Raw genomic sequence first — 141,327 nt, forward strand, 5'->3', positions numbered from 1 at the left:
ATTTTATAAATTGAAACACACAAATCTGTCTTCTTAGTCTCATAAGCAGTAGTTCAGACTTAAAAAGTTGCTATGGTACAGACTGAAAAGGTTGCTATGGTACAGACTGAAAAGGATGCTATATGGTATGGACTGAAATCAGCTCTGACCAATACGAATGACCACATTTTCCCAGCATCTGCAGTTGCCATGACAATCTGTCAACATATCTCATGACGATATTTAAGTATTTGATATTCAGGTACACTGACAGAGTGGTGACACGTATATACTGGTGACATGATGATGATGACGCCAAAACTCTTTTACAAGGGTCATAATTTGGTTCTTCACATTTCATATACAAGTTAAAGAAAACTCAATCAGTTTAATATATAACCATCTTAATTAAAATATTGCTGTTTTTTGCGGTTTGCTTTCTTGCTGTGGTCATGGCGATGGGAGGGGGTGTTCATCACCTTGGTTTCCTCACACCTCCAGCAGCACTGTGAAAATGATCCTTACGCATCATATTTAGCAGGAAACAAATTTATCTGCACTTCACAGTTTGAGGAAAGCAAGACCATGTCGAAATCCCGTCAAAAATAGAGCAGCATTTCAAACAGTACAGAAGTGTCTCCCCCTTCGCTCTCATCTTCACACAAGCTGCCCGTCTGGAGGTAGTGCTGGGGAACCAGGTTCACCCATGAAATCACCCGTTTACATCCGCTGTGTTTTACGGGATGACGGCGAGACGTCCTGCAGGTGTCTGCCACCCCTTGCTTTCTTCAGACTGGCCACGCACACAAACACTCCACATGTCCTATAAATCAGTGCTGATGAGAGGCAGCTTCCATTTTCTTATAACATGAAGTGAGGGATTGTGACAGACACAGCAAAAAAGTGCCAATGATGATGAAAGGACCAGACTAAAGACCAAATGCCTGGACTAAAGACTAGAGGACCCGACTAAAGACCAAAGGACTGGACTAAAACTTAGAGGACCTGACTGAAAGACCAGAGTAAATACGGAAGGACCAGACTGAAGACCAGAATGAAGGATGCAACTCAAATGCACGTGCCTGCTTGGAGCCTTTTTATAACCAAACTGTGGCTGTTTTCCCCCTCAATAGTCTGTTCTACCAGCTTCTTCACTGCTTCAACTAACGGAATGCATGGAGTCTAATGAACGAATGAGCTGGTTCAGCAGGCTGCTGCCATGATGTTTGGGCCACAGTTGCTGAAGAAGCAAACTGCTTCTAAACAAGCTGTTAATTACGTTTCTAGCTTTAGCTGATTGATTGGCTGGTTTATTGTTTGATTAATTGATTGTCAAAGAGGAGTATGGTTTTCCAGATGTGTTGCTGTGAAGCTGCTTTGAAGAGTTACATCTATTGGTCATGGCAGGGTGGTGTAGTCTCCGTCACGCAGAGGTCATTACCACATCACGCATGGCACGCTCACTGAAGACGGATGTCACTGGGTAGTGGGTCCAGCCTAGGAGCTGTAATTACGTGACAATAATAGAACATCTGCTTTCTTTTTTGCCTGCTTTATGGTCCATGAAGTGGTAGGAAAAAACAGAGTAGGCTACTGCAGATACAGATACTGCTACTGAACATCTACAACAAATTTCACGTCTGGGCAAATTACATGAGCAACAATTTAAAAAAGAAAGAATAAAAAACATGGTCCTGAAAGTTGTATACATGTCTGAGTTTGCTAAAGTGGTGTGTTTGGCCATCTCCTTCCCAAGGCTGACGTTTGCACAGCATCACCTCGGACGTAGCAACCATGGTAACTGAAACAACAGTTTGTCAACCACAGTGGTCCAGCACAAATGCGAACGTAGTTGTCAGTTTAAGATCCAGTTGTCCATTTTTATGATACACCCTAAGTCGCTTGTTCTAGCTCATCGTTGCGTACTACGCTAATGTTGGTGACGTTTCTAGTCTGGGTTGTTTTTTTTCTGCGTTGTATGTTTGTCAGGGAGTTGGCTAGAAGCCAGACACAGGAGAGAGTGACTCAGCAAGTCTGCAGTGAGGTTGACGACTGTTCCTGGAGCGCTATTAAGCCTAAACTGTGTGCTATTTAAACACTGGTTACCTGCCATTTAGGATGTTAATAATAAAATATAGAACATTAACTGAAAGACTGTTTAAAATTGGTTCAGGGGCCAGAAATGGACAATCTCTGAGTCACATGGCAGGAGCTGCGTCCGCATCTGTTTCTCTGTGTGGGTGACGCACATACACAGAGAAAATCCAATGTTAACAAGCTGACATTAAGAACACAACCACTCCCCAACACAACTGATGATTTTGTAAATGCATATTAGTTCTAACGGGAACACAAGCTTGATCAGACATCTGAACAAGATTTGGACTCTTTTGTGGCCATTGTGAACTACGGGTTATGAAAAACCCAATAAGTAGGATTTATAAGGCAACTAAAAATAAAAAGACAAATACAACACAGGAACGTTAGCTGTAGTGTAAAATATCAAGATCTCATGTAGCCTATACACACTAGGAGCATGCGTGTTTAATCATCTAATCCTGCTGTTATAAAAACACTCACTAAAAGCTCAATGAAGTCACTGCCTAGAGAAATTCACACAGCCTAAATTCAAACCTAAATTCAAACCTAAATTCTAGCCATTGTCAATGATACACTGCTACCTCAGTTCAGAGGTGTTCCCTGAAATGTTGCCATGGGAACCAGGTGAAAATAGCCTAAGTGGAGCCAGTGCAAAATGTTAGCTTGAGTCTCAAACACACCTGTGGCATGAGAGGTCAGGTTTCTATCACAAAGTCAAATGTCATAGTCGAATCCAGAAAAACACTGGACACCTTAAAATGAGTGCTCATGTATTTATGTGCACATAAATTTTTATTGCTATTTTTTCTCCCTTTGTTGATTACACAATAAAATTTATTTATAATTTTATAAATTTACATTATATTAATTAACCATGAACATTGATCTTTCTTGTTAAGCAATGTTTTATTATAACTACGTAATATTATGTTTTATTATAATTGTCACGGTGAGGGGGCCTGGTCGCCACAGGAGGGCGCGCATCCCGGCCAGCAGCCGATCCCAGCACACGCCCCCGAGTACACAACCAATCCCACCATCACATTCTGATGCACCTGTACACAATTATGTTGCTCTTCTTAAGCCCGCAGGTCGTCTGGTCCAGTGCTGCACATTGCCTCAACGAGCATCACTGGACCTTCCAAGCCACTGCTTTGTGCTCAGAGATCATCCTTTGTTTGCTAAGAGCATTTACTTATGTTACTTGTTTTCGTTGTTTCTCTATGGAGAATAAACTCCCTTTCGTTTCACCTACGCCTCCGGCTGCCTCTGTCCCGACGCCTTCGGCGTCACAATAATTATATGTAAAAACTACTATAAATATTATTTATTAGATTCAGGTTATTAAATGGCCACACCAGCATTCCTGACTGTGGCTCTGACCAGAGGAAAACCCACACAATCCCAGACAAACCATTCACAAACCCACACAAACCTAGACAAACCTCTCACAAACCCCTCACAAACCCACACAATCCCAGAAAAACCCCTCACCAACCCAGACAAACCCCTCACAAACCTCGCACAAACCCCACACAAACCCAGACAAATCCCACACAAACCCCTCACAAACCTAGACCAACCCCACACAAAGACAGACGAACCCCCCTCAAACCCCACACAAACCCCTCAAACCCCACACAAACCCCTCACAAACCCCACACAAACCCCACACAAACTCCTCACAAACTCCAGACAGGCTACACACAAACCCACACAAACCTCACACAGGCTTCAGGTTCTGTCTGGACTTTGTGCCAATAGTGAACTCAACTTAAGACCTGGACTAGCCACCATTTGTTCAGAGCTGAGTCAGGGCTATGTTATAGCTGGATTAGGCCCGGAGCAGGCCTGCTCACTGTGTAACAGAGGTGGGACCAAGTCAGTGTTTTGCAAGTCTTAAGTAAGTCCAAGTCTTTATCCTCAAGTCCCGAGTCAAGTCTCAAGCAAAGACAGTCAACTCAAGTCAAGTCTCGCATCAAGACAAGCAACCGTCAAGTCAAGTCCCAAGTCTGAAACTTGGAATTTCAAGTCCTTTACGACGCTTTACGAATGCTACGCTGATGCGTTTATTTACTCGTTTTGTTGGTGTCCGCCAGCCAAAAGATGACAGATCATTTACATTTTATCTTCTCTTAATTACCCCTTAAATTACCCCTCTTCTCTTAATTATGTTTTGTTACATCATTTTACACGAAAATAGCCAGCTTCCTCGTAAGCAAGATGCTGTCATTACGAATGGTTATTCTAAACATTTGGATAAAATGTTTAAATATAGACCAATAAAAGGTTAGGGTTATTTTTTCATTGTTTTCTGTTATTGTGGGGTGACGGTGTAGGCTACTATTGTTACCTGGAGATTCAGTGGGGTCACATATTCTGATGGCTGCCGTCAGAATTGGTGACCCCAGTTAAAAAGGCTCACCTGTACATCCCATTCATGATTTATTTGTTGGCTGCAATGGTGAGGGGATGGTAAATCTTGTTTAAGTACATTTATGTAATTAAGAGACGATAAATGTAAATATAAACATCTGTCATATTTTGGCTCGTGGACACCAACAAAACGAGTAAAGAAAGTGCATCAGCGTAGTTTTACGTAGCATTCGTTAAGCGTTTGTGCCTCTGAACAGAAACTGTGAAATAGCGCCCCCTGTGGTCACAAAACTCGACGGTCACAGAATCTGGTGTAACGCCGGTCTGCGTCAGAAGGACGGAAATGAAATTAATGGGGCGCACTTTATAAATATTAATATGCGTTTTAAAATTTAGATTTGGGGTAAAAAAAAATCAAGTCTTTGCAAGTAAACAGGTTCAAGTCCAATTCAAGTCCCAAGTTATTGGTGTAAAAGTCCAAGTCAAGTCTAAGTCTCTGAATATTTTTTCAAGTCAAGTCAAAAGTCTTAATATTAATGACTCCAAGTCATGTGACTCGAGTCCCCACCTCTGCTGTGTAAAGAGCACTTGTACACTTCTACACTGGGTAAAGAAAACTTCTACACTTCTACAGTGTGTAAAGATCACTTCTACACTTCTACACTGGGAAAAGAGCACTTCTACACTGTGTAAAGAGCACTTCCACACTTCTAAACTGGGTAAAGAGCACTTGTACACTTATACACTGGGTAAAGAACACCTACACTTCTATACTGGGTAAAAAATACCTACAATTTTGCACTGGTTAAAGAGCACTTCTAGTTTTCTACACAGGGTAAAGAGCACTTCTACACTTCTACACAGGGTAAAGAACATCTACATTTCTACACTGGGTCAAGAACACTTCTACACTTCTACACAGGGTAAAGAGCACCTAAACTTCTACACTGGGTAAATAACATTTTTACACTGGGTAAAGAACATCTACACTTCTACAAAGGGCAAAGAACACTTCTACACTGAGTAAAGAGCACTTCTACACTTCTACACAGGATAAAGGACACTTATACACTTCTACACAGGGCAAAGAACACGTCTACACAGGGTAAAGGACACTTCTACACTGGGTAAAGAACATCTAGACTTCTACACTGGGTAAAGAGCACTTCACTTCTACACTGTGTAGAGAAGACCTACACTGCTACACTGGTAAAGAACACCTACACTTCTACAAAGGGTAAAGAACACGCCTACACTTCTACACAGGGCAAAGAACACTTCTACACTGAGTAAAGAGCACTTCTACACAGGGTAAAGGACACATCTACACTGCTACACTGGGAAAAGAACACGTTTACACTTCTACACTGGGTAAAGGACACTTCTACACTTCTACACAGGGTAAAGGACACATCTACACTTCTACACAGGGCAAAGAACACTTCTACACTGGATAAAGAACATCTACACTTCTACACAGGGTAAAGAACACGTCTACACTTCTACACTGGGTAAAGAACACTTACACTCCTAAACTGTGTAGAGAACACCTACACTGCTACACTGGAAAAAGAACACGTCTACACTTCTACACAGGGTAAATAGCACTTCCACACTTCTACACTGGGTAAAGAGCACTTGTACAATTCTACACTGGGTAAAAAATACCTACACTTTTACACTGGGCAAAGAGCACTTCTATGTTTCTACACAGGGTAAAGAGCACTTCTACACTTCTACAGTGTGTAAAGAGCACTTCTACACTTGGAAAAGAACACGTCTACACTGGATAAAGAACACTTCTACACAGGGTAAAGAACATCTACAATTCTACACAGGTTAAAGAATACTTCTACACTTCTACACTGGGTAAAGGACATCTACCCTTCTACACTGGATAAACAACACGTCTACACTTCTACACTGAGTAAAGAACATCTACACTTCTACACAGGGTAAAGAACATGTCTACACTTCTACACTGGGTAAAGAGCACTTCTACACTGGGTAAAGAACACTTCTACACTGGGTAAAGAACATGTCTACACTTCTACACTGGGTAAAGAGCACTTCTACACTGGGTAAAGAACACTTCTACACTTCTACACTGGGTAAAGAACATCTACACTTCTACACTGGGTAAAGAACATTTTTACACTGAGTAAAGAACATCTACACTTTTACACTGGGTAAAGAGCACTTTACTTCTACACTGTGTAGAGAAGACCTACACTGCTACACTGGGTAAAGAACACCTACACTTCTACAAAGGGTAAAGAACACGCCTACACTTCTAAACAGGGCAGTGAACACTTCTAAACTGAGTAAAGAGCACTTCTACAGTTCTACACAGGATAAAGGACACTTCTACACTTCTACACAGGGCAAAGAACACTTCTACACAGGGTAAAGGACACTTCTACACTGCGTAAAGAGCACTTGTACACTTCTACACTGGGTTAAGAACACCTACACTTCTACACTGGGTAAAGAGCACTTCCACACTTCTACACTGGGTAAAAAATACCTACACTTTTACACTGGGTAAAGAGCACTTCTATGTTTCTACACAGGGTAAAGAGCACTTCTACAGTGTGTAAAGAGCACTTCTACACTGGGAAAAGAACACGTCTACACTGGATAAAGAACATTTCTACACAGGGTAAAGAACATCTACAATTCTGCACAGGGTAAAGAATACTTCTACACTTCTACACTGGGTAAAGGACATCTACCCTTCTATACTGGGTAAACAACACGTCTACTTCTACACTGAGTAAAGAACATCTACACTTTTACACAGGGTAAAGAGCACTTCACTTCTACACTGTGTAGAGAAGACCTACACTGCTACACTGGGTAAAGAACACCTACACTTCTTCAAAGGGTAAAGAACACGCCTACACTTCTACACAGGGCAAAGAACACTTCTACACTGAGTAAAGAGCACTTCTACACAGGGTAAAGGACACTTCTACACTGGGTAAAGAACATCTATACTTCTACACTGGGTAAAGGACACATCTACACTTCTACACAGGGTAAAGAACACGTCTACACTTATACACTGGGTAAAGAACATTTCTACACTTCTACACTGGGTAAAGAACATTTTTACACTGGGTAAAGAACACCTACACTTCTACAAAGGATAAAGAACACACCTACACTTCTACACAGGGCAAAGAACACTTCTATACTGAGTAAAGAGCACACCTACAAAGGGTAAAGGACACATCTACACTTCTACCCTGGGTAAAGAGCACTTCTACACAGGGTAAAGAACACTTCTACACTTCTACACTAGGTAAAGGGCAGTTCTACACTTCTACACAGGGTAAAGAGCACTTCTACACTTCTGGAGCTGCGGATTGCTGACTGCACACAATGCATATCACCTGTTTGTACTACTTACGTATGACGCAATACGTTGCTTGTACTACTTTTATGATGTAAGACGTTGCGTTGTTGTTGTTGTTGTTTAGTAGAGGATACGCACTCTGATCGCTGTTTTCTTTAAATACAAAGTTTAACTGGCATCATTATCGTAGCTGGGATGTTACCGTAATGTACTTTAGCTCGATTATTATACTGTAACGTAGTTAATGCGCAACTTCTTCTGAAAACCTAAATGACGAAAGCACGTGAGCGTTTCATACCTTAGGGTTTAACACCAGCTGTTGCTCGTCGTAGTGTAGCAGTGCAATGGAGTTGGACTCGGAATTATTGACGAATATCTGTAGGCACGGGTAGAGCGAGGTGCCTTTACAGTCAGCTCCGCACGTGAAGATGCATTCGAACCTTTCCTCCAGCCGGCGCACGGAGATCACGGTGCAGTTCGCTGGTTTGCTCTGCATGCTCTGCAAGGTGGGGCTCAACCAACAAAAGCACAAGATGAAGAGCGACACGATGCCGCACACAATAAGAAAGAGCCCGAGCCGAATGCTTTTGTCCTCTGCCTCCGAATATTCATATGACACCCTGATCTTAGCCATCAGTCTTCTTGGATAAACCGGCTCAGGGTGCATCAGCGGTTTGTCCGACAGGGCGGGCTGTTCCCCGGCGCTGCGCCGCACCGGGGTTGGGGTCTCTTCTCCCAGCAACTTCCTTCTGGCTGGATCTAACTCTATAGGAAACGTTTGTTTCAACAAAATATCGTGCCGTCTGAATGTAAGGATCGAACTTGGCAAACCCGCTGTTTGACAGCCCTGCACCTCTTACGCGCGTGATTCCTGATTCATATCACTACAGTCTATCCAGATTTGGATTTTGCGAGAGACTGGATGTTGCATCTGGGATTAGATAAGCCTCTTATGCAGAAATAGCACAAATGTGAGTAAATGTGGCCCCTGACTGGTGATGAGATTATGCGAAGCGCGCGCCACGTCCATCGCCACAGCAAGCCTGTGCTAAAGACGAGGCACTGATGAAGTCCGGCCGCGGCGCTGACTCCGTGCACGAGATGTTCCCTTCTAAACCTTGCAAACAAGCATCACAGAAACAAAAAAGTCCGACTGCCCAAGAACGATGCGTTGTTGAGCCAATCACTCTGAATAAAGTGGCACGTGATTTTTTTTTACTGGAACGCGTGCGTGTGTGTGTGTGTGTACACGTCAACTTTGCGAAGAGAAAACGACCCTCGAAACTGTGCTAACAACCAATTTGAAAAATAAGTCGTTCGTTTAAATACTCAGATACCGCTGAACGTGTGCATTAATCCGAATTAACCGTGCACACACGCAAGAACAGGTTGCTAAGCTGAAGTCATTCTTTTTGTGCATTATAGTTGAATTTTGTGTACTTTGATGAATATGGTGTGGAGTTTGGAGGCATAGGTTATGTACCGCTGACGACATTTTTAATAATCCAACGCGAGCAACTGAGCCACACTCCTCGCGGCGCTCTCCCTCACGCGCGCATGTGTCTGCCCATCAGCTCCGTCTCGCGCCCTTCCTTGACAGCGAGACACGTTGGAGCAGAGTAAAAACAAATAATACGTACAACACGGAGACTCGCGCGAGGGGTGTTGGGGAAAAATGTTTGCTTACCGTGCAACTAGAGGGCTTCAAACGTTACAATGTGACGCCTGAAAAAGAATAACAAAAACAAAATGACCCTGGATGAGACATTTTGAAATGTTGAGTGATGTACTACTGGCAAATGTTGAATGAGGCTTGGGGGAAACTCAGAAAACAAGGTGAAAAGCCTGAAATGCTTTTCCCCTTTAATGACATTTAATAAGCCTTTGAAATGACTCCATCTGGATATGATCCAAACAAAGCACAGCAGAGAAAGGTTTGGATAGGTGCAGATACGTTTACGAAAAAAGATTAAATTCTTCCTGGATGTAGATTAATGAGATGCATCGATGTGATCGAACAAGCATTGATCACTCTACATTCACTCTGTGGGTGCACTGGGAGTTTTACATGAGGTGCTAGTCACAAGTCTGCCACATATCTGATATAATTTCCATGTTAACATGTCGAACCTCCGAGAAGGGTAATTCCAGCTGATCCAGATGCTTGTCTGGTTTTATTATCCTTACAAATTGATAGGACGTAATGGAAATACCAGTGTCTTAATAAGGCTGGATCTGAACAAGCTCTGTTAAAAAAACATAATGTTCACAGAACCATTCATATTTGTTAGTGCAAACTGCAGGTTTCTTGGTCACTACTTATCCAATTTGACATGGGTCATCACTATATTGTCTTGGATGGGTCTTAGTTCCAAATGCTCTGGACAGTCTGCTCAGATTGCTCAAGTACACTGTCTATCCATTACATTACATGTTTAGCACGTATCCAGAGCCTTCAGGATCTGTGTCATGAACTAGCATATCTAGAACCTTCAGGATGTGTCCTGAACTAGCATATCTAGAACCTTCAGCATCAGTGTCCTGAACTAGCATATCTAGAACCTTCAGGATCTGTGTCCTGAACTAGCATATCTGAACTAGCATAACTAGAACCTTCAGGAACATACAAAGCTGCAAATGTAATACTGCCAGCAGGCTCTCAACAGCATTTCCTGTATTGCCCCTGTGGTGCAGGCATGACTCCCGTTCTGTGTTGTACAGCCACACCTACCCACCCAGTCTTAACAAGTCTGATGCTGTTATACGTTGCCCAGTTTGAAATCTCCCCCTAGTGGACGAAAATGACAAGACAGCGCAGCACCGATTTACAGTAAAACTGTAGTCCTACTAAAGAATGAATTTGTTATAGACAGGGAGAATGATATACAGGATTTCTTACATTACTACTATAAGTCCAAAACCCTCATCATTAGTGGCTCTACACACACTCATCCGCCACCCCTCCCCATTATATTGTGTTATATGGCAGGACATCACAAGACATGTTATAAATTCCAGTGAAAATCCATTTGTGTAAGATGCGCTGTGGTATTATTGGACTGTGGTATTATCAGACTAGTATTATTAGATTGTGGTGGTATTATCAAACTGTGTATTATCAGACTGACTGAGTGAGTGCAGGAGTTTGTGTCCACCTGCATAATGCCACTTCGAGACTGTGTATATCTAATCTACCAAGAGCAGTTTATAGTGTGCCAATGGCACTTGACACACATGGTATACATACCAATTACACTTCACTCATACAATGTATGTGCTACACTATACCTACCAACTACAATTCACACATACAACAAGGGTGCCCATTCTGAATAAATACATTGCATATTCACACACACACACACACACACACACACACACACACACACACACACACACACAATCCCCAGTGACATTCTCCAAAATATACACAGAGAAACCACTTTTGAAAGGTTTTTTTTCTTATGAAATTCTCCTGTGGAAATAAGCAGTGAAGACCTTCACCAGAGGAGACCTTAGTCCACACTCCCGTGCCCCCTCTCAGCGGGCAGGGTGTTATTGGTTCAGTGATAGTTTGACCTTTGTCTCCCCTCCTCACTAGTGTTCAGAGGTTTTCATGCTTATTTGGTTAGATGATGAACCATGAAGGATGAACTTCTGCAAATCTCATTGTTAATAAAAGCCTAGAGCAGTGGTTCCCAAACTTTTTCTGCCGTGCCCCCCTTTAGTAGATGAGAATATTTTTGCGCCCCCCCCCCCCCCTATTGATTAGGGATGTACCGATTCACGTTTTTCACTTCCGATACCGATTTAGATATCTGAGGCTTAGTATCGGCGATAGAGTAAAACTGTGTGTAACGTTTTAGGGGGAACAGGCGTGACGCAAGTGCAAGATTTGATAGATTTAATTAAATGACAGGTAACAGATACAAAAAGGGAAATCAACACGACAAGGAAGTAAGTTAACTACGGAGAACAAGCGACAGACCCATGAATAACCAAACAGACAGAGTAACAAACACATCTCGACAGACCTCTATAAATGTAGAAACATATGCGCAAACATGATTAGAACATCACAACAAGACGGCAAAAACTGAACAACAACACAGAGGGGAAACTAACAAATACAAGGAGACCATACGGGAAGCTGAAAACAGACACAGAGTACAACCGAGACATATAACAGACACAGGAAACACATACGGTGAGGTAAACCAGAGCGAGGGCAAGGAAGACAGAGGGATGCACTTACTAACAATGACCGACACGGAGGACTGAAACAGAAGGGAAGATATACACTGAACAGGGGAGTGAAACGAGGTTCAGGTGTGGCCACTAACGACGGGGCGGAGCAGACAGCACAGAACCGGGGAACTAGGCGGGACCAGAGAGGAGGGCGGAGCTGGACGTAACACTGTGCTGAATCGACTTAAAACATTTTTTTTTAAACACAGACATACTGAATTACAAGTTTATTGAAAACTCTGTACCAGTATAGCACACTTAAACACACACAAAAACATGTAAAAACAACACAACTTGCATTTGTTCAGTCAGTGTAATTATGAATATAACATTGAATGTAAAATAAATAATACCAAAGAACCTGAAACTTACAAAAACAATAGGTTCACAACTTTGGTCAAACATGAAAAAAATAAACTGCAAGAAACCTTTTAAATGGTTCAAGAATTCTAAATATAATTTAAAATAAATAAGGAGATGAAATAAGAGAAACAGCAATTCATATGCGGCTAGTTTGCAAGCGCAGACATCACGCAGAGCACAAAGCATGTAACGGCCAGAAATATGTGTACTGTCTCTTTAAGGGAGCGAGTTGAGTGCGCGTATGGAATATTGTTGACTCAGACCACTGCTCTTTATTTTATCATTATTTCATTTCTGTAAGTAACGCATTCAATGAGCTTTGGACAACTCACCAGTTCATGTATGAACAGTCAAGTAGTGCTGGAGCCCAGGTTTAATTTGGTCAACCAGCAAATAAACGGACTAAGTGGAATAGCACCAGCGCGAGTACGAGTCAGTGATTCACCTCTCCTCTGTGTGCTTCGCGTTTCACTGTTAACTGTTCACTGTTAACTGTCCAGGTTCACTTCTATCCGGGACAGAGTGGATATTTAAGGTTGAACTAACTCCGAAAAGCAAGCAATACAAGCATAGAATTAGACGGAATAGATCTGTTTTTATGGATCGGTCACATTGTCACCGATACCCGATCTAGAATTGTTTCAGATATTAATATCGGAATCGGTGCATCCCTAAGCACGTTTTACTTCCAAGCTCCGCGCCCCCCCTGCAATAGCTCCGCGCCCCACCTAGGGGGCGCGCCCCCCACTTTGGGAACCACTGGCCTAGAGAATGTGAGAGGGGCCAGGAAGGCCAAGATATGGGCTGTGTTGTCACCTGAATTCAAATAAACAATATTTTAATTCTTCATAAACTCTACAAGAACGATGCATATAACGTAGCATGCATTGCCAGATAAGGTTAAGACTTCCTTCAACACTGCAGTGTCTCCTAGCTTGTCCTGTAACCCCATCATTGTATGTGTATGATGTAGTTGAGCGTTAGTGGCTTGTGCGAAGGAAAAGGTGAAACATTGTTCTGATTTTAATGCCCAACATGCACTTGGAGAATAAGGCAATAATCAAAATGAGAAGTCAGGAAAAAAAAACAAGAACGGAAGAAGTTGTTTTTTCCACTTTAAAGGAGAAGGAGGGTCAAAGTATGTGTGTTGTGAGCAGCTGTGGTGGTCTGCCCCAAACCAGCCCAAATCTGGCCCCAAACCAGCCTAAAGCAGCAGAGCACAGCACTTGAGTCCGTTGTCCAAGAGAGCTTGGCAGGGCAGAGCACAGCAGGGCAGAGCACAGCAGGACAGGGTGCTGGAGTGTTGTCTGCACGAGAGCTGTCCTCTCAGTGGTCCCTCCAGGACTGATGCGAGACTTAGGCCTTATGTTTCATCACCGCTTTCTTGCTCTAGTTCCAGCAGAGATCTTTGTCCTCCGGTCCACCTCAGTGATTATCAGAGCTTTCACACCCAGGAACCTGATCCTAGATTTCACATCTGCCTTAAACAGATCAGATCAGTTCAGTTCTTGCTCTCTCAATCTAGAATTTCCTATTCCACCAAGGTCCAGCAGAGGGCGCAAAGCTCTCACCAAGCCCACTGTAAGAGCAGAACTGACCTGGACAGTGTCTGCTGCAGTCAGGTTGTCTTGGGCTCATCCACAACTAGACACCGCCCATAATGAAGTTGCTAACAGATCACAGGAAGGCGTTCAGGTTTCACCTTACATAAACCTGGCCTGCTGTAATGGATCTGTGCATCACAAAGAGCTGGACTGAGCTCTGATTCTCTTGTGTCCACACTTAAAGCTTCAGCTAATCCATCTCTATTCTTACCCGGCTCGCTTAACTCTATCCGATTTTCCACCACTAGGACGCTCAAGTTAATGAAAAACTTGGTAATGCTTGGCTACTCAAAAGGATTATTGGCCTTGCTAGTATCAATTGTACATGGACTCTGCACATCAACTCAAGCTGTCAGCAAAGTCGCAGTATGCATGCCAGCAGAGAAATATAACAATATACAATCAGATCATACAATTTTCCTTACATGTATAACATCTCTAAATGCTATTAGCAAAGTAGCATCGAGTGACATGCAGAGCCCAAAATGCACTTGTAATAACAGGAAATTAAATATTGGTAAAATATTGAAGTGCTATAGTTACATAGGGTCACACTCACGACTGCTGTTCAGATTTAAATGGTTATCAGCAGTTCAGGTATAAAGCTGATGAAGCGCTAAAAACACAGCTGGCTCGTATAGCCAGCGTCCAAGCTCTTACTCCAGGAACTGGGAACGTGAATCAACTCTACTGTTTGGAGACTGAAGGTTGATTGTTCTATAAAATAGGCAGGTGCTAAGCCACACCCTAAAGGGGAGGGACTGAGACACCTAACAGAGACACCACTGTGCATAACAAAATAGACACCATTATGCTTTTGGTGTACTTTTCCAAACCTAAGGGTCGTGCTAGCACATTTCAATGCCTGCTCACCTACATTGGCCTTAATATCTCTGCTGGAAGTCTGATTATATACCAAGTAAAGAAGAGATAGAAAAACACACAACCCAGATGTGCACAGCTGAAAAGAAATTTAAAATGAAACTGGGAGAGAGAGAAAAAAACCACAGCTGTGTTTCTCAGGACCGATTCATCAAGGTGAAATGATGGGACATTTGAGAAGATCCGGACCAGATCTCTCTCATCCAGAGAGCCATCACTCCAGGTCAGAGTGGAGCGGCAAAAATATTGAGCATCTCGCATGATTTCAAAAGCATTCAAACAGCAGCACACGACGAACTGGGTGTTTAAACTACAACTGGGTTATGAATGACTTGAAATTAGATGCCTTAAAACCACAATGTTCATGTACACAGTTACATCTCAGATCTTCCTGGTTACTTCATGTGTTTTGCATCAGTCAGCATTATTCCTGTCAGCTTCAGCACATACTGGTTAACAGTTTACTACCATTTAGCCACCAATTGTCAAAGGAATATAATAATTCTAATATTAAAATAATCCTCATTAGTCATAATTATATTATGAACCAATTAGTAACCAGCAATACATATGCTGGGAATAAATATGAGGGAACAAAATTATTAAGACACTATTAAGCTTTCATGTAAACATATTAGTAATTATTACATTACTACACCAGTTTACTAGTATTACACCATGAAGTGTCATTTGCCCTCCATGTAACATGGGGTATTGGAGGTTGGACCCTAATGCAGACAGTAGTGAAGTTTATTAACACAACAAACAAGACAAACCAAGCTACACACAGTACACAAACACTGAACCAAGAGAAACCAAACATTAACCAAATGCACCAACTAACACTGACAGTAAACACCAACACACTGAACAGGGGCGACATAAAGACAAACAATAAACACATATAACAGCAAGATACCAAACAGCATATAAACTAAGAATACTCACAATAACCCACAAAAGAGACTGAACTCAGGACTTAAATACACTGACTGAAACAAGGAACCAAACGAGACTCACCTGAAAACATGAAGTAAGACATAACCAGGAATATTCAAAATAAAAGCACACCAAAAGGAAACCAAAACACAAACACATGAAAAAGGACATGACCAACAGGACGGGTGGAACTAACCGTGACACTCCAGTGTTACTTTAGCTATATACTCTGTCTGCAGTGGTATTGTTTCTATATGCTTCAGAACATATAGCTGTTACATAATCTCGAGGAACATAAAGACCTCGTTTTCAGGGTACCAGACACTGACCTAGAAGCAAGTCCCTCAGCTCTAGCTCCACATGTAGGATTCTAACCCAGTCCAAATCCCAACATACTGCACACACAGAAAATATCTGTGCCTTTTATCCCTGCACATTTATGAAATATAGTGCCATGTTTGGACATGTTCAGTGTCTGTGAGAACCTTGTATGGTCAGTCTTGCTACAGATGCACTTAGATCAGGACCTTATATGGTCTCATTACAAGTGCGAGTAATTTAGTGAGATGTCATTGCGGTTGATGTTTCTAAAGCAAACATGCATAGATTAATCAGTGTGTTGGAGGATGTGAGGTTTGAAGAACACCATCAGGAACGGGCCAGGTTTGGTCCATCATCTCCTTCAGTGCTGTGTGGGTTCTGATATTCTACTTTGCTTCCTCAGTGTCATTTCTCAAAGGCCTTGTGTACAATGCGACTTGCACTGAGGAGCTCTGGGATAGCGGCCATACGTGGTGCAGGAAGAGTGTTTGGAGTGTTTTGGTAAATCCCCCTCTATGGGAACAACACACTTAACAGGTGTGATTTAAACTCATTAAATATTCCTCACGCCCTGTGTGTCTGAGTACACTGTGAATTTAACTCATAAAACATTCTTCTCGCCTGATTTACTTCAGTGCATTTAGCAGACACTCTTATCCAGAGCGACTTATAAAGTGCTTTGCATTTGTTCACACACTTCATCCTAGATAATAGCACAGATAGGCCAGAATTCAAGAATTCTTGGAGCAGACTACTACTAAACTACAGGAGTCAATGCCACTACCAGTAATGTAAATACACCCAGACTCAAACTTCAACAACAGAAATTAAAAACTGATACATATAAGTGTAAATAAACAGACATAAACAACAACAACAGCAAGTGCTATCTGCAGTGCTAGTGGTGATTTAAATACTCAAACAGGTGAGTCTTCAGTCTACGTTTGAAGACCACTTGATCATATCTTTAAGTCTTTAGCAGTCCTGTACACACAACTACTGTTTTATAGAAAGTGTTCAACACCAAGGATATAAAATTATTTAAGTTCAATGTGATGGTAAGTTTCAAATTACAGTTTAACAGTGTTGGCATGGAGCCGTCTTGAACATACAGTAGATGGTTCTACTTCCTACTCTTCGTGATGCAGAAAAGGTCAGAAAGTCGTCTTATCCTCCCCATCACCTCCGTTTTCTCCTCTTCCTCTGCACCACAGTCTCGATGGGTAAGCAGTAGATATGCATGGGAATATTCCTGTAGTAGCTGGTTACCCAGGGCCTAAAAAAAATGTGTAATGTCTGCAATGAATATACAGTCAGTGCAGGTAAAGACCAGTTTTTAACTATAGTAGTGTACAGAATTCAGTCATCAAAACAGGGAAGTGAGGGGACAGATGAGTCATCATTCCTAAACAGTGAAACCCAGGGGTTCAGGGGTGCAGGGCTGTAGGGGCCTAGGTGCCCAGGGGCATTCGCCAGCAGAAAGTTGCAGCTTGCTGCCCGTCAGCATTAATCCAGCAGTGCAAGGTGCCTATACAGGCTTTTGTCCACCAGCTTCTCAAAGGGCATAAAGCCCTCATAACTCTACACTAGATTTGCAGAAAGCCCTCATAACTCTACACTAGATTTGCAGAAAGCCCTCATAACTACACTAGATATGCACAAAGCCCTCATAACTCTACACTAGATATGCACAAAGCCCTCATAATGCTACACTAGATATGCACAAAGCCCTCATAACGCTACAGTATTGCACAAAGCCCTCATAACGCTACAGTATTGCACAAAGCCCTCATAACGCTACACTAGATATGCACAAAGCCCTCATAACGCTACAGTATTGCATAAGCCCTCATAACTATAGATTTGCACAAAGCCCTCATAACTCTACACTAGTGAACCAACAGCATTTTTGGAAGCTTTAACAGTCCAACAGGGAGGGAGATCACGATTGGGTTTTTTCTGAGGCTGGCGGCAGAGGCCAATGCAAGTTTGTGCTCCTGAGAGCTCCTAGGGGCCCTTGCAGGGGGGTGTGGGGGGCCCTGTATGATCGTACTTGGCTGTGCGCTGGTTGAGGCTGAGGAAGCACAGACTCTCCCAGCGCTGCTGGTTCTCCTCCCGACGCCTCTTATCCATCTGCTGCTGCCTGTGCTCTTCTCTGTGCAGAGTCTCTCTCAGCTCCTGCTCAATACGCACCAGCTACACACACACACACACACACACAACTATTTAAACACATTTGGTATTTGTGAATGACAGCACGAAAAACTAATATATCAGTAGCAAACCGTGACCATTAAACCTGGGCCCGATTTTTACCAAGAAACGTCAACCGGTCATTGGCTACAGCCATTGGTTACTAACCCAACCCTAACCAACTAAAGACTTTAAGCCATTGTTGATGTTAGAGGGGGCAATACACGGTATTAAGAACTGGGGTATGTGAACTTTTGATCATATATATAGCAGAGGAGGGACCAAGTCAGTGTTTTGCAAGTCTCAAGTAAGTCCAAGTCTTTATTCTCAAGTCCCGAGTCAAGTCTCAAGCAAAGACAGTCAACTCAAGTCAAGTCTCGAGTCAAGACAGGCAACCGTCAAGTCAAGTCCCAAGTCTGAAACTTGGAATTTCAAGTCCTTTCGAGTCTTTTTTTTTTTTACCAATGTTGCAGGTATATTTTAAATGTAAATAATAGACATGTGTTCTTTTTTAAATCTGTATTCTCCTCAAATCTTGATAAAACATGTGCAACTGAAAACACGAAGTATAAAAAAAATTTAAATTACACCTCTTTATTGCACAGTTCAATTTTTTAAACTTAGCTGCTGTGACGCTGGGTGCGAGGCGAAGGACGAGACACAGATCCTTGCTTTAGCAAACGTCACGTTTATTGACTCCAACTATTGCGCAATACAGCGCACGTAAAACATGGAACACTCACACTGAAACGTGTAGACTTTAGACAACGACGAGCACAAGACACTGCGCGAACGCACATTAAATAGACAGACCACATCAACCCCACGTGACGACGAGACGAGCCACAGGTGAGACGGATAATGACAAGACGCACCCGCACCCACAGAGAGACACTGACGCAGACGAATAGACGCAGACAACGTTAACACACGCCCCAAAGGAAGGGTTCGGGGACCGCAGCGTGACAGCTGCAAAAATATTCATACTTTAAACTACAATTTTCCAGAAATAAATATTCTGTGAAAGTCATAAGTAGAACTCCATGTTCAAATAAAAAATGCTGATATTTTCACAGTACAATACAAAGAACCATAACGGCATTTTTCCCTCTCTTCTCTTATCTGGTTTCTTAGAGAACATGTGTGTCCATGTGTGAGTGACACAAGACAAACAAATATAAGAACTGAACAATTAACAGGAATCTGCAACTTTAGACATTTCAGTAAACTATTCTGCATTGCATTTGCAAAAGACCAAACTGGCCAAAAGTCTGTATGTCATTTGTGCACGATGAGGCCGTAGAATGATGCCCCCATAGCTGAAAACTCGCTCCACTTTTGTCAATATATTTTTTTCACGACGTAGATGTCTTCAAAATCACAATCCATGCTGAGATAGAACTGGATATTATGATGGTGACAGAGAGAGGCTCTCTTACCTGAGTTCAGATACAGAATCCAGGGTTGCCAACCCTCACGCATTGAGCGTGAGACACACGCATTTGACTGTCTTCACACGCTCTCACGCCACACATCCGATTTCTCACGCCGAAAAAAAAATCTAGTTTATTTACCTCTGATCCACATCTATGATTCAATGAGTTACTAGTTCGCTCTGGCGCCAACCACTGGCAATCGATCGATCGCGATATAATACTTAATTTGTGTCCATTTTACACCCCGCCCGGTAACAATTTACGTTCGCTGCCCCCCCATTTAATTGGTTGTGCTGCAGCTCATGCACACACACACACACGTACAGATTGTGGAAAAGCAGGGGACCGGTCTGCTTCAGAAGGACGGAAATGAAATTAATGGGGTGCACTTTATAAATATTAATATGCGTTTTAAAATTTAGATTTGGGGTAAAAAAATCAAGTCTTTGCAAGTAAACAGGTTCAAGTCCAATTCAAGTCCCAAGTTATTGGTGTAAAAGTCCAAGTCAAGTCTAAGTCTCTGAATATTTTTTCAAGTCAAGTCAAAAATCTTAATATTGATGACTCGAGTATGACTCGAGTCCAAGTCATGTGACTCGAGTCCCCACCTCTGATATATAGTAACTGTTACACACAGAAATCAGTAACCTGAGAGCTTTATGGCATGTTTATGGAATACCAGTCTGTAATGTGACCAGCCAGAGGTGAACTGGGTGAGTCATCATGGGGTTTGGGGAGATAGGACCCACTCGCTGAGTTGAATTTGACTTGAACTAACTGGAAGTGAGAACAAAAATGCAGCTGGGAGGTGGTGGAGAAGAAGATGGAGGTAGCAAGGACAAGGAGATAGCAAGCAGAGGAAGGACTGGCTCTCTCAAGCAGGGAAGCAAAAAACAGAAATGAACTCTCCAACAAAAAGAGAAGCCAAGGGAAACCAAGACAGATGAGAACAAACTTGTTCTTTAGCTCTAAAACAACAGCTTTTTGTTGAGTATAGAAAATGACCCGAGACAGAATTTTGAGAAACAGAGAATAAGACGCCTGAGAACAAGTCCCACAACCTCTAACCACAGATACTGGCTAAGCAAACAATTCAGCAACCAGTATGTGGGTGTGAGCTGCTTATAAGTGCAATCAAGCAGGTGTAGCTCATTTGGCTCTGGTGGCTGGTGGTGGTATGGCACTGAGGCCATACACAGTCCTTAGTCAGTCCTTAGTCACAGTCCTTGGTCAGCCATATAATCTTGCCACACACACAATCTGATTAGGCTGTGAGAGGAGCTTTGAGCTGTGAGTGGGGCTTTGAGTTGTGGTACCTCCGCCAGCAGACATCTATTGTCCTTTAGTTTCTCCTGCTGCTCATGTGTGGCGGCGAGGATGGGATCTTCTCTCGCTGCCGTCCGAGTCACGCCACAGTTGATTGGTGGGAGCAAACATGGGCTGAGGAAGAAAACCCTCTGAGCTGTTAACATCTAAGTGTAGCTCTGAGTGTAGCTCTGAGGGGTGACAGCATGCAGTGAAATTACAAAGATCTACAAACTACTGGTGCAAGTACAACTGCACTTGAATATTTATTTAAAACACAAGAGCACAAATGAGAACTTATAAAGTCATGGTGTTGATGTTCCTACTACTGTATTCTACTCCAATACAGCTATTTCTTTACAAATTCAACATATGGTTAATTAAATCAGACCTTTCCAAACGCTCTTCAGAGACCTCTGGATGTGCCGTGTGTTAGGCCACTAACACGTGCCCATGTGCCCTTCAACAGCTTCTCAAAGCCATGACACAAAGCCATCTGATCATGTCATCATGGGAACAAGATCATACTCTTAACACAGCTAGATCAGGCAGTGATAGGATGTAAAACACGTCTCTTTTGCTGGAAGTTGACACATGGATGGTGTGGAGGTTCTGTTGGAAGGCCTGCCATGTAGAGATAAGCTATTGTGTGTGAACATGATTCTCTCAGGGATTTGCATATATAAGAACATATCTTGTAATGTTCCTACTGTCTCAAGCTTGACCAACACTACCACCTCAATTCCCCTCATTCAGGTTTGCAGGCTTTTGTTACTGATGACCAGTGGAAGACCAGACCATGTGAAGACCAGGCCATGTGAAAACCAGGTCATGTGAAGACCAGGGCATGTGAAGGTCATGTGAAGACCCGATCATATGAAGATCATGTGAAGACCAGGCCATGTGAAGGTCATGTGAAGACCCGGTCATATGAAGATCACATGAAGACCAGGGCACGTGAAGACCAGGCCATGTGAAGGTCACGTGAAGACCAGGCCATGTGAAGGTCATGTGAAGACCAGGCCATGTAAAGACCAGGCCATGTGAAGGTCATGTGAAGACCAGGCCATGTGAAGACCAGGTCATGTGAAGACCAGGCCATGTGAAGGTCATGTGAAGACCAGGCCATATGAAGACCAGGCCATGTGAAGACCAGGCCACAGGCCATGTGGTGAAGTTATCAGAACATGTCCTCTGGCATAGTTTCCCCTCCCTCTGCCAAAAGTGTATAAGCGGGGGCAGGAATTTGTGAGGGGGACATAGTTTTGTAAAAGGGGGCAGGGCTTTGTATGGGGGGCAGGACTTTGTAAGAGGGGCAGGGCTATGTAAAGGGGGGTAAAGGACATGTTGGGTTGCGTGTGCATGTTGATGAGTGCCAGATGGAGAGAGAAAAGAGAGGAAGCTCTCCTACCCCTCCTCCCTCAGACTGCCCTCCACCGCCTGCTCCTCTCCTGCTGCGAGCTTCATTTCTGAAGGCTCCTTGTGAGGTACCTGGTACCTGCAATAGAAGCTGCTGGATTAGAAATGTGATGGTGCTGTGCTGTTTGGCTGTGTTGTTTCTGAACCATCCTTGCTTCATGCTTGAAAAATATCTTCTGCTTGACTTACATTTCAGCATTACTATAAGATTTAAAGTCGCTAATATTTTCTTTCTGAACTCTGTCTCTGAGGTGTGTGTGTGTGTGTGTGTGTGTGTGTGTGTGTGTGTGTGTGTGTGTGTGTGTGTGTGTGTGTGTGTGAATGCGTGTGTGTGAATGCGTGTGTGTGTGAGTGTGTGTGTGTGCGTGTGAGTGCGTGTGAGTGTGTGTCTGTGTGTGAGTGCGTGTGTGTATGAGTGTGAGTGAGTGTGTGTGAGTGCGTGTGTGTGAGTGAGTGTGTGTGAGTGTGTGTGAGTGAGTGTGTGTGAATGAGTGTGTGTGACTGAGTGAGTGAGTGTGTGTGAGTGAGTGTGTAAGTGAGTGTGTGTGCTGAGAGAGCAGTGTCTTGTTTTCCTGTCAACCGAATCAGCTGTAATCAAGCTGCCTATCTGACTCACTACGGACCACAACCTCATGGGAATGTGAGAGCAGGTTCACTGCAGCTTAGTTACCTCACACACACACATCTACACACACACATATATACACACACACTCTCTCTTTTTCTCTCTCTCTCTCTTCTTCCTCTCCTATACACACACACACACACAGATACGCTCTGTGTACCTTTGAGACTGATACTATTGCCTTTGATTTCTAGGTGCCAGATGATATCTCTATTTCAGTGTCACATCACTGATTAACAGGTCATATGTTTATGCTACAAGTAAAAGTTTTTGATTATTACCATATTATATTTTTTGTTATATGACCTTCTTGCTAAAGGACAAGCCAAAACAATCTGTTGTGTTTAGAGGTAACATATTTAATTGACACTACAGGCGACGGTCGTTTAAAGCGGATATATTCTTCAACATGTGGTCTTTCTGAGTGATTTATCAGCATTTTGTGTTTGTTTGCTTTCCATTGTGATAGGTATAACGTAATTATTGCATTCCTACAACCTTAAATGCGGTAGCCTACGCCTTGCCATTTGTGGTTAAAGCACTTTAGAGAAATGTAAAGCAGTTAGGCCACCTGAACTCATGGCCTCATTCATAATAATAAATATTGTTCCATTGTAGTTAGACTGTATACGTTTGTATTCTGACGTTACATTCTTAGCACATAACTACACCTCATTTTAAATGATAAAAGTGCAGGATTTTCATCCTCCGTCCTCGTGCAAAGTGGCGCTTACCTTATCGCCTGCTTCCCTTGCTCGGCCCAGCAGGTCTGTCCGCACGTGCGGACGGCGGAGAGCGTGCCTGTGTGCGCCTCGTGCGCAGTCCTACCCACTCCGCATCGTTCTTCAATAATGCAGCGGTTCTATTGTTTCTCGTTCCATGACTTCACGTTTCCTGCGGTCTGACCGTAATCTGTAGGTCACTCCTCAGATCTAATTGGTGTCTGTGAGTGTTGCGGTTGTTGTGTTTGAATAAGTCATACGCGCGTGCTAACCGTCGCGTCGTTATGGTTATGTTTTTGTGGTCAGTGGGCATTTTGTCGGAAGACAGTTTTGCAGAATATCACTTGGTTCGTATTCTGATTCTAATTTGGAAACCCACACAAACACTACAGGACATCATGGAATATGTAGGTGATGTAAGGTTGTAGTGCAATTGAGATTAGATTCTCGAAAATGCCCTTACTGAACCACTCTTCTCCAATTAGCTTATCTGAAAAATGGAATTTGAATATCAAAATTATTTTATAATGCAATAATAATTATTTAATATTTTTTAAAACATGCTGTACCAAAATATATAAATAATAAAAATACTGAGGGATTTGTTATTACAATATAACAATACAGAGGATTTCTAGACAAGTTAAACCAGGTTGTTCATTATTTAGACTGTGTGACGGGCAGGGTGAGCGAAACAAAATGGAAGCGATCACGCCAAGTCTCAGGGAAAATGTATGGTTTAATAGAGAAAGTGCGCAAACCAAAACCCGTGAACTGATCCAAATTAAGGATATAATAACCAGCGGTCAACTTGTACAAAGACAAGACATATATAGACAAACAAACGACCCTCAGGTGAGACGGATCATGGGCTCCACCCACCTGAGGGACGCACACAACGCAACAATTGACAGGACAGCTGCCGCTGTAGACGGGGGCGACCGGGGGCCCACCGTACCGTGACAGATCCCCCCTCCAAGCTGCACTCCCCTCCACCGGCTGTGCGCATACCTGTAAAGTGTCCCGTTTTGGCCGGGACAGTCCCGTATTTTACCGCTCTGTCCCGGCGTCATCCCGTATTTTTATTTTCCCGTATTTGTCCCGTATTTTCAGTTTTAAATTTTTATTTTTTTTAAAGCATTCATGTGCCGCTCCAAACAGAATTCTGTCACTAGCCTCGCGAGAACTGCCACCTTGACTACTGCAGGTGGAACTGCCACCCAGACTACTGCAGGTGGCAGTTCTTGCGAGGCTAGTGACAGAATCTGTTTGGCGCGGAACATGAATGCTTTAAAAAAAAATAAAAATTGAAAACTCGCGGGTTTAGTGTCGACAGTGGGAGCAAACCTGGAACAACAAATCATTTAACGAGAGAAGGCAGTCCTGCCAAAAAAAGCTAAGCGAATGGGACAGGGAATTTACTTTCCTAAAGAGGAGCATGAAGGGGCATAGCTACTCATTCTGTAAGATATGTAGCTGTGATTTTAGTGTCTCTCATGGGGGAAGGAACGATGTCCGTCAGCACGAACAATCTGCCAAGCACAAACGCGGGCTAAAGGCACAGAAATATGCCCAGGAGATGTCCCCATTTGTAGCTAGAAATACCACTAGAAAATTTTTATTTTTTTATTCATTTGTAGTTTAAAACACATTTGGGGTGTTTGTTCTTCACTTTTTGCCACTCCAAAGATGTTTTCGTCTCTCCTACAGCCTCAATTGCAGCTATATGCAATTAACCAATTATGCAAATTAGGCGATGACGTCATGTACGGGAAATGTCCCGTATTTTTAAATACAAAACTTGACAGGTATGGCTGTGCGGCACACAGTGGCAGCACACAAAACAAAGGGGCAGGAACGCAGGGACAAGGGACACACCCCCTGTAGTCCCGGAGCTGAAACACAAAAACACACACGTTAGCTCACTTACCTGGGTGGGACCCTGGACTGACTGGGCCGTTAACACCACAAAACCATGCCCCGGTGGGTCGCAGGGCCCTCACGCCCTAACCAGCCTTCAGCCGGTGAGCCCCACAGGTGTGAGGACGAGGAGCTACGGCTCCTTAATCGTCCCTAGTGTGTGTTTGTGTGCAGGTTACCTCCCTGAGGCGTGGCTACGTCACCTCCTGCCTTCTACTAGGGGCCACCCCAGCCTCCTGGGGAGTCAGCCCCAGCCAGGGCCTCCCTTTACGAGGTGGACTCCTCCACCCAACCCAGAAGCGCCAGAGACCGAGGCCCAGACCACCCCCTTCGCGGGCTGGGGAACAGCCCCAAGGGCCTCCTGGTCACCCCGAGCAGGAGGGAGGATCTCCATCTTCAGCAGTAGCTTTTCAGACCAGAGCCCCATGGTCCCCAAACATCTGGGGGCCCCAGCCCTCTAGGGAGGGGTGCTAAGACAGGGCTCCGGTCACCCCACAACATAAGGGGGCTCCTGCCAGGTGGAGACCCCCACAAGGTCCAGGAACACTGCGAGCCACCGCCACGAAGAAGCACCTGCACAGAAAACACACGTGCACACACACACACACACACACTACCCTGATCCCCCCCTACAATGGGGGAAAGGTCTCCTCCTAATCAGGAGAACCCCCCACTTACCTGGTCAGGGCCTCCCTCGGGAGCGACGCCCTCCGTGCCACATCCCCCACAGCTGGTCCCCCCCCCCCCCCCCCCCCCCCCCCCACCCCCCAAACACACACTTAAGGGGAGGAGCATTTTACGTCAAACAGAGAATTACGTCAAACAACTCAAACACGCTAGGACAAAACACACAACAAACGACCCTCAGGTGAGACGGATCACGGGCTCCGCCCACCTGAGGGACGCACACAACGAAACAATTACAGGACATCTGCCGCTGTAGACGGGGGCGACCAGTAGGGGGCCCGCTGTACCGTGACAGACCAGAGAGTCACTGTGACAGACTGTAAATGTGTGTGTGGACTAAATGTGAAGACTTCCCTTTTTTGAATGCTTGGTGTTTCCAACCATATCCATATTTGTGTATAGACAACAATAAAAATGTAAGCAAATTTATCCTTGTGTTTATTTTAGAGTGGATTCAAGTTCTATTGTGAATGAAGGTTTATTTGTTATATACAGATAATCCAGTTTTCATTCAAAAGGGACGCATTAGACAAGATAGAACTGAGGCTCCTGTACAGGGATCATCTGGGGCCTAAAGACACAACAGCAATACTGCAGGTCCCTACTTGCAGGTCTTCCTCTACGGGTCATCAGACCTCTACAACTAATTCAAAATGCTGCAGCACAACTGGTCTTCAATCTACCCAAGTTCTCACATGTGACTCCACTGCTACGCTCTCTTCACTGGCTTCCAGTGGCGGCACGCATCAGATATAAAACCTTGATGTTTGCTTACAAAGCCAAAAATGGACTGGCCCCTCCCTACATGTTCATGGTCAAAAGCCACACACACACACACACACACACACACACACATGCACGCACACACATGCACACAGATTCTGAACAGGCAGCAGGTTACTGTATTATTACTGTACATTATTCTCTTTAATGGGGAAGGAAGCAAGGGCCACCGTACACTGTTAATGCTGGACACGGTTCATGTTTTACACGGTTAATATAAAATCATTGGGGTGTTACTTAACTGGAGCAGTTACTAGAGTAAAACAGGTGTTTTACATAATACAGAAAAATAGCACAAAGATTCAAATAAGATTTTTACTGGAGCTGTTTTTAAATACAAATTGCTTCCACTGTGAAAAAAATCATGTTGAATCGTCCCTCTAAAATTGATCACATTTTAATAGACCAGGCAGTGCAAAGTAGTGTGGATGTGTCAACACGTCTTCAGTTTGACATGATGAAAGTATTTCTACTATTATGCTAATGAGTGGTTATTTCTGTACAACAACACTTTGACAGATTATAGCATTTATAAAGATAAAATTGCTAAAAAAAAAAGTTCAAGACACACTGCCCAGACATTATCTGCAAATATATCTAACTTTTATTAAACATGTGAATGCACACACACACACACACACACACACACACACACACACACACACACACACACACACACACACACACAATCCCTCATTCTTTCTTTCTCTCTCTCATGCAGAAACACACACACCATCACACGCCGCTGTTTTGTTGCTTCTGTAGTCCATATCAGTTCACTCTGCTGTCGTCTTCCCAGACGGTTACCAGGGTCTGAGAAGAACTGTATTCAGTTGTGCCGTGTTCAGGTGTGCTGAGCTCAGATATGCCGTGTTCAGGTGTGCTGAGCTCAGATATGCCGTGTTCAGGTGTGCAGTGGTCAAGTGTTCCATGTTCAGGTGTGCTGAGCTCAGATATGCCGTGTTCAGGTTTGCAGTGCTCAAGTGTTCCATGTTCAGGTGTTCCGTGGTCAGGTGTGCTGTGGTCAGGTGTGCTGTAGCATCACTGGCAGCGGCGGTAGAAATGGAAAAAATAGTCAGTAAAAAGTATTTCCACATAGTTGGGGTCTGTGGAACAGTCAGCCTGACCCTGAGGGACAGAAAAGGTTTGTGCTTCAGTTTAAGGCAGTTTTAGCATATTGTACAGCCAAGACACAGTTCAGACTTTTTTTAAAAAGAGTTCCTTACAGCCACTGCAATGCGGAAGTGGTACGATGATCTATAATTCTGAGTTACTGGCAATATCCACTGGTGTATGTACCCCTGTTAAGGAAAACTGAGTTACTAATATCAGTGACTCAAGCAAAATTACTATAAAGCAATTAATTGTGTTTTTATCACGTCACAGCATTCACAGTTGATACTGTGATACATTAAACGTTTGGCAAAAATATAATTCCATGAACATTCCACAGTGGTAGGGAAAGGGAGCTCCCTGTAACAAAACACACATAACATAACATTCAAGTCTGGTACCTGTGTGTTGGGAACAGTGTGGAATTTGTTCCCAAGGATGTCCTCAGGGGACGCAACGCACTTTTCAGTGAGGTCATAGCCACACAAGTGGACCACCAACAGTTCAGTACTGCTGCTCAGAGAGACACCCAGTGGTCATAATATGTAATAACAAGCTACTGTACACTTTGCATTTGAGACCTGAAATATCTCCTCTCTGTCAAAACACCCAATGTGATGCTACCTTAGGGTGACATACTCACTTCATTTGTAATGTGACGGGCATGTTAGGTGGAATGTGTTTACTGATGGGGATCTGATAGCTGTAGTTTCCTTTCCTGTAAGACACAGGTGGCCCATGTTAAGGGCATACATTACAGGACATACATTACAGCAAAAATGACACTAAAGTGCAGAGTAAACTGTGACACCCACCCACTGAAACTGTGGTCTATGTAGAAACCCAACCACTGAGATTAGCAAGGGTGATTGGGACGAACCGTGGGGTAGTGGGGAGTGGTGAATGGGGAGTGGGGAAGTGCAGTAGTGGGGAGTGAGGGAGTGGGGTAGTGGGGAATGGGGTGTGGGGGAATGGGGAGTGGGGTAGTGGGGAGTGAGGAAGTGGGGTAGTGAGGAGTGGGGAATGGGGAAGTGGGGTAATGGGGATTGGGGAGTAGGGTAGTGGGGAATGGAGAGTAGGGTAGTGGGGGAGTGGGGTAGTGGGGTGTGGGGAAGTGGGGTAGTTGGGAATGGGGTGTGGGGTAGTGGAAAGTGGGGTAGTGGGGTGTGGGGTAGTGGAGTAGTGGAGAGTGGGGTAGTGGGGAATGGGGAGTGGGGTGTGGAGAGTGGGGAATGGGGAATTGGGGTAATGGGGATTGGGGAGTAGGGTAGTGGGGAATGGAGAGTAGGGTAGTGGGGTAGTGGGGTGTGGGGAATGGGGTAGTGGGGGAGTGGGGTAGTGGGGAATGGGGAGTGGGGTGTGGAGAGTGGGGAATGGGGAAGTGGGGGAGTGTGGTAGTGGGGGAGTGGGGAATGGGGTGTGGGGTAGTGGGGTGTGGAGAGTGGGGAAGTGGGGGAGTGAAAAACAGTGCAAATATGTACAAGGAAAGTGTGCCTAGAGTGAGTACGCCCTATGACACTGACCTACTGACACTGTGGTCTATGTAGCGGTGGTCTATAAACTGCTGGTTTTGTGTGATGAAAATTGTCTGAATAGTCGTGTTTGTCCCTGTAAAAAAGTAAAGACCAAGGACAAATAACATAACAATATGAGATTAAACCAATCTTACAGTGAATGTGAGATTTAAACTATTTTAGAGCAAATGCAAAATTGAAACTGTTGTACAGTCGATGTAAGATTAAACCCATGCTGCATTAAATGTGTGGCACTGGCTATGACTACACAATTCTACACACTCCTACAAATTTTGGTGTCACTCATTCAACTTACAGTCACTGTAATGTCTCTGCGCTTTTTGCCACGTTTGATCTGAAACGGCACAAAATCGATCAAAATGAGGGTGTAAAAGGAGTGTGGGTCTCTCAGAGTCATGAGTGTCCTCTCCCACCTTCAGATGTTCTGCTGATGTCCCCTGGTGTCTCCAGGGTGTCAGGGTTAGCACTCGCACTTGTCACATTGGACCTGGACCCCCCGGGTGCAGCCCGAGGGCAGCAGTAAACCTTGTCGGAGTAGAATACAGCAGAGAAATCCAAGTTTGGAGGCCACGGCTCTGGTTCTGTAGGTAACACTGCAAGCAGACTTCATGTTAGAGTGGATCTATCAGCGCAGTGATACGTTAATCTCAATTTCTAGCTGTCTGTACCATCTTTTGCATGCAAAGTTAGGCCCAATTCTTCAAGAAGGAAACGTATTTCAAATATTAAGAATTTCTTCTCTATTTTATGGACTGGTTATACTGGGGGGTGATCAATTAGAGCAGGGGTCGGCAACCTATGGCACGCGTGCCACCGTTGGCATGCCGAGGCATAATCACTGGCACGCGCCACGCTGGACCAGCATCAGCAAAAAAAATTAATAATAAAAAATCTCAGACAGAGAGCACGATCCTCCAATCGAAATCGCTCCTCAACGCTCTGCACTCAGCTCCCGCCACAGACCCATGTTTAAATTTGTTTAAATAACCCACGCTGCGTGTGACATAATCCCTGAGCCGTGTCAAGGCTGGATTATTTATTATGGATTATACTTTCGCGAGTGACCGTAGCGCACGACTCCGCACACCTCGCGCGAACCTGCGGAGGCGTTTATACTTGGCGCGTCACATTCTTTGCAGTGTTCTCCGAAACGATTTGTGGTAGTATAAAGAAACACCCCTCAAAATCAGGGGAAGGAACATTTACCTGACAAATTTTAATGTTGCTTTGTGTTCCAGGTTTGAAAAGTGCTGGAATTGAGGGCTAAAGTGAGGGTAGCCCTGTTCAGAATGTAGACAGCGTGACTGTCAGTACGCAACATGGAACACCCCCCACCCACCCCACCCGCTCTATCTTTTATTTGTTGATAGTGACACACTCATTGACTAGAAATGTTGAAGTTGGCACTCCATGTCTCAAAGGTTGCCGACCCCTGAATTAGAGGGTGAATTTAGCCATTGAGATATTCTCTTGCAATTCCAACTGCTTCAGATCTTGATCCCTTTGTAAGAGAACATGGCACACTTCATTTTCACTGTACCACTGAAGAAGACATGACATCTAAACCCAGTTTAATAGGAAAGATTTTCAGGGTGATGGGTACCTGTAGGCAACCTTTCTGTGGTTGTGTAGTCTGGTAGTGTGGTGGAGGTACTTGTGCTATGGGATATTCAAACACAGAAAGGTCAGATAGATCAATATTTGTATGTAACCAATGCTGTTTGGTCAATATTAACTGTATTTGCAAATACATTAAAAATGGCTAAACCATATTTACATAACTAAGTTGCAAATGGCTAATGATTGGAGGTGTGAACTGTTAATGAAGACATAGCTACCTGGAGCCATAATCCAGATCATCTTTTAATGTGAGCATATAGATTGAAGTTATACATATTGCACTGAAACACAAACACAAATTGGATCAAAAAAGAAAAAACAAAAGATCTTGAAGAACCTTCATTGATTTCAGTGACGCTGTGTCTGTGCCAGTAAAGAAGACAATGTGATGTAATGCTGTCACTTTAATTAAGATATTAATTAAGATTAAATGCTACTGCACTTTCCACTAGAATATATTATTTAACTTTTCATTACATTACATGTGTTTTCAACATAAAATATTCATAGTTTTAATTTTTATTTTTTATGTATATCCAGACCTATTTTCTTCTTATTGAAATGCCTTGTGGTTGAAGCTCTTTATGACAATGACAGGCTAAAATCCCTCATTTTGTTTAGAATATTATAGATTTTATGGTATTTCCAGTAGATTTGTTCCCATCATAACCCCCTCTGGAGATGTGTGGACACGTGAGGGGGTTATTTTCACAGGGAATACAGGAACTACAGGGACTACAGGGATGACATGTACTACACAGACTACAGGGACTACACGTACTACACAGACTACAGGGACTACAGAGGCAATCTTCTGTTCTGTGCAATTGTGTTTGTGCGCAATATTCCATAGAGAAGCAGGACTCACCAAAAAGCCATAATTACCACAAGCATAATGACAGTAATCTGGAATATTCTGTGCTGAAGGCAGTCCTGGTACTTTTCACACACGTACTCCTGAAGCAGAAACAGGTGTTGTCAGAGCAGAGAACATCAGGTGAAGCAACAGTTGTAACTTCCTGTTGAACTTACTTTGCCTGCCTTCAGGGGAGACGGATCCTCTGGAGGTCCTGAGGTTGGAGTTCTATTGTTTTTAGGCATTTTTCTGTCACACAAATGTACAGACAATGAATGCGTGTGCAAGTGTTTATAGATAATAAATCCTCAAACAGCATCAATCAGATGCTTAAATAGCTGCAGACAATTCAAATGAAATCAATCAGCAAATACAAATCAATATTCAGGCCATACACCTCTTAGGCTCACAGTTCAAGCAGAACAGACATACCAATCATACATAAACATACCAATCATATATGAACAGATAGGGTAAAGATATCTTATCAAGTAAAGAACCCTTCAGATCACTGGTTAGTGTTGAACCCTATGGTGTGTTTTGAGCCACATGGTGTGTGTTGAGCCCTGTGGTGTGTGTGAGACCAGGTCGGGATCAGGTCGTTTCACTCACCCGCTCTCAGCAGAACTCGTTTTAGAGTGCATGCCGCCCGGGTTCTTAGGCTTGTCCAGACGGGTGTTCCACACCTCCAGATCCTGAATACGTGTCTCCAGGTTGTCTGTGAGCTTGTAGAGCTGCTTCACTGCACCCACGTTCTCCATGAAGATCTGTTCCTGTGAATGCATCAGAGCGAGGACGCGGCATTGAAGGCTTCCAAGCAAGGTTCACTTGAGGCCTTCATAATGTGGTGCTAGGACTCACTTTGTCCACCATCAGGAAGTTCTGGATCTTCTGTCCGTCCGAGCATGTGATGTCCCCGACCTCTCTGACTGCCATGGGGAGCAGTTCCCTCACCTCCTGGGCTATGATCCCTGACCCCAAACATAGATAAAAGATCTCATCACATTCAACTCCACACTGATTAAGACCATTATATTCCCAGCATGTGTGTGAATTGCTCTGTATTGTTCTTATTTTTGCTCCCACTGAAGGCATTTCGTGTCAGTTTATATGCAGCACCATGTGCCTGTGGTCAGGCCTGTGCACCAGCTAGCTGTGCATGTGCATTCTGCATTAAGAATGTCACAGCCAAACTCTTTTCTGGACATTGTAATGATGGAGAGATCAGTGGCCCGGATGCATGGAGCCAGCAAAAGAACAATTCATTCATGGGATGCAGCATACTCTCTAGTAAAAGGAAAAGTGCAGGACAACCAGCCATAATGTATCAATAGAATGATCTATGTTGTTAAATCATATTTTCCATTTATTTTAATTGTTTTTATTTTATTCTGAGATCCTGAGTAAGTTGGGTGGGGGCCGCCATGGGGGTGCGTGGGAGAGGGAAAAAAATGTTAGTGTACGAGTATTGCTATTGGGATTTTTTATTCTTTTAATTTTTGTCCTTAACTCTGATTCTCGTTAACACTGTATTGTACATATTTACTTGGAAAATAAAAAACATTTGATCAAAAAAAAAAAAAAGAATGTCAGCCTTGGGTTTTCTTGGATTTGACCACTGAATGCACTGACTCCTGTCCAGAACTGGGAAAATGGTCTGATGGAAAAAACCATTATGATGTCAGTCAGATGGAACAAAGAATTATGATCTCAGTCAGATGGAAAGAACCATTATGATCTCAGGCAGATGGAATAAACCATTATGATCTCAGTCAGATGAAATGAACCATTATGATCTCAGGTATATGTAATCATGTCAGTAGTCTCATCCACAACCCGACTGGGGAAGAAACCTGGGAATACTCGGAATCCATTTTTGTAACAAGTTTAAAAAACATTCAGTAAAATTCAGAAAGCACCTTATTAAATCTCCTCCCAGTACACACCTGTTTCATGCACTTGGTCAATTCCCATCTTTGTGGCGAACTCTGGTTTGTAATCGTACTCAACAATTCTCATCTGCGCTATCCTTCTGAGCTGATCGGTAGAGTCCACCTGAAGACGAATCAGAACCATTTAAACATACAGATCCACATTCACTAACCCCCACATTCACCCCACTCACCCCAACATTCACCTCACTCATCCCCACATTCACCCCACCCACCCCCATATTTACCTCAATCACCCCGAAATTCACCTCACTCACCCCCACATTCACCCCACTCACCCAAACATTCACCCCACTCACCCCCACATTCACCCCAATCACCCCAACATTCACCAGTCTCACCCCCACATTCACCCCTCTCACCCCAACATTCACCTCACTCATTCCCACATTCATTTTACCAATAACAAAGTAGTACTTCTTTCTTGCTGATATCACTGATCCAATTAAATCCTGTCTCCCGTCTGCAGTTATTTTCATAAACCCCCACCAGATGTCGCTGTGTAGTAGAGTGTGGTGTCACGTGGGTCCCCTGTTGCGCTGGGACCCTGATCCTCACCTCTTGGATATTCTCCTTCGCTCTCCTGTCTGAGGGGTGCATGACGGTGCCCATTATCTTGGCATTCCCACACACCACCAAGGCCTCGTCCGGGGTGTCCGTGTTGATGCCAACCCTCCCCTGGCACACCACTGAGTCCAGGATCTGGCCCTTCTGCCAGAGCATCTCGCTATCATTCTCAAACTGCCCTGGGTTGGATGCCTGAACAAACAGATGCAGTCAAAACTGTGAACACCTTTAACTCAGTCAGAACTGTGAACACCTTGAACTCAGTCGGAACTGTGAACATCTTTAACTTTATAACACTATGGATTGAGATTAATGTCATTAATATGAGAGCGCAAAGTTAAATCGAGCAAGTCAGACACACTGAGCATGCAAAATCAGGAAAACCGAGCAAAAACAGTGACAGCTGTTTAATTCTTTCTTTGAAAAGTTGAATATCTCGAAAATTGATACAGCTATGGCAGAGGAATTGGACAGTCCTCTGACTATAGATAATTTTATAAAGGCTGCCAAATCGATGCAGGGAGGGAAGGCCCCGGGACCAGATGGATTCCCAAGTGATTTTTACAAAAGGTTTGCCAGGGAGCTCGCTCCCATCTTAATGTCGGTATATGATGTCGGCTCCCATCTTAATGTCGGTATATGATGTCGGCTCCCATCTTAATGTCGGTATATGATGTCGGCTCCCATCTTAATGTCGGTATATGATGTCGGCTCCCATCTTAATGTCGGTATATGATGTCGGCTCCCATCTTAATGTCGGTATATGATGTCGGCTCCCATCTTAATGTCGGTATATGAGGAGTCGCTTGCTTCTGGCTGCCTATGCGACAAGCGGTTATCTCACTCATACCTAAAAATGGCAAGGACCCCTTAGAATGCGGATCATATCGACCCATCTCTTTATTAAATGTTGATAACAAGCTGCTTGCCAAAATGCTAGCTCTCAGACTAGAAACAGTGCTACCATCTATAATATCTGATGATCAGACAGGCTTTATTAAGAATCACCATTTATTCCACAATGTGCGTAGACTTCTTAATATTCTTTATACACCCACTCCATCCGGCCTCCCAGAGATAATTCTATCATTGGATGCAGAGAAAGCCTTTGACCGTGTGGAATGGGATTACCTCTTCTATACTCTAAAATCTTATGGATTCGGCCCTAAATGTATTAATTGGATAAAAGCTATTTACGCCACCCCAGTAGCTGCAGTGCGCACTAACGATACTATTTCACCCTTTTTCCAGCTACACTGGGGTACTAGGCAGGGTTGCTGTCTGTCACCATTACTATTTGCTCTTGCAATAGAACCCTTAGCCACTGCAATTAGGACTGAGGTTAAAATTAAAGGATTAAGGAGGGGAGGTATGGAGCATAAAATATCCCTATATGCAGATGACATGCTTCTATATATTAGTGAACCTATGAGTAGTTTACCAAAATTGTTAGAATTACTGGATAAATTTGGCGATATTTCTGGATATAAAATAAATCTAGAGAAAAGTGAATTAATCTGTAGGCCAGCCCCAAATTACATCAATGTATAACAAATTTCCTTTTAGAGTTAATGAAAACAAATTTAAATATTTAGGAATCTACATCACTCTTAAATTTAAGGATCTTTATAAGGCCAATGTTCTGCCTCTTCTAGCCTGTCTGAAAAGAGACCTTGCACGCTGGAATTTACTGTCATTATCACTGGGAGGCAGGATCAACACTAATAAAATGAATGTACTACTCAGATTCTTGTACATATTTCAGTGTCTCCCAATTTTCATATCTAAAACCTTTTTTATGCAACTAGACAAACAGCTCTCAGGATTTATCTGGAATAACAAAAGTCCCAGGATTCGTAGAAATATATTACAGCGTCACCATACCCAAGGTGGTCTATCATTACCTAACTTACCTTACTGGGCTTCAAACATCAGGGCCATGTTATTCTGGTTCAATATAACAAGAACTAACACACCCCCTAAATGGGTACAATTGGAAGAATCATCCTGTCCCACCTCACTAAAAGCATTGCTCTGTGAAAACTTCTCTTACCAAAATCTTTACATAATTACTCATCGAACCCAATTGTAAAACAGTCACTGAAAATTTGGCTGCAGTTTCGAAGATCTTTCTCACTGAATGACTTTTCTGTATACAGTCCAATAGTAAACAATGATTCGTTCACTCCCTCAATTATTGATATGGCCTTTTTATCTTGGACAGAAAAGGGTATCAAAGTATTTAAAGATCTATTCATCGACAAAACATTTGCAACTTTTGAACAACTAAAAACAAAATTCAATATTCCTCAAATTCATTTCTTCAGATATCTGCAGCTACGTAGCTTTGTATCCACAAACTGTTCTCAGTTCCCGTCTTCACCCTCATCATTATTAGATACAGTTCTGAACACTAACCCACAGATAAAAAAGATAATTGGCACTTTATATTTGTTACTGAACACATTCGATACAAAACCCTTGGATGTATTAAAACAAGAGTGGGAGAAAGAACTTTGTCAATATATCTGATGAAACGTGGCAAAACATAATAGGCAACATTCTCTCCTCTTCAATATGTTTGAGACACGCTGTAATCCAATTTAAAATAGTTCACCGACTGCACTGGACTAAAGTAAAATTAGTCAAGTTTGTTCAAAACATGAACCCAATGTGTGATAGATGTCAAATACACCAGGCAACACATGCACACATGTTTTGGTTTTGTCCAAATTTGACTCTATTTTGGGACTCTGTTTTTAACTTCCTGTCAGGGGTGTTTTACTAGCCGATCCAGCCTTCCCACTTAACTGCAGTGTTTGGGGTGACCCCACAAGGGCTTCATCTAGGACAAGCTCGTTCCAGGGTAGTAGCCTTTGCTACTCTAGTGGCACGGCGACTTATATTATTAAAATGGAAAGTGAAAAGCCCTCCTACCTTTAAAAACTGGTTAAATGACTTGATGCAGTTTATAGGATTAGAAAAAATTAGATTCTCTCTGTCTGGCTGCAGTGGTAAATTTAATGCGACCTGGCGGCCTGTTTTGACTTATATAGACAAAATGGACTCTGTTGATTAACTGACTTTCAAATTAACAGTTTGGAGATGTCACGTAGGGCAACGCCCCCTCTCGTAGCTGTCACTCTGGGTTCCCTTGTGTCTGTGTTTCCGTGCCTGTTTCTCTCGCCCCGCTCGTTTGTCTTTGTGATTCCTTGTTTATTACCACGCCCTCGTTATTACCGTCACCTGCCCCTCGTTTTATGTCATTGTATTTAAGTCCCAGTATTCCCCTAGTCTGGTTATCGGTGGTTTTGTTGTCTGCTCAGTATAGTTGTGCTTTCGTGTTTCTCTGTTCAAGCCTGTTGCCCGTAAGTGCTCGTGTTCGCTGCCCTGTTGATCTGTGTTTGTTCTGCGTTTTGCCCGTGTTTTGTTTGAGAGTTTTGTTCAGTGCCTAGTCCCGTGTTCAGTATGTCACTCCGTGTTTCTCGTTCGGACTCCCTTTCTGATTTGACCTCTGCATTCCTTTTCGACTCTGAGTTTGGTATTCCCTTTATTAAATCTCGCTCCTCTCAGCATTTGTGTCCGTCTCCTCGCCCCGTTGCATATGCAACGTTACATAACCACCGATCTAACCAGGACACAGCGAGAGAGCGAGACTCCGGTGAGTTTAGTCGCCGTAACGAGTTGTTGGCTGCTTCCGTGCAGTTTAACTCTCATGTGTTACAGCGCGAACGAGCCGGAGACAGGAATACCCCTGGCGCTGTGGGAACAAGGAAGTCTCGTCGCTCACAGAAGAAAGTGCAGTCACTTTTAACTGGCTTTCGCGACGAGACTCCTATTGAGCGCTACGTGTCTGCCCGGCTTGGCGAACACCACAGGCATGAGCAACCTGTGGTGCAAGCAGCGGGCAGACGGAATGAGCGCACAGACGAGCGTTGGCTTAACCCTCGGTTTGCTCTCGGTGGCCACTGCGAGCTCCCGACGCCTCGGAGGAGGCGGAGCCCTCGCAGAGAGAGCAACCGAGAGGCTTCTGTGTCTGTGTGTTCTTCCAGGCTCGCCCAGGACTCCAGTGACGCAGACCTCCCTCCGATGATCCCGGAAGCTGCTCCCCTAAGGCTCCCAAATAATTTTTTGGGGGGGAGTACTAGCCACTCACCCCAGGAGTGGCCGGCTCGGAACCCGGAGGACGTCAGCGCGGCGGACACGCCCCCCGATGACGTCAGTATGGCGGACACGCCCCCCGATGACGTCAGTATGGCGGACACGCCCCCCGAGGACGTCAGTGCGGCGGACACGCCCCCCGAGGACGTCAGTGCGGCGACTCCGCCCCCCGAGGACGTCAGTGCGGCGACTCCGCCCCCCGAGGACGTCAGTGCGGCGACTCCGCCCCCCGAGGACGTCAGTGCGGCGACTCCGCCCCCCGAGGACGTCAGTGCGGCGACTCCGCCCCCCGAGGACGTCAGTGCGGCGACTCCGCCCCCCGAGGACGTCTGGTCACGTCTGCGGCCTGTTCCCGCTGCCCGTCGGCAGTCCACGCCAGTTCCCGTTCCCACTGCCCGTCGGCAGTCCACGCCGGTTCCCGTTCCCGCTGCCCGTCGGCAGTCCACGCCGGTTCCCGTTCCCGCTGCCCGTCGGCAGTCCACGCCGGTTCCCGTTCCCGCTGCCCGTCGGCAGTCCACGCCGGTTCCTGTCCCCGCGACCCAGGAGAGGTCGTCCACGCCGGTTCCTGTCCCCGCGACCCAGGAGAGGTCGTCCACGCCGGTTCCTGTCCCCGCGACCCAGGAGAGGTCGTCCACGCCGGTTCCTGTCCCCGCGACCCAGGAGAGGTCGTCCACGCCGGTTCCTGTCCCCGCGACCCAGGAGAGGTCGTCCACGCCGGTTCCTGTCCCCGCGACCCAGGAGAGGTCGTCCACGCCGGTTCCTGTCCCCGCGACCCAGGAGAGGTCGTCCACGCCGGTTCGTGTCCCCGCGACCCAGGAGAGGTCGTCCACGCCGGCTCCTGTTCCCGCTGCCTGCCTGCCGGCTCCTGTTCCCGCTGCCTGCCTGCCGGCTCCTGTTCCCGCTGCCTGCCTGCCGGCTCCTGTTCCCGCTGCCTGCCTGCCGGCTCCTGTTCCCGCTGCCTGCCTGCCGGCTCCTGTTCCCGCTGCCCGCCGCCCGGCCGCGCCTGTGCCCGCTGCCCGTCGCCCGGCCGCGCCTGTGCCCGCTGCCCGCCGCCCGGCCGCGCCTGTGACCCCAGAGACTGTGCTGCCCTCTATTGGGCCTGGACTTTTTGTGCCCCCTGCTCTGCCCTGTACTCCTGTCTCATTGCCCATGTTCCCCTTGCTCCCATGTTCTGTCCCTGGATTTGTGTTGGTCCCAGTCCCTGTGTGTGTACCTGTTCGTGTCCTTGTGCCCGTCCCTGTGTCTGTGTCTGGTCGGTCCCTCCAGGTCCCTGTCCCTGTGTCTGTTCCCCAAGTAATCACCCACTTTGTTCCTGTCCCAGTCTCGGTTGTTCATGGTGTCTTTGCCTCTGTGTTTGCCTCCGCCCTGTCCCCTGGCCCCGCTCCAGTGTCTGTCCCCGGTCCTGTCCTGTCCAGCCCTGCTCCTGTACCTCGCCCTGGCCCTGTCCGGTCTCCCTGTATCCCATGTCATGCCGTGTCCCCGTCCAGCTCTAGGCCAGTCTCCGCGTCTCTTGTCTTTGTCCCTGCCATGCCCCAGGTCCCATGTCCTGTCCCTCTGGTCCGTCCCGTGTCTGCTGTCCCTTGCCGTGTGCCGTAGTTCCCTGTCCTGTCCTAGTCGGTGTCCCTGTCCTGTCTGCCCTTGCGTGCCCCGGAGTGGCACGCTTTGAGGGGGGGTTCTGTCACGTAGGGCAACGCCCCCTCTCGTAGCTGTCACTCTGGGTTCCCTTGTGTCTGTGTTTCCGTGCCTGTTTCTCTCGCCCCGCTCGTTTGTCTTTGTGATTCCTTGTTTATTACCACGCCCTCGTTATTACCGTCACCTGCCCCTCGTTTTATGTCATTGTATTTAAGTCCCAGTATTCCCCTAGTCTGGTTATCGGTGGTTTTGTTGTCTGCTCAGTATAGTTGTGCTTTCGTGTTTCTCTGTTCAAGCCTGTTGCCCGTAAGTGCTCGTGTTCGCTGCCCTGTTGATCTGTGTTTGTTCTGCGTTTTGCCCGTGTTTTGTTTGAGAGTTTTGTTCAGTGCCTAGTCCCGTGTTCAGTATGTCACTCCGTGTTTCTCGTTCGGACTCCCTTTCTGATTTGACCTCTGCATTCCTTTTCGACTCTGAGTTTGGTATTCCCTTTATTAAATCTCGCTCCTCTCAGCATTTGTGTCCGTCTCCTCGCCCCGTTGCATATGCAACGTTACAGGAGAATATTACATTTGTATGTATATGTGTATGCACGGACGTAATTTTGGGGGGTGACGGGGGGGACATGTCCCCCCCACTTTTTCAAAAGCAGGCTTTGGTCCCCCCCAGTTTTTATGGTTAAAACCAAATATTTAAATAGCGACGAATCCATGTCCCCCCCACTTTTGAAATCAAAATTACGTCCATGTGTGTATGTATGTGTATATGTATGTATGTGTATATATTTTAATTCTGCTGTTATTTATTTGCATTTACTTATGTTTTCCCTTTGCCCTCTGCCTCTCTTGAGATATTTGTTTATATGATTACAGCACTGATATTCATATATCGTCTGTATATGTATGGAAGAGACATAACTAGGGGGTTTAAGGGAAGGGGGGGTGTTTGGATTTTTCTCTCGTTATTTTCATTCTATTTTTATTTTATTTTATTTTTTTTTGGTTTTACTATTGTTCTTATATTTGTGTTAAGTTAGTTGTGTAATTAGAAAATGCTAATAAAAATACTTTTGTTCAAAAAAAAAACAGTGACAGCGAGAGCAGAGAAACAAGAATTGCACTCACTTCACTGTTTTCAGCATGCATTTCAGTTTTTTGCTTGCTTCTAAAATTTCTGCTCGCTTCATGATTACAAGTGTAAATACGTCACAGATCATGGCTTGGTAGATGATTACCTGAACCATCAGTTGCAACTGCAAGTGGGCATGTCACGACCCGATTTGAACCGGAAACCCGTTTTGGGCTACACATGTGCATGTACCGGTAATTCCCGATAAATCGTAGGCCTACAACAGACGCTGCTGCCAATCTTACATGCATAAGACATGTTGATAAATTGTTTTTTAAACAATTCGACGTCATGGATAGCTACGGAAGTGCCACGGATAAAAACATTTTCCACCCAAAGCCAACAAAACGTTGAATGATAAAAAATCAGCATTGCAAATTTTGAGTTCACTGTGAATCTGAAGTTACAGATAGTTAGCTATGTAGTTATGTAGCTTAGGTATTAATGTCCAAAACAAACAAAAGTATTTGGTTGTACAATATAGGACTCCAAATGTAGCTTTCTAGATTAATAACAACACTGCATAAATCTACATCTAGTTAGTTACTTATATAGCCATAGCTACAGTGAAGCAGCATCCTAAATTTAGTTTCGCTGTTTTGCTCATTTTGGCTAGGCTTTACGGTTGATGCATCCACCTAGGATCATTAAGTAGCTATAGCTGTCTAATTTAACTTGAGTAGCTACTAACTAACTAATGTTATAGCTAGCAGGCTCCATACACAAACATTCACCGTGTCGTTGGTTTTGGGTGGTAAAGGTTTTTTTTTATCTGTGACACTTTAGCTAACCACGTCTTATTGTTAAAAATATGCAATCAATGGTTCAGGTAATCATCTACCAAGCCTTGATCTGTGACGTATTTACACTTGTAATCATGAAGCGAGCAGAAATTTTAGAAGCAAGCAGAAAACTGAAACACGCGCAAGTGAGCGCACTTAACTGTACAATTCTTGTTTCTCTGCTCTCACTGTCACTGTTTTTGCTCGGTTTTCCTTGATTTTGCGTTTGCAGTGTGTCTGACTTGCTTGATTTAACTTCATCTTTGCGCTCTCATATTAAAGACAGTACTCTCACTCCATAGAACACCTTTAACTCATTCAGAACTGTGAACACCTTTAACTCAGTCAGAACTTTGTGAACACCTTTGACGCAGTCAAAACTGTGAACACCTTTAACTCATTCAGAACTGTGAACACCTTTAACTCAGTCAGAACTGTGAACACCTTTAACTAGAGGTGGAAAGAGTACTGAAAAATTGTAATTGAGTAAAAGTATCATTACTTTGCCTAAAATCTACTCAGAGTAAAAGTAAGATTACCCATCTCAATATTTACTCGAGTAAAAGTACAAAATTACTTAATTTAAAATGTAATTTGAGTAAAAGTTACTTAGTTACTTTCAGTTATTTAATGCATGGATGAATCATAAACCAAATTCAGCACAAGTTGTTTTAATAGATTTCAAAGTGTATTTAAGTGCACATCCACACTTGCAAAAAGATCAGCTGGGCTCAGGAACATACTTCCTCACAGCACAAGGACAGTCACAACCTGTACCATAAAGTGCAAACAATTTTCAGTCCTATTGTCCAACAGACAACACTATGATAAGAATAAAGAAATTTAAATGATAAATTATTCAAAAAACAAAATGCACACAAAATTAAGTGCCCACAATATGCCACAAATCAAACTAAAATGCAACAGGATTCCACTACTCACAATAAAATGCCCACAGGATCCCACATCAAAAATTAAAAAATGCTCATAGGTCCCACAATTTAAAAGTAAGTGCTCACAGGATCCAACTATTCAAAATACAGTGCCCACTGGATCCCACTATTCACAATAAAATGCCCACAGGTTGCCACAACTCAAAATAAAATATAAAATGACCACAGGATCCCACATCTCAAAATAAAACAAAATGCGCACAGGATTCCACTATTTAAAACGCTCACAGGATCCAACTATTCAAAATACAGTGCCCACAGTATTCCGCTTTTCACAATAAAATGTCCACAGTATCCCACAGAACCTGATAGATAGAAGATTTAAAGATAGAACAATCTCATCCTTTTGGAAAAAAAGTGCACCAGATTACGACCTGATTATGAGACAATGGAAAGGGCGCCCGCATTTAATTTTTCACATTTAGTTACTTTCCACCCCTACCTTTAACTCAGTCGGAACTAAGAACAGTAACTCAGTGCAGAACTGTGAACCCATTTAAGTCATTAAGTCAGAACTGTGAACACTTTTGACTCAGTCGGAACTGTGAACATCTTTAACTCAGTTGGAACTGTAAAGACCTAAACAGGCAACGTGCACCACAACATACGTTTCCTTTCACCTCCTGCTTGATGCAGGAGATTCTGAGCATGTGGTAAATAAATATCATCTTTATTTTCTGTGAAAGATAAATATAAACTTGTTATATGAATTATGAACATTACTTTTGTGGACCATTGAAACAGATGTTCACTGATTTATTAGGTATGGACTTAAAAAAAATTTATATAAAGATATGTAAAAATATAAAAAATATGCATGGCATGTAATAAAAAATAGAGGGGAATAAAACATTTCATGCTGAAACCATGCTGAAGACAAAGACCATTGCCAGATTACATGTGCCAGACAGAGTAAACCTAACCCTTTTAATGAAAGCATGTCTTTTTCTTTCTAGTGTCTGCATCTATATTGATTCATTTGTACAGAGAGGTGTTTGTACAGACACTTACCCTGACAATAATTCTTTCAGATATGTTTGCAACCAGCAGGTGGTTCTTCTGTTTGACTGTAGCATAAAGCCCCACAACCATTAGAAAGTACCTGACAAAGCAAAAACACATCAGCCAGCAGAACTTTCATCTGTAGTTCATCTCCATCTCCAGGAGAGGCTGAGGAGTAAACACACAGCCTGCTCTGTACTGACACATGACTTTATTTTTAGATGCAAGTTAAAAAAAACTGCACCAAACACAAAAGCCACCATGCTGTTTGAGTGGGAGTGTGGTTGAGTTTGTGTGTGCTGTTGTAATCTGATTTGCCAGTATGGTGGTTGTGTAGAGGTTTGTGTAGAGTTGTGTAGAGGTTTGTGTAGAGTTTGTGTAGAGGTGTCTCACCTCTGTTCAGGATTGGGCTTGCCTTTCTTCCTCATATTATTAGCAGTGGTCTCGCCGAAATGTAACCGGCCTAGTGTAACCTTGGTTATTTTGTTGCCAGGCAGGTTTACTCTAAAAAAACAAATTTTTTAACTGCAGCTAATAAGACATTCCTAAAGTCAAATATTCATGAGCCTGTGGACTTACTTTTGTAAGTTGCTCTGGATAAGAGCGTCTGCTAAATGCCATAAATGTAAATGTAAAAGGAAAAGTGAGCGCGAGATACCTCCTGAGCGTGAGATACCTCCTGAGTGTATGATACCTCCTGAGTGTGAGATACCTCCTGAGTGTGAGATACCTCCTGAGTGTGTGATACCTCCTGAGTGTGTGATACCTCCTGAGTGCGAGATACCTCCTGAGTGTGAGATACCTCCTGAGTGTGAGATATGTTCTGAGTGTGTGATACCTTCTGAGTGTGAGGACATGTATTAAAGACTCACTGGACAGGCCAGAAGGGCTTTTTGCTGCGGTCAGACTGTGACTGCTCTATAGTGACGTGGTGGTTCTGGGCCTCCAGCTGAGGGACAGATCAAAAGGACAAAGAAACTACCTTATGTATTATGTACAACCCTATGTGTGTTTTTTATAGGGTTATGCATTCAGGAAACACTACTCTATTAATCACATCATCTTATTTTCAGCATGCATTAGAATTAGAATTCTATCCTTGTTCTAACAGTTCTATCCTTGTTCTAATAGTTCTAACCTTGATTCCGAAGACTTTCAGGTGGAAGCTCTCCACAGGCATGGGACCTTCTGGCGTTGCTACATATTTGGGCTCTCCAGCCATCCCAATATGAACTGTGACCTGGAAGTGGTTCTTCTTCTGACACACAAAGGCTTCATCAGGTGCTGAATAGTTGAAGCCTTTATCGGTGTCCACATGGTAACCTATGGGTGGACTGAGAAATGGAGAGAACGTTTTTACTGGTTCATATTAAATTAAGCAGTGATTGCTCAGATATTCTTGGCTTTGCTGAGTGTAGGACTCAACAAAGCTCCTGTCTCTAAGGCATCATTAAGGTGTTACAGTGTTTGGTAGCTGTGGTTGTAGAGGCAGCTCCACTGGCTGGGCTGGTAGCAGTCCCACGTCAGCAGCTGGTTTGCCCCTGTGCCTGGACTTGCCCCCTGGACATCAGCCTCATAGCATGATGTCTCACATGTCCCGCCGTCAGGATCTGCTACAAGTACAGACATGGCCCAGGGGGACTCAGACAAACTGGTTCAGATTCTCTTCAAATTCTAAATGAGCTGGATTATGGGAAGTAGTGGTTGGTGATCTTTGTTCAACACTCACAGAATGAAGTCTTGTTCCAAACTGAGCTCCCCCACTGGAGCTGGGGCTCCACGTTCCTGTCAAAAGAGCCAGAGTTTCTTCTTCTTTTCCTTTCAGGGGAGATTCTTTTGTGAAAGCAAAATGTAGACAGAGAGGAGATTAAGTCTCATTCCATGAAAGAAACTGCATGAGATATATGGACCATATATAAACCATATGGAATATAAACCAAGCTCACTCCGCACTCAGGCCAGGTTTGGGAGCAGCGTATGAGTCCATGCATTCAGCCCGGGGTGGGACACAGGGGGAGGTGGTGCAAGTAGTGGCCCCCACACAGCTGCCTGCTACGTCCACACAGTTGCCTGCTACGTCCACACGGTTGCCTGCTACGTCCACACGGTTGCCTGCTACGTCCACACGGTTGCCTGCTACGTCCACACGGTTGCCTGCTACGTCCACACAAGTGCCTGCTACGTGCACACAGGTGCCTGCTACGTCCACATGCAGGCCAGCCTCGTACAGAGCTGGAACAGTGCGAGTGTGGGATGGACTGTAGTTCTCCACGAGGCTGACGTAGCTGGGCGGCAGGGGGTAGTCACACGCAGCCTGCGTAAATGCTGATGAGCCGGACTTCACCTGCAGTGCAGGCGTAGCGTGGTGGCGCTGGGGGACCAGTGGAGCCGTGTGGGTGTCCTGGAATAGCCCTTTACAGTGGTGGGAGGGGAGTGTGCACAGCCCCACTGGGGCAGGTGTGGAAAGGGCAGAGTAAGAGGAAGGAACACTCCCAAAGTTCAAAAACTGAACATGTGAACATGGCTTGGTCCTATGGTCCTATAGTCCTGTGCTCCTATTGTCCTGTGGTCCTATCATCCTGTTGTCCTATGGTCTTATAGTCCTGTGGTCCTATCATCCTATAGTCCTGTCATCCAATGGTCCTATAGTCCTATGGTGTTTTGGCCAAACCAACATGTATTTTTGTGTGTTTTATTATCTGAGGCAGGTCTCATCAATTCCTGCCTCAGACTCACTGATCTAATGCCCATGAATATTAGGATAAAAAGCTGTTGTGAAGAATTCAGTACTCTCTAGAAAATTATTTAGCCCCTATATCTCCTGTACTCTGAGTTAAATGACTTTATCAGTAATATAGCTATAGACAATGGATACTTTTGTGTATGTGTGCATGTGTGTGTGTGTGTGTGTGTGTGTGTGTTTGTGTAAGACACCTGGTACCTTGCATTTGTGGAGGAGAACAAGGTTCTGAACTTGAATCTGGAGGTGAATCAGGTAACATACTAGAAGAAACAGAAAGTGTCTAAGACTGTGTGTTTAAGCACAGTAAGTTTTGTATATACTGTGTATCTAGTGAAGAATTTTTATTAGTAATATTAAAATAAATCTAAAAGTAGTATGCATTAGTAGTATTGAACATCTTGAACAATGTCCTGTGTAGAATGTGTGGGGACATGAGCAGAAGTGGGGGGACCGATATGTCCAGGTCGGTGTCACTGCTCAGGTTAGGGTTTGGGTTGGGGGTTAGGGTTAAGGGGTTAGGGGGACCTACACATCTGGGTCGGTGTCACTGCTCAGGTTAGGGTTTGGGTTGGGGGTTAGGGTTAAGGGGTTAGGGGGACCTACACATCTGGGTCGGTGTCACTGCTCAGGTTAGGGTTTGGGTTGGGGGTTAGGGTTAAGGGGTTAGGGGGACCTACACATCTGGGTCGGTGTCACTGCTCAGGTTAGGGTTTGGGTTGGGGGTTAGGGTTAAGGGGTTAGGGGGACCTACACATCTGGGTCGGTGTCACTGCTCAGGTTAGGGTTTGGGTTGGGGGTTAGGGTTAAGGGGTTAGGGGGACCTACACATCTGGGTCGATGTCACTGCTCAGGTATCGCTCCAGAATGCTGGTGTCCACTGCTGCACTTTCCAGAACACCTCTGACATCCTGCCCTGAAAACCAGAGTCCAGGTATGGACATCACATCGAGCATGTCCTCTCTGTTTACCTCCCTGCTGTCTGACACACACAGGCCCTCAGGGGAAATCAGATTACTACACATTTATATACCATTTATTTTACAGAACTAAAAAGACATTTGGTCTATTTTTCATGTAATATTAGCATTTAAATGGTGGTGCAGTAAGTTAAATAAAATGAAACTTTAATTATTAAGGGTTAATTAAATAAAGGTTTAGGCTACACTGTATTCAACCAAATGGATGAACAGCAGTCTCATCACAATAGCAGATTCATTATAATAGCAGATTTATCACAATAGCAGATTCATTATAATAGCAAACCCATCACAATAGCAGATTCATTATAATAGCAGACTCATCACAATAGCAAATTCATACAATAGAAGATTCATTATAATATCAGTCTCATCACAATAGCAGATTCATTATAATAGCGGACTCATCACAGTAGCAGATTCATTATAATAGCTGACTCATCACAATAGCAGATTCATTATAATAGCAGTCTCATCACAATAGCAGATTCATTATAATAGCGGACTCATCACAGTAGCAGATTCATTATAATAGCTGACTCATCACAATAGCAGATTCATTATAATAGCAGTCTCATCACAACAGCCTTCACAGCCAGACATTGCACAGTGGAGAACTGTCAGTTAAGATGACAAATCACCAGTAAGGCAGGAGTGGCGGGTGGAGTCTATGTGGTGGGGGGGCGGTGTTGGGGGCAGGGTTGGTGGTGCACAGCAAAATCAGCAGAGTTAAATATTTGGTGTTAATGAAATATTTGAGAGTAGTCAATCTGACTATTGCCCGAGTTAATCCAACTCTGAACAGAGTCTCATCTCTGTGGTTTTACTCCCAACTCCCAAAAAAACAGTGTCAAAATAAAGTGTTAAACAAGCTCTCCTTTAAAATAACTCTGAGAGTGTCTTCCCTAACCAGCCTCACATCACCACGCCCCCTTTAGTCTTACTTAAGCACTTCACCAGCACGTCTCAGTCGCGAAGTATTGTTGACTCATGCTACATACAGAGCGTTTCTCTCTCCTGTTTGATTCCCCGTGCTCTGACCCTTGTTCGCTCCATAGACCTCATCTCCTGCCTAGCCCTTCTGTACCTCCTGGATTCTGCTCTCCCGTTACGACCCTGGACCGTCACAACCACCCCAAGAGAACGTTACCACTGCTAATGCTAGTGATCTACTGGTCATTCTCTGTGTGTGTGATTTATGTAAATAAAAGCGACCTACTTCCGCATTTGGATCCCTCTCCGCCTGGTCAATTCATTACATCAGCTTACATATTTCAGATCCTTTGATAAGTAGTTCTCCAATGAGAATGATAAAAGAGCTTGCATAGTGCCATATTGTTATATGTTGAAAATATGAGAATGTCATTCTGTATTTTTAATGGTTTTATTTTATGTGGTGCACATGTTGAGAAAAAAATGATAAAACATGTAGTATGTGATTCTATTTTTCAAGTTAAATTGAATTAATTGCACACCCAAAGCTGCAGTATGCAAATCAATATCAGCATGGTAAATCAGTTGAGAAAAAATTGACACTGTAAGGTAGTCAGTTTATAACACTGGACTCTGGTGCTGAAAAGTTTGAACACTGAGTAGTGTTGCACAGTGGTACATTTTAACTCTTTTAAGTAGTTAAAAATAACTATTGCAGTGTAATTACTACAACACTTTGAAAAGTGTTAAAATAACACCCTGGGGTGTGGACCCATATAGACACTTTAAAAGTGTTGAAATTAACTCCCATAGAGTTATTTTGTGTCTTTCGAATTTGCTGTGTGGGAGGATCATAGGTGGCTACATACTAATGCTTAGTTTCATTAACAGAGATGTCAATGCCATTCCAAGAAAGAATAGTGAAAACACAGTGTTTAATGTATGCATAATGAAGGCATAATTCAAGTTTAGTTAAGCATAATGTATGCATAATGCAAGCATAATTCAAGTTTAGTGAAACATAATGTATAAGGAATGCATAAATAAGTTTAGTAAAGCATGATGAATGCATAATTAAAGTTTAGTAAAGAATAATGAACACAATGAAAGCACATTTCAAGTTGAGTGAAGCTTAATTAAAGCAGACTTGTAGCATGCACTACTGGCAAGCAGAGGTAACCATATTGAATACACAGCTCAGCCCAGTGCGAACTTAGTACTTAGTATAACACAATGTGAAAGCATAATGTAGGTGTATCGGGTCATGCCATCACTGGATGGTATGTCTAAATTCTTTCCACATTTTCCAAAGGAGAGCTAATGAAATGTAAGTAAAAGGTTATATGCCAATTAATTAAAAAAAATTTTAAGCAGTTTTCACAGTCAGTTGAAATGAGTAGATCAGAAAGTTGTTTAACTTTTGATATTTATTGCACATCCACAGACCAGTGCAGGATAAAATCCTTTAAAATCCCAAATCTTTGGGGAAAAAAAAGCAAAAGTAAACAGTTACACTATATAAAGTGCATTTACATCTATGAAATTAAATTAAATTCTCTCAACCTGAGACAACTGGTTTGTTCACAACAGAAGTAAACTTAACAATTAAACCTATATTCTTAATTAAATAAATCAAATATCCAGTCTGTTAGACATTCAGGAACTTCAAGTATTTTCTTAAATAATGTTTATATCGCCTTGAAAATGCTACATTTTCTTCGCCTTGCACCTGACGCCATTTCGGCCTCTTCTCCGTTTGTGTCGTGTGTCACTCGCGTGCTTCGGCGCGCGTGTAAGAACACTGGCTCTGATTGGCTATCATAACGCTGCCTTAGCCAATCGCTTACTGACTTGTTAAGTTAAACAGGTGTTACACTGAGAACTGACCTATCAGGATCTGTTACTCCTCACTAGCCTGGGCAGCGGTCCGCTCGCATTACTGTTAGTATATCAATATATAGTAACGCACCGCTTTTAATGACCAGTAACGTAAACGGCGTTGTAACGACAGGAAAAGTAACTAATTATATTATCCCGTTACTGACAAAATGACGCCATTACCTAACGCCGTTATTCGCAACACTGCTCAGAACACAGCAGAAATGACTGCAGACTGCACTCAGAAAACTGCAGAAATGTCTTACGTAACCGACGGCTGGTAAACACGACCACAGAGCAAAGAGCAGGTGTCTTTATGATGTTCCTCAAATCTGGCTCTTGGTTTCATGCATGTTAACGGATCCTGAAGCATAAGGCCGTGCTGTCCTGGACTGTATTTTGCTCTCTAATGTGTTTACAGTTTTCTTGGAAAGGAATTTGAAAGTATATATTCACTAGTAGATCATCAGCTTAATTCTAAAATTTGTTAAAAAAAAATTGTATGCTGACCTTTGGTACACTGTATAACTCATGGATGCCTGAACATTTTGAAACTCAAAACTCTGCAGTCTAATTCTCTGCAATCTAAACTGCAATAACAGTTGCTGCACACTGTTTGTTATTATTATTATCTTATGTGAAAAGTGTTTATAATTTTACATAATTGCAAGCATAGTTGGTCCATGTAATGTTTATAAGTTCGATTTTCAGACTTGTTGAAGCAAAATTGAAAAATGAGAAAATGGATGCAAAACAATTATTGAATTTTTCACTTGGTAGAATAAATGAAAAAGTGGCTTTCGTTCTTTTTTGCACCTTAGAAAATGAACTTTTGAGTCCTTATTCAATTTCCTGATTTTCCATGTTTGACTACTGTAATATAAAGTGGACCGACTGTACCATCAGAGATATGGGTGGGGGTGGACACCACATCTGCTTGTGATTGGTCGGTGTCACTACTTGATTTGAACCGGAAACCTAATTTGGACTAACGCCATTTCCGATAAGTCTTGTGGCAGACACTGCACGCTTACGGCTGCCAATTTTACGCATGTATTGATTATCCCAGCTCATTGGGATTTATTAACAATTGGACATCATGGTTAGGTAAAGTACCACAGATAATGAGGGCGCAGGTACTCTGCTTTGAGTTGCATCTGCGGTCTTACATATGAGGCTATTCAGGTTTGAGTTGTATCTGGTGTCTTACATGAGAGGCTATTCAGGTTTGAGTTGTATCTGGTGTCTTACATGAGAAGGTAATCAAACAAGCATCACAACATACTGCAATAGTGTTGCACTGATCATTTTTGTGGTGGTTTATGACTGGGGAAGACACGTTTTATATTGTGTGATTTAGGTATACTACCTTAACCACTTTATTAGAAACACTGGGGTGTGTGTGTGTGAGAGAGAGACACCCTAGACCCCTACTGGTTGAATGTCTGAACTGCTTTCCCAAGCAGTGACATGAACACGTAAAAACACAAGCATCACTGCTGTGCCTGATACACTCACATGAGCACAGTGACCCCTGCAGGGTAAGGGCTAGTAAAGAACAGTTGCCATAGCAAAGAGGAAAGAAGGTTAGAGAGACATAATGTGTGCAGAGGGCTGGGGTTGTGTGCAGCAGGCAAAACATTGGCCATTTTCTCTGATTCATAACGCGTCTCGTGAAACGGCTAGTGAGGTCAGTTCCCACCCTGTGCACATGCAGATAGGAGTTGTGGTCAGAGGCAGCATCACGGTGGCTCGGGTTCCTTACCGTCAAGGAACTGCTGCAGTGCCTCATCTTCACCCAGCACATCCATCGAAGCTACTGCGGCCCTCGTGAGCACCACCTGTGGTCCACGTGAGCTCCACCTGCGGTTCACGTGCAACCATCAGTGGAGACGCTGCAACGCCTGCTGTTTGCTGACTGTGTGATTTTGCCCTTATACCCACATCTACCTCCCAGATGAGCAGTAAAATTGAACCCCAACACCCCCACAGGTTAAAATGAGCCAGCACACATCTAATTTTACATATAAGTGTGTAGGCTGGGATCATTACACAAGATTTCTCTTGACTGAAAGCTGCTCTAACATTTAACACACATTTACCTGTTGCTTAAAGCTTTTTTCTTTTTAAATCGGTGAGCTCACAAACCAGCAGGTTATTCCAGAAAGCATATTTAACAAACCTTGTACTCGACCTTGAACTCTGAGTTGACCTAATTCAACCTGACATACCTAGAGTTATCAGTTCAGGAACAACCAGTTAACATTTCAGGGATGGCAGTCAGTCAACTCTGAATAGAGCGAACACCACACCACATTAACCACCTAATGAAAAACTTTTAAGTTTTTATAGTCTAAGACTATTGATGACTATTATTATAATAACTATTAGGCTATTAACCAATATTGATGGTGGGGAAAATATAATTTTTTTTATGTTATTGTTCGTCATTGACTGCACATTATTGTCCTGGAATATATTTCTGTTCAGACCCTCACCATATATATATATATATATCAGCTACCATACCACCCCCCCCCCCCCCCCCCCACCCGACCCGAAAAAAAAATTGTTTCATCTCCTAATTAACTGCAATAAAGAAAAAAGATTGAGACGACAGTACAGCTTCTTAAGCAAAATAAGGATCCAACAAAATAAGGTTCACAGCTCCGTGTTCCTCGGAAGCGGAATATGTAAACAACGCGCATGAGGGCATCAAAGGGCTGAATTGAAACTAGCTAGCGGTGGTACGCTAACGACAGCTAGCGTCGCCACAGGGGGCGGAAATTATCATAGTTAAGTCCGCCCACTAAGAAGGAAGATATGATTGGTCAATTTTGCTGTCATTTGAAACTGGTATTGCGCTGAATTATAACTGCCAGGCCCTCTGTAAACGAACAGCGGGCCATTGATCTATATTACTATAATATAGATCATTATATTATTACTATATTATATTATATAACTATAATATAGATCAATACAGCGGGCATCACAGTCCTGATAGGGGGAGACACAGGCTCACAGGCTTCCACTTAACCCCTCACCTTCCAACACAGACTGAATAGACACGGGTGAATAATTTATTTGATTATAAATTAAGACGATTGTCAAACTGTAAGTAGATAAAATAAAATTTGATAAATTGTATATATTTATGTTTTAAGAATATTTTTAGGCCCTCTGAGAGGGCGTAGAGGGCCCTGACGTTTCCCCACTGATATATATATAAAGTTAAAATCGTTAAAATGGCGCTCTTCCTGACTTTCAGATTTAGCCTTAAGCCGGGCGTACACTGTACGATATTTTAAATCGTGTACTCAGCTCCAGCTCAAACTGTACGACTAAATCGCAGGGAGATTCGGCTCGTGGAGCTGCTTCAACAGTGCGATACTCTCACGAGGAGCGATTTGAAGTTCAAACATGTTTGATATTCTTGCGACGCTGCGATTTCTGATCGGGAGTTGGTCGTGAGGTGTGAATCGCTCCTCGTTCACCCGTGTAAACTATACGATGCACGACACGCGATTGAGCCGAAACTCAGCCCGATCACAAAAATAGTCGCACGAGTGAAAAATCGGCTGAAAATGGGCCAAAAATCGCACAGTGTACGCCCAGCTTGTATGTATGAACTAGATACTGCCACTTTGAGCCCAGGGTCACAACGCGCGTGGCCCGAGCGATAAACCTCCCTCAGCTGCTTTTGTAGCGGAAAACCCCCATTTCCACCTACTCCGAGTTAACAGATCCGGGTTAATTGCTAAACCCGCTGTATGAAAAAAAAAATGCTTTTTATGATGTGGAGATTTACTGTCATCATGACTATAAGCAACGAGAAAAATTTCCACACACAACTTTATTATTTATAGCCATAGATATAGACTGGGGCAACAAAGTTTGATTACACAGGTGTGGAAACCTAAATCCCAAACCTTAACCCAACTCTAAATCCATATCATTAGACTAGTTGAGTGCTTAATATTCCCTCGTGGAGAATGCATTGTACCTCATGAGGCAGTAAAATATTGATATGTGATCTAGGCCTTAACGGTAGTTCTGTTTGTAGGTAAGCATTTTACCAAGTGTAGTACATTATACGACACTTCCAAAAAAGAAAACCCAGTTATTATTCCAAATTCCAAGTTGTTTGTATCTATAATCACTGGCAGATATCAATTATAGATCTACTCCAACCATAAATACACACTTAACACTAGAACCCCGAAGGCCGCGAAGGACAGCAATTACCTTAAACCGATTTACAACTTCTCCAGACTTTGAATCTCACTTAATGGGGCTTAAAAATGAGAACAGAGACCATTACCCTATTCATGAGACAAGTGTGGTGTATGAGAAACAAAGATCACATTAAAACACTTAAGCACAAACCTACATATTGAGGCCTGCCCTAGAGCAATGTATGGAAGAACACTGAAGCTACTCCTACCTTTCCTCAAGATGGAGCTGGCAGTTTCTGCTGAAGGTTAAACTCTCCAAACGCAGCTTGTCATTCAAGTACAATCCATCTGGATTACTAACCCTGCCATGTCTTCACAGTCACCATGTCTTCTGTTCAACCACGAAAGGCTTTCTAGACCGAGCTGGCGTAGGTTCTTCTGATGCAAATGGTGGCTATTGAGCTTCCTGGATCCAACATGTACTTTGTTCTCTGCTCTCAGAGGCAAAATCTCCAGCCACATGACGTGAGCAGGCGTGTACCTGGGAGCAGACACAGGGCGACGGCCTCGTTCAGGCTGTAAATGAAGCGTGCTTTATGGACCCAGCTCCACTTTGAGGAACAGGAGAAGCTACTCGTGTTAAATAAACAAACCAGTGCCAGCTCAGTCAGAACCTGTCCCTGTACCGGACCAGCAGGCCTGGTAATGGGGTTCTGAAAGAATCACCCCGACATGGCATCAAGCCATAATTGACATTTCAGACACATTTCCCCTTAAAACGAAACCTCTCAATGCTCAATATTGAACAGCAACCATGTTTTATATGAACACAAAGACTGGCGCATCACTGTTACAGAGGTATACAATTTTATTCAGTGTTCCAGAAAGGCACTAAAATCAACATGAAGAAAGCTTGATCGGGGACAAACGCACTGAAAGAAAACAAAACAAACCTAAACCAAAACATCTGATGACAACACACAGCACATTCCACACAAACACACATCACAGCATCGCACTGCTAGCTACACGTAGCATTAGCTCCCAGTTCAAGAGCACTGGTGCAGTCTACAATGTTCCTGGGTAAATGTACAGATTTCAAAATCTTCATCTGTGTAAATCCCAAACCACTACAGCCATTTTCTTTTTTCCTTAATTCTGCAACTGTTACACATAATGAAATCAAGTGAACATGAGCAGAGTATGTTTATTATAGGACAGGGGCCACATATACCATTAGCAGATCTCTCTCTCACACACACACACACACACACACACACACACACACACACACACAGGTGCACCCACGTGGGACGTGTGCTGAAATGCTACACAGTGGGGGGGTTGGGGCAGGGGAAGTAGAAGCCGCACCCTGCTGCGAGATGTGGGAAGTTCTGGTGGCATCAGCGCCCCCTGGTGGCGGTGGCTCACAACTCGTCTCTGTAGTAGCCCAGCTTGGCTGAAGACATCTCCTTCCGTAGCTGCATCACCTCCCAGAACATCTGCTCAGCTGTGTAGAAGAAGAAGAAAAAAATAAATAAATAAAAAAAAACACCCGACATATGCTCATGAGACAGTGCCCAACGCCAGGGCAACCGTTACTGGGTTATGGCTGCTGCAGCTCCTCCCACAGCGCAGGATGGCCACTTACAGCTGGGGGTTGGGGCTCTTTTCGATGATCGTCACGGAGATGTACTATAAATGTCTGCACACCAATCTATGTTGGTATTTGGCTTTTACTGTTTCTTAGAACATTCTTATTATGCTAAATGTAAACATCAGCGAGCAGTGAGTGGATTCCCACCTACAAGACACTGTAGTTAGCTCCGAGTCTACCAGCCTTAAGGAGAGCGTGTGTGTGTGTGTGTGTGTGTGTGTGATCTGCACTTACCATCCTGTTGCTTGACCAGTCCTTGATGGATATAGCGAATGTATGTGAAGAAGTTACAGACAGATGTGATCTACGAGACAGAGAAGCAAAGCGGACTCACTCACTCCAATAGCACAAAACCCAAACCAGAACCCAAACCAGGTGTGATTACTGACTTCATTCACCTCTTCACTACTTCTCTTGCAAGGGCTCGGAGAACACACCTGAGACCACAGGCTCAACACTACAAATCACTGATCCCTAATCATTAGTTTGGAGTTAAATGTGTTGAAGTTTTGAGGATCAGTGAGTCTGTAGTTTGGATATCACAGAGGTGTGGGTTTGGGAATCAGAGAGTTGTAGCTTGGAGAGTCACTTTGGCTTCCTACCAGGTACCGATCTGACAGCCACAGACCTGGAGATTTCCCACACTCACACAAAGTCTTATAACATCTACTGACATAATGAGGTAAAAGAAAAACCTTTTGCTATGTTCTGCTATGTTCACTAAAACATCACGTGGGGATATATACCTATAAACCTTCTCAACATTCCACTTCTGGAAACTAAGAGAAGAATTCATATACAAACTCAACAAGTTAAGATGAAGTATTTCTACTGCTTAACAGTGACTGGGTGTGCAACCACAGAGCTGACAGCTAGCCAGTGTGAGCTACACGGCGTGTAGTGACAGTGTGAGCAACATACTCACCCGATACCGGCAGAACGGAGAGACGTAGTAGTAGCTGCTACAGTCACCCAACTTGATTCTGTGCTTGCAGGTTTTAGTCTGACCACTGAGGGCGCACTTCCTGCGGAGGGCAGAGGACACGGGGCTTCAAATTCAAATCTAAAATTAGCTCAAAAACGGTCCTAGAATGTAAACATAATTCAGAAACTATTTATTGAGAACATACAAGCTAATCATAACTGCCTCTCCAAAAATTACTCTAAATGTGGAATACAGGACTGAAGGAACAATTCTAGAAAGATGTCCATGAGGAATGTTCCACGAGGGACAGGATGGATGGGGATGTAGGGGAGAGAGGGGCAGACGTAGGGAGAGACGGGGGTGGGGGACAGAGAGCAATGTTCACTTACGTGTCTATTTCAGACCTCCTGTCACTAGATGGCACCCATTTGAATGTGAAAAACAACAGAAGAAAAAAATGAATAAAGAAACAGAAAGAGATGGAAAACTGAAGAGTGGCAGGCCAGATCGAGTGTGCACACAACAGATGAACTGGATCAAGTGTTCACACAACAGCAGATGAAATGGATCAGATGTTCACACAACAGCAGATGAAATGGATCAGATGTTCACACAACAGCAGATGAAATGGATCAGATGTTCACACAACAGCAGATGAAATGGATCAGATGTTCACACAACAGCAGATGAAATGGATCAGATGTTCACACAACAGCACATGAACTGGATCAAATGTGCACACAACAGCACATGAACTGGATCAAATGTGCACACAACAGCAGATGAACTGGATCAAATGTCCACACAAATGCAGACAATCAAAGCCAGTAAGTCTCATAAGTCTTCATCCACTCAGCATCATGAAGTCAACAGCCAGTTTTAGAATAAGTGGATCAATATGTGAAATTATTCCCCAGACTTCTGACCTCTGACCTCATTAATTAAGATCTGTTTAGTGAGCACAATACAGTGAACTCCATATTCAAACTTCAGCGTTCAAGGTTACACGCGCACATGCACACGCGCACACACACTCTGGCCTGCCAGGCTGCACAGGCAGGTACGGCTGACTCGTAACAGAAACAGCATATGCTGGCGAGGACTCAGTTTATTTCATCTCAGCAATTTTAACCAGTCAAAAAACAAACACACAAACAAAATGCTTTTGGGTCTATGGAATTTTTAATTCATCCTCAAGATTAAGAGTGGAGTTCTGTTCTGTGTGGGAAACGGCAGCACCACCTGCACAACTACCGTGTCACAGCTTCAGTTCTCAAGGCCTTAGCACAGGCTAACGTGCACTACTGCATATAGCCTGTGGGGGGCAGAATTACTGCACAGCAATATCACTAATCACAGTGTTTGCTCACGTCAGCACTCAGTGCTAAAAAAAAGGTCTATTCACACTGACATCTGAGCCACAGTGTGTGAAACCATAGCAACTGTAGTAGAGATAGAGATAGCAGAGGGAAAGCCCTCAAGACCTGCATCTGAGTGATCAGATCAGCAGTGCTCAGCTAACACACCAAGTCTAGGCCACACCCACCCAGCCTAGGCCACATCATTCCAGTCACACCCACTTGGTCTATGCCACACCCACCCAGCAGTGATCAAATCACTCAAGATGCATGTTAATAACAGGTGTAAACAGACCTTGGTCACATCAGGTCTCCAGAAGATGATTTCTCCTGCTCCTAAAGCCTTCACCAGTGGGTAGGTGCTGTGAGGTGTTGTACTCACTTGGGTCCGCCACACTCCAGGGCGGACGCCTTCACCACGGGTAGCGGCTGGAAACCCACGGGCTCCACGCTGAGCGTGTTCCGCTCCACTGCCTCCAGGATGGCCGAGCCCAGCTACAAAGACAGACATGGCAGTGAGACAGACACAGCGATACGGACGGAGTGAGACAGATGGTGTGAGAGACATCTCTGAGCACCATGGCTAGTAGTTCCATTCCTAACCCATAGGGTTCGTTATGACGTTGGTCCACCCTTTGCAGCTAGAACAACTTCTGGGAAGGCTGTCCACAAGGTTTAGGAGTGTTTTGACCATTCTTCCAAAAGCTAATTTGTGAGGTCACATACTGAGGTTGGACGAGAAGGCCTGGCTCTCTATACACCTGTATACACACCTGATTCCACCTGGGTGAGCGAATACTTTTGGCAATATAATGTATTTGTCTACACACAGGGCCAGTAGACACATAAGATTCACAGGGCACGGGACTCTACAACAGGAGGGTACTCTGCAAATATAGGGTATAGTAGGGTAAATTACATCTGACTTCAGTGTGTTAAGAGGTGCCAGAAGTGGTGGATTCTAAAATATAATTCAGTATAAAAGATTACAGCACCACCATCTCCACCTCCATCACCAACACCACCACTTCCTTTCTGCAGTCAAACCACGACTCCCTGCCATATTTCACCAAAAACATCACGTTAGCATTGCTCACGGAAACTGGTTAATTATTTTCTCTTTAGAACCAAACTGTCTCAAACTAAGAAAGCCACCCGGTCTTAAGAAGCTGCAGTGATGTCCAAACAGGCAGTGTTTGTTTAGGTTGCAGTGTTAATCACAAAGACCAAGGCCTCTGAGGCATAGTACTGTCAAATGAAACAAATAATTACACATTTACATTTACAGCATTTAGCAGACGCTCTTATCCAGAGCAACTTACAAAGTGCTTTGCATCTGATCACAGAGTTCATCCTCGGTAATAGGTAATAAAACATTTAGAGAAGACCTGCCTGAACTCACAGATCACGATTTTCTATAAAGTAATAATCTAGCAGTGAAGTACAGTAATCTAGGGTTAATCTCAAGAGTGACATTTGCTGTGGACAAATCTGGTGTGTATAAAGATAATCTACATTTATGAGCTGGTAAAGATGTGAAAGTGCAGCAGCAACCACAAGGGGGCAGCATATCAGTACAACACTGCACGTAGCTCTTTTTGACAGAATGCCTCAAGTCACAGACAAGCACAGCAGATCTATTGATAGTTTGGTGATCACACACACACCTCGCTCTTGCAGAAGGTGAGGCATGGGTAAATGTCCTCTCTGTAGATCCGGTCCAGGAAAGAGCAGCTCCTCTCCAAAGTGGGGTCCTCCTTCCATGCCTTAAACTCACTGAAGAGAAGAGAGTCCACCTACACACACACACACACACACACACACACACACACACACACACACACACACACACACACACACACACACACACACACACACACACACACACACACACACACACACACACACACACACACGAATAAGAGGAAGATAAATCAAAACAAAGCTGCAGTTGTAGGATTTCCTTATTTGACACACAGGCACAATTCCACTGTCCACTGAGGGTGGACTCACAGCAGCAGAACTGGGGCCACCCGAACACTTCGGGGTCGGGGTCGGGGTCAGGATCGGGGTCAGGATCGGGGTCAGGATCGGGTTCGGGGTCAGGATCGGGGTCGGGCTCTTGTAAAGCAGCCTTTTGGAGTTCAAATCAAATCAAATCAAATTTATATAGCGCTTTTTACAACAGTTATCACAAAGCAGCTTTACAAGTGTCCGAGTCCAAGCCCACACTGAGCAAGCCAAAGGGTTCATGGGCTTCTTCAGTCTGGCCTTCTGCTTCATTAAATGGCCTGTCCTGTGTGTCCCCGTTCCCTGTGCTGTGTCTCGTGTGTCCCCGCTCGCCGTCCTGTGTGTCCCCGCTCCCCGTCCTGTGTCCCGTGTGTCCCCGCTCCCCGTCCCGTGTCCTGTAATGTAGTGTTGCAGTGCCATGCCTCTCTGCAGTCGTGTCCCAGGGCGTGCGGGGCGTTGAGGTCCTGATGGCTGCTCAGCATGGCACTGCTGGTGCTCTTGTTGCGTGTGTGGCCCTTCTTGAACGGGACCTTGGAGCCCAACGGCAGGTCCTTACACGGTGAGGTGGGTGACGTGGACAACACCAGCGTCTTCAGGGCTGCGACCTCAGCCTGCAACACATCGATCTGCAGGAGATGGGAGAGGAAGAGGATGAAGTTTGTGTTTGTCAGTGTAACAGCACCAACAAAACCCTCACTACTGGTTTGTCCATTGGCAGTGGCTAATTCTTTGCAACAGTTTAAGATTTGTAGACATGCATTTTTAATACCGAACTCTGTGATCTATCGTTGATGTAAGAACAGTCTTTGCTGTTGGTGAGCTGACTATATCGTGAAGCAGTCTACCATCTTCACTATGACTGGCAGGGCCTAGATCAACACGGGCTAGATCATGGCATTGCACTTCAACAAAACTCAGATATGTTCAGGAAACCCTGCGAAAGAAACCTGAATGTCAACCTCCTGTAACATAAGAAAACACATTGTTGTGCAGCTACAAGACAGAAGCCGTCCGTGCGAGCAGGGACGGGTTCAGGCTTCCCGGGCGGGTCCTCACCTTCCCGAGGGCCTCCTGCAGCTGCTTCTCGGCTGTGGCCTGCTTCACGTTCGCCTCACGCACCATCTTGTGGGCCTCCTGTAGGTACAGCGCCCCGTCAGCCTCAGATCAAAGCAGTCACTCCACCCAGAGCCCCTTCCCTGATCTCCACACCTCCCCACAACAGGACACCCCCTACGCAAGCAAAGCCGGCCTCGGAGCACTGGACAGCAGGAGCGTTAGAAAGGCGAGAATCAACAGCGGCTGGACGCAGAACGGGGAGCAGGAGAATGAGGGGGAGCATGAGGTTAGGCAGAGGGTCATCAAGACGTCTACCATGAAAAAGGCACACAGAATAACTCAGAGACAGAGCCAGTCAGAGAGCCTTTCAGCACATCCAGTAAGCCCACTAGCGTCTTCACGCAGGGACTCGGGGACGCAGGGGTTTACGCCTCTCATTCCCATCACACTCTTAATTTGATTTATTAAACCACTGAGATGAGTCACTCAATGACGTTTCTTATTCTGGTCCAACTGCCAGTCATCTTCATGACACAGTGAGGTGAAGACACACCACATACGTCTGTTTCTTTGGCTACAATCTAAACACTCCCACATCATCATGGCAGATGGGAAGAAATTAGATTAGCATCAATTAATAACTCTAGTTCCATACTTATGATGGAAAAATGGTTTAAGAAAAAACAAAAAGCCCTCTGCTCTGTGGCAGGTAACTGGGTGTAGGTGTGCTGTGCTTTAAAGAGGCTCTGTGTCTGGGATTATGGAAGGAAGTTGTGCAAATGCCCAGTAAAGACACTAAAAGCAGACCTGTGTTGTTGTTTTGTCTTTCTGCACAAATTGGCAGGAGTGGAAGACCAAACAAGCCAGAACCAACCTCAAACAGGCTGGCAGTGAGATCCTCCAGCTCCTGACCCAGCTGCTCTCTGACCTTAGACAGCCTCTCACACTCCTCGTCTTTTAATTTTAGTTCCTTCAGGCAACATACGATAAGATGAACAAAAAGGAAAGAAAAAAATGAATGAATGAACAGAAACAATGTCAGGAAATAAAGAGAAAAAAAAACAACACAAATGAAAAGTTGAAGCATGCGAACGATCTGCCTCCTGCAGAAGTTCAGCAGAGCAAGGGAACCTTGCTAGAAATGAGAATGTGTGTGTGTCTTCTAAACAAACGTAAACGTGAAGACATCAAACAAACGCTTTGGTCAGTGAGACTTCACTACGCACCATGTACTCCATCTCTCCAGCACTGCTTACCTTCCACTCCATTTATAATTAAAAGTATTCATTACAATATGCACACACACACACACACACACACACACACACACACACACACACACACACACACACACACACACACACACACACACACACACACACACACACACACACACACACACACACACACACACACGTGTAAGTTCCTGCCATCTGGCAAAGCTGTGTCGTTAGCGTGAACTAGCGGGAGGCTGGAGTAGGTGGTAAACCTAGCCTTCTCTGTACAGACCTCTCTCTGTGCAGACTGAGCAGACCTCTCTCTGAGCAGACCGAGTAGACCTCTCTCTGAGCAGACTGAGTAGACCTCTCTGAGCAGACCTCTCTCTGAGCAGACTGAGCAGACCTCTCTCTGAGCAGACTGAGCAGACCTCTCTCTGAGCAGACTGAGTAGACCTCTCTCTGAGTAGACTGAGTAGACCTCTCTCTGAGTAGACCTCTCTGAGCAGACTGAGTAGACCTCTCTCTGAGCAGACCTCTCTCTGAGCAGACCTCTCTCTGAGCAGACTGAGCAGACCTCTCTCTGAGCAGACTGAGCAGACCTCTCTCTGAGTAGACCTCTCTCTGAGCAGACTGAGTAGACCTCTCTCTGAGCAGACTGAGTAGACCTCTCTCTGAGCAGACTGAGTAGACCTCTCTCTGAGCAGACCGAGTAGACCTCTCTCTGAGCAGACTGAGTAGACCTCTCTCTGAGCAGACTGAGTAGACCTCTCTCTGAGCAGACATCTCAGTGCTGGACTCACAGCGCCCATCTCCTCATTACACTAATGGGCCCTTGAAACTGGACACTGATGCTCAGACACAGAAGCTGTTTTTTCCTCTGCAAACACTGACCGAGCACAAATGCATGTTGAAAGTAGCATGTACAGCAGCTACACAAGCACAACGTCGCACACGTGTCCTCTCTACAGTAGTACAACAGAAGGTAAGAGCACATTTGAGCATGATATGAAATAAAATCTTAACCTAAACCCAACCAATTAAAAAACTTTCAGATATTTACTTTGTGGTTCAATCTCATTCATCTTAAATTAGGTCTACAATGTAGCAGTCGCCCAATTAACGTTTGCCGATTAATCGATCAATTAAATGCCATTTTAAGATAATTGGCATCCATCTGTGTTTTTTTGTTGGTTTGTTTTTACAGTTTAGTTGATTTTGATCACCTCTGGACATTGAGAAATGTATTTATCTATTAATAAGTGTCCTGCAGACAATAACAAATAAACTCTTCTTCACAGAGAGACTTATTTTATTTATTTTTTTTTTAGAGTTTTATATTTTTCAGACTTTAATCCCTTCAAAATCTGGAAATATGAGATAGTGGGCACATGCTCTTATTCTGTAGCTCCTAAAACATATGCTATTATTCTGTAGCTCCTTACACACATGCCAGTAAAATATAGATAAGTTACCAACATCAAATAAATGTAATCAAAGCTCTGCTAGTTAATGATGGAGTCCACACATTCCCAGCAGTCCCAGGTCTTTCTCCAAAGATCATCGCTCCAAAGACACCATTAGCACTTAGCCCTCATTTCTGTGTACTGTGTGACTGACGCAGATAATATAAGCGTTATTTATATAGCTCTGTTCATGATCTCAAGGACACTACGGCTTTACACACACAAAATAAAAAAAAAAGGTCTTCTTCCTCCATTGAGGGTTTAATAGGCCACATTCTCTGAGGCTTCTGGCCTTTTATTGGAGGAGGGGATCAGGCTGACTGATCAGGTGATCACTTCCCCCCACAGACACTGAGCTCTACCCCAGCAGCTGTACTGTGGAACTGGGTGTGTGTACCTACACAGGGGTGTGTGAGGCCTTTCGCCTCGTTAACACACAGGGCACCAGTACAAACACACACACATGTCTTTGGAAGATCCTGCTGGAGTGGCATCAAGCCAGTTTCTTGCCTGACGATGACGCACTACCAAGCTGCTCAGAGCGCCTCCTTGTGGAGACTCTTCAGATGGCTGACTAAATGTGAGTGAGCCACGGACAAATGGTCAAGCGGGTGTCGAGGATTAGCCATATAGCTCATGTAAAGGTAAAGGGTAAAAGGGTCCCTGCTTGGTCCTGGTTCTGTTGAGTCACTGTTCTTTTACCAACCAGGATGGCGTCACGTACAAGTACTGCAGCGCCAGACTCTTGTGAAGCATGAACATGCTGCAGTCGTCAGCTGCACAGGAACAACCAAGAGGACGAGGGGAGCAGCACAGGAAGAGAGGTCAAAGGTCTTACCTGCTGGGCTTTAGCAAGCTCCTCCTTCAGCCTCTCGTACCCTTTCTCTCTAACTTCCATGACAGATGGACTTCTGAGCCTTGATAGGCTGTCTGTGCTCAGGGCTAAATGATCCTCTGCCTCATCACCCAATGGGGCACCATCCTCAACTGAACCCGCCTCATGAGGGGCAGGACCTGAGCAAGCTGCCTCCAATCCTGGAACACTAGGAAAAAGTGTAGACACACACACACAGAGGTCTGTTGGTGGAATACACAAGCCATGCAGCAAACATGAAGCAGTTTACACCTCGACCTGAGCGTAAACCACGGAGCCCTAGTCTTACCTGCCATTGTGAGGTTGGTCGTTGGCCAGAGGTGGTGGGGCAGGGTACACCGGTTGGGTAGGCAACTGGTCAGCATAGAGAGCGTTGGGCGGGCCGGGGGCAGAGGTCAGGGAGTGTGTGCGGTACAGGGAGCTCGGGGGCACGGCAGGTTTGGGCGGTCTGGGCTCGGCGATGCCGTGCAGGTCTGGAGTGGTGGGGGACGCCAGGTTCACCTCATGGAAGCCTTCGAGGGGTTCGGCCATAACCTCAGACTCATAGTACGCCGATCTGAGCACAAGAGGCAGATGGACTGAGGACAAGTTCACACAGCTGCTGCGAGACAACAGCACAAAGCACTTCACTGAACTAAGCTGCATTCATGTGCAGGAACTCCTGAACCAGGGACAATCAACAGCACCAGTCAGCCAGAACATACCATTCTGATGAACAGGGATAATGAAACAGTAGGAGCATACCATTCTGATGAACAAGGGTAATAAAAGAGTGGGAGCATACCATTCTGATGAATGGATATGCAATCAAACAGTTCAAAGTCATGAAACAGCGGGACTGTACCATTCTGATGAATGGGTGTGAAATCAAAGAGTGGGAGCATACCATTCTGATGAACAGGTGTGTAATGTAGGAGACATGGTTCAGCAACAGAGGGGAAGGAACTGAAGCCCCATCAGCGGCTTTGATGCTCCCGGATTGCACCCCTAGACATGAGAACAAGCAGATCATCAAAAGCAAATGAGCAGACATTACAGCAGTGTTCCCCACACTCCATTCAAGTCATGTCACCAAAAACAGGCCAGCAGACTGAACCAGCTGTCCAGCTGGGTCGGGTTGGCAGCTCAGACCCCACTGAGCCTCACATTCACCACAACGCCATGACCAAGTTTCCAGTCAAACTTGTGTCTGTACTTTCAATGCTAAACATTAAAATAAATGCAGGAGTGACTCAGCGCTTCCTGCACACGCGTTCTGAAGACACCGTCACACCCAGCTTCTCATTCCAAAGGTTAAACGGACTAATAGTAAATGACTGCAGCCTTTAAATGGATGCTATGGTAACAGGCAGCTCTTTGGCTGGACGCCAACCCCGCCCTCTAACACTGTCCACAGCTGTCAACAGAGCAGACACGTTACCACCAGATCAACTCACAGTGTCCATGTGTTTGGAAAAATAGCACAGTCTAACCAGTTTCTCTATATAAGAAAAACCAGTTTAGGTAGTACCCAGAGAACAAAAGCATAACCCTAACTGATGAGGGTTTCCCCTTGGGGCTATTTTGAGTGCACACACGAGTGCGTGTCACACACAGAAACTGTGATGTAAACCTGTGAAGACAAACATGCTGAACTGCATAAAATGTGTTATAAAGCCAAAAATGTAAAAACATGTACTAAAGGGACAGCACAGTGTGTGTGTGCGTGTGTGTGTGTGCGTGCGTATAGGTCAGAGGGCACAAGCACATGTGAGTGTGGGACTGCTGCTGCTATCAGGGACACATGCTTCACTGCTACTGCTGCAGAGAGAGGGACAGGCCGAGAGGGACAGGCCGAGAGGGACAGGCCGAGAGGGACAGGTCTGATGAGGAGAGGGGAGGGGAGGAGAGGGGAGGCAGGGCCTGCAGGAGGCCGTGCGTGTGCCCCTCACACAGGGGAGATACTGGACCCTCTGACAGTGTGGAGAGAGTGTGAAAAAAGATGCAGAAATGTAGAATCATCACTGGCCCCCAGCGACATGACTGCACCCACACTAGTACAGCGATCCCCCCTCAGCACAGATCTTACACACACACCGCTCCCATGGAGACACAGATGTCTGCAGGTGATGAACACAATTCTTGTTATGGTTTCCAGGATGGAAACTGTGTTTTGAGGGTGGAGCATTTAAGTTGTCCACCCACCCATTCCTACATACCTAAACAAACCACTCACAGATGAACCTAGTAGCTGTGAATCTCTGTTTTGTCTGAAAGACTCGTGAAGATGTGGGTGTTTGCTTCCACTGACCACTGCTATGATGGGCCTCAGCATAAAGTGGGTGAAAGCTGTAAAGATTTCAGTTTTCATCATTTAAAATCAGTATGCAGCAAAACAAAACAATCTGAATTTAACAGAGTTCAAATATCTAATACCACAATGACACAAAAGCCACAGTAATGGACAATAAACAGTCCATTAAAAGCAGGCTGTAGCACTGAGGTGAACATATAAAAGATATAAAGTCTAAAAGATAAACGCAGTTTAATATACTATAATGGCCCAATGACAAAAGAACAGACACAGTTCACTGCTGGCTGAAGGGAAACGTCAACCAAGCACCAAAGAGTGTAAGAAAATTAGAAAACTGTTTAGTAGAAAAATGTTTAGTAACCGTTGTTTGGGCTGAAGAGCTCACTGCACCTTCACAGAACAATGCTGCAATCGAGACCAGGTGGCAGGTGAGTAGGTCCTTAAACCCCAGAGTGAATTATTGATCCATTTAAGGGGATCCTTTCCACGCACCAGTTCAAGGCTAGAACTCACTGGGAGAAACAGAAAATACGATGCGTTGCGAAACAAAGCCTGATTTTTTCCTGATAAAGAAGCAAAATGTTTCTTAGAAAGTGAGTGAGTGTTTCAGCCATGTTGTGAGGGCTATTCCGGAAGTGTGAGCACAGTGGCCCACACTGCCCTGGGGTCCCTGAGGACCATAGAAACATGCTCGCGTTCCAAGGTGGGCCTGGCCATGAAAATCCTCATCTGCTACTGCCAATGAATAATGTTGTTATCAGCACCACGATCAGGCAGCACAAGTGTAACTCTATATATACACACACACACACACACACACACACACACACAAACTCTAGAATTGACACAGCTGTAACAGAGACTAGAGACATAGAGTTCCCTCTCTTTCATTATATATTATATATATATATATATATATATATATATATATATACACACACACACACACACACACACACACACACACACACACACATACATACATACACACTCTCTTGTCCTCAGAGATCTGGTCTGGCAGCTTGAAGGTCCTGTGCAGTATCTTAGCGGTTACCAGGACTACAGTGCTGCTTGAAAGTTTCTGAACCACCTAAAACATGGTTTTTTTTTTTTTTTTTTATGAAACGCACATCCAAATATCAATGTATAAAGCAGACATTCAAAATTAGGGATACACAGAAGATGTGTATATATACATTATCTTTTCAACAAAGGTAATTTCTCCAAAAACTGGAAATTTGCCATGTGCAAAAGTATGTTAACTCTTTTAGTTATTAGTTTGTGGGTCTTCCTTTTGCAAGCATTACTTCAACCAAACATCTTCTGTAACCACAAAGGCTTTTTGTGATGTTTGCCCTTGCAGAACTTTACTAGTTCAGAGAGGTTGGAGGGATATCTGGCATGTCCACCCACTTCAGATCTTGCCACAAAATTTCTGTGGGATGGAGGTCCAGACTATGACTGGGCAAGAATGCAAATCTTTCTCCTAAGCCGTCCTTTGGTAGTTTTGCTAGAATGCTTTGGGTCGTGTTCTTGTTGCATAATCCATTTCCATCCCAGCTTCAACTCTCTGACTGATGGCAGGAGATTCTGGTCAAGAATCTGTTGATAGGCCTGAGAATTGATGGTTCACTGGATAATACCTTCACATTTCCACCACCATGCTTCACTTTTGGAAGCAGGTTCTTCTCTTTATATGCAGAGTTGACTTTCCTACAAACATGGCACCTGTGATTGTGACCAAATAATTCACTTTTGGACTCAGAGAATGGATTTTCAGAAATCCTCTGGTTTGTCCAAGTGATCTAGGACAAAGTTTAATTGCTGGTTGTTTTGTTTAACAACTTCAGAGCATCAGAAAAATGCTCTGTTGTCTTGCTTTGTATTGTACTGATGAATTATATCCTTGCATTGCCAGTTGTTGCTATGGCAGCAACGAATAAAGAAATGAGGATAAGAAAGAACAGTCTCATGATTTTAAAACCTTATGGAATTAATGACATCAATCCTGTAGCTAATGCCATCAATCCTGTAGCTCATGTTTTCAATGTTGTTTCCAACATAAAGTGCCTTGGCTTCAAGACCTATAATTTCAGAAGCATTTTGCTTGCATAGCAGATGACGGACCAGAATGCCCCGTTTCTCTGGAAACCTCTACCTCATTCCTACAGTGACTACCACTGCATCTGCAACTTCAGTAAACTGCAGTTAATCCCTGGAATCTGCATCAATACACAATAAATTGCTAACACAGCATAACACAGCAATTTTCCTCTAATGGCCAGGATACATTATCTTTAGTGGGCAAAGTCTGTTGCTGAGTGTTATCAAACAGTTCCTCATTTCAGCTAAAGAAGAACTTAAACCTTAAGTGAGATCGCACACCCATGGTGTGGAGGACGTGGAGTGAGGAGACCACCCCTCCACCGCTGGCCAATGGTGTAGATGACATGAAGTTAGGGGACCGTCCCCTCCACCGCTGCCCAATGGTGTAGATGACATGAAGTTAGGGGACCGTCCCCTCCACCGCTGACCAATGGTGTAGATGACATGAAGTTAGGGGACCGTCCCCTTCACAGCTGGCCAATGGCATGGAGGATGTGGAGTCACACAATCCCCTGCTGAGTCCACAATCCCCTTCTGGGTGCAGTGGTTGCTGGAACTGGGATCAGCAATTCTTCCCATGAAGGGGGAAGAAACTGGTCACTTTTGTGCTTGAATGAAACACCATAGATCAGAGTCCCCACATGGACAGGATCATCAGAGAAACAGACTCAGAAAGAAACAGACTCAGAGAAAGCAGCACAGAGCTACTATGATACCACACAGTGGGTCACGTACCTGCTCCAAAGCCCTGATGTCACTGGGCAGCTACTCAACACAGGGCAGAAGTAGCTAGTTATTTCTGATACCATTTTGTTTAACTATTTATTGTTGATTTGTACAAATTTTTCTATTCTGACGCTAGTTTAATAACACATGAAATGTCATATTTCACTAAAAGCTAAACGATAAAAAGTAATGATTAATTATATAAGTATCTATATAATTATATAAATACACAGGTTACAGTTAACAGTCCATTGTAGGTGGACTTACCTTTACAACACGGGGTTATTCACGATCAATAACCTGCCAAGGCCACCATAAATATCTCCAGTGTACGAGTATCCTGTCCTTATATGTATGTGACAATTAAAATATGCGCCAATTAACACAGCACAGCAATAAGTGTGACACAAACACACAATACGCGCGTTTACCAAACGAGGCACACAAATGAGCCTGTATGTGTGTGCACACACACAGGCTCAGTCTGGACCAGAAGCTCCTAAACCAACTGCTACGATGAACTATCCATCATTCTGCTAGCCGGTAATCTACGCAGCCAGCCACGTCCACGGGCGGAGGAGGGCGACGCGGCTGCGCCTGTCAAGCCTGCGGTCCGGCCGCCTAACGCGCAACCTGCGACCCAACGGCCGTTAACAGCGATAAAGTACAGCTTACCCGTCTAGTACAAGACAACCATCACAACCCGACTACCACACCTAAAAATAATGAATGAAAAACGCACGAACGGTCGTTGAGAACAGCGCCAACAATGTGCGCAGCCAGCCAGCGCCATGGCTTCGTGCACGGTTCAGTTGCACACACGACGCCGGGGGAGACGCGGCGAGGCTCGCGGCTCAGTCCGGCTGGACGAGCAGAACAGAACCACGCCGGGTTCACCAGACACCTAACCTAGTTAACCGGCGAAAACGATACGCCTTGTTCATCTTTCAGCATACCTTCCAGGCGTTAGGATGTAGCAGCCTCGAATACTCCTTTAAAAATCCCTAAATTGTATCGATGAAAATACAGAAATGTAACCGAATCTGCGCTTTCTTGCGCGCTGTGGTTCAGTCTTCTTTGACTATGGTTAGTAACAGTAACTATGAGGCCGATCGAGCGAGATGCATCCATCCATCCATCCACCACTTCCGCCACGCACCTGCCCGTCTTCAGGGTACGCGCATGGGCGAGAACCGCTCCGCCGTGCACGCGCATTCTCAGGAACCGGTGTTAGTGTTTAGATCATTTTAACACAATCACATCCTTGATAGTAGTACAATTGCGCAGCCAGTAACTGTACCAATCAAACAAATTAAAGAAAACAATTGCAATATGATGAATGAGTCCAATAAACGGATGTTCCTGTGTCCGAAATGACCGGAGAGTTATTGTCCACGCAACAGCGCCCTCGGCTGCGCAGAGCCGTTAGTGAGGTGTGTAATATAAACCGTGGAAACGGGGCGCCACCTCACGTGCGCCCGGCGGTTAGAGGAGCAAGGCGCTATAGGCGAAAGGACGAGACACACAGATCCTCAATATTTAAATGTAGCAGCCGACTGAACTGATATGGTTATGCCTATGGTAACTACTATTAATTCCCGTTCATTTGGTAAATAAGTGTGTATTTGGGAACACTCACTACCTACTACTACTGCTAAGTTCCTTTATTAGAAAGAGCTACTTTCTACTTTTCAAAAATTACGCTGACTTAATCTGGTTACAATCTAGACGTCCTCCTTTGCTATTTTTGTAAGCCACTCGCTTCATTGCTTGTCATGTGAGTATTGCACAAAATTCTGGGGGCCCACCGCAAAAGGCCCAACGCCAGTTTTTATAAAGGTAGGAGAGGATCTTAGCTGCAGGAACATCTAGGTAGGATAACATTTTGATTAGGACTGGATAAATGAATCTACCTAGTTGTTGCCGTGGCAGTTACACAGCGCAAACCTTCAGTCATGTCAGCATTAGTGCGGTGGGTAGTGAGTGTATGTCGCAAAGTGCATAATGTTTCCATCTATGAGCGAGTAATCAGGGAGATAAATTTAGCTTTGGCAGCACGAGCAGTGCATAGTCTATTGCGCGCGTGCTCGTGGAAGCGCATCTTTCAGACTCCAAAGTGTGACAGGGTTCTAAATTTGGTGGCTCCTGTTACAAACAGGGTCACTCGCCTCCAAAATAATATGCTGTACGGGCATTCACGTCGTCCCAAGCGATATTTTTGGTAGAGAATGCGCTACTCAATGCGCCATGGACATTTACACAGAAGTTGAGGGTCCCTTCCCCGCAGTGTAGACGAAGACGGCTGTAGTCTTGACCCGCGCGCACACCAGACACACTATAACGGACGGGCTGTAAAATGACCGTAACGTACTCCAGCAAAGTCGCCAACGCCACCTTCTTTGGTTTCCATAGATTATTACTTCGCTGGAGGGGAAGCATTTACAAACTACTTTACCGGGAGTTTCTGGTTTTCGCTCTGTTGTACACCATTGTCGGCCTCATCTACAGGTAAAAGCCTACTGACCCATTTAATTACATTTACCCCAAAGCACACATGCGCCACCTTTTCACACACGTTTAATTTACATGTTGGGTTGAGAAATCAAACGTTCCTCAAGTGGACTTTTTAGTTGATATTTTATTTCACAAGTTAGACTTTGTTGTTTCTCTCTGCATTAGAATTTACTTTATATTTTGATTTGATTATTTGTATAAAACGGACCCATAAGAATCAAGACACATACGAAGAAAAGAAGAAAGTTGTTTAGTAAGTTAGTTTAGTGAGTAGCATGTGTTTTTGTTTATAGTATTCTTATGTTAATTTCGTTGCATGCCTTTAATTGGGATATCGATCCCTGTTTAGATGGGTGCTCACAGATCCTCAGAAGCGTCTCTTTGAGAAGTTGTCCCTATACTGTGACAAATATGCTGAACAGATTCCTGTCACCTTTGTACTGGGTAAGGGCATATATGTCATTTTGCTCACAATCGTGTCCTGTTATGGGAGATTTCTGATATCTGCCTGTTACTGTAGTTGTGCCACGGAAACACTCTATGGTGGACACAGTTCATATGAGTTGATGTGCCTGTCCTGCACATATTTACATACATCTATCACAGTAGCGAACCGTCACCATTAAACCTGGGCCCGCTCCCACCCCCCCGAAAAAAAGTGTTTCCTCTCCTAATTCACTGCAATAAAGAAAAAAAAACTGAGACGACAGTACAGCTTTAGACACGCAATAAACAGTAATATCTGTATTAGATAACTTCTTAAGAAAAATAAGGTTCCAACAAAATAAGGTTCACAGCTCCGTGTTCCTCGGAAGCGGAATATGTAAACAACGCGCACGAGGACATCAAAGGAATGAAGCGAAACTAGCTAGCGGTGGTAAGCTAACGACAGCTAGCGTCGCCTCAGCGGGTGGAAATTATCATACAGTTAAGCCCGCCCACTAAGAGGGAAGATATGATTGGTCAATTTTACTGTCATTTGAAACTGGTATTGCTGAATTATAACTGCCAGTCCTGATAGAGGGAGACACAGGCTCATAGGCTTCCACTTAACCCCTCACCTTTAAACACAGATTGAATAGACACGGTTGAATAATTTATTTACTTATATTTTTGTAATTGTTTAGATGTAGATTGTCAAACTGTAAGTAGATAAAATAAAATTGGATAAATTATATTATATATATTTATGTTTTAAGAATATTTTTAGGCCCTCTGAGAGGGCGTAGAGGGCCCTGACGGTTCCCCACTGATCTATCATAACTCTTGGATAATCTGTAAATCCTCATACAAGCGTGCGACTACCCGTGGGTTATCAGGTTGATAGGTACTGATTAGTTTGCAGGGCTCGGTCTCCCCCTGGTGGTGGCAGCCTGGTGCCTAGGGCAGCCTCTTACATTTTCCTTCCTTGGTTTAAAATTCTTTTTTAATCATTTCTCTGTGGAGAACATGGCTTACTATTACTTTAGGGTATAGTACTACTATTGATAATTGTTTCCTTTAGTACAACTTTCTTCCTCTTTCATTGGGAGAGTAGTACTGCCTGTGGTGTTTTGTCAAAACCTCGACGTTCGTGGCATCCCCCTGTGTATTCAGGCCAGACTAATTATCATGTTGTTGCCATCTTCTGTAAGCCTCTGAGGGTTTTCTATGTTTCCTGTTTTGGGACACAGGCCCAGTGCCTTCTGCACACCTCTTTCTCCCACAGGTTTCTATGTGACTCTGGTGGTGAATCACTGGTGGAACAAGTTCATGAACATGCCCTGGCCGGACCGGCTCATGGTTCTCATCTCGAGCTGCGTGCGTGGCCAGGACGAGCAGGGCCGGCTGTTGAGGCGCACGTTAATGCGCTACGTCAACCTCATATCGCTGCTCGTCTTCCGCTCCATCAGCACCGCCGTCTGCAAGCGCTTCCCCACCTTCGACCACGTGGTGGAGGCAGGTGAGCAGCAGCTGTGCGTGGTGACAGCACCTCCGCCCAGAACCTCCGCCCAGAACCTCCCACCAAAGCATATTAGAGTATGACACAAGCCTGGCCTTTGATTTTTCTAATGTATAATTTTTATAATAAACCAGTAACATCCTTTAATTTTCCCTCTCTTTAACATCCCTCTTTTTAGACTAATCTCAGCCAGATAAAATTTGTATTGTATTTGATTGGTGATTCAGTGACTCCCCCAATTAGCTGATTTAATCAATTAGCTCAGAGGCTACTGTAAAGTATAATGCAATACTAATGTCATGAACGCTGTGGCTGTTGAAAAGGCGGAGTCACTAAAGATGACAGACAGGTGAAGGGTCAGTCCTGAGTCATTCAAACACACACGTTCTCTCCCAGCAAACAAAGAGCGACTTTGGCTTTGTGGCATCCCAGGGTTCCCAGCAAAGCCACAACACCACAGAAAAACAGTTGTGTCTTTGTGTGGCTGTTCCATATGTCAGGTTAAATTCAATTGGGATAAGTTAAAGCGCTTTCAGTTTCATCTTTTCGTGTGAAAGGCCCCCTGTTGAAACATGGTCATGCCATGGGGCTGTTTTAGCTCAGTGAGATTCTCTGTTCAGGGTAGGGTGTTGTGTCTGAATTGTGTCTGACTGTCTATAAGTGATCATGTCTCAGTGACTTGCTGTGAAATTGTGTCTGATCGCTACAGAGTGAGAATTATGAATGCTGTTCATCTGTGATGTGTCCGATAACGGTGATAGTAAAGGGTGAGGATATTTTTGCTGAGTCACTGTCTGATACTTCCTCAGGCTTTATGACGCCAGAGGAGAGGAAGGTCTTTGAGAACATCAACTCACCACACTTCAAATCCTGGATTCCAGCTGTGTGGTTCACCAACCTGGCCTACAAGGCAAGGCAGGAGGGCCGTATCCAGGACGACGTGAACCTCCAGGCCATCGTCAGCGTAAGGCTCCTGCTTTAGAGGGTTCACGCTCTCCTTCGCTCACGGTGCAGAGACATCATCTGGTGCACTTTGGTGCACGTCTTCAGTCTTTTGCACTCTTTAAAACTCTAAGTGCTTTGTCATTAGGAGGTAAGGGAACAACACACTAATTACAAATGGGTTTACATGAATTCAGAAGTGCTGCAGTGACACTTTCATACTGTGATAATTTAATCTGAATCAAATTAGATCAAGAAAGTCACCTGTGCTGTTAAAAGACTGCTGTCTCAGAATGGGACTGTCCACTTGCTGACCAGGGATCCCCCTGCCCTAACCTTGTGGAAGGATCAAATCATGGATCAGGTGTCGACGGAAGAGCTTCCGTCTGACGACACAGTGCTGGGAATATCTGGACGAGCAGTATCAGGGGTCTAGCAGGTGTAACCAGGGCGCAGTGACCCAAGTTCATGGCAGGGAGGTTGAGACTGGAGGAATTTGTTGACCCCAGATGATAAGCTAAAGACAGATGATGAGTCATGAACTGCTTGAAGCCGAAGTCGTTTCAGGAGGAGACACCAGCTCTGTAACATTATTCTGGAATATGAGCAGCTGTATTTGTCTGATTGTGTGTCTAATTATGTGTCTAATGTTGTGTGTGTTCAGGAGCTGAACAGGTACAGGACTGGGTGCACCACCTTGTTTTTATACGATTGGGTTGGGATCCCTTTAGTCTACACACAAGTGAGGACTTTTCACCCCCTGCACGCACAACCGCTGTTGTTTTTGCTCTCTCTCTCTCTCTCTCTCTCTCTCTCTCTCTCTCTCTCTCCCTCTCACTCACTCTCTCCATCACTAGGTTGTAACCCTGGCTGTCTACACATTCTTCTCTGCCTGTATCATTGGCCGACAGTTTCTCGACACCACGCAGGGTTACCCGGGTCACGAGGTCGACCTCTACATCCCCATATTCACCCTGCTGCAGTTTTTCTTCTATTCTGGCTGGCTGAAGGTCTGACACTATATATTCAACATTACTGAAAGGATGCGGAGTAAGGAGTGGTTCAGTAGTTTGGTTCAGAAGTTTGGTTAGTAGGTCTGAGTGTCAGGGATATCCTTTACTGGACTCTTGTTTGCTCTGTATCGATCTGAGCCACAAACCTGATCAGGTCACATTATTTCTGCCCAGCCTGATAAATCCTACTGCAGGAACCAGAGGCTGCTGTGGACAGACATACACACCTTTACATCTCCCCTCCCTCACACACACACATGACCCTGCATAAAAATATTGTACCTGCAGATGTAAGACATTAACTGTGCCATCAGCATGTGACATATTAACTGTGCCATCAGCATGGTAAATGTACACACTGATCTCAGCTGCTTTGTTCTCCAAACACCTTCGTTTAAAGCGTCTGTCTGTGTTTAGGTGGCAGAGCAACTCATAAATCCATTTGGGGAAGATGATGACGACTTTGAGTCCAACTGGTGCATCGACAGAAACCTGCAGGTTGGTCTTAATGGGCAGATACATGAATGGACAGCAGTTTGCCCTCAGGTTTATTGATATGTGCCTGGAACACAGGCAGAGGGGCAGTTATTTAGTTATTTAAGTGTGTGCAGTGATTTAAGTGTGGAGTTGGGTTCTGTGACAGAGACTAGATCTGTGTTTGTGTTGGTATGTATCCGGTGGAAAGTTTCTGTTGAGAAGTGGGTGCTGAGCAGACATGTTCCTTCAACATCAGCCCCACAGGCAGGGTGTGTTACCACCAGCCCCACAGGCAGGTCCTGGGTATCTGCTGCCTGAAAAATGCACTATATCTGAATGTTGTAAGTTCAGGCCATGTTTTCAGAGTGTGGCTGCCTTGCTGCAGGTGTCCATGATGGCTGTGGATGACATGCACATGAATCTTCCCCCAATGACGAAGGATATTTACTGGAACGACCCCGACGTCCGGCCCCCCTACACGCTGGCGGCTGCAGATTACTGCATCCCCTCTTTCCTGGGCTCCACTACTGACATGGGGTGAGCTGGAGGCTCTAACACACACACACACACACACACACACACACACACACACACACACACACACACACACACACACACACACACACACACACACACACACACACTCACTCACTCACTCACTCACTCACTCACTCACTCACTCACTCACTCACTCACTCACTCACTCACTCACTCACTCACTCACTCACTCACTCACTCACTCACTCACTCACTCACTCACTCACTCACTCACTCTCTTTCTCTCTCTCTGTCTCTCACACGCACACACTCTCTACTCTCTATACCCACATACACACTCTCTCACACATACACACACATGTATACACACATGCATACACACAAAAATACATACAAACATTTCATTCTATCACCAAATTTCTTTTAGGCTCTCTGAACTCCTGCATGGTGAGGATATCAACATCCAGGAGGCGGGCCAGCCCGACTCGGTTCTGGCCAACATGCGTCGTCTGCTGAGCGTGCAGGAGCCGATGGACGTGCGTGCGCGGCCGTCTTTCAAACGCCACAACAGCGACATCTCCAGCTTCTTCTCCTTCGTCCCCGACCAGCACTCCCACCACAGGCAGGAAACGGGCGTGGCAACCAATGGCCACGCCCCACCCCCTATGCTGAAGTCCCTGTCCACGGTGCAGGAAGTTCCAAGTGTTCACTCTTCTGACTCCGACACACACTCGCCTTCTCATGCAGACCTGCCGACTGTGGTGGTCTGTGAACCCCTTGGCGACCTCAGTGCCAGCCCGGCTCACGAGCCCTCGGTGTCGGTGCCGGTGCCAGACACTGAGCACGAGCAGCAGAGTGCAGGGGAGGCGGGCGGAGCCGACAGCCCGTCAGGTGACTGCAGAAGGCTCCGCGGTAGGTCGCCGTCCCACAGGAGGGGGAGGAGGCAGCTGTCCTTTCAGCTGTCCAGACTCGGCTCCAGGACCTCCGTTAGGAGCCTGCCCAGCCCCAAAGACGCGCTGCAAAAAGGTTTCCTTCCAGGCCCAAGTTCACCAGGCAAAAGTGCCCCCCAGGAAACTCTGCTGTTCTCCTCCTGCAGCACGCCACAAGCACCTGGTCCTGTAGGGCCTTGAGGGGCCGCAACAGGGACGACCCCACCACAAGATCCAACAATGACTGTCTAAGACTGGAACCACACTCCTGTGACTGCTATTGGCATTAAGGTATATCTGAAGTGGGATTTGCCTTAATTGGAGGCCTGTGAAACCTTCCTGGTAAGAGGTCTCGTAGGTACCAGATCTTGTGAGTGGTGTGTGTGTGCTGGCCGGCGTGGCCTAGTGTGCTGAACCTGAGCATGTTGCAGGCTGCCTTTTACAGTTGTCTAAAACAACTTTCCCATATGCACATTTCTATTCAGAAATCTAAACAGGTGACCACTTCAGCACTACAAAGATGAAACCATTTCCCAAAACTACAGTTTCCGTCTCCCTCTATATGATGGATATTTATGTTTGATGAACCAAGTGAATAAATGGGTTCAGTCCTCTGTCTGGAATTCCTTACTGAAATACTGTAACAACTTCAGGACTTTGTCCCATTATTGTCATATAAAGTGGAGAGAAAGATTTAAAATAATTTTTTATATATATATATATATATATATATATATATATATATATATATATATATATATATATATATATATATATTTATATTAATTATATTGATTATATATATATATATATATAATTTTAGTGGTGGGCCGTTAACGCCCATAACGGCCGGCCACTAATAAAATTTAACTCGCTTGCAGACCGTTTTATCTGTTTGTGTGTGTGTGTGTGTGTGTATGTATATATATGTATATACCAAAGTCGAGATGAAATAAGAACAACTGACTCAGTTGTGCATTTACTAAGTAAAATATTTACTTCATAAGAAGAAATACAGGACCAAACATTCCAGGCAGTGCAGGAGAGAGGGGTGAACAGGAGAGTCCATCTCGGCAAATTAAAGGCATGACACAGGCGCTAGACTGAGCACCACAGACTCAGTGCTGTCTGAACAGCCTGCCTGTAGCCTTCTAATCAAGCTTCATAAACTAATGACAGAATCAGATCACTTCTGTTTGTTCCAGCTTTCCTTGTAGCTGCAGACTGCAGCCTCACTGTTGCTGAACTAAGACAGACAGCTGGACCACTCTTTTGGATACAGTGTGATGTCACTTTGCTGCTGGGTCCATACAAGGTTAACTAGATGGTTACGAAGGCATTTGAACATTAAAGAACAGCGCGTACAGAACATCTAACCGCTTCAACGATGTAGGCGGTGAACAGAATCAAAGCTGAGAGTTGGTCTACTCCACACCAAGTTCAACAGCCAGCACTCCCTCTCACCTCAGGAACGGAAAAAATAGCGCCATATTTACAAACGGCAGCACGGTTAAGCTTTGGTGTACTGGCTGTGAGAAGGTTGGCAGATCAATGCCGCCAAAGATCAGGGGTTTTATCAGGGCAGGCTAGAGGCGTCCATCTGCTTTCATGGCCGTTAAGGCTGTGTCAGCATTACTGATAATCACACACCAATAACCCATAGAGTCCATTACTCAACACTGTAGAGAAAGCCAGTCATCAGCAGGATTTGTATTCATAAAACATAAGACCTGGTGCTATATCTGTGGCACTGCTTTGGAGAATTTCATGTTTGGATTTATGATTATAGCACATGACAGCCGAAGGCAGTGGCAGGCAATGAACAGACACAGACTCTCTTTATGAATACAGACCCAGCAGTCTGTAGGACTCTGTTACTACAGACCTGACCACCTCTTTCTCAGTAGTATCAGGCAATAATATAAAAAATCCTCTAAAGCTGCTATTTACAATATACCAAAACAGTAAAAGGAGAATGAATATGCATAAAATACAGTATCAAAATCCAATATATAGTGAAGGAATGAGAAAAATATTTCTTTGTTGCTTTTATATATTTTTTTTCTAAAAAAAGAAAGCTCTGTTAGGGTTCAATGCTTTAAGACAGGTTCATAAATACAGCAAAGACAGCAGGACTGTCTCAGCGAGGACAGCAGGACTGTCTCAGCGTCAGGAGGACCAGCCCCCTCACAATGGCTCGTTCACTCGTCTCTCCAGCTCAATGACCTTTGAACTCTCATTGGCCCGCTGGTCCCCTGACCTGTGGAAGGGTGAGACAGTATCAACACAGACAGAACTCACATTGCACATCAAATGCTAGTCATCAGCTGAACTACCTGAATGCAGTTCCTCAGAACAGTGTGAATAAACTGTCATTATATTAGTCATTTCCAGATCACCAAGAGGTATAGGAAGTGTAGTTCAATGTAGATCAAATTGCAAATGATGTATGTATGTGCAGGTTTAATTTACAATTTAATTCCTGTGTATGTGTGTGTGTGTGCGCATGCAGGTCTATTTTACACTACCCGTGTGCATGTGCAAGTCTACATTACATTACCTGTGTGTATGTAGGTCTATGAGAAGGCCTTTCTGAATGCTCGATCCATTGTTGGGAACAAAAGTTGGGTGTGTCTCTGCTGTCTGTGGCTCTGCCTGTTTGGGTCTGTGCTGTGGCTCTGGGCGCCATGCTGTCAGGATGTTCGCTTGGCCGTCCCACTCTGGATAGTCTCCGCCCAGTCCAGAGAGGCGGGCCTCATCAACCCCACTGAGCTCGTCATACTCCAGCAGACTTCTGGACTTCACTGTCCAAATAGACACATTCGTCTTTAACTACATGATTCTTATTAAGTTACTCTCAATATATGCTACTGGAAGAGAGTTTGAACACATTAAAGTGTAATATATGTGTGTGTGTGTGTGTGTGTGTATACCTGTAGCAGTGTACTCCTGCATGGTGAGCTCTCTGGGTAACTCAGACTTTGTGATAGATGAACAGGGACCCTGGTAGAAGCTCCCCAGGAACACAGCAAAACACAGCACCACCACCTACAACCAACAGAGCACAGGCACTGACTACAGCAAAACACAGCACCACTACCTACAACCATCCAGAAAGCTACTATGTCAAAAATCACAGGGGATCATCACAACACAACACAGGCGCCTTTAACGACACAGCACTCCTCCACACACAGACACACACAGGCGCGGACGTTATGTGTGAGTAAGCCGTGTGTTCGCACCATGAGGCAGGTGGAGGTCTGTGTGCTGGCGATCCTACAGGAGCGAGGGACCTTTCCTGCCACTGCAGCCTGCAGAGAGTGCAGCTGCTGGAGCAGAGATCTGAAACACACACACACACACACACATGCGCACGCACGCACACACACACCACTATAGGACTAACAGATAAACATCCTATAAAGAACCATGAATGTCTTTATACATTTCATAGCAAGCTAGATAAGTCAAATGTATATATTTTTTGTATGAACTTTGTTTTATACTTAAATTAAAAACTTGGATAATGTCATACTTGTTGGTACTTTCAAGAGTCTCGACTTTCCTGCGAAGTTCATTGTTCTCATTGGAGCATGTCTCCACCCTGTGGACACAAAGAGTATTGAAAGACACACACACACACACACACACACACACACACACACACACACACACACACACCCCAGACTGAGCAAAGTCATACTAAAGGTGCCATTACTTAAGTTTCACTTTTCAGCTTTTAAAATGAGTTTAAACTACTCAGTCAGAACTCAGTATAAAGTATAGAGGGGAAGTAAATGTTCGAGAAGCAACAGTGTCCTGCAGCGGCTGTGCTACTAGACTTTTACTTTTTCTCGAGGGCGTCCATGTATTCTTTCTTCTTCCTGCGACTTTCCTGAGCAGAAATCTGAGGACAAGAAATGCAGAATTTATGATGTAGAACACATCAGGATCAGAAGGAAAGGTGTTCTACATCAGATGTTTGTTTACATATGACCACACATATACATATACACTGTGTACAAACCATGTGCACACCCACATACCACACACACACACACACACACACACACACACACACACACACACACACACACACACACACACACACACACACACACACACACACACACCTTGTTCTTAATCTTTCTGCGGATCTTTTTCAGGGCTTTCTCCTCAGACTTGGTGAGGGGCAGCTTTGTGGGGACTGGGTAGCCCTCAGCAATCAAGGTTCTCCTCTCCTCCTCCGTTAGCAGCAGAGGACCTGAACCCTGGAGCTTCTGTGGGGGGGGGGGGGGGGTGGAGAGGGAGAGCATATAAATTACAGACATTTCAAACAAGGGAGAGAAAAATAAAGATATAAACAAAGACATGTGGTGAGAAGAGGAGGACATTAGCAGGTATCTTCATCATGAGGGCGTTATCAAGATGTCCTCATCATCAGCAGCCCTTCTTCATACTCACGTGTGGTGCAGTCAGCAGGGGGGAGTTGCAGAGGGAGGTGGGTGTGCGTGGCGCCACCCGCAGGCCCGGTGGGCTCTGTGCAGGGCTGGGCTGCGTGCAGGGGTGCACGGGACTCTGACTGCCCTCTGTGTCACTGCCATGGGAACTGGGTGGTGTTGGGGGCATCTGGAGACTCTCCAGCACTGCACAAAGGTAAACGTACCACGACATCACAACAGTGTTATTACAACATTAGCACAGCTAGCATCCAAACAGATTATTCCCAGTGAGAAGCTCCACACACGAGCGCCGCTGGTGGGGACGGTATGGAGGCGTGAGGCTTGCCTTTAGGGGAGAGGTTCAGGAACTGATCCACCTCGTGCGGCTCCAGCTTGACCTGTGGGCTGAAGCTCTCACCATCCTCCTCCATCTGCACCAATCAGAGAGCCACACAGACCGCTTTAATGACCCCACAGCTCAGCTGACTCCCGTCATAGCAGGTAAACAGATCATATGAACAGAAGATTGATGCTCCACCTTGTCCAGGCCGACCTGCTGGTGGTGCGGGAGAGAGGGTGTGGGCGTGGGCGCTGTGCCCGCTGGCCTGACGGTGAGTGATGGAGGCAGGGCGGGGGGGCTGGCCAGCAGAGCCTCCACACACAGAGGCACATCCACCTTCTCCATAGGCCAATCCTCCACTTCAGAGTCCCCTGCACACAGCAGCAAGGAGCCACCCATCAGAAGCAGACGTGGGGAGGAAGCTCACGTCTGATTATAGATTATGATTATATTATATACGGAGGAAGAGGTGTGAGGAAGGGGCGCACGTGTGAGGAAGGGGCGCACGTGTGCAGTAGTCTCACCAGGCTCACTGGCCGTCTCTCCCAGCAGGTGGCAGAGGGGCGTCTGCGGTCGCGAGTCTCCGCTCAGTGAGTAGCTGTGCTCCACCTGGATGGGTGGAGGTGCCGGAGAGGACCGAGTAAGCTCCTCCACCCCGTCCATGGCTTCACCCCTCCCAGACAGGAAGGGGTCACTCAGCAACTGACCGAGCAAAGCCTCTTGGGACAGGTCATCCAGGAGCTCGGTGAAGTGCTGTAGGAGAGATTGAGGTTAATCCTTTAAGGGCTGCGATGTCATCAGTCACATGACACGTGATGTTCTTACACACTGCTTACGTTAGGTTGTTTTTCAAAAGGGCAGAAATACAGAGTCAGCTACGTACAGTCCACCTGGCAGGGAAACATGGAGGCACTCAACAACTCTGCTGGGTTAAAAGCCCTCATCCTTCATGAGAGACTCTAGCCCTAAAACCCTAACCCCTAACCTCTAACCCCTAACCCCTAACCCCTAACCCTAACCTTCAACCCTACGCATTTGTGCAGTCATGGTGAATAGAAAGTAAAGAAAGTTATTTTATTACCGGTCACTGAAATCTATCGGTCATTTCAGAATCACAGTAATTCTCTATTCCATTATTTAATGAGAAGAGCAGATTAGTCAGTAAAGTCAGAAAAGTGTTTTCACATCCAAAGATAAAGTCAGCACACAGGGACAGTCCACAGGTCCCAGCACACAGAGACAGTCCACAGGTCCCAGCACACAGGGACAGTCCACAGGTCCCATCACAGGCAGGACTGTTCTCAACACCTTACACTGCTCTACTGTTACAGTACCAGTGCTGATACCAAAATCACAGGTGCTGGACCAGGACAGCTGCTGCCACTCAGGCCCCATCATCTTGCTGTTCTGGAAACCACAAACTGATGATATATGTGTTTGAGGGGCAGAGTCCCAGAGTCTGAAGGGTGGAGTCCAAACAGTTTACCTGCCTTAATGGCATTTACGACTAAAAGCCTAAGAACCACAGTGAATACAGCTGTGATGAATCATCAGTAGTCCACAGCAGATACAAATGACACACTGGCTAGTTGGTTCTCACAAGAAAAACAAGACAAACTGGAAAACTCATGGAGCAAAGCCACAGTGTACACACAGGAGGAGATGCTCAGAACCGTCTCCCACATGACGTCACATTGCAAATAAACTAATACAGCTTTACAACAGACGGCAGGGACTACAAAAAACTCCCATATGTATGCACAGGGCTCTCAGAACAGTGGAGACGCAGGTCTAATTTTTTAAAAGTTTGCTGGTTTGAAAGAACTGGTGCCAGTACCATCACCAGCACCAGCACCATCACCGGCAACTTGTTGGTGGAAAAGTGACATGAGCCAGAACACAGGTCCCAGTTTACAGTGTTTGTTAAGTTCTGGTCCTTCAGTACTTAAATGCTTATCAGCACATTCTCCAACATTCCATAGCTTAGAGTCAAAGCAAAGCAGCCAGCAACACAAGCCCCACACATTCCACCAATCAGATTCCATATGACCTTACTCGCTCCAATCAGAATGCTCAAGGCCAACTAGCCCCTCCCTGCAGCCCTCTGTCTGTGCATGACTGCCTCAAGTCTAGATGCACAAAAGCACTCAGGTTCCTCAAACAGGTCAAGACAGGCTGGCCAACACTCCCTTTAAACGGTCCTCCTAACCAATCAGCATGAGATACCCATGATGAATACAGCACGGTAGAGGGGGACGCTAACATTTTTACAAAAATAGCCATGCTAGGGAAACACAGAGAGCGTCCGCAGTCAACATGCAATCGAACTGAGTGTGTGTGTGTGTGTGTGTGTGTGTGTGTGTGTGTGTGTGGACGTGCACGTGTGTAAGTGCCAGATGTTCACTTCTGGATTCTGTCCACCGCAGGCCTGAAGCCAGCGGCACCTCTCCATAAGAACAGCAGCTGATCCAGCTCTTCCCATAATGCACTGCTCTTGGCCACTACGGTTAACAGAAACAGGACACTGAGCCTGATGTGACACAGAAAGCAGGGCAGACTGTGTGTGTGTGTGTGGGGGGAGAGGGAGAGTGTGAGTGTGTGTGTGAGGGAGGGAGAGAGAGTGTGTGTGCGTGTGTGTGTGTGTGTGCGTGTGTGTGAGAGAAAGAGTATGTGTGTGTGTGTGTGAGAGAGAGAGAGAGAGAGAGAGAGAGAGAGAGTGTGAGTGTGTGTGAGAGAGAAAGAAAGAGAGAGAGTGTGAGTGTGTGTGTATGAGAGAGGGGGGGGAGAGTGTGTGTCTGTGTGTGTGAGAGAGAGGGAGTGTGTGTGTGTGTTTGAGGGAGGAGTTATAAAGTAAACAGCAGAGTGCTGTGTGCTCCAGCTCAGGCTACAGGTCCAACAAAGGTTCTTTTCATTGGCAGAGCGGCCTGGTGTGCCAGTGTCAACCTCTCCCAGTAGAACTGGACTGGGTTTGTGTTCAGTGCAGATGGACCTGCTCTGAAAGTCCTTCACACTGATCTTTGGGTCTGTGGACATGCTGCAGAAAGGAACATACTTATGGTTCCTTACACTTCCCTAAGTGAAGTGATTAAGGGCTCCTGTGGTTCCTGATGTCCAGCCATGTGTTACAGGAAGACATCGGTGTGGGGGGAGGAGCAGCACAGAACACACAAAACCCAACATGTGGACTCAATCACACACACTCTCACACACACACTCTCACACACACACACACACACACACACACTCTCACACACACACACACACACACACACACACACACACACACACACACACACAAACACACACACTCACGCTCTCCTGGGGAGAAGATGAGCATGTACTTTCCAAATTTTGTCATTCCTCACCCTCCCACGTCTGTCTGTCCAGGGACACACACTAGGGTTAGTGTGTCCACATTAGTGTGTGACACACACTTTAGTGTCTGAGCTGGAAACATCTGGCCCTATGAGCATATCTACTCTGTCCTCTCTCCTCCACACCATGCCCCTGGCCACACCCCCCACCAGGCTCTGAGCCACGCCCACACCACACCACCAAGCCATGAGAGGCTGCATTTCAGTTTAACCCATGAACCACCAGTCGCCATACACCACTCACACACGGCCAGTGAAGTTGCACCCTGCAGTCGAGCCGTGTGACTCTGTGATTACGGTGTGACTCTGTGATTACTGGGACGGGCTAAGAGTAGAATCTGTTATTACGCCCCACCCTGGTGGGGGTGCGGCGAGATGATTATGGGGATACGTCCCAAACTTGTGGGAGGACCCAGCACTCTGCTGGAGGAGCAATCAGATCCTCCACTTGTCTGCACAGAGACAGAGACACTGGGGGCGGAGCCAGCACGAGGGGCGGAGCCAGCACTAGGGGCATATTCCGCAGGCAGAATATAGATCAGGAGAGCGGACAGGAAGGTGCTGCTCTGCTCAAGCTCTTCCTCTTCCCTCCGTGTGAGGTGCCCATCAGGCTCCAGGCTGGCGGGCTGTGAGGCTCTCGGCGCTGGTCCACACCACACAGGGCTGCTGTGTTCACGGCTCGTGAGCAGAAGGGGCTCCAGATGGACCCATACGCACTTCCACTTGGAAGGGAAGAGATTCCTGGAACAACGCTGCAGGAGCCCTGGCCCATCTGGAGAGGCCCTGGGTGAGCACCTTAGGGAATTATGAACCTCTGTAGCCATGGTAGTCACACTGGGTGTGTGTGTGTGTGTGTGTGTGTGTGTGTAAAACCTAAAGACAACGTACTAGGAGTGAGGGGGGTGAAGGAAGGTGCCCTAATGATCCATGCCCTTTCAGCAAAACAGTGTACTCAGTGTTAAACACCCACACACACCCACACACACACACACACACACACACACACACACACACACACACACACACACACACACACACACACACACAAACACACAAACACACAGGGAGCAAAGGTCATACAGCGTGCCTGTACCTTGACCTGCACTGAACCAGAAGGCTGATGTAGTCTTGGACACTTCGACCCTGATCAACATCAGTCTGCGACACATCACCATTGCGTCATGTGCCCTCATTCCTGTGGAGGACGGGCGGTGGCAGGTTGGGGGCAGATTAGGGGCAGATTAGGGGCAGGGCGGGCAGCCTTAATCAGACACAGTCAACATTCCACAGCTGCAGACAGAGTTTTGGATGGAGTCACCGTCCAGACCTCAGACTTTGGGCCGTTATCATGGCAGTGTTTCTATGCGTTGTATGACAGACTGGTACCAGAGTCCTGGTGCTGGGTAGTAAAACTTTGTTTGTGGACCAGCAATCTGCATGCCAGAATACACCCCCCGCGGGATGCCCGTGGGGAGGAGGAGGGGGTCCCAAGCTGAGGAAGAAGCGTATTTGTTTTGTAGCATTTACATTCTGGATTGCTCTAGCAACTGGACGCAACCCCAACGTGGTTTTATTGAAGGCGAAAGCTCAAACGTCTGTAGGAGCTTTGCAAGACTACGGTGGGCAGAGGTTGCCATGCCAACTGTTTCCATGCCAGCTGTTATCAGCAGGAAAGGAACAGTGAGTAGCTGTACAGCCATGTGAACACTACAGCTGCTAAGGACAGGAAGGGCTTGACTGGGGGTGGAGGCGGAGTCTGGCCTCTTCTGGCCCTCTTCCCTAGGAAGCAGGTCTGACTCCGCCCACCTGCCCTCTCAGGTCCGCCTGCTTACCAGCATCTCCACCCCTCTCTCCTCAGTGCATGAACTGACCTCAGAGGCACGTGGATGTAAACTAACCAGCCTCAACGTCCAAACAAAGCAGGAACTAGTGTGGGCAGTGGCTGGGTTACGGGATCACACCCATGGTGACACAAGCCTCCGTCCCTAAGGAGCTTCTAACCTGCCCTAAATGATGACAACCAGTCGCCCGCATCTCAAATGACCGTAGTGCCTTCAGCTCACTCCAGCACAGACAGCCTCTCAGGGGAGGCATGAGAGACAGACGTGCCTCAAACACACTCGCTGGCCCTCGACTGGACTGATGTCCCTGTGGCAACACATCCACAGAACCGGCTCCCCTGAGCCCCCAGCTTCTCCCACAGCACCGTCTCAATGAGACAGAGTCCTTCTGAACACGTCACTCACTGAAAGTCACTGAGACGCACAGAGAGATGACCAGTCAGCAACGACTATGAGAGGAAAAAGAGCCTGTGTAATGTGAGAATCTGGGGGTGTGTGCATGTGAGTGTGTGTAAGCATGTATGTGTGTGTGTGTGTGTGTGTGTGTGTGTGTGTGTGTGCCTGAAGGGCCAACCTCAGGCTCAAATTGCATCACACAGAAAGTATTCCATCTGCTCAAGCACAAGCACATACACACGAGGCGAGAAGAACGTGTGTGTGCAAGCATAGAGATCCGGACATCAGCCCCGTGACTGAAGAGCCCCCAGAAGGCCGAAGCAGCTAGAGATCAGGACCCGCTGTGTGTCCCCTCCCTCCAGAGAGGTGGGGGGGGTCTGACCATGCTCCTGAAGTGAATGTGGAGGTCCATCACGCTGTGTGAACTCCAGAGCTGGGAGGTAGGTTGAGGCTACAGCCTTATCGAAGAACACTGAGTACCTCATGGTTTAAACCACAGATCACCAACACAAACAACACCTCACAGTCTCAGAGCAGAATGGGAACCGGAACAGGAAGAGGTTGCTCCAGGACTGGACCTGGATGCAAAGCATGCCATGTCAACAGATCAGCAGGAACAGAGGGATGGATGTATCCTGATGGGTGACACTTACACGCTGAATTCTCCCGAGATCACAGGCCCTCCCAGCTCTACTGAGGCCAGCATGAGACAGTCCTGGTGCATGAGACTGTTATGGAGTTTTTCTATTCAGAAAAGTGCTTTGTTATTTCCACTGGTTGTGAAATCTGTTGTGAGCACCCCCGCCCCCTCCTCCCGTCCTGGAGAACTCAGTGTGGATAGATGTACAACATAATATGGGGACATAAGCCACAATGTAACACCACAAAGAGTGTGAGACAAAGTGCACATACATCTACACCGAATCAGAACATCAGAGAGCTCAAAATGTCCCTCAGAGGCAGGATGTTACTGACTATCAGGTTAAATGTCACCCAGTTCTGACATTACTGCAATGACACTCACGTGCAAACAAGTTTCAGTTGTTTGAAGAGAAAAATAAACAGACGCTTTGTGTGCGAGGTCCCGATTCCCAAAGCTCTGGTAAAAGAACCCAGCGGATGAAGAACATCTTTAGATAGATAAATAGATCTTTATTATTTATTCCCAAAGCTCTGGTAACAGAACCCAGCGGATGAAGAACAGCATTGCTGGTCCACACGCTTCTGTCTGCCATCTTACACTGTGTATAAGAAAGTAAAGTTAGAGGGCCTGAAAGTCCTGGGTGAGACAATAAACCTCCGTTGCCGGAACACTTAGGTTGCCCATCTGGTACTGAACACTGCAGCTTCTCATGCGGTACTGAACACTGCCACTGCTCGTGTGGTACTGAAGACTTATGCTGCTCGTGAGGTACTGAACACTGCCGCTGCTCGTGTGGTACTGAACACTGCCACTGCTCGTGTGGTACTGAACACTGCTGCTGCTCATGTGGTACTGAACACTGCAGCTGCAGTGGTACTGGACCCACACTCAGCACGTACAGAATAAATGGGCATTGAGAGTCTTTCATAAGAACGATTTAGAACCACATCTAATGAACATTTAACGTTCGAGCTGATTTAGAAAGATCTTGTAAAAGATCTTCATTTGAAGAAATTAATTCTTAACAGTTTTTCTTTACACATAATCTCACGATAACGCAACCAAGGCACTGTGAGCACTGCAGATGGCAGAGAGGGTGAGCAGTCACTCCGACGGGTGAGCAGTCACTCCGACGGGTGAGCAGTCACTCCGACGGGTGAGCAGTCACTCCGACGGGTGAGCAGTCACTCCTGCAGCACAAAGCACTAAGGTCTCTTCAGTTCAGGGATTTAACATGTGGTGCAGAGCGGTGTGGCTGGCTGGCCTTAAACAACACATCCTGCTGCTGATCTGGGACCAGTGCCCCACTACACATCCTGTTGCTGACCTGGGACCAGTGCCCCATTACACATCCTGTTGCTGACCTGGGACCAGTGCCCCATTACACATCCTGCTGCTGACCTGGGACCAGTGCCCCATTACACATCCTGCTGATGAACATTACAAGCGTAAACACAAAACTGAAACTCCACTTTAAGCATAAATTTATCTGACCCAATGTGATGAGGTTAGGATCTGATTTAAGTAACATAATTTGGCTTCAGAACCCCATGTCTGGTGGTCCAGCTGAACTTATTCTCTGTCATGGAGCCCTGTGAGTGCCCGTGTGCTGCTGTAACACAGCCCAGACCCCCCAACACCCAGACCCTACCCCCACACCCAAACCTCCCCCAACACCATGACCCTACCCCCACACCCAGACATAATAATTATTATTATGACCTTGTATTTCAGATCTCTGATGGGATAAATTCCATTTTAACTGTTCATACCTGAAAGCAACTGATGACAGTGCGTGTTTGGACATGGAATGAATAAAGCACTGTGTCCTAACATGGAGAGTTGTGGATGTGTTAGCCAGACGCAGAGAGAAGCTCTGAGCTCTGGATGTGTTAGCCAGACTCCGGGAGAAGCTCTGAGCTCTGGATGTGTTAGCCAGACTCAGGGAGAAGCCCTGAGCCCTGAATTCCCACCGGGAGATGAAGTTGTGACTCCCAGGCAAGGCTACAGCTGAACACCGGCTGGCGCCGTCATGAGGAATTCGGCGTCAACAAACCCCCACAGGGCCAGAGGCAGGGGGGGTGTGGAGGTGGTGTGGGAAGGACTGAGGTGGTGTAGAAAGTGTGGAGGTGGTGTAGTAGATGTGCCTCTCCGAGTAGAGGAGTGGGTGTGCATGCCGAGGGGGTCAGCGAGAACAAAGAGGCCGTTCTGGTAACGACTGTGGTATGAACTGTATGATGAAGCACAAGGCACTGCTCGGTTCTGTAGAACTGTGGGCACTCACACTGAAGACTTGGATTTACATCTGAATACACAAGCAACTTCAGGGTCTTCTCAGGTGTATGTACCACGAGTTATAACACTGCATCTATAACAGCACCTGAACACTGTTCTGAAACTCCATTCCTAGTGGCCATCCTAAACTAGCTCCCAGCAGCTGGAACTGGGACTAGTCAGGGCATGAATTCCTTAATTAGTCGACACCCTGCGCTCCCACATCCTGCGCTGCATAAGGAGACCCCTGTGCCTGTGACAGCGTCCTCCACAACACAGACCTATCATTATATAGAACTTCACCAACCCCCTTTTAGCCAGTTTCGAAGGCAGCTACTGTTAAAATCTTTAGAGGAATGTTTAAGAAAGTTTGCAAGTTAATCTATATCCCTCACACCCATCAGCACAGTCAGTGTTATCATCAGTGTGAAAATTACTCCACAGTTAGGGTGTCCAGTATTTCCAGCTTGTCGAGATGTATTACAGCTCCATTTCCACTTTATTCCACATGAGTGAAACGAAATTAGATACGCTATTTTAATAGCTTAGTCTTGTGAGTAAATGTTCGGTAAACGTTTCAACCAAACTGGGCTACGAGACGCCCGGTGGCTCCAATACGGCCTGTTCGTCGGAACTGACGTTCAGACACCAGTTGCAACAAGTACGTCATTGAACTGAATTGACACAATATTACACAGTAAACCACCAAAACGTATCAAAACCTTCAACTTACTGTACTGTACAGAACATTGTCGTTTTCACATTGCTCTGACAGTTCGCTGAGATTTCGATCCCACTGTAGAAACGGTTCACTACCATCCAGTATTTCCATACTTCGCTATGTGCGTGTGGATCCGCCGTGTTTTTAACTTCAATAATTAAATAAACGATCTGCGACTAATAAAATGTCACAGCAATGACAAAGAACTTAATATTTCGGGGGGAAAAGTTCACACGACAAACTGGAGGGCTTGCGATGAAGTCGGTAAACAAGACTTTCTCCACTGGTGTCCCAACGTGATGCGTGACCGGTGTGATCGGCGGTGTGAAGGGTCGTGCCGGGTAATCTCCCGTCTGCGTGGCCGGTGTGATCGGCGGTCTGATGGTCGTGCGGGGGAATCTCCCGTTTGCGAGGACGAGCCTGCGACTGTTTTGCTGCCGAGTTGCGACTCCAAAGCGACTTTTGCTCCGGATCTGCGACGCCTTTGCTCAGACAAGCAGGAATTTGGGGGGTGGAGAAATAGTGGGAGTAGCAAAACACATTTCTTTAATCATTCAATCAATGTAATTTACTTTATTTTAAAGGACCATTAGTTAGTGAACTAAGTTTATTTGACGCATAACGCACTGAGCAGCACGATCTCGAGCTTGTTTGAAAACAATTTTAAGACGTCAAAACAGACACAATTCAGCCTCTCAGAACCCGCCCTTTTAATATAGTCCGAACCAATCAGAAAATACCTACGATTTAAAGCTAAAATACACAAGCCTACTCAATGAAGACGGACAGTCGCTCCAGCCAGCCAGAGGGCTAGTAGCTCTGTTGACACCAGCAAAGTCCAATCACTGGCCACGAGATTCGATTCATGAGCCAACCAAGTAAAGCCAAGAATACCTATGAACAGAGTCCCGCCCACCAGGCGTGGACACCGCTTTGGTGGATTGCCGTTTTAACACTGGCTTCGAAATGAACTTTTTAAACAAAAGAAACTATTAAAAAAGCTAGTTTATTAGTAAATAATGAAAGTAACGTCGATGCACAGACAGGCATGTTTGAGAGGAAGGTGAACAAAACTAAAGAGTAAAGACGATCCAGGTCTGTTTGATTGTTAAGGGCTGTTAGGGGACTTCAAAGCCACTGAAACAGATTATGAAGTCCAAATAAACCCTTGAATGGATACTGAAACCAGGTGTTGCAGACAGTGAACTAAATATATCTGAACAGAAAGGTGCACACAGGAAACCAGAGATATGAAACATATGTATTCAAAACCCAGGGAACATTTCAAATGTTGGTTTTCAGTGCGTTCAGGGGTCACATGAACAAACACTGAGAAAACTATCAAAGTTTGTTTTCTTTTGTAAATACAAAGCAATATTAAACATATCAGCAAATGAGTAAAGGAGGTCCACTGTTCTTGGCCACCAGGTCCGAGGCCATTACGTTAGCATCTCGTCACATATACGTCAGTCATAAACAAAGCCTTCAGTCCAGAATCACAAACTCACTCTACAGAAACAAAAACTACATCATCCTTCTCTCTTCTGCATCTTCTCTTCTTCTGTTTTCCAGAGCAGAGAAAAGGCCTCACACTCTCTCCCGTATGTTGTCACTGAGGAAGATGATGTTATCTGCAGGGAGTAAAGAAACACCAGTGAAGAACTGAACTGGGATCAGTCTGGGTACAAACCCAAGGTGTGTGTAGCTAGCAAGGCAGACACGATAAATATATTGACACTATGGTACTACGGTACCTTGCACATATACAACATGCACATACATATACTGTGCATACATACATTTACGGCATTTGGCAGATGCCCTTATCCAGAGCGACTTACATTTTTATACAAGTGAGCAATTGAGGGTTAAGGGCCTTGCTCAGGGGCACCTCAATCATGGCCTCAGGTCTGGGAATCGAACCCACAACCCTCCGGTCACAAGACCAGTTCCCTAACCACCAGGCCATGAATGCCTCGCATTATGTGCTTTCTAAGCTGGGATTTGAGCTGCTGTGTGGTGTCTAAGCTGGGATTTGAGCTGCGGTGTGGTGTCTAACCTGCGATGATGGTGGTGGCCTGTCGTCTGACGTTGTTCTTGTCCACGTACTCCCCGTAGTCCAGCTTTCCCTCAACAAGGATGCGAGACCTGCACATTGTTGAAATGAAATACACATGAGCAGTGCGTGATCAGAGCAGAGCGAGGGTACATCGCTGAGAGGGCTCGCGTGGGGTGTGTGTTGGGGGTGTGTTCGTGCCAGGAGAAACAGGCAGGTCCTAGCTGAATCTGCTTACCCCTTCTTCACATACTGATAGGCTACGTCTCGTAGACCCGGCTTGAACACAGAAATCCTGTGCCATGTCGTCTTCTGACTCACGTCCCCTGCAAAACCCATATGAGTATAGAGCAGATATACAACAACAACTTTTATTATTGTAGTTTCAAGACAGCTGGTGTCCAGATTGCTGCACTCAGACCCAATTAAATGTGAGACATGGATGGATTAGAACAAACAGGAGAGGTGAACTACAATGAGCACACAGAACCCTTCAAATGGACTGAGATGATTCAGCCAAGCAACATGCTGAGAGAATAAACTCATCAATGGGGAAACAATAACAGAACTTTTAGGAGTGTTTATTGGTTTACTCCACAGTCTACTGGAGTGGCCCTGGGGCCCCGTGATGTGGGAGGAGCTTCATCCTGCCTGTGTGTGAGGACTCGCCCTCTCCAGAGCGCCACATCTCATTGGTTGCCATGGAGAAGATAGTGACGGGGTTCCTCCCATCCACCTGTCTCATAACGGGGTCCTGGCCCACTCTCCCCAGCAGCTGGACCTTATTAATGGCTGAACACACACACGCGCACACACACGTGAGAGAGAGAGAGAGAGAGAGAGAGAGAGAGAGAGAAAGAGAGAGAGCGCAAGAAATGTATTTTAAATATAATATCAATATATTGTGCTCTAGTATATATACAGAACACCTATCTGGACCACAGAACACCATCTCTTTGATTAGGGGTTTCATATTAAAAATCACATTCCACTGCAATATTCAGGCTCACACTGCAAGAACAGGAACAGTCCTTAGTGATGGTTAGGGCTGAACGATTTTGGAAAATAATCTAATTGCAATTTTTTATCTATAAATTGCGATTGCGATTTTAAATCGCGATTTTTTCCCATTGTTCCACTTCAGGAAACTCTGTTTCGGCATTTTTTATACAGCTCAGATACAGGGTTGCGGGAGGGGGGGGTGTAAACAGAGGCGGTCTTTGCATAGAGGCGTTGCTAGGCAATTGCCTTGGGCCCCTCCCACTGTAGGGCCCCCTTGTCTAGCTAAAGCCAGGTTCACACTACACGACTTTTCAGTCATCAGGTTGTTGTGCCGTTCGCACTACACGACTGGTTGTGCTGTAATCGCAAGTCTTTCAGTTGTTGTGGCTTTCACACTACATGACTGATCGGTGACGTGGGCTCACGAATTACACGACTGGGGAATCGCCGACTCATCTGGCTGCCGTCCAAAAACACGAGAACACGAAAATGAAACACTCGCGAGAACCAGCAACACCACGAAGAAAATAAAAACAACGTACATGTACTCCACATTTTCGTTATTATTATTATTTTTTTACCGTTTAACCACCCCATAGTCCCAAATTGCCAGAATTATTTCATCTCTCCGTTGCAGTGAACATAGATATAGTCAATCGCACTATTTCTCCAGTGCTGTCACAATAACTTAAACACAGTCTTGTAGTAAAGTTGTATGAAGCTAGACGCTGCTGTTGACTCACAGTCGCCGACTGGGCTATATATGAAATATGCTAGATATTAAACATGCTAGATATCTGCCGGTCGTCTGCGAGCAGTCGGCGAGCGTCTTTCAGCAGTTCACACTACACGACTGAGCGAGCGCCGAATGATCCCCGATTTGCGTCCGACCACAGTTTCTGTCGGCGATCTACAAAAACAGTCGGCGACTGAAAAACCATCCTAAAATCTTGTAGTGTGAACCTGAACTTATTTCTCGCATATTAATGTTGATGGGCCCCCTAGCTAAATTCGCCTTGAGCCTCCAAATTGCTAAGTCCGCCACTGGGTGTAAAATGGACTAAATTTAAGTATTATTATTATATCGTGATCGATCGATCGCCATGTGGTTGGCGCCAGAGCGAACTACTAATTTTTTAGTCTAAGATGCTCAATGCGTGAGAGTTGGCAGCCCTGCAGGTATAGCAACATGGCTAAAATATGTGCGTGAGGGCATTTGGTAGCGCATATCCAGTGTGTTTAACAAAGCCATGAAGCCGGGCTTGTTCACTATATTAACGGGCATCATGTCTTTCACTATGAACTCCGTTACTGCCCCAGTTATTTCAGCGTGCCGCTTCGAATTACATCCATAAGGAGTTACACTTTCAAACGGTTCGGTCAGTGAACCCTCGGTGCTGGACCGCGGTCAAGCTATTCGCGCTTTCGCGATTCATCCGTGCTTTAAATCTTATTGCGCCTATATGTGTGATTTTACGGTATTTCGCTGCTCACCGCATACTAAAAAGCTGTATAAGCGCAGAGAAACACTTTGGCGTATTTGAAGATGCAGCACTGGTCGTTGGCATTTTAGCCTTACAAATATCATACGAGGCTTTGTGGTGTTTTTTTAATGCTGAAGGTTTGTAGTGTTACCTCGCGTCGTAGCAATAGTAGCAAGGCATGTTTTGCAGGGTACCTGACGTTGAGCAGCATCTTTTTAAAAGCCAAAGTCATTTCACACAACTTATGTGCTGCCCCTCTTTGGTATTAGACTTTCAGTTGTGTCAGCTTCTGTCGAGCCTGAAGCCATTGTGCAACAAGTTAAAGTGCGCTGTGTTAACTTCACTTCTCCAACTCCCTGCCTCCTGCTCGGGTTTGCTCCATTCGTCCTCGGCTCGGCTCGCTCCCAAGTCACGTGACCAGTTTAAATCGCAGCCTGTGCGATTAGACAATCGCGTTTTTAAAAATCGCGAAATTATCGCAAATGCAATTAATCGTTCAGCCCTAGTGATGGTTATACTAAGGAATTTTACAGTCAGCATTCCTGGCTGTGTAGCATTCCTGACATTTCCTCAAGTGCCAATTCAGTGTCCAATTCACACCCATTTCCACATTCTGTTGAAAAGCTGCCATTCCGCAGATACATGACGTTACAAGAAAGTTCATCATGCATATCCTGTGACAGGTTTTAGCCCTGCCCAAACCTCTACTACACAGCCCCGCCCTCAGGCAACACAATGTCTTAAGCACTGCCCTCAGGCAACACGTCTTAAGCACCGCCCTCAGGCAACACAACGTCTTCTTATGCCACACCCATCAATCTACAGCTCAACAATGCCCTCAGGCAACAATGTAATCCTGTAATACAATGTAATGTGATAAATGTAATGTGATTATGTAATCCTATAATACAATGTAATATGATTAATATAATGAGAGTATTTAATGTTATTAATGTAATGTGATTATTGTGAATATGTAATGTGATTAATGTAATGTGATTAATATAATGAGTATGTAATGTGATTAATGTAATGTGATTACTGTGATTACAGTGAGGAATAATGTGGAACTCACATCGCTCCAAGATGAGACTGACATCTGTTGTGTTATGTCTGACAATCTGTCTGAATAACTGTGAAACAGATAAAACAAAGATTTTAATTTACCACTGAAAGAACATTTTAAAAGGTAAGCAACAGACAGTTTGCTTCCCAAACGACAGCGTGAAGTCTTCCCTCTACCTGCGCTGACGCACTCCTCAGCATCTTGTTCACCAAAGACTTCCTCAGCTGAATACTGACAGGATCTAGGGGGAGAAGAGCCAATCACAATCTGCAGGACACGGCGATAAATGGCGCAATACTCTGCACTTTGTCTTTTATGTGCGCGCCCCCTAGTGGAAGAAACGAAATCTGGGAAATAAGAAAAGCAAAAGACCATCAGAATGTGCCATCAGAATTCTCTTTCATTCTACCCACAGACTACTACAGCTGTTTTGCAACAAAGTCAGAACACAAAGTCAGAACACACATTCAGAACACACATTCAGAACACACATTCAGAACTCACATTCAGAAAATACTTTTAGAATGGAATTTTGACATCAGAAAGTTTCTTCCATCAGAGTAATTATAGGGTCTAACTGAATGATGAAAATGTTTGATATGCTCATCTACCTTCTCTATCAATATCGTAATGCCCGTGAATCCAGTTTTAAGGTCCTGTATTTTGTAGTCACAGGTAAACATTTATTGTAAGTGATTACCTGGTATAGGGAGGATGGAAAACCTGGACCTGGACTTGTCCATTAAACCATTAACTTCCAGTAAGCACAACATTGAGGACTGGATATTAAAATAGCAGTGTAGAGCTGAAGACCTCCAAAGACCCTGACCCCAACCCTAGACCTCCAAAGACCCTAACCCCAACCCTAGACCTCCAAAGACCCTGACCCCAACCCTAGACCTCCAAAGACCCTAACCCCAACCCTAGACCTCCAAAGACCCTAACCCCAACCCTAGACCTCCAAAGACCCTAACCCCAACCCTAGACCTCCAAAGACCCTGACCCCAACCCTAGACCTCCAAAGACCCTAACCCCAACCCTAGACCTCCAAAGACCCTAACCCCAACCCTAGACCTCCAAAGACCCTAACCCTAACCCAAGACTCCCAACTAGTTAACAAAATAATACAGGCTCAGATCTCAAGAGCTCATTTATTTACTAACTGTCAATAAAAAAACATTTATACACATTTTCCTTACTTATGACAAGACATTAAATATTACATAAAGACCCAGCTAAACTTCATCCTCCTGTAAGCAATATCTCAATAAAGTGTTTGGAGCATCTATGTTTCAACAGTTCCCTCTTAATTCCAGATCAAATACAATAGTGGCTATACATTCTTAAAACATCTAGGCTACCAATTATACAAGACTGTCATTACCAAACAGTTCTGAGTTAGGCTATGTACAGGTGTTCTCAGGTGTGACTCACCTGGTCGCTTAATACCTGAAATGCATCAAGAACACTTCTATAATAACAACACCCTTTTGAATGTACGCACACATCATTTGCGTGTAAACATAGTCATTTTTCTAACTACCTAAATAAAATTACAGAAAACGAATATTACATAACATACATTAAACTATAATATTTAGAGTTTTGTCTAACCTAAATTTTACCAAGATCAATTCATGTCAATTCAGTCAATCTACACAATACATTTAGCTAAAATATTTTCTTAAAAACCACTGAAATATCAAAACTGAATGGAGCAGCCAAGCTAAACAAATGGGGTTATGAGACACTGACTACAGATTTTGCTCAGACTTTGACAGCTAGTCCCCAACCGGACTGGACTAATGTTTACTGCAAACGGTCTCAACGCAGACGGGCTGCGCTTAAGCGAAGATGAGACCATCACGCATCCAACCAGGACAGAGGCGCCAGGCTTGGGTCACCTTCCCAAAGCACTGCCAAAAGTGAACTGTTCTCTATAGGCAGGCTGGTTAAACCATGCAACTGGCTGGACCGGCTACAGTGGTTCGGTATTTACTCATATGCTGACAACAGTCCGTCAAAGGCAAATCTGTTATTTACGGTCCCTCGCGCTGTTGGCTTCGCTTAGTTAGAATGAACTCAACTGTAAAGTGTATTTTCCCGGCTTTCCGATGCGGTAGGATGTACCATCTAGATGTCAGAAACACCCTCCAACATTAATCACAAACATCCTCCTAGTAGCATTTGTAGAAATTACACGAAACCAAACTCGGCACAATTGAATAAAAAACTTACAGGATAGGAACGTGATGATGGCAACATGAACCACACGACGATTCCTGTCCGTTTCTAAAAACGCTCCGTACTGATGTACGATGAAGAACAACATAGTTCCGCTGTAAATATATCCGACTAGATTAACTTATTATCTTAATTAATAAGCAAATATAACTTTACTTATTACTTGTGTTACTGCATTATCGTAATGTAATTTGCTTATATCTAGTATTCTAATATAATAAAAAAAACTTGTTAGCTAATAAGACAAAAAGTAAAATCCTGTGAATTTAAATGTTATTAAGTTGTATTGGAATGCAAAGTCAAAATCATCAATTCATTTATAAAATCCTTTATTTCAGTCAATTCAGTAAGAGAAAACAATTAAAACACCAGTAAATCAAACAAAGAATAATGTGCTTACAGATTGGAGTGCACATCTAAATGTACTGTAGAAAACATACATATTATAGTGGGAAACCGTGCATAAAAATACTGTTCATTTGACAATATCTTTGGTGGAATTTTAGCCTGCTTTATTTAGAAGGGACTGAAAGATTATTTCATTGAGAAACGCATTGTGTATAACATTGTAACAGTCTTCATATGTCACTTAATACGACACACACAAATAATGTGTTCACACAAGGGCTGGTATTGTGCTTTTAAGGTCCAGCGCAGGTCAGGAATACGTTTCTGTAAGGGAGTGTGTGCATGTGCATATGTATGTGAATGTGTGTGTGAGGGCATGTGTGTGTGTGTGTGTGTGTGTGTGTGTGTGTGTGTGTGTGTGTGAGGGCATGTGTGTGTGTGTGTGTGTGTGAGAGAGATTTGGGTTATGGATATGGTGGTAAACAGTGTTTTTAATCCATGGTGAAAGGATGGTGAAGCATGTGTATGTGCAGTGTTGTGAGGAGATGCAGTGCTGCTGTGCTAATGGGGTAGTGAGGAGGAAGTTTGTCTTCCAGCCCTGACAGTCCAACGAAATATCTAGGAGAATAAAAACAGTACATAAAAAATGTCGGATTAGCTGGTGACACAATTAATCACAAATTATATGAATAGCTACTTTTAAACTGCAAAAAAATGAACTTTAGTAGTCAGGGCCATGTTGAATGAACTGTAGAGAAGTTCTGCTGTACACATGGGTCACTGTTCACAAGGGCCACTGTTCACAAGGGCCTCTGTTCACATAGGCCAGTGCTACAACCACATGCACTTCTCATACACATAGTGCTACTAGAATTCTACAGAAATCATCTGTAGAACAAACAGCATTTACAGGCACTGTAAAAGATTCTAATATTCAATTGGAACAATGATGGATACCTTTGATAATTTAAACTCTTAATCACCTGCTAAGTTGACTTTAATACTGTTTAATTTAATACTGAATTCTGAATGGTCACTTTTTCTTGAGTTATTTTTTTTATTACTTTTAAATTATTTTTTGCATCTTTTTCATTTACTTCTATTATATGTATTATACACATTAAATATATTCTCTTTATCATGTAAAGCACTTTGTAAACTTGTTTTTTAAAGGTGCAACACAAATTGAAGGTAATAATATTTATTACATTAGTATGTTATTTCTGATGTTCAGACAACCTCGTGCTGCATAGCCCATAGCGTCCAGGTCCACGAGCCGCCGTCTGCTCTTACCTGAACTCCTCTCTGAACTCTGTTGTGATGTAGGCCCTGAGGGTGGCGCTGTTCTGCATGCAGGCCAGAAGGACACTGCAGCGTTGGTACAGCAGGACGGCCTGAGATGGACTCAGGGGACGTTGTGAGGGAGCCAGGGCTAGCACCACCTGCTGGGCCTGGTAGCCCACAAACTCCACCTACACAGACAAACCCGACGGCAGCTGAGGGTCACGGGGATGACTGTGTACTGATGCACTGATGCACACACATTCATGCCACATGTTACTGTCCATCCTGTAACTGGTGGTGTGGTGGTCCTGCACTGTGCCTGATGGATTTATTCCACAGTGGCCATTGATGTCAGCACACGTGTGTCCTGGCACACGTGTGTCCTGGCACATGTGTGTCCTGGCACACGTGTGTCCTGGCACTGCTTTGTTCTACTGAGCAGTTCCAACACAGCAAATCCAGATAAAGTCATTCAGAATTTAGAGCTAAACTAATCTCTAAATGTAATACAGATTAATGTATATAATGATACAATATTAAAATTTATTATCCACGAAGAGTACAACATTTCAAAGAGACTTACAAAGGAAGTATGTGACTGAAATGTTGTAAAAATCCAGCCCACAGTAAGATAGTGTCCTGAACTGGGGGTGTGGCTTGCCTTTGAGAAAAAAAATCAGATGGTTTGTGAGTATTCCTACATGGCTGGAGTTCAACATACAGATGCATTCTAGACAGGAATGATGTTGTGAAGAGTGAAGAGTGAGACTCACGTCCTGACAAAACAGAAGCACCTCAAACACAAGAACAGATGCAGCATCCTGATACTCTGCTTGTAAGGCCTGTAATTGTATCTCACACACACACACACACACACACAAACACACACACACACACACGCACACACACACACACACACACACACACACGCGCACACACACACACACACACACACACACACACACACACACACACACACACACACACACGAACACACACACACATGCACACACACATGCACACTCGGTGACTGATAAAATGCTTCTGGTAAACAGATGTCTTAACCTAAACTCACAGATGTCTTATCGTAATTTAATCTCTGGTTAAGATGAGACATCTACTGAACCCGGATCACTGCTGCAGCACAGCACCACCACCACAGCAGAACTAGAACTGCAGGTGAAGGGTCCCGTCTTGCCTCTTCATGTGATGTAATCTGGTTGTGTTGGAGGGACGGGGTATCATGGAGGTGCAGGTCAGGGTCCCGCAGCACAGCCAGGAGCATGGAGGCCATCACAGTGCCCCTACACACACGGAGGCCAACATCTTCTCATCTCCTGTCCCCACTTCTGAATTCTTTTGACCCACAGTCCTACGGTCCAGAGATGAATCCTATACTATGGTTACTCACTGCTTGAATGTTACCACACTTTGGCGAGCAGGTTCCAACTCCGTCTCACGGAACATCAGGCTGAGTGTCTCGACCAGCATTGTGCAAAGCCTGGTGAGACAGAATAAAACAGCGCTCAGGCACAGGGACAGAGGGCAGAGAAGAGAGTACTGGGAGTACAGGGAGTACTGGGAGCACTCCAGTACAGAGAGGTCAGCCCACATCACCCTGGGTTTTGGCTATGCGAGCCCCTTAGGATCACACATAGTGTAGTCCTAAACCTAAAACATCTTACAAACTCATTTCTTACAAAATTGAAATGAACTTCCCTCTTGATTTGTGTTTACTGTGGAGATGAAAAGGACTCACTGCAGTCTGTCAGTGGTGTGCGGTCTGTCCTGAGAGACTGTAGAGTTCTCCACCAGTGTGTGCACCAGCAAGGGATACAGCTCAGCCGACTGATGAACACACACACATATGCACCCAGACACACACACACACACGCACGTGCACACACACACCTCGAGTATAGATCGGACCAAATATTGCTGACAGCAAAATTCCCTCTAGTGATTTTCATTTGAAAATATGCAACAAAATGAATGTTTACTAGTATGTACTATTTACTGTATTATTACTAGTATGTACTATTTACTGTATTATTACTAGTATGTACTATTACTGTATTATAACTAGTATGTACTATTACTGTATTATTACTAGTCCCTCATGCTGCTGGTGCTGAGGCTGGTGGGCTGTCTGTCTGGCTGGTATTCAGACTGGTGGGCTGTCTGTCTAGCTGGTGGGCTGTCTGTCTGGCTGGTATTCAGGCTGGTGGGCTGTCTGTCCATCGGCGCAGATGGTAATTCTGAAGTGAGGGGGACCAAGCTGTACAATATATACGTTTATGCTTGTAGATGCTAGATTTCGGATGGGGTCAATATAAATCTGGAGGGGACATGTCCCCCCTGTCCCCAGTGCCATCTGCGCCCCTGTGTCTGTCTGGCTGCTTTTCAGGCTGGTGGGCTGTCTGTCTGGCCAGTATTCAGGCTGGTAGGCTGTCTGGCTGGCTGACATACTCTCCAGAAGAGTGTCCTGACGGCAGCATGATGGTGTGCGGCCGTGTGCAGCTCCTGTAGCAGCAGGTGCAGGTTCTCCATGGCCAGGCACTCCTGCACCAGCTCAGCTCTCAGCTGCTGGAAGAGGCGGGAGGTCTGCTCACAGCTGGGAGCCCTGCACACACAGGGACATGCAGGGACACACAGGGACACACAGAGACACATCCAGAGACACACAGAGAACACACACAGGGACACACAGAGACACATGCAGAGACACACAGAGACACACAGAGAACACACACAGAGACACGCAGAGACACACGCAGGGACACGCAGGGACATGCAGAGAACACACACAGAGACACATAGAGACACACAGAGAACTCACGCAGACACACAGAAACACATGCAGAGACACACATAGACACACATTGACACACACACAGAGACACACGCAGAGACACACACAGACACACAAAAGGCAAACACAGAGCACACACAGAGACACACACAGAGCACATGCAGAGAGCACATGCAGTGAGCACATGCAGAGAACACACACAGAGACACACGCAGAGACACATGCAGAGACACACTCAGAGCAAACGCAGAGCACACACAGACACACACACACAAACACACACAGAGCACATGTAGAGAACACACACAGAGCACACATGCAGAGACACACTCAAATCACATGCAGAGACACACACAGAGCACAACGCAGAGAACACACGCAGAGACACACACAGAGCACACGCAGAGAACACACGCAGAGACACACACAGAGCACAACGCAGAGCACACATGCAGACACACATGCAGACACACACACACACAGACACACAGTACATGTGGAGACACAGACACACAGCAGAGTGTTAGTCCTGGTGGAGGTGCAGGACAGGACAGGCCACATGTGTGATTATGGGGACACACCACATGTGATTATGGGGACACACCACATGCGTGATTATGGGGACACACCACATGTGTGATTATGGGGACACACCACGTGTGATTATGGGGACACACCACATGTGTGATTATGGGGACACACCACATGTGTGATTATGGGGACACACCACATGTGTGATTATGGGGACACACCACGTGTGATTATGGGGACACACCACGTGTGATTATGGGGACACACCACATGTGTGATTATGGGGACACACCACATGTGTGATTATGGGGACACACCACGTGTGATTATGGGGACACACCACATGTGTGATTATGGGGACACACCACATGTGTGATTATGGGGACACACCACGTGTGATTATGGGGACAGGTCACACGTGTGATTATGGGGTTTGGATCCGCATGTGACATCAGGCACTGGCAGGAAGCATGGCACCTCACCTGCTTTCAGGCTGTCTCTGTTTCCTAGGCGACGCAGACGGTGACTTGTTGCATTTCTTCATGTACAGAGGGTCCAACATCAGTGTAGATCTCTACAGTAAAGCAGTAGAAAACGCTGTGGTGAAATGTGTAGGGATGAACGTTGGGTTTCACATTATTATTCCAAACCTGCAATTATTCTAAAAGCTACTAATGACAAAAGCAAAAAGAACATGTTGGTCTCTTACCATTAAATATCTGTTCCAGGAGCTTTGGAGATGGAGGTATAATCGTGATGAGCGTGACACAGCATACAGATGAAGCTCCGCCTCCTGCTCCTCCCACTCTGACTCCCTCTGCCTCTTCCTGAACGTCCTCTTCATCAGCCTGGCCAATGAGAAGCTCCTGCGTCCAACCACCAGGGCCCGTGGCTGAACTCGGTTGACCCTAGAGGCGTGGCTCACCTGAGGTGAGGGGGTGTGGCTTAAGCACTGGGGCCTGTTTGGGCAGGGAGGGCAGGACATGGAACGGCACTTTATGACCCTCTGATTGCTGCCTCTGTCATCTCTGAAACACACACACACACACACACACACACACACACACACACACACATGCACACACACACACACGCACGCACGCACACACGCACGCACACACGCACGCACACACACACACACACACACACGCGCGCGCACACACAGTGAACAATCAATATAATTCCTTTAGGTCATAAACTAATGCCTAATAGTCATTCAGCTTGCTCACAGCAATATCCAGGCATGCAATTCTGACAGAAGTTATTCATATACATTTTGAAATTGCAGATTATTTATGATCTTTAACTTTCTTTACATTTCTTTTAATTAACTTTTATCTTACATTTCAATAGTGGTACTAAATTTGAAGAAACAATGGCAGCGCATATATATATATATATATATATATATATATATATATATATATATATATATATATATATATATATATATATATATATATATATGCTGGATCTGATCACAAAGCAATTCGTTTTCATTCATTTTCAGCCAGTATTAATCACCACTAGACATGGTGACATTCACTATGGAAACACGAATACACACCATGACTTGTTCGGTTCACTATGAGCCGGTGCACAATGCACAATATCCCAAAGTATCTTATTGTTCAACACACTGGCCTACATATCGCTCCTAAAAATAAAGAAAAACCACCATAATCCATTTAAATGATAATCGCCAATTCTCCAAAATTCTACCAATCCTCTGCAAACCTAAAAGACTGATGCCTGAAGGCTGTAGTGACCCTCGGGGAGGGTTCCGCCTTCTCTTGTGTGTGTTGGTACACTCCCCCGTCTCAGGCGACAGTGTCGTGGCCTCCGGTGGTAGTGGCAGGCTCTGGCAAAGGACCGTTAAACTGGAGCTAATGGACTCCCTGGGGCTGAATGTGAGAGAAGCTTTGTGAGCTGAAGTTCTAAACGATCACATACTCTCCGGTCTTGCCTGCACTCCTCCATCAGTCATGATGATGTACACACCTCCATCACACCTCCATCAGTTCTTCATCAATTATGCAGATTCACACACCTTCATCAGTTGTGATATTTCCCCTGCATGACTATTAAAAGCGCTGGTCTCTGAGGCTGATCCTGTGTTGTCCACTGAAGGCTGTCTGGGGGCATGCAGTATGTAATTCTGATATGTTGTATAAACATAGTTGGTTTGGGATCAGAACTGATTCAGTCCACAATCCACCAAAACCAACCCAGTTTATTCTGAGAATGATGAACACGGATGAAGTAAAGGCATGCACCAGATTAAATCCAGATTACGTAAAACTAGCAATAACTGCTGAGAAAGCAGGCCATGTTTTCAGTATGTGCTTTCCCTTAAGCTGAACGTGACACTCTGCTGTTTGCTTTGATGTGAACATACAACCCTTTCCTTCTCTTACTGAAGTCATTAAAACTTCATGAGTAACCTGACCAAGGTTCTCACTGCCTCCCTGATTCAACCCTCTGCTCTCTTGGAAGACTCTCTTATTTCAGACAGCAATTTACTGCCTAAATAAGAGCTTCTTAATGTAGTTTAACTGAAAATAATGTAATGTTTAATAATGTTAAACGTAACATAACGTTTAATAATTTTAAATGTAACATTGTTTGCATGTTAAAAATACATATAGATATGTAGGATTAGTCTTAGAGTTTATTCTCTGGAAACACTGGAGGTGTCAATAACAGAGGTGCAGTAGCTGTATTGGTGATGGAGGTGCAGTGGATGGACTGTAATGGAGGGTGGAGTAAATGTATTGTCATGGAGGATGCTGATGTTGTTAATGTTTATGAATATTCATGAATGAACAAATGATGTCACAATGCTGGTGGGAGTTGGGAGTGGACGAATCTGCAGCATGGAGATAAGCATGCTGGGAAAGGGGTTGGGAAAAATACCAGGGAATGAGGGAGTGAATGAGGGTGGAAGTGAGCGAGGGAGAGAGGGAGTGAGTGAATGAGGGAGGAAGTGAGGGAGGGAGGGAGGGAGTGAGGGAGTGAGGGAGAGAGTGAGGGAGGAAGTGAGTGAGGGAGTGAGTGAGTGAATGAGGGAGGAAGTGAAGGAGGGAGTGAGGGAGGGAGGGTCTACCTCTTTAATGGTGCATGCAGGCCCCAGTCATCACCTTCTGGTGGCGCTAAATGTGTGGATGAGCAGACAGTGCCGTTTCCTTTCAGAGATGAAGATGGAGGCAAAAGACAAGTATTTAACTGGCACATTTTGCACACAGTCCTGCACAATTATCAGTGCAAGATCTCATAAGGAGCCCAGAAGGACTACATCAGAACCAACATCAGAACCAACCATCACAGTCCAGAGTCGGCGCCTTTGCTACACTCTGAGAAATGGGATTGTTAATCTGAGAGAGCAGAACATGAGGGATGTGAGGTAGTCTAAACATCTCCAGCGCTGGTCTGGTGCTGCCTGTCCTTGTGTGTTGGGCAGAGTGGCTCTGATCCTGCACCACACCAGCAGCTTCACATCTGACATTGGGGAGGTGAGAGTCTCTTTATAGAGTCAAACAGCCACATGCAGGTGTCCTGACAAGCACAGCAGGAGGAAGGGCAGGATGAAGAACACATGCGACAGTACTGACAGCAGGAGGATGAAGAGAACTTACGACAGTACTGACAGCAGGAGGATGAAGAGGACATGCGACAGTACTGACAGCAGGAGGATGAAGAGAACATACGACAGTACTGACAGCAGGAGGATGAAGAGAACATACGACAGTACTGACAGCAGGAGGATGAAGAGAACATGCGACAGTACTGACAGTAGGAGGATGAAGAGAACATGCGACAGTACTGACAGCAGGAGGATGAAGAGAACATACGACAGTACTGACAGCAGGAGGATGAAGAGAACATGTGACAGTACTGACAGCAGGAGGATGAAGAGAACATGCGACAGTACTGACAGCAGGAGGATGAAGAGAACATACGACAGTACTGACAGCAGGAGGATGAAGAGAACATGCGACAGTACTGACAGCAGGAGGATGAAGAGAACATACGACAGTACTGACAGCAGGAGGATGAAGAGAACATGCGACAGTACTGACAGCAGGAGGATGAAGAGAACATACGACAGTACTGACAGTAGGAGGATGAAGAGAACATGCGACAGTACTGACAGCAGGAGGATGAAGAGAACATACGACAGTACTGACAGCAGGAGGATGAAGAGAACATGCGACAGTACTGACAGCAGGAGGATGAAGAGAACATACGACAGTACTGACAGCAGGAGGATGAAGAGAACATGCGACAGTACTGACAGCAGGAGGATGAAGAGAACATGCGACAGTACTGACAGCAGGAGGATGAAGAGAACATGCGACAGTACTGACAGCAGGAGGATGAAGAGAACATACGACAGTACTGACAGCAGGAGGATGAAGAGAACATGCGACAGTACTGACAGCAGGAGGATGAAGAGAACATACGACAGTACTGACAGTAGGAGGATGAAGAGAACAGGTGACAGTACTGACGTGATTTTCATACATAAAGTGCAAATAACACTATTTTTGTTTGTACTTCCATCTGGAAGTTTCTTATATTTAAATTTCCCATCCACCAGCGTAGCCTCTTCAGTCATCTCCATCATGATCTTATTGTGCGTCCATATAATCTGTATGTCTGGAACTCGTGCACTGAGAAACATTCCATGGTGCAACAGTGTCTCATGCGTAGTCTAACTCATGTGCTAATTCAGACCTGGGCATTGTACGGCCCCATCTACATCCAGAGAGCCACATCCAGCCCTCTGACTATCTCTGACTGGCCCGCATGAAAATATTGATAAGTTAGAAGTCAAAGGTAAATGTGTGACTATGACATCTATTACACTGTAATAAGTGCATGAAATAAAACTTCACTGCTTTTATTTTGAAGGCAGCTGTTTTGTTTTTGTTTTAAAATGTGTGTCTGCCTGGTCAGTTCACTCATGCACCTTCAATTAATTGTGTCAGTGAATGTGTTGGGCAGCTTTCAAGAAATCAGCTCTTAGCATGTTAACATGTCTAACCCTCCACAGAGGGGCTGATCCTGTTTTAACACGTCTTACCCTCCATAGAGGGGCCGATCCTGTTTTAACATGTCTTACCCTCCATAGAGGGGCTGATCCTGTTTTAACATGTCTTACCCTCCATAGAGGGGCCGATCCTGTTTTAACACGTCTTACCCTCCATAGAGGGGCCGATCCTGTTTTAACATGTCTTACCCTCCATAGAGGGGCTGATCCTGTTTTAACATGTCTTACCCTCCATAGAGGGGCCGATCCTGTTTTAACACGTCTTACCCTCCATAGAGGGGCCGATCCTGTTTTAACATGTCTTACCCTCCATAGAGGGGCCGATCCTGTTTTAACATGTCTTACCCTCCATAGAGGGGCTGATCCTGTTTTAACACATCTTACCCTCCATAGAGGGGCTGATCCTGTTTTAACACGTCTTACCCTCCACAGAGGGGCTGGTTCTCAGGTGTCCCAGTGGCATGGACATAGCGTCTCTAGTTCTTAGTCCTCTCTTCCCAGAATCCTTTGAACTGGTGTAGACAACACATATGTGAAGAGATTGTTCTCGCTCTCTGCCACTGAGGAAGTCTGGCAAATCGTTGATCTGTGAGTGTGTAAATGAAAAACACACAATAACAGACAAACAAACTTCTGCTTTGCAGATCATGTTTACAGTTCATGATTACAGCTCATGAGTGTCTATATTTGCTTAATTGTGCGATTTGAATAATACGGTCTAAGCATCCTGATAATCTTACTGTGTGGATCTGTTCGGGATTTTGATACACCTTATTCCAGATTAACACACACACACACACACACACACACACACACACACACACACACACACACACGTACACTTCCAATTTGTATTAGAATAATACAACTAATTTCTACAAGTAAATGGACTGTTCATTATTACATTATCACAAACCGATGCATATTAAAGCATTCTCCCTTTTAAACCACGATGAATTATTATCTCAGGCGTTTTAAATAGTATCTGTAAAATTCTATTTACTGTGTACATCTAATCAACACAATGAGAATATATGTCTTTAAAACCTAGTCTAATGTGAAGCCCTGTCTAATTATTTGCGTTCATTGGTAGTATTAATGCATTAATGAATAAAGGAATTAATAATCAAAACACTTGCGTCATTTTAAAAGATGGTGCATTTCATATGGTTATTCACAACTTAATATTTTTGTCCCAGAATTATTCTCCATATAAAATGAATACTGACTGGCACAGTGATGTCGCCAAAAGAAACGTTCAACCTGTCCCACTTACCAACACGATGTCTATGATGTGTCTGAATCGCACCGCCGGCTGCAGGGTGCGTGGCGGATACTCGGTCAGGTAGACGCAGTCATCGCTGAGTACAACGTGCATGAATGCTTTCTTAACAGTCTCGGAGATGACAACGCACGGCTCGTAGGCACGTATCCGCTCATACACATCTCGGTCTGTGTTTCTTTTAAGAAAAGTCTCGAGCTTGCTATTTCTCCGATAAAGCGAGTTGGTCTTTGCCATCACTGCCACCTGCCACGCGTAACACACACCTCAGCGCGTGAAAGACCACCCTCGCGTTAGCTGGCTTCACACACCAACAGAACAAAAGTTTTAAAATACTCCCTTTAGCGGAACCTCCATTCTCAAAAGTCCCAATCCTAGTCTCTGTGGACTATCTAGTGCTGTCTACATAAACAGCGACGTGATTGGACAAGACAGTCGCTCCCATCAGCGCAGGATACCTGGGTTACAAAAGCATCTCAGATAGACAAGACTCAAAAAGCAACACGTCAATGAAACCTGTTATCCCGTATATCTCCTTTGGACGGAAAGGATGAACATATCCCAACTGTGAATGCCACAAAAATATACCTTGGGGATAAATAATGAAAAAAAAAATTCCAGTTCAGTTCGGTTCAAAAGTACATTTGTGTATCAGATGGGCACACCTGGCAATAAAGCATCAGGTAAAAATGTAAACTGGGGCGCCATCTTGTGGCTATTGCTGTAGCGGTATACTGGATATTATTCAGTAGCAAAATGTACAAAGGTATCTTTGTTCAATGTTGAGGCATGCAGGGTGAGAGATGTGATGTGGAGGGACACCTGGGCTCTCACGAAGGAGGAAGCTGCTCGTGTTTGGCTTCGTAGACAAATGTCAGGGTTTTAGATCTGAGGTGTGTGTCTACAGGAAGTGTCAGGGTTTTAAATCTGATGTGTGTCTCCAGGAAGCCAGTGGAAGGAACACAACAGTGGAGTGGTGAGTGAATATAAGATGCAGATGCATTCTGGATAATCTGCAAGGGTCTAGTGGTGTTACTAGACTGATGAGATATGGAGTAGTCCTGAGAGGACAAGGGATCAGACTGATGAGATGTGGAGTTGTGAACATCTCCCTCGAGCAGCTGGTCCTGGTCTTTTGAAACACCCCAAAGCTGTTATGATTTATTTTATGATTCATAAAAATCATATTTTTCTGATTATAAATTTTATGATTTATTCATCAGTATCAGTTCATACAATTTTTGTGTAGAAAATACATACATGAAATCAATTAGTAGAATGTTGTTATATAGAATTGATTACTAGTGCTAGATGAGCACATACTCAAGACATTTGACACACACCTGCTCTGATAATGCAGCACAGGTACAATGACTCATACTAACAATACATACTAACAACACATACTAACAATACATACTAACAATACATATTCTCAAGGTTTTAGTTAACAAACTGAGACTGGTGAAAATGCTAAATGCTATGTCATACTCCAGAGTAGCCAAACTGGCTCCAAACCATCAGGTTACTCCAGGACATTTCTGTTCTTCTGTTCTGTCCAGTCATGGCCCCCTCTGCAGCCACCAAAGGTGAGAGGAAGGGGGTGCATCATTGCTATGGGCACAGACTGTTGTAGGAGGGGCTTGGGTTAGGGGGTGGTACAAGTTGGATGGGTGGGGCTTGGTTAAATGGTTGTTTGGGAGGGCTGTCTGTAAGAGTCGGGGCAGAGAGGTGGATGAATCCAGGCTCACTGGGGGCACTTGGTGTGGACACTCTCTGAAGCACCATGTGAGGGTACAGTCCAGGCGCAGGGGTGGTTAGTAGGCCCTCCTGACTCCTGACACACACACACATACACGCATGTGCTCACACTTTACTTTTCATTTGCTACCTTATAACATTTCAGTTCTTTGTTTCTGACAGCTCTTTACCTCTCATAGCCATGGTTCTCGTAGCCAGAAAGATGCCCCATATGTAAGGGGCTGGTGATGGGCCATGCGGCCTCCAAACTCTGGCAGATCTTTGGAGGGGAAAAGGTGCACCAATCTTCCTTTTTCCGAGTGTTGGAGGGGCTCCTCTCCATCCAACACTCACTACTCTGGCAGGACTGGAGCCTAGAGCTCCCCCTACAGGAACGGCAGGAACTGAATAACCTTGTCATCACTTCTCCAACCCTTCTCCAATCTAGTCACGTCACCACTGTTCGTTTTCTCTTCACAACCTTTTGTGTGTGTGTGTGTGTGTGGATATGTAAGTGTGTGTGCGTGCGTGCGTGTGTGTGTGTGTGTGTGTGTACCTTCTGCCTTCTCTCCATTGGTCCTTTGCCTCACTTCCACACTCCTGCACACAGCAGATGATGAAGGAGACAGACATGACGAGGATGATGATGCTACTCACTGCCGACACCAGCAGCGCCAGGCGTAGGCCGTGGTCCTCCGGTCTGGGAATGGCTACCAGACACACGGCACAAACCCAACTGACCACAGCTGTTAGCTAAGACAGCATGACACTGTACTGTATGTGATGCAGGTGTTCAAGCTATTGTAGAAACTTTGTTTAGCCATTTCTGGGTTTATTAAAGTTTTCTGGTAAAATGCAATCAAACTGTTAAAACACACACACCATTCTCGAGTCTGGTGTGTGTGTGGTGTGTATGTTGTGTATGTATTTTCCACATCTGTTAGGAGCTGGTCTTACGCTCACAGACAGGAGGGTTTTTGTTCCAGCGAGGAACACCATCCTGCAGGACACAGGACATTTTGTCACTGCCCACCAGTTGAAAACCCTCCTGGCACCAGAAGACCAGGACTGTGTCCCTGGACCCCCCTGCAGTGTTCATCACGGAGAACGAGCCCCACCGGGGGTGTAACGGGGGTAAACACACCACATCTGACACAAACACACACACGCATAAGTGCACACACAACACACACACAAACTTGAATGGACAGGAACCAATAACAAGATTGTTGAGATTTACACATACATCAAATATATATTTCATATATACGTGTGTGTATGTGTGTGTGTGTGTGTGGGGGGGGGCTGCCCTCTCTGCTGCCCTCATGCTGTTCCTTCCTTTCCCTTCATTTTCTCCTGTTTCTCCTCCATTTCTCATTGTCTCAGTATCCCTTTCTCTCACTCTTAATCCGTCTCTTTCAGTCCCACAGTTCCTCTCCCACAGTGCTCTGCAGCTCACTGAATTGACTTTGAAATTGAGCTCAGTCTCCTGACAGGACAGTGTTTATGTTTCTCACCAGCATGTGTGTTTGTCTCCCCTGTGCACCAGCACGTAGCTGTGTGATAAACAGCATGCCAGTCTCATTTAACTGGTTTAACTGGAATGACAATACCTGCTGGGCCAAGTGCTCCCATGGTGTCTCCTGACACACAGCTGCTGTCTTACTTCAAACTCCAGCAATTTCTTCATTTCCCTGTCATACCATTCAGCTCTCTCCTTCTCTCTCACTCCTTCTCTCTCTCTCTCTCTCTCCCTCTCTCTTTCTCTCTCTCCCTCTCTCTCTCTCTCTTTCTCTCTCCCTCTCTCTCACTTTCTCTGCCTCACCAGGGTAATGCCATAGGGTTTCTCTCAGAAGAGAACATGATTAAATAAAGATTAGAGTGGCACATAAAAAATTCATCCCCTGCATAGTTGTCTGCATAGTTTCCTGTGGGCTGAGATTGGAGCGGTTCTGGGGCCCGGTTCTGGGGCCCGGTTCTGGGGCTCGACCACACACAGGCTGTGGCGTACACTCATACAACAGCTCACACACTCGCCAGAGAACGTTCAACCACACACACAGTTTAACCGGCATGTATCCTATATGAGAAATCTCTTTGGCATTATACAATAAACCACTGAATTTTCATGGTGTGCGATATATCCAAACGCACAAAAAAGGCTTTGAGGCAAATCCCTCATGAGCTATACAGTGGGTTCTTGTCAGGTTATAATGTGATATGCTTTTGTGTGTGTGGTGTGGTTGTATGTGTGTTTGTGTGGTTGTATGTGTGTTTGTGTCTGTGATATGTGTGTTTCTGTGCAAGCAGAGATATTTTATCACTGCATGTGTGTTGGTGACGGTGTTGAAGATTTGATGGATTACAGTTACTATGATACTGCTGTAACATTAGCTGTGGTAATAAAGTTTCTCCTCAACCCGCCCATTAAAGTCCTTACTGCTGAACTGCAGCGTGGACATAGTTCCATTAAGGTTTAGAGTAAGTACAGGTTTGTCATTACATGAGGAACATTACAGTGCTAGGAGTCACACACAGTTTAGATGAAGAACTTTCAACATAACATTTATCAGATGAGAGTTCTAATAGTTAGATTACAAAAAAGTGCTGCATACTATAATGGTATATTAAATAATATTAAGAAATTATCTGATTTTGAGATTAGTTGACTAAGTTCTAAAAAGGTTTTAATGTAATGAATAAACTTGCTCCTCCTTGTATAATACCGTATCCCCATGCCAGTGGCCAATCAGAATTTCATTTGTGTAAAACTACAGTAATAAAAATGGAAAGCACAGTGTGGTAAAGACTCACCTGTGGACTCACCTGTGGACTCACTTGTGGACCCTGTGTAGCTGGTGGCAGCAGTCACTCCGATGCCGGGGCTGTCTAATGTAGCAGCTATGCTGGTGGACAGAAAGGTGGAACTGGCTGAAGACGCTTGCGCTCGAGTCGTATTAGACGCTAGAGTCCACGTAGCAATGCAGAGCGCTGTCCAGAAGATCCTTGGCTTGCTGACGCTCGCAGTCATATTTGAAGAATGTGGGTTACAAACAAGAAAAGGTCAGGAGTTCTGCTCTCTCAGGTTCAGGCTCCGACACGCCTGTGGCCTCTGGAGGACACTCCTAGTTACCTGCCGTCAAAGGCTGTCCTTCTAAATACTGTCCTTTTAAATACTGTCCTTTTGAACACTGTCCTTTTACATACTGTACTTGTATATAACCTATTTATATTAACTACTGTTTTGCTGTGCTGATGGCTCTTTGCTTTCGTTCTCCACGGATGTGGCCAGCTGTGCGCAGCCTTTAAGCATTCATTCTCATTCTTACTCTCATTCTCTCACTCTCACTTTTTCACTCTCACTCTCACTCACTCGATTTGGCTGCTGGCTGTTCCACTAAGGGCATGTGCTGCGTAACGTAACATGTATAAGATTTATGCACTCTTAAACTTGCTGATCTCTCTCTGCCTCTCTCTCCCTCTCTCCTCGTCTGTCTCTGCCCCTCTCTCGTCCTCTCTCTCCCTCTCTCGTCCTCTCTCTCTTTTTCTCTCTCCATCTCTACTCCTCTGTCTCTCCCCCTCTCTCATCCTCTCTCCTCCTCTCTTTCCCTCTCTCTCAGGAAAATGCCATAGGTTTTAGGCCGCTCTACTCTGTGCACTGTAATGACATGAAATGACGCTTTAACAATCTTGACCGGCAACTTTCACTCCACTTTCACTTTTACTGAGATCATTTCCTAACCCAAAATAAATTACCGAGGAAGAACCAGATTATTCAAGTTCTACCCAAGCCCTTCTATTGCACTGTAAAAGATAACGCCATTGCTTAATCATAAAACAGTAGTAACCTTTACTTAATTCATAATAACCTAGTGATTTAACTCATATAATTTTAGTAAAGTCCCATTTTTTTATGAAACACCTCAGAAACTAAATACAGGTGAGTATACTCAACGCAAACCTTCAAGTTGCAGGATCCACGCATGCGCAGTGACGTCAGCAAGTCAAACGTTTTTCAGCAGAGCGCAGCGGAGATTTAACGTACCGTTTAACGGGCAAGTTTCACTATTTAAGTAAACGTTATGTTAAAATGTGAGATGAGACTGCCATGTTAAGGAACCAACCGATTAGCTTAACTGAGGCAATAATTTCCAGTTCTGGTTATTAACCTGCCTGGCAGGTATTAGCAAAGTAACTTATGCTAACTGGGATTAGCAATTAACGTTCAGAAATACGGATGGTCACCATTAAAATATTAACAGTGTAGATATAATAATTTGAATGCACTTTAGATTCAAGTGTGTTTTTGGAAAGGCTTCGCCGTGTTAACGTCTTAGTTATGTAGTTTAGCTGCTGAAGTTATTGTTGTTTAGTAGGGGGCGGGGCATTCATTTACCCAGGATGTCACTTGAGTTAATCTAAGGCACCGTTACCGTGTCTAGTAGCTAGAATTTAGAGGTCAGTGAGGTTGTGCCTTATATAGTAGAGGTGGGCGATACTGGGAATTGTGGTATCGATCCGATACCAAGTAAATACAGGGCCAGTATCACCAATATCGATATCGATACCGATACTTTTTAATAGATCATAGATCCAAAGGATCCAAAAGATCTAGGATACAATTTCTCCAAACATTGTATGTGACAACAAAATACTTTATCACAATCAATATTTTTGTTTAGAAACAAGGGAACAGTAACAAAACAAAGTTTGCCTTAACATTAGGAAAATAAATCTTTATTGAATGAATGAATGTTCAATTTATATAGCGCCTTTCAAGATAGCCAAGGTCGCTTTACAATTTTAACACAGGTACAAGTCTTACACAACCAATGACACACCAACTGGAAGCGGCAGCCAATTGCACACAGTGTACACTCTACCAGACGCCACAGCCCCCTTGAGGACTGAATGGGGTGCAGGAAGTGGAGAGAGGACAGACCCTAGTGGCAGAGCACCATCCACCACTGGGCATACAAGCACATACACATTCATGCACAGACACCTGCTTTTCTATTGAACAGAGACACACAGTTACACACTTAGGGAGAATTAGTCAGGGAATGCCAATTTACCTAACTTCCAAGTTTTTGGACTGTGGGAGGAAACCAGAGACACCTGAGGAAACCCACGTAGACACGGGGAGAAAATGGAAATTCCACTCAGATAGGGACATGAACCCAAGACCCCAGTGCTAACCACCAAGCCGCAGTGTTGCCCAAACAAGTAGAATACACAAAAAATACAAAAATGAATAAAAATGATCTCTTGAATAGATATCTTTTCTATTATTTTCTTGAAGTTAAATTGTTCATAATATTTTTTCTAGTCCACCTCTCATATCTTTCAAACCTTATGTAATTTTGTTGCACTATGTGCACTTGCCTGTTGCTTTAATTCTATAAAATTCCCTGTTGTGGGATAATTAAAGCTTAATCTAATGTTATCTTAGATAACACTTTTCAAATGTACTAGGTTATTATTTCAATGTCTTAATTATATATATTATATAATATATATACAGTGATTCCTCGCCACTTCACGCTTCAGCTTGTGCGGCTTTACTCTTTCGCAGATTTTTATAAGATATTAATTTGAAAAATAATTTGTGGATCTTCGCTTTTTCGCAGTTTTTTTTGCGTCATTCGATCGGTGGAAAAAAATATATTTTATGAATTTGTACGTGAAAAAATCCCAAAATGTATACAAATATATATATATTGATGAATCTGCGTGCATAGCAGTCAGTGCGTGCGGGAAAGAAAAAAAGCTAGAGTATCGATCTTTTTACACGAGTATTGTTCAATATCAATACCAGCGTTGGTATCGATATCGATATTATCGATATTTGGATCGATCCGCCCACCTCTATTATATAGGTGTTCGTAAGAGTTAAAAGTTTTTATCTTGTGCGATATTCATGCATTGGCTTGTTTGAGCTGATGTTATTATAACTGCAATAAAAGAAGCAATTTTTCTTGCTTCTTCAAAAAATCTTGCACAATGCTTTGATAAAACCAGCATGTAACATTTTAATGCTGGTTTTATATCAGAAATTAATAAAAGAAACAGTTCTTAATTGTGCTTACTTTATTTTTCTAAGGCAATCGGTTTCCTAAATTTCCTAAACAGGACTTTTTTTTTTATAAAGTTACATAAACTGGTAATATAAGTAGCACCACTTATAAATGACAAGTTAGCGTTACTATGCTATTTAGTCTGTACAACTCAACTAAACTGAGTAAATACAACTGTTTGGTACATTTAAGTAGTAGTAGACATTAAGTAAACATAACTTGAAAATAACAGTTATATTTACTTAACTTTTTAAGTGCAACCGGTTTCCTCAATTTTTTTAAGTAAGATCAACTTATCACATTTTACAGTGTGTAAGCAAAGCTTTAAGAATCGTTCCCACACAGCAGAGCAGTGTGTTTCTACAGGGTCTTGTTCTGCTGTGTGGTAACAATTCTTAAAGCTTCCTGGACTGACAGACAAACATTAAAGATCACAATGGCCACAAGAATTTTATACCAACTTTATATGTCAGATTTTACAGTAACATTGGAGAACTTTTTATCTGCAGAGATAAAGCTTACAGTTCTGCAAATAAAAATAGTCAACAAAGTAATGTACACACCTGTTCACATACAACCAGAATATCCATTGGTGTATATCACCTTATCAACAGTTTTACCAATACAAAGATTTTTGTATGTCTTTTGACTTTATTTCCTCCGTCACGGGGCAATCACACCTCTTTCTGGTGTCACTTCCAGTGGTGCAGGGGGAATAAACACAGTCGTGTCGTGGTGAGAGCGGCTGTGTCTGGACCCATGGCGCCCCCTGGCTCGAGACGGTGGTAGGACTGCTGCTCCGCGGGCATCCCCAGCTCGAGGCCAAACGTGTGGTGAAGCCAGTTGTCTCCTGCATGGCGGACTGCAGGCTGTCACGTCGGCGTTTCTGTTCCTGAGTGCTGAGTGGTTGTGTACTGACACCGGAGGAGCACAAATGCTAAAGTCACAGTGGCCAAAACCCGTTTGTATACTCGTACACGGACGTAGTTTTGGGGGGGGACGGGGGGGACATGTCCCCCCCACTTTTTCAAAAGCCGGTTTTGGTCCCCCCCAGTTTTTACAGTTAAAACCAAATATTTAAGTAGCGACGAAGTCATGTCCCCCCCACTTTTTAACGGTTAAAAAAACAATATCCAAATAGCGACAAATCTAGCACTAGGATCATGCAGCTCCGAGCTCCCCCCCCCCCCCCCCCCGCTCAACAATTTTTGTTCACAGCGCTCAACAATTTTCATTCAACCCCCCCCCCCCCCCCGCTCAACAGTTCGCCACCCCAGGTTGTGTCCCCCCCACTTATGAAATCAAAACTACGTCCATGTACTCGTATAATAAATGAAGCGCACACACAAGTTTGATTTGCTATTTTCAGTGTAGTGCTTGCGTCCAAGATCCTGGCCAAGTGTTGAGAATCTATTAACATTTTTCGTTATCAGACGCTTGGCTGCATACACCCCCATTACACATTTTCTCTCGCATGCGCCCTAAACAGGCTATGACCCAGTGTGAAATTATTTGCTTTAGTTCCCGTAATAAATCAACAAATTTTCTTATACATGCATCTAACATGTATTACTTCAGTATTCCGATAGATGTCATCTTACGACCATTTAAAAACGAAACGGAACGGCAACGATGTCAAGAAAGGTTTCTGTCTCTCATGGGTCCTGAAATTCACATTTACCTCTCAGTCATTGATATAAGTGTCTTGTAAAGTATTTCAGAGTGATTATTCCTTATCCCTTCCGCTATAGATGACTACATACACGAGACCTTCTCTAATACATGATGCTTTATCCAACTGTTTCCGCTACTGTTTTATGAAACGTTTTAATCAAACATTACATTTACACCAAATCCCCTCCGCATATTCATACCCGTTACTGAGATGTCACTGGTCAAGGAGCAACTGGGAGGAGTGTGGCTTAGAAAATTAGCACACTTGTAGAGTTGTGCATTTTGGGGCACTTTTTTATCTGAAGCAGTAGCCTAAAGGCAAATTAAAGTTTACTAAATAAAACTGTCCCTAATGCTCTGCGACATTAATAAATAACACTCTCGAAACTGCTAAGAGAATAAGAATGGAAGCCCTCGGATTACATATATTGGAGGCAAAATGACATATGTATTCCGTCAATACATGGCGTGACTTATAAAAGACGGATGTGTGTGTTCCCCGTCAGTGGTATAGAGGGCACAGCGACGCGTGGACCGTGCCAGCGCGCACATTTAACAAAGGGAACGCTGCTGACCCATGAAACAGCACCTTATTCAAGAAAACTCACTTCAGCCTTTAGAAGACTCGCGCAAAGGGAAAAACATGCTTTTGTATTAACTGCAAAAGTCATTCCACCGTACAAACGGAAAAAGTACATCCACAGGAGACTTGCGGGTAGTTCAATACCCGAAACTCTGAACGTCAGGGGGAAAACAAGAAATCACACAACTTAAGAAAATTCAGATGAGGCTTGAGACCGCTAAAATGGACCTGTTCAAGAGATTATGGTCGGCACGAAAACTGATTCTGGTTGTCATGATCCCGCTGTCGCTGTTGCCTCTGCCCCTCATCCACCCGAGCAGCGTGAGTACTTAATTCACAACGTTTTGCCCACGCGTACAGACATAGTTTCGTGCGTTTTTACGCATTGGTGTTCTTTGGCAAATCCTGTTTTGCGCTCATTCGTAACATTTTAGATGCGTTTACTAAATAAACTAATGTTCCAATTGATGCTATTTTTTAATAATTCTGGGTAATTATGGATGATTGTCCTGATTATGCAATTATTTAACGATAATAAATAATAATTTAAGTAATATCTCCGGAAGGCCACGCACAAAGAACCTAAAACCGTATACTATCATTCATTAATTAGACAGACTTAAATCTTTGGTTGTGAAGTTGTATGGATCGTATAGGTTTCATTATATCTACAACAGAACAGCGACCTCTCACCAATTTGGAAAGTGTCCAAATTTGGTGGATTGAAGAGACAGACCTCGCGCATTTCGTGTCATCACAGTGCGCCCCCTGGATTCTTCTCCACATTTCTTTTTTTAATGCTTCTGGAGAGAACTGTTTGTTTGAAAGACCAGCAGTTTGTACAGATGTTGTTTGTTTATAGAGTGTTTTGAGGATTCAGTCTGAGTCCAACACACTCAGTACCTGCTGATATGTAATTGTACATCACTCCTGAGTTCTCAAACAATCATGAACACCTCAGAACACTGTGTACAGTCATATGTGCAATTGATTTGATGAAATAATAATTTTCTTGTTCTTATATCATTATTTGAACATGCAGTTAGAGAGCTTTGCACATGTTGTGACAGCCACAACTACACCATTCAGCAGAACTGATTACACATTTTATGATAATCAGACACTGACGTCTGATCATGTCTGAAAGCTGTATTCAATCTGTTACACCAGAGGTAGCTAATCATCTCTGAAAAGGATGTGTGGTTGCAGGTTTTAGTTCCAGCCACACCATTTAACTTATCAACTACTTAAAGACAGAGAGAGGCTGATTAAACCCGTGGAATCAGGTGTGGCCCTGTGTGGTTGGAGGGAACCCCACGGCTGCTCTGACCCTGTAGATAAGACAGGATACGTTTGCTTTTCATCATCAGGAAATGTGACTGTCATCAAAAAACAGGAGATTAGATACTTGCTCACTGTTAATGGGATTATCACTGCCTTTAATCAAGAGTTCAATGGTCAGAAATAATGATGTCATCTGTGACTAAAAGCTATGTTCTAAGTCTGACTACTACTCACTGTGGAGAATGTAGTTGTTGTGCAAGAATGCACTATTGTGTATTCATGCTACAGCAAAAAAAACAACAACAAAAACAACTGAAACCCTGACACTCAACACATAGTTGACACAACGCATGTTTTAACAACTAATGTTGTTAGGGCTACACTGAGAAATGATCATGAGATGCTGAGGTGAGATGATCCATTTGGTCTGGATCCCACAGCTTCTCCTGCTCCGATTCAGCTCTCTCAGAGCCCAGGTCCCTAACAGAAGTCCTGCAGGTCCAATTCCTTGAGCAACAAAGAGATTAGAGAAGAAACAGCGTGTACTGGCCTGCAGCTTAATCTGCCAGCTATGCACATTACCGCCTTCATCTGTAAGCCGGGCACAGCCAGCAGGAGCGTGAAGCTGCCGGGCACAGCCAGCAGGAGCGTGAAGCTGGCGGGCGTGGGGGGGCGGTGGGTGGGGGGACACACACACCCCATGTGTAGAGACCCCATGTGTGTCCACCAGCCATGTCCACTGGTAGAGAGACCCCATGTGTGTCCACCAGCCATGTCCACTGGTAGAGAGACCTCACATGTGTCCACTAGCCATGGTAGAAGTGGCCCAGCTTAGAGGTGGTACACCTGAAGCGGGGAGACCAGGTCCATTTCATAGTAGATTCACTGCTTTCTTAACAGTGCTTGACTGCACTTACTGCAGTGCTGTCTAAGTGGAGAGTGTGCTAGTGGGTATTAATTCAGCTTGGCAGCTTTCAGATTGTTCTAAAACCTGTTTAATACATCAGCAATAATCGCGTGATTAACTTGCTTCCTGTCCTGGCACCATAGTTCTATAACCATGACACTGGGGAAGGTGGTGAATAGTTTTATGTAGATGCACAAAGACTCAGTTCCTTGGCCTTCAGCACAGAACAGATGAGATTGGCTTAGAAATGTGTTCTTGTGTTCACAGCAGCATTCCAAAGTGAAGCTGTAGACCAACCCAGAAATTTAAGCCTCGTAAATGAAACTGATGACGTTAATGAGAAATAAAAGCAGAGTGCTGGGCACGACCATGCCAGCTTCACAGATCCGTGCATCATAAGGATGTGCTGTTAGTGCAACATCTTGACTTTCCATTTATATCATCTTTCAAGGTATCCAACATGTGGGAATCCATAGACTTTATTAGGTATTGTGAGGCATCATCATTTATATGTGCTGAGAGTCCTGACGTCCTGAATGGTTGTAGTGCGTGTCTCACTGTAGGAGTCTTCCTGCGCTTATGTGCTGATCGTCACGGCTGTCTACTGGGTGTCGGAGGCAGTGCCTCTGGGAGCCGCTGCACTGGTGCCCGCCTTCCTGTACCCAATGTTTGGGGTCCTCAAGTCCAGTGAGGTGAGACAGCTCTTCTTCTTAAAACATTGAACTGGGAGGTGAGACAGATCAAAGGCCTAATGCTATATTCAAATCCAGTGGCGCAAAAAGGGGGTATGCAGCGTATGCGACGCATGGGGTGCTGCACTAGAGGGGGCGCCAAATTGATGCCAGAAAATTATTTGCCGAGTTGGTGGGGTGGGGGGTGGAGTGTGGGGGGCACCGATAGTATGTTTGCATACACCTCAGAAAGTATGTAGTTGCAACCCTGTTCACATCATGTGGTCATGTGGTCGTGTTTTCCCCATTGACGACAGAGTGGACATGTTGCATATTAGAATGAGCCGTTGTCATGTTTCTCTGAAATGCAGTGGTTTGAATAGCTAAAACGTTCTGCTGTGATTTTTAATAACCTCTATTATGATATCAGAACTCTATTGATAATATAGTTATAATAATAGACATAAACTCTAACAATTATAAATAAATACAAATTCTGCTTGCTTTGTAACCTTTGTATACCAGGATAGAAATGGCAGAAATATTCACTTTAATATACAAAAACTAGTCAGCATCATGACATCCTGCTTCAAAAAACATAAAATAATAATTCCATAATTAGACAATAATTATTTTGAAGCCAGCAAATTGAATAAAACCTAATTCACATTTACATTATTATCATGGAAACACTGGAATCATTTACATTATTATCATGGAAACACTGGAATTCAACAACTGTATTAAACTGTACACATGAAATCATGGTGTCCTAATAATGAAATAATGGTGTCCCAATTAATCTCTATTTTTTTTAAGTAGATTTTTTCACAAACTATTGTTTGGAATGTGTATCATGAAAGTAAGACAGAGAGAGAGAAATAGTGAGAGTTGTGATTGTCCATGTGTGTGTGAGGAGGTTTGATATGTGTGTGTCCATGTGTGTGTGTGTGAGGAGGTTTGATGTGTGTGTGTGTGTGTGTGTGTGAGGAGGTCTAATGTGTGTGTGTGTGTGTGTGTGAGGAGGTTTGATGTATGTGCGTGTGTGTGTGTGTGTGTGTGTGTATGTGAGGTTTGATGTGTGTGAGGAGGTTTGATGTGTGTGTGTGCGTAAGGAGGTTTGATGTGTGTGTGTGTGTGAGGAGGTCTAATGTGTGTGTGTGTGTGTGTGTGTGTGTGTGTGTGTGTGTGTGTGTGTGTGTGTGTGTGTGTGTGTGTGTGTGTGAGGGGGTTTGATGTATGTGTGTGAGGAGGTTTGATGTGTGTGTGTGAGGAGGTTTGATGTGTGTGTGTGAGGAGGTCTAATGTGTGTGTGTGTGTGTGTGTGTATGTGAGGAGGTTTGATGTGTGTGTGTGAGGAGGTCTAATGTGTGTGCGTGTGTGAGGAGTTCTAATGTGTGTGTGTGTGTGTGTGTGAGGAGGTTTGATGTATGTGTGTGAGGAGGTTTGATGTGTGTGTGTGAGGAGGTCTAATGTGTGTGTGTGTGTGAGGAGGTTTGATGTGTGTGTGTGTGAGGAGGTTTGATGTGTGTGTCAGGAGGTCTAATGTGTGTGTGTTTGTGAAGAGTTCTAATGTGTGTGTGTGTGTGTGTGTGAGGAGGTTTGATGTATGTGTGTGAGGAGGTTTGATGTGTGTGTGTGAGGAGGTTTGATGTGTGTGTGTGTGTGTGTGTGTGTGTGTGTGTGAGGAGGTTTGATGTGTGTGTGTGAGGAGGTTTGATGTGTGTGTGTGTGTGTGTGTGTGAGGAGGTTTGATGTGTGTGCGAGTATGTGTGTGTGTGTGAGGAGGTTTGATGTGTGTGTGTGTGTGTGTGTGTGTGTGTGTATGTGAGGAGGTTTGATGTGTGTGTGTGTGTGTGTGTATATGTGTGTGAGGAGGTTTGATGTGTGTGTGTGAGGAGGTTTGATGTGTGTGGGTGAGGAGGTCTAATGTGTGTGTGTGTGTGAGGAGGTTTGATGTGTGTGTGTGTGAGGAGGTTTGATGTGTGTGTGTGCGTGAGGAGGTTTGATGTGTGTGTCAGGAGGTCTAATGTGTGTGTGTGTGTGTGTGTGTGAGGAGTTCTAATATGTGTGTGTGTGTGTGAGGAGGTTTGATGTGTGTGTGTGAGGAGGTTTGATGTGTGTGTGTGTGTGTGAGGAGGTTTTATGTGTGTGTGTGCGTGAGGTTTGATGTGTGTGTGTCAGGAGGTCTAATGTGTGTGTGTGTGTGTGTGTGTGTGTGTGTGTGTGTGTGTGTGTGTGTGTGTGTGTGTGTGTGTGTGTGTGAGGAGGTTTGATGTGTGTGCGAGTATGTGTGTGTGTGTGAGGAGGTTTGATGTGTGTGTGTGTGTGTGTGAGGAGGTTTGATGTGTGTGTGTGTGTATATGTGTGTGAGGAGGTTTGATGTGTGTGTGTGAGGAGGTTTGATGTGTGTGTGTGAGGAGGTCTGATGTATGTGTGTGTGTGTGAGGAGGTTTGATGTGTGTGTGTGAGGAGGTCTGATTAGCTTGTGTAACTGTCCTCCAGTTGTGCTCTCTTGACCTTCTGTCTCATTCTCAGCTGCAGCCCTCCAAGAAACTGCTGAGTACATCTGTGTCCCTACAGAAAGCGGGAGGGAGCCTCTTTTTATGGGTCATATTCATATTTTGTAGAAATAATTAAACAGTGTATTCAGCATTCTCATTAGAATAATAATAACAATAATGAGAAGAATCTCCCCCTCTTGGAAAGGCCAAAAAGCAAGAAATAATAAATTTCCTGAGAGAGATATAGTAACTGTTTGGAAGGAGTTTCCTTGGAAACACTTATTTCTGGAAGCTCAGTAAGTGGTCTTGTGAAGATTCTGTTGCCCCATCTTGGTGTTTTATGCTGAATCAATCACTTCAGCCTCTGGAATGCTAGGCTAGGCCAGACTAAGCAGGTTTATTTGTACAGATCCTTTCATACAGAATAGCAGAGTTCCAAATGTTTTACACAACGGAAACAAGAATTACATGATGTCTATTGGCTCTGGTCTCTATAACCCCAGAAAGGCCTTTTCAAAAGAGTTAACGTAAAATAAAACTGGACATGCCAAATGTAAAAAAAAATGTAATAAGAGACCAAAATCAAAACTGAAATAGAACACAATTTTTACTTATTATAAAAAAACATTTTCATATGATTCATTATTATTGTTGCTGTTGTTGTTATTTCAGTAGGTAACTAGCTAGGTAACATTATTGTCTTAAAATAACTTTGTTTCATAAAATAAAATATATTGTATAAAAACTTTAGTAATAGCAAATGCATCTCAAAATAGTCATGGAAATGCCTATAATATTTTCGTTTAGGAAACTGAGGTGTTTGCAGGGTTATGTTCATAACTTTATGGGATTAAATCCTTCAAACAAAACTGACAAAGCTAGTGTGTTATCTTAAACCTGTCAAATCATGTTTTGTAAGTACAAGCTTTTTTTTTTTTACACGTCCATCACTTTATTCTCTGGTCTTAATGCCACATTAAAACTGCTGCATGTCTTCTTTCAAATCTTTTCTTTTGTTTCTATTTTTTTCTTTCTCTCATCACTTTACATGCTGGGCTTGTTGATTTAGAACTCGGCCTCCCCGTGAAAGACACAGGAAGTGCTTCATGTGCGGATGGAGGCATTTGTGTCATGTGGCATGTTCCTGTGTTTGGTGGATTAGAAACTTTAGGGTCCAGGTGATAGTGATGCATCTTTTTCTGTTGGTGATAAAGCAGCTGTGGTGTGGGTGTGTGTGTGTGTTTGTGGGTGTGTGGGTGCTCATCAGGTGGCCGCTGAGTACTTTAAGGACACCACGCTGCTGTTGATGGGAGTGATCTGCTTGGCCGCTTCTATAGAGAAGTGGAACCTGCACAAACGCATCGCCCTCCGCATGGTCATGGTCGCAGGGGCCAAACCGGGAATGTATGCTGACCTCACACATGCACACCAACAGTGACCATATCAGTCCTGCACTACATCACATTGCCAGGGTCTGACTAGGGTCTTGTTTTCTCAGTCAGCTATTTCATATCTGGCCTTAAGTCATTTACATTGTAATCAATTCTGCAACCGGTGAGATGAAGAGGTCTGATGTAATCAGATACAGTGTCTTAGGCAGAATGTATTATTCCTACACACACAAACATACGAACATTTATCTATATGATGGTGCTGGGTGGATGTTGTCTAGGTTGGTGTTTGGCTTCATGGGCTGTACAGTGTTCCTGTCCATGTGGCTGAGTAACACCTCCACCACTGCCATGGTGATGCCCATCGCAGAAGCTGTGTTACAGCAGCTCATCTACACGGGAATCGCCGACTCCCACGACGACTCTGACACCGTGGACACGCAAGACGATGAAAGCGGTACCATGAATCCCCTCCACATACAGTCAGTTTAGAGTCACTGTTCAGTGTTGTGCAGTGATGGGTAGTACTGTGCAGTGTTGTCATACTGTGCAGTGTTGTGTGTACTACTGTGCAGTGTTGTGTACTACTGTGCAGTGTTGTGTACTACTGTGCAGTGTTGTTAACATGCTGTCAGCACTTTGATCTACTTGGGTATCACGTTTTTACAGGTAAAGAGGAGACTGTGGGAAAGAACCAGTTTGAACTATACAACAAAGATGGGTGTGTGTTCAACCACAACATCATTCATTCAGTACAGCTCAGTCTCCTTCGACAAGCTAATTTACTGAACTTTGTCAAATTGATTTTTATTTATTTCTACAGTTGCAATACACAAGAGTGCAGCATTGTGGTTCAGGTAAGACATGATACCATCAGAGCATTGATGAATCATCAGCTATGACAGAGCCATGACATGATGGAAGTGATCCACTCCCCATCCATGACATGATGGAAGTGACCCTCTCCCCATCCATGACATGATGGAAGTGATCCACACCCCATCTATGACATGATGGAAGTGATCCACACCCCATCCATGACATGACGGAAGTGATCCACACCCCATCTATGACATGATGGAAGTGACTCACACCCCATCTATGACATGATGGAAGTGACCCACACCCCATCTATGACATGATGGAAGTGATCCACACCCCATCTATGACATGATGGAAATGATCCACACCCCATCCATGACATGATGGAAGTGATCCACACCCCATCTATGACATGATGGAAGTGATCCACACCCCATCTATGACATGATGGAAGTGATCCACACCCCATCTATGACATGATGGAAGTGACCCACACCCCATCTATGACATGATGGAAGTGATCCACACCCCATCTATGACATGATGGAAGTGATCCACACCCCATCTATGACATGATGGAAATGATCCACACCCCATCCATGACATGATGGAAGTGATCCTCTCCCCATCCATGACATGATGGAAGTGATCCACACCCCATCTATGACATGATGGAAGTGATCCACACCCCATCTATGACATGATGGAAGTGACTCACACCCCATCTATGACATGATGGAAGTGACCCACACCCCATCTATGACATGATGGAAGTGATCCACACCCCATCTATGACATGATGGAAGTGATCCACACCCCATCTATGACATGATGGAAATGATCCACACCCCATCCATGACATGATGGAAGTGATCCTCTCCCCATCCATGACATGATGGAAGTGATCCACACCCCATCTATGACATGATGGAAGTGATCCACACCCCATCTATGACATGATGGAAGTGATCCACACCCCATCCATGACATGATGGAAGTGATCCACACCCCATCTATGACATGATGGAAGTGATCCACACCCCATCTATGACATGATGGAAGTGATCCACACCCCATCTATGACATGATGGAAGTGATCCACACCCCATCTATGACATGATGGAAGTGATCCACACCCCATCCATGACATGATGGAAGTGATCCACACCCCATCTATGACATGATGGAAGTGATCCACACCCCATCCATGACATGATGGAAGTGATCCACACCCCATCTATGACATGATGGAAGTGATCCACACCCCATCCATGACATGATGGAAGTGATCCACACCCCATCCATGACATGATGGAAGTGATCCACACCCCATCCATGACATGATGGAAGTGATCCACACCCCATCTATGACATGATGGAAGTGATCCACACCCCATCTATGACATGATGGAAGTGATCCACACCCCATCTATGACATGATGGAAGTGACCCACACCCCATCTATGACATGATGGAAGTGATCCACACCCCATCTATGACATGATGGAAGTGATCCACACCCCATCTATGACATGATGGAAATGATCCACACCCCATCCATGACATGATGGAAGTGATCCTCTCCCCATCCATGACATGATGGAAGTGATCCACACCCCATCTATGACATGATGGAAGTGATCCACACCCCATCTATGACATGATGGAAGTGACTCACACCCCATCTATGACATGATGGAAGTGACCCACACCCCATCTATGACATGATGGAAGTGATCCACACCCCATCTATGACATGATGGAAGTGATCCACACCCCATCTATGACATGATGGAAATGATCCACACCCCATCCATGACATGATGGAAGTGATCCTCTCCCCATCCATGACATGATGGAAGTGATCCACACCCCATCTATGACATGATGGAAGTGATCCACACCCCATCTATGACATGATGGAAGTGATCCACACCCCATCCATGACATGATGGAAGTGATCCACACCCCATCTATGACATGATGGAAGTGATCCACACCCCATCTATGACATGATGGAAGTGATCCACACCCCATCTATGACATGATGGAAGTGATCCACACCCCATCTATGACATGATGGAAGTGATCCACACCCCATCCATGACATGATGGAAGTGATCCACACCCCATCTATGACATGATGGAAGTGATCCACACCCCATCCATGACATGATGGAAGTGATCCACACCCCATCTATGACATGATGGAAGTGATCCACACCCCATCCATGACATGATGGAAGTGATCCACACCCCATCCATGACATGATGGAAGTGATCCACACCCCATCCATGACATGATGGAAGTGATCCACACCCCATCTATGACATGATGGAAGTGATCCTCTCCCCATCTATGACATGATGGAAGTGATCCACACCCCATCTATGACACAATGGAAGTGATCCACACCCCATCCATGAAAGGATGGAAGTGATCCACTCCCCATCCATGACCCATTCTCCATTTTCTTTTCTCTATCCCACAGGAAGCCAATGGATGTGGAGTGACGCCAGGTCAGGGTCCAGATATCCAGAAGGAGACGAACGGGTATTTACCTGAGGTGAGAAGATCGTCCGAGCTCTCAAACGAGCTGCACGTTTTCGACCCTGCTCATCTGATTATTTCCACTCTGCAGACTGCAGTTGACATTCCGATGCCAAAGAAACCCAAAAGAGACTCAGTGTATCCCACCAAGAAGGACCACATGATCTGCAAGTGTCTCTCTCTCAGCATCACCTATGCAGCTACCATCGGGGGCCTCATCACCATCACGGGCACCTCCACCAATCTCATCTTTGCAGAGCAGTTCAACAAGTAAGCTCCTCCCCTTATGACATCACAACACGGTTGCTGCGATTTGTTGGTCTGTTCTGGATTTATTTAGGCTGGGTTTTGTTTATAAGATTGTAGATTGTAATAATTGTTAACAATGTTTACTAATGATTAATAATGTTTTACAAGGGTCAGTAATGGTTAAAATGTTTAATAATGGTTCATAATGTTTAACAATGGTTAAAAATTAGAGCCTTTCTGATTGTTGGAGTTCTTGTAAACAGGACCTTGTACCATGAAGACTACAACACAAAGCTGAGTTTGTTATGGTGGGACTAAAACTAGGCCAGGATTGTTTGAAAGGAGATAATGATAAGTGTGTTGAATCAGTGAACTCTTAGAAAGTACAGAGGTTGTAAAGTATATGTATGTAAAGTACAGAGGTTGTAAAGTGTACGTATGTAAATACTCCAGCTCTGCTCCAACTCTCTTCCAGTCGCTACCCAGAGGCTAAGGTCATCAACTTTGGCACCTGGTTCATCTTCAGTCTGCCTATCGCTCTCATTATGCTGGTGCTCACGTGGACGTGGCTACACTTCCTCTTCCTGGGGTGCAAGTAAGAGTAACTAAGATCTAGCAAAGATTTAACTTCTTTGGCAATTTTTCACAGTGGATTTCTTTTCACTCACCATAACAAGCTCCTTAGGCTCAGGTTACTAAATCAAAACTGCAACCTCCAAGCACTGTTTCCTGAAAAGCTGTTTCTTTGGAGAGATGTTTGTTTGTCCAGTGATGAAATGATTCATGTGTTTATCTGGAGGTGTGATGTGCTTAGTTTCAGAGAAACTTGTTCTTGGAGCAAGAAACGCAAAAGCAAACGTGAGCTTCTCTCTGAGAAACGTATCCAGGAGGAGTACCAGAGGCTCGGCCCCATCAGGTAAACCCCCCCGTGGAGAGGTTCCAGCTGCAAGGCTATAAAATAGGTTTTACAGTTCTGCCTCTGAAGTGCTTCATGGTCTGCCTTTCCAAACAGCTATCCTGAAGTCGTGACGGGTCTGTTTTTCATTCTGATGACCTTACTGTGGTTCACAAGGGAACCTGGATTCGTTCCTGGCTGGACATCCCTGTTTGAGAAGTGTGTGAAGATCGTTTCTCTCATAACGTGATTTCTGTCCGGTTCTGCGTAATTTGGGCCTCTGTTCTCAACACTGAAATTAACTGTGTCCCGCCTTGCAGGAAGGGCTACAGGACGGACGCCACCATCTCCGTGCTGCTTGGCTTCCTCCTCTTCCTCATCCCCGCACGCAAACCCTGGCCATCCGCAGACCCCGGTCAGGGCAAAGGTCAGAGCCCGTGACTTCTGACCCAGAGCTCCTATACACTCCTCTTCCATAGGCTGTCATCATGGTCAGGGCCCCCATGGGTGTGTGTGTGTGATGGTTCCCCTCTCTGGCAGGGCTTGGTAAGACGTCTTTCCCTCTTCTTCTGATTCAGGGGAGAGTGACGATGAGGACAAAGACCCCTTGGCACCCATGATCACCTGGAAAGACTTCCTGAGGCTGATGCCGTGGGAGATCGTCATTCTGGTTGGGGGGGGTTACGCTCTGGCAGCAGGGTGCAAGGTAGGTCCACCACCCCCACCAGCAAGCGCCAGAGACAGTGATGGATGCAGCAATGAGCCCGTGTGCTGGTCACGGCCCCAGTCAGCGCTGCCTTCTGCTTCCTCCGCACAGGTGTCGGGTCTCTCTGTGTGGATTGGCCGTCAGCTGGAACCAATGAGTGGGCTTCCTCCGTGGGCCGTCACGCTGCTCGCCTGCCTGCTGGTTTCTGCCGTCACCGAGTTCGCCAGCAATCCAGCTACTCTCACCGTGTTCCTCCCCATCATCTCCACACTGGTGAGAACAGAGACCCTCCCCCTGCACACAGTCACCCTACAACAAAGGAGGATGTTCAGTGGCAGTTTGCCCTCGTGAAGCGTCTCCACAGACCTAAAAGGTCCTTTGTTCCCAGAGCCATCCGGCTCTATTACTACAACTTACAGGAACAGACAGCGAAAGCCGTGGACTGAGGGCCCTACATGTATAATGTTCCTATATATAGCCATTCATGTGAAAGTATGTTGCTTTATATAGTCATGTCTATGTTGACCCATCTCAACTTATGTGCAATACTTACCATTTAATACATAAGCTGTAAGTGGTACCAGTACTGTAACTGAAATGGCACCTCCCTGCACTTTACTACTTATTCATCTTGTACACAATCCACCCCGTCATTACAGACCACTCTGTAGTTCTGCTATATATGAAAAACTGAGATTATTGCATTCATTCAATATATTGTCAATTCTCTATAAGGTGTATTGACTTGATGTATAATGCTACTGAGACTTTAATCAATCAATTAAGTATCCATCTATCTGTCTATGCCATTGCCATGGTGATGTGATGCTCTGTTAATAGTGGAAACCTATATATTTGAGAGCATACCTTATCTCATACACATAAACCTCAAACTTCACCTGATATGACATGTTAAACCAGGCTGTCTTGTGAGTAAAAGCTACAAGATTTTTACACAGACATGAAAATAGACGTGAAACATGAAATGAAAACATTAGCATGTGACACTCTGTCTGTCCGGCCTGTGATGTGACCTTTGATCTGTCTTGTCGTTGCAGTCAGAGACACTGCAGATAAATCCCCTGCACACGCTCATCCCAGCCACCATGTGCGTGTCCTTCGGAGTCATGCTGCCCGTGGGCAACCCACCCAACGCCATCGTGTTCAGCTACGGACACCTGCAGATCAGCGACATGGTGAGACAGCAGCCAAAGCACCAGCTGTGCTGGGACAGACGGGTTATCAGAGCTCCTCCTGACACAAACGCATTATACACCTGCTGGCATGTCCAAACCAACATGGTTACAATATCAGTACTATGACAGATGCAGCGCTGCACCTTCTGCAAAATCCTGACCTCACTTGTGTCTCCGTCACTTTGCAGGTTAAGGCTGGTTTTGGGGTGAATTTGATTGGAGTTCTGGTGGTCATGCTGGCCATAACTACATGGGGCGTTCCCCTGTTCCAACTGACCGAGTTCCCTGCCTGGGCAGTAGTGAGAAATGTTACAGGCAGCTTGTAGCCACAACGGGGACACAGCACATTTCTCAAGGGTGCATACAGCATTTTTTTAACCTGACAATGACATGAAGGACACTTTGAGTGGAAGAGGTACACAGAGAACGCAAATCACTTCCAATAAAAAAAAACTATACTATTTACAATAAACACAAAGAAATAAGAAAGCAGCAATCTGATGTTTTTGCACCCAAATTAATTTCAAATATCTGTACAGCAGCAGATTTAGTTCCAGCTGTTGTGCAGATGTGGTGAGTATGTTTACCCATCTTCAGGGAGACTGTAGAGGTGGATTATCAATATGCTTTAACAAGTGGAAGAAGATAGAACCCTGGCTGTTATACTGTCTGTCACCTCACCATGTTCTCTTTTCTGTGATCCACACAGTGAACATTTATAAAAAGGACACAAGTCAGTGTAAAAACACCAAACTCATTGTCTTGCAGTGTCAGTGAAATTACTACCAAGTGATTACCAACTTACTACCAAGCATGTAAAAATATTTCATTTATTTGCAACAAATCAATGTTCCACTGAACATCAGAATATAAAATAACAAATGTTTTTGTTTTTTATAACAAAAACATACCACACAAGCAGCAGTTGTGATCACTATGTTAATTATATTTCTAATAGCTTTGCACTGAAATAAGATTAGGTGGGGGTCCCCCAACTGCATGTTATGGCTTAATATTTAAATAAGATTGTAATTTCTAAGCATATCACATATTCATAAACATGAGTCAGGAAGACGGTCACGGTTGGTTTTGCAAAGGGATACGGGGATAAAGTCCATCTACAGTTTTGTTGCTCCTGCGGCCGGTTCAAACCCTTTATTCTCCAGCTTCTCCTTGTACTTCAGGAAGTCTCTTCTCTTGTTGAAGTACTTCACCTGTCGTATGGAAGACTACGTCACCACACTGTAAGCTTATGTAGTGCAACTGCCAATTGCCATAATAAGAATAATAATAAAACAAGCAAATTCACCAGAGACACTCCTGTTGGAAACACCACACAGGCCGTCTATCTGAACACTTACCCACTGAGCAGGGCAATTCGCTTCGAACAGTTTTCTGTAGGCCTCGCAAGCAGTGCTGTGGTCTTGGTGGTTCTGGTGGTCCAGGTGGTCCAGGCACGTCCACAGCGCGTCCCTGGCGCCCCAGCAAGCGCGCCGCTGCTCGGAGTTCGGGGCGCTCATCACCGGGCCGCGCAACCCCACGGTTCTGTACTAAGGTTCGCTGTGAGCTACGACAGCCCGTTTTCTACGGGTTGCAAAGGACGGATCAGGCAAATACACAACTGAACAGGTCCGACTACAGCCGTCGTGTCGCGCATGCGCGCTTTACTGCGTTTCTCCAGCAGACAGAAGGTACAAACGCGTGGCTAACAGCGGTCGCAAAAGCAAAGAGATCTTACCTATACGCATTACGTTAAAGGACGTAAGCGACGTGGTGTCTCCAACTGTAGCTACAATTTTCGAGCAGACAGCGTTTGACAACCTTGTGCAAAATCACTCTACTTTCACACAGCAGCCAAGGACGCAACTGCAGCTCGGTGTCTTTGCGTCGCAGCTTTATGACGTAAAAATAAAACACTGGAAACGGTAACTTTGCTGACGACCACTAGATGGCGCACATACAATTAAAATAAAAAAACGTCTTTATTGCTCTTAAATGTACAATAAATCGCATATAATTGCGAATCTGTATGACCTTTTACGTTTCTAGTGTTGCAGTTAAAAAACACTGAGTCTGACTTACTCTTAAATAAAACAGTGAAAAAATAGGCCTACTTGTCTTTCGCGCAGTCACTGATATTACTCCAAATGTCACAGGACGAGAACTTATCGGTTTTACTTTGTGTCATACTCCGTGTTGAAATCCACCCACTGAGACTTTTAAGTTCCGGAGCCAAAGATCCTGATTTGTTGCGACACAATGAGGTTTCGCAAACATATAGTTTGGTTAATATATGCAAAACCTCAAACACTTTGGTTAACATGTAAACCTTGTACACTTTGGTTAACATGTGTAAACCTTGTAAAATTTGGTAAACATGTAAACCTTGTACACTTTGTCCAAATAGATTTGGCATTTCCATGTTTGTCATCTGTTTTCCTCAAGCATGTAAAATCTTTCTGCAACGTGGTGATATTTCTGAAGAATATTTCTCCTGTTTGTTCTGTGTATCTCTCTCTCTCTCTCTCTCTCTCTCTCACACACACACACACACACACAAACACACACACACACACACGCACACACACACACACACAAACACACACACACACACACACACGCTTGCCTAAGTTGAGTCTGAATATTTGTAGTCTTTCTTTACTATTTTGTAGAATTAACATGAATTAACTATTAACTCTTACACAAATTAGTGCCATTATCTACATTAACACATAACACCTCAAATAAAGCCTGCTACTTTGTGTGTGTGTGTGTGTGTGTGTGTGTGTGTGTGTGTGTGTGTGTGTGTGTGTGTGTGTGTGTGTGTTTGTGTGTGTGAGAGAGTGATTGAGAAAGAGAGGTGACCAGTGTCGTCCAGAAGAAGATGGGTTCACCCATTGAGTTTTGGTTCTTCTCAAGGTTTCTTCTTCATGCTCAGGGAGTTTTTCCTCGCCACTGCCGTGCTGGGCTTGCTCACTGGGGGCTTGGACTTGGGCACTTGTAAAGCTGCTTTGTGACACCAACTGTTGTAAAAATCACTATATAAATACATTTTGGTTGATTGATTGAGAAAGAGAGAGATTGTTATGTGCTAAAGAAACTGATTGACTAAAACGCCTTATTGTGAGTGTGACTGCAGATTCATTACATATTACCATGTTTTGATATATGACAATTTTGCTGTTGTAAAGTAATGTAATGTAAAGTAATGCATAATGTAATCCAGTTAGGAATGTTGTTTTTAATAATGGGGTGTTGCTGAACAGCCAGTGTAGATAAACAGTGTACATGAATAGTGTACATGAACAGTGTACATCAAGAATGTAGATATTCAGTGTAGATAAACAATGGACGTGAACAGTGTAGGTAAGCAGTGTAGATAAACAGTGTGTTCTGGCTTTTCAATCCCCCCCACACCTGCTATAAGCCAATCCAACAGACGTTGATTTTGATCAAGCAGCTGACATTAATTTGGACTAAACCTAACACACCTCCACTGTGTAGGTCATAGAGTCATAGTCATCAGACACCCTCGCTGGTGAAGGTTAGACTCTTTCACTTGCAAAAATGAAACCCAAAACGCTGAGATGTTTGAGCGTGGATGGTCCACTCTGACTGATACAGCTTGTTCTTTCTGTCTCTGTCTTTGTCTCTGTCTGTCTGTCTCTCTCTCTCTCTCTCTCTCTCACACACACACACACACACACACACACACACACACACACACACACACACACACACACACACACACACACACACACACACACACACACACACTCTCTCTCTCTCTCTCTCTCTCTCTCTCTCTCTCTTTCTTTCTAAAGCTTCAGATGCTTATCTTAAGTAAATGTGCAGGTGTGGTGGGTCTCCTCAGTGAGATGATCATATCATCCTCTTCCTCTTTACTGTGTCTCTACTTTCAATGATCTCCAGAGTAAGAGGAGACCATCGCCGTGTGTCCCCTCCTCCCGCGGTGATGGAGGCCCGTGTGCGTCTGGAACGGCTCATTTTCACTCCAGTGGCTCTTAGCTTACCGAGAGGCACATCTCCCACTACATCTGGCCTTCGTGTGGATTTCCTCAATGGGTCATTGTTGTTTCGTTCTAGTGTTCTAGTTTTTAGTGCCAGCACTGTATTCACTTGATGATATAAGACGTCCTGGGAACCGACGGTAATGTACTTTGGTCCACTACTGACACAGGACCGGTTCCTTTTCTTTAGCTCAAGGCCGTTTACGAGAGGGCGAGGACAATCGGAAGTGAAACTTTGTTAATAGAGTAATATGGGGTCTCAGAAACATTTAGAGTTATCATTAGAGGAATGTTTAGCTTACAACTCTGTAATGACGCAGTATTCGGAGCGCACGCGTATAATGGCCTTTCTGGCGGCGCAAAATAAACCCCATCGAACTCTTGTAGAGAAAATGTGCTCCAGCAAGTGAAGTAGAGATACTGAATAAATTAGAGATAATCTCCGTTAAATTATGTAAATTTATGCGAAAGGATAGCAACAGGGAGCGCCAGAGCAGCGTGTTTGTGCGCACTTTCGCTAAAACGCAGGACGGAACCATGGAAGTATGTGAGTGCACTTTCAACTGCGCAGCAAACTTCGCAACTTTTCCACGCTGTCACATGGAGTGCAATAAAACGTTCAACCTAACAGTTAAAAGATCCGTATTTGTCCTTAATTTAGCTATAGGCCACATTTGTGTCAAATACACCAATTTACAGGTGTTAAGCAATCCGACCCGGAGGGCTTTCTGACCATCCTTGTCCGTGTAGACTGTCCATAGACTTGTGGCATTGTCCTGACAGGTATACACATCACATCTTCCAGCAGTGAGCTTCGCTTTCTGTAGTAATGCCGTAGGCTGCTGTGCTGGAACACCAGCAACCGTAAATCTGTTGATTCTCCGCTAAAGAATCGGCTGTGGGCGGCGCGCATTCGCATCTACCCCCGCCCCCCTGCAGGGTAATTACCGAGCGCGTTATAGCGCTGCCTTGGAATACTGAGTGGGGGATACAGCCACCATGGACCGACCGTAGCATCCTTACGTACCACACGGCGATTTTAGCAAAGGAACTGCAATTTGTCCGATACCTCATCTAAGAGCTTGTTATTACAGCGAAGATGTTTGTGAGAGAAACCTGCCTTCTTATCGCTGAGCTGTTGGTCTTCTGTACAGTCGGTAAGAACCTGCGCGCGTCAAATACTCATACTGAGTATCCTTCTTGCTGTTTGTATGGAACAGGCAGAATGAGTGACGGCTGTTTGTCAGTTAACAGGTTCTCCTTGCAGTATTGAGGATTGCGTGCAATAAATAAATAATTTAATATTAATTGCATATATGTATACAACTTTTTAAAGCATAAACGAGGCACATTTTAGATTTTTTTTATAATGAAGCATATTTCTGATAATTATATCTGTTTTATTATATCTGTTATATCTGATAATTATAAACGTGCTTGCGGTGCAGACTCTGAGTGACTGCACTGTCGCGCGCTTCTGTCGGGCTGATCGTTCTTCCACCACATCAGAAATCAAACGATGGATCTGCGATCAAAGGTGCTGTGAGGTGTGGAGAGTCAGCTTCAGGAATCACTGC

General features: G+C 44.7%; 12 protein-coding genes across 29 annotated transcripts in view; 3 read left to right on the forward strand and 9 right to left on the reverse strand.

The window, feature by feature from the left end:
• LOC143514389 (calcium-activated potassium channel subunit beta-4-like) overlaps positions 1-9,141 on the reverse strand; it is a 34,543-nt gene extending 25,402 nt beyond the window's left edge. Inside the window, exon 1 of one of the 2 annotated variants that reach the window (XM_077005491.1) lies at positions 8,115-9,141. In XM_077005491.1, coding sequence (XP_076861606.1) covers positions 8,115-8,483 — 369 coding nt within the window. In that variant the 5' untranslated portion in view covers positions 8,484-9,141. The remainder of the gene's footprint in view (positions 1-8,114) is intronic. The other variant, XM_077005489.1, reaches the window with a different exon arrangement.
• Positions 9,142-15,678: 6,537 nt separating this feature from the next.
• Positions 15,679-23,955, reverse strand: LOC143513804 (uncharacterized). The gene is made up of 5 exons (XM_077004519.1): positions 23,886-23,955; positions 22,519-22,605; positions 21,119-21,242; positions 18,227-18,369; positions 15,679-17,449 (listed from the first exon to the last, which is right to left on the reverse strand). The coding sequence occupies exons 2-5, from the start codon at positions 22,572-22,574 to the stop codon at positions 17,353-17,355; spliced, it is 420 nt and encodes a 139-aa protein (XP_076860634.1). The 5' UTR covers positions 22,575-22,605; positions 23,886-23,955; the 3' UTR covers positions 15,679-17,352.
• A 3,499-nt stretch (positions 23,956-27,454) lies between these two features.
• On the reverse strand, positions 27,455-53,506 carry myrfl (myelin regulatory factor like). 2 transcript variants are annotated; one of them, XM_077004521.1, is made up of 26 exons: positions 53,275-53,506; positions 52,858-52,955; positions 48,130-48,217; positions 47,503-47,564; positions 46,508-47,009; positions 46,291-46,394; positions 46,024-46,174; positions 45,700-45,895; positions 45,434-45,510; positions 44,955-45,065; positions 44,571-44,661; positions 34,898-35,098; positions 34,334-34,442; positions 33,249-33,358; positions 33,000-33,160; positions 32,564-32,636; positions 32,400-32,488; positions 31,750-31,812; positions 31,515-31,570; positions 30,325-30,504; positions 30,207-30,245; positions 29,900-29,984; positions 29,020-29,094; positions 28,778-28,889; positions 28,490-28,564; positions 27,455-28,391 (listed from the first exon to the last, which is right to left on the reverse strand). In XM_077004521.1, the coding sequence occupies exons 2-26, from the start codon at positions 52,901-52,903 to the stop codon at positions 28,305-28,307; spliced, it is 2,943 nt and encodes a 980-aa protein (XP_076860636.1). In that variant the 5' UTR covers positions 52,904-52,955; positions 53,275-53,506; the 3' UTR covers positions 27,455-28,304. The 2 variants fall into 2 exon arrangements, with proteins under 2 accessions (XP_076860636.1, XP_076860635.1); XM_077004520.1 differs by having other exon boundaries at positions 53,195-53,506.
• A 2,614-nt stretch (positions 53,507-56,120) lies between these two features.
• Positions 56,121-72,350, reverse strand: rab3ip (RAB3A interacting protein (rabin3)). 6 transcript variants are annotated; one of them, XM_077005499.1, is made up of 13 exons: positions 72,118-72,350; positions 66,720-66,820; positions 66,123-66,389; positions 65,798-66,002; positions 63,151-63,246; positions 62,277-62,354; positions 61,643-61,846; positions 60,878-61,006; positions 59,593-59,705; positions 58,242-58,265; positions 57,853-57,952; positions 57,162-57,231; positions 56,121-56,780 (listed from the first exon to the last, which is right to left on the reverse strand). In XM_077005499.1, the coding sequence occupies exons 3-13, from the start codon at positions 66,362-66,364 to the stop codon at positions 56,698-56,700; spliced, it is 1,344 nt and encodes a 447-aa protein (XP_076861614.1). In that variant the 5' UTR covers positions 66,365-66,389; positions 66,720-66,820; positions 72,118-72,350; the 3' UTR covers positions 56,121-56,697. The 6 variants fall into 6 exon arrangements, with proteins under 6 accessions (XP_076861614.1, XP_076861613.1, XP_076861616.1 ...); XM_077005498.1 differs by lacking the exon at positions 72,118-72,350 and adding an exon at positions 71,915-72,107; XM_077005501.1 differs by lacking the exon at positions 72,118-72,350 and adding an exon at positions 71,226-71,630.
• Positions 72,351-72,409: 59 nt separating this feature from the next.
• LOC143514390 (bestrophin-3-like) lies at positions 72,410-79,934 on the forward strand. Of its 6 annotated transcripts, XM_077005494.1 has the most exons (11): positions 72,410-72,539; positions 73,371-73,466; positions 73,688-73,725; positions 73,822-73,916; positions 75,181-75,414; positions 76,224-76,378; positions 77,021-77,098; positions 77,214-77,366; positions 77,787-77,867; positions 78,232-78,383; positions 78,772-79,933. In XM_077005494.1, exons 5-11 carry the CDS (start codon positions 75,225-75,227, stop codon positions 79,472-79,474), a joined length of 1,512 nt encoding a protein of 503 aa, XP_076861609.1. In that variant the 5' UTR covers positions 72,410-72,539; positions 73,371-73,466; positions 73,688-73,725; positions 73,822-73,916; positions 75,181-75,224; the 3' UTR covers positions 79,475-79,933. The 6 variants fall into 6 exon arrangements, with proteins under 6 accessions (XP_076861609.1, XP_076861611.1, XP_076861607.1 ...); XM_077005496.1 differs by lacking the exon at positions 73,688-73,725; XM_077005495.1 differs by lacking the exon at positions 72,410-72,539 and having other exon boundaries at positions 73,328-73,466.
• A 310-nt stretch (positions 79,935-80,244) lies between these two features.
• On the reverse strand, positions 80,245-93,977 carry creb3l2 (cAMP responsive element binding protein 3-like 2). Its single transcript, XM_077005505.1, has 12 exons — positions 93,320-93,977; positions 84,583-84,811; positions 84,257-84,429; positions 84,065-84,149; positions 83,741-83,922; positions 83,410-83,556; positions 83,125-83,183; positions 82,812-82,880; positions 82,519-82,618; positions 82,207-82,321; positions 81,834-82,077; positions 80,245-81,533 (listed from the first exon to the last, which is right to left on the reverse strand). The coding sequence occupies exons 1-12, from the start codon at positions 93,416-93,418 to the stop codon at positions 81,461-81,463; spliced, it is 1,575 nt and encodes a 524-aa protein (XP_076861620.1). The 5' UTR covers positions 93,419-93,977; the 3' UTR covers positions 80,245-81,460.
• Positions 93,978-94,294: 317 nt separating this feature from the next.
• Positions 94,295-101,239, reverse strand: ssbp1 (single-stranded DNA binding protein 1). Of its 3 annotated transcripts, none has more exons than XM_077005507.1 (7): positions 101,154-101,239; positions 99,092-99,156; positions 98,925-98,982; positions 96,015-96,155; positions 95,602-95,689; positions 95,367-95,455; positions 94,295-94,938 (listed from the first exon to the last, which is right to left on the reverse strand). In XM_077005507.1, the coding sequence occupies exons 2-7, from the start codon at positions 99,113-99,115 to the stop codon at positions 94,895-94,897; spliced, it is 444 nt and encodes a 147-aa protein (XP_076861622.1). In that variant the 5' UTR covers positions 99,116-99,156; positions 101,154-101,239; the 3' UTR covers positions 94,295-94,894. The 3 variants fall into 3 exon arrangements, with proteins under 3 accessions (XP_076861622.1, XP_076861623.1, XP_076861621.1); XM_077005508.1 differs by having other exon boundaries at positions 99,092-99,262; positions 101,154-101,215; XM_077005506.1 differs by lacking the exon at positions 101,154-101,239 and adding an exon at positions 101,003-101,118.
• A 376-nt stretch (positions 101,240-101,615) lies between these two features.
• On the reverse strand, positions 101,616-112,847 carry c5h12orf56 (chromosome 5 C12orf56 homolog). The gene is made up of 14 exons (XM_077004514.1): positions 112,464-112,847; positions 111,611-111,773; positions 109,241-109,319; positions 106,844-107,162; positions 106,617-106,708; positions 105,261-105,606; positions 104,551-104,639; positions 104,203-104,292; positions 104,043-104,095; positions 103,952-103,980; positions 103,565-103,645; positions 103,375-103,452; positions 102,801-102,979; positions 101,616-102,125 (listed from the first exon to the last, which is right to left on the reverse strand). Exons 1-14 carry the CDS (start codon positions 112,704-112,706, stop codon positions 101,999-102,001), a joined length of 1,968 nt encoding a protein of 655 aa, XP_076860629.1. The 5' UTR covers positions 112,707-112,847; the 3' UTR covers positions 101,616-101,998.
• A 974-nt stretch (positions 112,848-113,821) lies between these two features.
• On the reverse strand, positions 113,822-117,557 carry LOC143513806 (uncharacterized). Of its 2 annotated transcripts, none has more exons than XM_077004524.1 (5): positions 117,036-117,557; positions 115,167-115,358; positions 114,766-114,919; positions 114,401-114,595; positions 113,822-114,306 (listed from the first exon to the last, which is right to left on the reverse strand). In XM_077004524.1, exons 1-5 carry the CDS (start codon positions 117,238-117,240, stop codon positions 114,084-114,086), a joined length of 969 nt encoding a protein of 322 aa, XP_076860639.1. In that variant the 5' UTR covers positions 117,241-117,557; the 3' UTR covers positions 113,822-114,083. The 2 variants fall into 2 exon arrangements, with proteins under 2 accessions (XP_076860639.1, XP_076860637.1); XM_077004522.1 differs by having other exon boundaries at positions 117,024-117,557.
• A 4,863-nt stretch (positions 117,558-122,420) lies between these two features.
• slc13a4 (solute carrier family 13 member 4) lies at positions 122,421-136,535 on the forward strand. The gene is made up of 16 exons (XM_077005509.1): positions 122,421-122,864; positions 125,298-125,426; positions 129,177-129,313; positions 129,582-129,757; positions 129,970-130,021; positions 130,124-130,157; positions 132,615-132,689; positions 132,765-132,943; positions 133,398-133,517; positions 133,737-133,838; positions 133,935-134,036; positions 134,138-134,244; positions 134,396-134,523; positions 134,635-134,796; positions 135,582-135,719; positions 135,908-136,535. Exons 1-16 carry the CDS (start codon positions 122,745-122,747, stop codon positions 136,043-136,045), a joined length of 1,899 nt encoding a protein of 632 aa, XP_076861624.1. The 5' UTR covers positions 122,421-122,744; the 3' UTR covers positions 136,046-136,535.
• On the reverse strand, positions 136,536-137,624 carry coa6 (cytochrome c oxidase assembly factor 6). The gene is made up of 3 exons (XM_077005510.1): positions 137,458-137,624; positions 137,081-137,303; positions 136,536-136,933 (listed from the first exon to the last, which is right to left on the reverse strand). The coding sequence occupies exons 2-3, from the start codon at positions 137,237-137,239 to the stop codon at positions 136,838-136,840; spliced, it is 255 nt and encodes an 84-aa protein (XP_076861625.1). The 5' UTR covers positions 137,240-137,303; positions 137,458-137,624; the 3' UTR covers positions 136,536-136,837.
• Positions 137,625-140,705: 3,081 nt separating this feature from the next.
• ptprz1b (protein tyrosine phosphatase receptor type Z1b) overlaps positions 140,706-141,327 on the forward strand; it is a 32,987-nt gene continuing 32,365 nt past the window's right edge. For all 3 annotated transcript variants that reach the window (XM_077005511.1, XM_077005512.1, XM_077005513.1), the window contains exon 1: positions 140,706-140,907. In XM_077005511.1, the coding sequence (XP_076861626.1) occupies positions 140,850-140,907 (58 nt within the window). In that variant the 5' untranslated portion in view covers positions 140,706-140,849. The remainder of the gene's footprint in view (positions 140,908-141,327) is intronic.

This window comes from Brachyhypopomus gauderio, chromosome 5, assembly GCF_052324685.1.
Source record: "Brachyhypopomus gauderio isolate BG-103 chromosome 5, BGAUD_0.2, whole genome shotgun sequence".
Lineage (NCBI taxonomy): Eukaryota > Metazoa > Chordata > Actinopteri > Gymnotiformes > Hypopomidae > Brachyhypopomus > Brachyhypopomus gauderio.

What these genes read in the sequence shown, in the direction of transcription:
- LOC143513804 (XM_077004519.1), bottom strand. Translation starts at nt 22,574, where the DNA reads ATGAAGCTCGCAGCAGGAGAGGAGCAGGCGGTGGAGGGCAGTCTGAGG. An exon ending in GGCAGTCTGAGGGAGGAGGG is followed by an intron (nt 21,243 to 22,518) that starts GTAGGAGAGCTT and finishes TTTCTTCCTCAG; the next exon opens with CCCATGTTTGCTCCCACCAA. An exon ending in ATAGATGTCTGCTGGCGGAG is followed by an intron (nt 18,370 to 21,118) that starts GTACCACAACTC and finishes GTGTGTGTGTAG; the next exon opens with CTGGTGCGTATTGAGCAGGA.
- myrfl (XM_077004521.1), bottom strand. Translation starts at nt 52,903, where the DNA reads ATGGATGTGCTGGGTGAAGATGAGGCACTGCAGCAGTTCCTTGACG. An exon ending in CTCCCCTGAAGGCAGGCAAA is followed by an intron (nt 32,489 to 32,563) that starts GTAAGTTCAACA and finishes TTTCTGCTTCAG; the next exon opens with GAGTACGTGTGTGAAAAGTA. An exon ending in ACTTCCGCATTGCAGTGGCT is followed by an intron (nt 28,392 to 28,489) that starts GTAAGGAACTCT and finishes TCTGTCCCTCAG; the next exon opens with GGTCAGGCTGACTGTTCCAC.
- rab3ip (XM_077005499.1), bottom strand. Translation starts at nt 66,364, where the DNA reads ATGGCCGAACCCCTCGAAGGCTTCCATGAGGTGAACCTGGCGTCCCCC. An exon ending in TGGGACACGACTGCAGAGAG is followed by an intron (nt 61,007 to 61,642) that starts GCATGGCACTGC and finishes GTGTGTGTGTAG; the next exon opens with GTGGACTCTCTTCTCTTCAG. An exon ending in CTCCGTTCTGCCGGTATCGG is followed by an intron (nt 57,232 to 57,852) that starts GTGAGTATGTTG and finishes TCTGTCTCGTAG; the next exon opens with ATCACATCTGTCTGTAACTT.
- LOC143514390 (XM_077005492.1), top strand. Translation starts at nt 73,315, where the DNA reads ATGACCGTAACGTACTCCAGCAAAGTCGCCAACGCCACCTTCTTTGGT. An exon ending in CGACCACGTGGTGGAGGCAG is followed by an intron (nt 75,415 to 76,223) that starts GTGAGCAGCAGC and finishes ATACTTCCTCAG; the next exon opens with GCTTTATGACGCCAGAGGAG. An exon ending in TCCCTTTAGTCTACACACAA is followed by an intron (nt 77,099 to 77,213) that starts GTGAGGACTTTT and finishes CTCCATCACTAG; the next exon opens with GTTGTAACCCTGGCTGTCTA.
- creb3l2 (XM_077005505.1), bottom strand. Translation starts at nt 93,418, where the DNA reads ATGGAAATACTGGATGGTAGTGAACCGTTTCTACAGTGGGATCGAAAT. An exon ending in AGCAGGTCGGCCTGGACAAG is followed by an intron (nt 84,150 to 84,256) that starts GTGGAGCATCAA and finishes TGATTGGTGCAG; the next exon opens with ATGGAGGAGGATGGTGAGAG. An exon ending in ACTCTTGAAAGTACCAACAA is followed by an intron (nt 82,619 to 82,811) that starts GTATGACATTAT and finishes TGTGTGTTTCAG; the next exon opens with ATCTCTGCTCCAGCAGCTGC.
- ssbp1 (XM_077005506.1), bottom strand. Translation starts at nt 101,048, where the DNA reads ATGGTACATCCTACCGCATCGGAAAGCCGGGAAAATACACTTTACA. An exon ending in TGAGGAGTGCGTCAGCGCAG is followed by an intron (nt 98,983 to 99,091) that starts GTAGAGGGAAGA and finishes TCTGTTTCACAG; the next exon opens with TTATTCAGACAGATTGTCAG. An exon ending in GGCCACCACCATCATCGCAG is followed by an intron (nt 94,939 to 95,366) that starts GTTAGACACCAC and finishes TACTCCCTGCAG; the next exon opens with ATAACATCATCTTCCTCAGT.
- c5h12orf56 (XM_077004514.1), bottom strand. Translation starts at nt 112,706, where the DNA reads ATGGCAAAGACCAACTCGCTTTATCGGAGAAATAGCAAGCTCGAGACT. An exon ending in CAGAGACAGCCTGAAAGCAG is followed by an intron (nt 105,607 to 106,616) that starts GTGAGGTGCCAT and finishes TGTGTCTCTATG; the next exon opens with TGTCTCTGTGTGTGTTCTCT. An exon ending in TTCAGTCACATACTTCCTTT is followed by an intron (nt 102,980 to 103,374) that starts GTAAGTCTCTTT and finishes TTGTCTGTGTAG; the next exon opens with GTGGAGTTTGTGGGCTACCA.
- LOC143513806 (XM_077004522.1), bottom strand. Translation starts at nt 117,240, where the DNA reads ATGACTGCGAGCGTCAGCAAGCCAAGGATCTTCTGGACAGCGCTCTGC. An exon ending in AAACCCTCCTGTCTGTGAGC is followed by an intron (nt 114,920 to 115,166) that starts GTAAGACCAGCT and finishes TGTGTCTGGTAG; the next exon opens with CCATTCCCAGACCGGAGGAC. An exon ending in GAGAACCATGGCTATGAGAG is followed by an intron (nt 114,307 to 114,400) that starts GTAAAGAGCTGT and finishes TGTGTGTGTCAG; the next exon opens with GAGTCAGGAGGGCCTACTAA.
- slc13a4 (XM_077005509.1), top strand. Translation starts at nt 122,745, where the DNA reads ATGAGGCTTGAGACCGCTAAAATGGACCTGTTCAAGAGATTATGGTCG. An exon ending in GAACTATACAACAAAGATGG is followed by an intron (nt 130,022 to 130,123) that starts GTGTGTGTTCAA and finishes TTATTTCTACAG; the next exon opens with TTGCAATACACAAGAGTGCA. An exon ending in AGTGCAGCATTGTGGTTCAG is followed by an intron (nt 130,158 to 132,614) that starts GTAAGACATGAT and finishes TCTATCCCACAG; the next exon opens with GAAGCCAATGGATGTGGAGT.
- coa6 (XM_077005510.1), bottom strand. Translation starts at nt 137,239, where the DNA reads ATGAGCGCCCCGAACTCCGAGCAGCGGCGCGCTTGCTGGGGCGCCAGG. An exon ending in CGAATTGCCCTGCTCAGTGG is followed by an intron (nt 136,934 to 137,080) that starts GTAAGTGTTCAG and finishes TCCATACGACAG; the next exon opens with GTGAAGTACTTCAACAAGAG.